This window comes from Ambystoma mexicanum, chromosome 6p (assembly GCF_040938575.1).
Source record: "Ambystoma mexicanum isolate Mex_15411 chromosome 6p, UKY_AmexF1_1, whole genome shotgun sequence".
Classification (NCBI taxonomy): Eukaryota; Metazoa; Chordata; class Amphibia; order Caudata; family Ambystomatidae; genus Ambystoma; species Ambystoma mexicanum.
The window spans coordinates 563,069,968-563,214,146 of NC_090935.1; the positions used below are offsets into that span (position 1 = coordinate 563,069,968).

The 144,179-nt window shown below is 45.0% G+C and overlaps 1 long non-coding RNA gene across 1 annotated transcript; it reads right to left on the bottom strand.

The window, feature by feature from the left end:
* Positions 1–10,766: 10,766 nt before the first annotated feature.
* Positions 10,767–110,419, bottom strand: LOC138511601 (uncharacterized). The gene is made up of 7 exons (XR_011280638.1): positions 110,207–110,419; positions 62,669–62,734; positions 62,369–62,587; positions 61,118–61,311; positions 13,770–13,928; positions 11,817–13,602; positions 10,767–11,044 (listed from the first exon to the last, which is right to left on the bottom strand). It is a non-coding gene; the product is annotated as an uncharacterized lncRNA (long non-coding RNA).
* Between the last annotated feature and the right edge of the window lie 33,760 nt (positions 110,420–144,179).

The following is a 144,179-nucleotide window of genomic DNA, read 5'->3' on the forward strand; positions in this document are numbered from 1 at the left end:
TTTGAAAGTCAATGATGCGGTTTGGAGTTTAATTTTGTCAGCTGTGGATAGCCAGTTAGATTGTCTTCTGACGTCTGAGATATGCTCTCTTCTTGGGATTCCTAGGGCGGCTCGAAGGGCGTTGTTCTGCAGGGTTTGGATTTTTTGCAGTGTGTGTTTATTGGACCCTATGTATAGTGCATTGCAATAGTCCAATTTGGATAATACCAGGGCTCTTGATAGGGTGAGGCAGCTGGCGGTGGATAGATATGGTTTAGCTGCTCTAATCAGCTTACAGGTGTAAGCGGTGCTAGAGGCCATCGCATTCACCTGCTTTGTTAGAGAGAGGCAAGAGTCGAGGTAAAAACCTAGTGTTTTTACTTCTTTCGCTACTTTAATGGTGTTGCCATCTATGACAAATGATGAGTAGTCATTGTTCAGTCTTTTGATATTTTGTGTGTTCCCCAGTATGATGAGTTCCGTTTTGTCATCATTCAGGCATAGACCATGTCGGGCCATCCATGCCTGGATGATGAGGTATATTCTGTTCACCAAGGCCAAATCCTGTTCATAATCCCCCGAAAGTGGGATGAGAATCTGAGTGTCATCTGCATAGTTTGTGTAGGTGACACCCAGAAGGTCCAGATCATCGAACAGGGGCTTCGTGAAGATGTTATACATAGTCGGAGAGACACAGGATCCCTGGGGGACGCCACATGTGATAGGTACTGGGTCAGCCGCTGCGGAGGTGGAGAAAACCCTCATGGTTCTGCCGCTTAGGAATGACCTGATCCATGCAATGGCATGTGTGGAGAAGTGGGCCGGGTTTCCAAGTGGGTACAGAGCACATCATGATCCACCAAGTCAAATGCCGCTGAGAGGTCCAGCAGGAGGAGTAGGTCAGTTTTTCCAAGATCTCTCAGCTCATCGACTTGGGTTTTGAGATCGATAAGCGCAGTTTCGGTACCATGTTGAGGCCTGAAGCCTGACTGTCTGGTACCTAATAGTTGGTGCATCTCCAAATATTTTTGGATCTGTAGGTAGGCCACTCTGTCTAGGATTTTTAGCAGAAATGGTACCGTAGTGATTGGCCTGTAGTTAGTCGGGATGGCGGGGTCCAGGGTTTGCTTTTTAAGGAGGGGGAGGACCCATGATTGTTTAAGATTGTCTGGTATAGTGCCTGATGCAAAGGAAGCATTAATGAGTTTGGAGATAAATGGGGATAGGTCTCTGGCCGCGTCTTTTATCAGTTGGGCTGGGCATATGTCGCCTCGACAGTTGGTTGGTTTGAATGAGAGTATTATTTTTTCAATCTCTAGGATGGTTACTTTGGTGAAGTTGAATTTGTGTTCTGGCTTGGCAGAGGTGGGTGGTTTACCACTTTGATTGGTTGAAGTGGGTATATTTTGTTTCTTTTTCTCAATTTTGGTTTGGAGTGTGGCAATTTTGTTGTTTAGACCCTTTTGGATGTTAGAACACCACGTTTTATTTTTGTCGCAGTTGTCTGGAGCAGGGATAGGGTTTTCCAGTTCCTTTAGTATAAGAAATAGCTCTTTGGTTCCAGATTTAGCCTGTAGTATTCTGTTGTTAAAGTTTTCTTTTTTGGCCCTCCTTATTTCATTTTTGTAGATCTTAGAGGCACTGATGAGAGCTACTTAGTTATTCTCTGTTGGAGTTAGTCGCCAGGCGGATTCGCATTTGGTTTTTCAATTCTTAGGGATTTGAGGTGAGGGGTGAACCAAGTGTTTAAGTGTGCTCTGGGCTTGCTTTTTCTCATTTTCAGCGGGGCGATAGTGTCCAAGGCTGTGGCCATGGTTGAGTTGAATTCGTTCACTAGGGCTGTTGGGTTTAGTGATTCAGATAAGGAATTTAGAGTTGGGAGGATAAGTGGTAGCAGTTTGTCTGCAGTTATGTTTTTTTTATTTCTGGTTGGTAGGGGGGGGCAATACAATTTCCTTGGGTTGGGTGGTGTTTTCATTTATGAGGAAGGTTATTAGTGCATGATCTGTCCAGATTTGTGGGCAGACATCGGTAATTGTTACATTACAATTGTGATTGGCTACCCAGTCGAGTGTTCGACCTTTTTCGTGGGTAGGTTGTGAGATTCTTTGGGTAAATCCCAGTTCTGTGATGACATTGGCGATGTTAGTCGCTTGCAAGTCTTTGTGGTCGTTGAAACCTAAGTTCATGTCTCCCAGGAGGATGGGTTGCGATGAGTTTTTTAGATTGTTTGAGAGGATCATAGAGATGTCCTCCTCAAAGGTTCCAATGGGACCTGGAGGCCTATAGATGAGGTGTATGTTGATAGATTGAGAGGGTGATGTTGAGAGTTTGGCAGTTAAGGATTCACAGGATTTGGTGATTGAGGGCATTTCTATTGTTATGGCGAGGTTGTTTTTAGCGATGATGGCTAGGCCACCTCCTCGAGAGTTGGTTCTGTCCTATGCAGTAACCAAATCAGCTCAACCATCTATAAAACCCCGGCCAACGCGCACAACTCACAGTGCCGTCTCCAATCCCACACTTAGTGGTCTTGCTTCTGCTCCGGTGTCTGTTCTGTGGAACCAGAAACAGTCTACTGGGTATCAGCATCACCTCCTCTGCTTGCTGTTATCATCATAGCGCTGTGGGGCTCTCTACCTCTCCTAATTTCCCAGGCCACACCCATACAGAATGTGCTAATAGAATTATTCACTGCTGCGCTGTCAATAAAACTTAAAAATTGGCCTGTTTCGCCATTTTCGTTTCTAACAGTCAATGAACAAGTATAACTAACCCAGAATGCAGTCTATATTCTTAAAGGCTGTGATTGTGTAACCATTACGATTGTTCAAATGGTGTAAACATACAGCCAATAATTGACCATTTCCTACAAATGCATTGTATACCTGCTTTCATAGCACCTTGTATTAACTCACAGCAATGTGTTCTTCTTTAATGTGCCACACACATTTACACATTTCCTCTGCTTCATGGAGCTAGGTCCACACTTCAGAAATACCAAAAATAAAATATTAAAATATTTAAATCATTGCAAAACAAACCACTGACAAATAAACCTGCAATTATTAATGCGGTCCCTCTGCAAATTTGATCGTTTTGTCATCCTGGACCTCAGTATTTGTATTTGTGATTTTATATTGCACAAAACTAGCTAGAAAAAATATAGAGCACTGTGCATTTTGTTGAGGGTAACATTGGGGAGTTGCAATATGTGACATGGGATGTTCGGGCCATGGGGTTGGGAAGCAATGTGGGACCGCCTAGAAGCCCAGGTGGTACCAAGGTATTTGCTGAAGAGTTATATCTTGCCTCCCTTCCTGAACAGTAGGAGTGTTGGCACGGCCCGGATTGCCACTGGGATGGTGCTCCAGGAGGCACAGGTGTAGCAAGAGAAGGTATGGTTCCTGCTTTTATTTCTTGTGCACCACATATGTCCCTAGCCTAGCGATGGCCTGACTTCCATTGGAGTGCAACTGACCCGAGCACATGAGTTTTACAGCTAGGTAGGTAGGTGTGGGAATGGTGGTTGCCTGATAAGTAATGGAGGCAGTCTTAAAGGCTTGAAGATTATTCTAGCTAGGATGGAAAGCCAATGTAGTTCCCTTCGGATGAGAGAAATGTGGTTCCAGTTTTTGTTTTTCCTTTAAGTTAAGCCCTAGGTGGGGCCAGGTGCATTCCCGAAACACTGGTGAGAAGGCCATTTCCCCCATTGATGTGGAAGATTACCAGGGCCTGCACTGTGGTTCTGAAGTCCTCAGGTAGAAGGAAGGCTTTGGTGCCAGGGTGGTTTGCATTTGTTGATTTGTTTTCTGAAGGAGAGAGTGTTGTCTGTAGATAACCAAAGTGATTTGGCAGTCAGGGCCAGGTGAGGTGTGAATACATCAAGGTGCATGTCGCTTAGCCACCCTTGAATGGTATCCTGATCAAATGGGTGACTGACTAGGAGAAATTCTTTTTTGTGGAATTGAACTTCAGGGGTGAGCTTTTAATCCAGGCTTCTACAGAGGGGAGACAATTCCGGAGGCTTGAGATGTTCTGGGTAAAATTGGGTGCACTTCTTGTATTGCAGAAATGTGTTGCCAGGTCCATTGAGAATTGAGTCCAATATCTTCATGTATAGATTCATGATCACCCGAGAGATTATTGAGCGTGTGGGACACTGCGGGTGACCGGGCAGTGGTCTGACCTGAAGCTGCCAATCTGTACATATTAGTGCCTGATCGAGAGGTAAGAAGCAAACCAGCTGAGAACTGAACCCAAGAAGCGCATTGTGTTTGCGAGTGTGCCGGTCATGGTGAGGCGGTCAACTGGATTCAATGTGGCAGAGAGTTTAGGAGGACCAGTAGGCAAGAGTCATGTTTGCCCATGATTTGGAGAGCCTCATCTATGACCTGGATGCAGGCTGTTTCAGTGATACATCCTGGTATGAACCAAGGGTGGTAATCGCAGGGAAGGCATTGTTGGTGAATATGATCATGGAGTTGGTTGGCCACAGCTTTAACAATGATTTTTCCTATGAATGGGAGGCTTATAATCAGCCGCTTGTTTGTAAGATTGTCTGGGTCTGAGGTGATCCTTTTGAGGAGAGGGCAGATTAGTCTTGTTTTTAACATGCTTGGGAATATGTCTTTTGTGAGTAGAACTTTCCAATTGTGAGGCAAGGATGATGACAGCCCCTTTAATCTGGTTTAGGATGGCATCAGAGAAGGAGTCATCTTTATGAATGGCTGGTTTAAGTGAGGCAAGCATTTCAGCAAAATCATTGCGGGTGAGAGGAGTAAACGCAGTCCAAGTCTGTTTAATGTACAGTTGGATCTATAGAAGGGTGGGCGGGCAATTTTGCGGTATCAATCTCTTATATTTTATCTATCTTGTTGATGAAATTTGTTAATAGCATTTCAGTTTTCGGTATACGCAGGGATTAGCAAGTTGGGCCATGGGTTTCACCAGTGCTTGACTACTGTGAAGAGAGCTTTATTTCTGTCAGTGGTTGCGGAGATAGTTGAAAAACAGTATGCCATGTTGGCTTTGATGATAAGAGACCGGCATGTACCGGTGAGGCCTTGAGGTTGAGGAGGTCTTTGTTTTACATCAGCATTTTCCGAGTAGGCGAATGCACCTCTTATTGTTGGTTAGTTCTGTGAACCAAAGGGCAGAAGATGTTACCCTGATGTGGCGTTGTTCCAAGGATGCATGTGCATCAACCTGTTCCATTAAGATTTGGTTGAGAGTTGGTAAGAGTGTGTTGATACTGGTGATGGTCTGGCTGGTAAGAGTTGCTAGCATGTGTTCTAGTGCTCCCAAGGAGAACTCCTTAATGTAGAGAATCTAGGACATGGTGGGCTTACCCCATCCCTTCTTGGGCGGGAGGGCATGCATAAGAAGGATGGGGATGGTGGCGCGGTTCTTCCAGTCAAGTGGGAAACGGATACGACATTGGCCCTATTTACGAATATGGCAGTGTCGGTAAACATGGCGGTAAAGTGGTGGCAATTGTGTTACAAGCAATTTATCACATAATTACTGTACCGCCGTATTAAGAGTTATGTTGGATGATATAGTCTAGCAAAAATCTGGGGGTAAATCATCCAATTTACAGCTGCAAATCATTGTAATTATCATGGCTGAATTACCACGAGCGGTAACTGTAAACAAATACTTTTGGAGGTCTATGCACTACACAAATAGGGAAGAGCACTGCCATTCTACCACTCGTGATTCCATGGTAATTCCACAAGGCCAAATAGCTGCAATGGTAATTGATTAAGGTGCAAAGTATGGGGGTTTACTGGCAAATTACTGCTGAATTCGTAATGATACTTATTGTAAATGGGGAGATGTTGAGAAGACAAGGTCAAGTGCACTTCCTCTGATGTGTTTGGGGTTTACTACGTTTTCTTATATGCCCAGGCAACCCATGGCGTGGACGAGAGCATCCATGCTGCTTGTAGTGGCCTGGGTCCCAGGCACATTAAAGTCTCCTTGAAAGTTGTTTGTTGAGTTTGCGATTGATGCTCAGATGATGAGGGATGAAATGCCATTGATGAAAGACCTACACCTGTGAGGTGGGCGGTAGATCAGATGGAATGGACGGGCTGTTTATGAAATAGTGGAAGGTGGTAATGACGGTTTGCCTGTGCATGGCACAGGTCCAGTCCGATTTGTGGATAACTGCCACATTTCCTCCTATCTTGCCCTGCCACTCACACCCCTTTCAGGAACTCTTGCAAGACACTTCAGGACTATTTATATTGCCATGTTCTCCAAAGAGTGAGAAAAAGCATAGGCATGTTTTTTCTTCCATTTCCCAAATATTTCATCTTTGCCTTTTTGCGTTGTTTGAAGAAGAATACCTAATGCGTCTAGCATTAAAGATATTAAATTGTGGTGGTTTATTAAATTAACTATAAAGATATTCAGATAGTATACATCATTGGGTACTGCCTTCCCTAATATGCTGCTATAATATGAGTGAAAAGGATTTAGAATGCAATCATGTAAATTAGTATGTTTGTAGCGTGCTGCATTTTTCTATTATTCAGTGAAAAAACTTTAGTTAAGGGACAGTTAAGGTGAATAAGTTCAGTGCAACCAAACCCTTGAAATTCAGTGAATTTTTATTAGTTGAAGCACCATTAAGGTGAAACAATCTGACGCGACGCAACCCTTGAAATTCAGTGAACAAACTGTTGTTGAAGTGACCTTAAGGTGCGGATTTAATGCAACAAACCCACTGAACTTCGGCAGGTGCTGGAAGCCACCTTAACTATGAGGCCCGGATTGCACAGCCCATAAGCACCCTGACAACATCACAACTGACATCATCGATGATATCATATATGACATCACTTATGGCATCATGAGTGACATCAATGGTAAAGCATATCACACGTGCAAGAAAGTGAGAGGTACCATTTAAAAAAAAACACGTTTCTGTATGTAATCGTGGATTCAGGTGCATTTAAATACAATCCCTGTGATTGTAACACCTAAGGACACCCCTCTTTCAGATGTGGAGCAAGGAGGCGCACAGAAGAGGATTGTCAACCATTGCAGCACAGAACTTGGGCACAACTGCATTTTTTAACCACCTGATTCATTACCACTGACGGCAAGTGGACCAACGATTCAGTAACAGGTTCAGGCAACGAGCTGTTCAGCTTTGTGGCAGTGCTGTCGACCCCCTCACCTGCAGAATCAGAGTCCACAGAGGATGCAGCACCACCGCCACCACCTGCATATTCCTCAGAACCTCAGCCATCTACATCATTCTATGTTGCAGATGATGGGAATCCCTCCTCTGCTGCAACTGTGTTGGTTTCTCCACGCCAACAGAGAATTCCAGAAGGTGGCGTTTTCACCTGCAGGAAGTGTTATATGCCCATAGAACTGAATGCAACTAGCTTTGAGGTAATTGAACATCCCTGGGTGGAGCATGGCAGAAATTGGCTATCGTTTGTTTAGTTCTTTTGTTGTGGAGTTTTTTACTCTATTTTCAGGACTGTTTTTCCTTTGTTTGTTCATTAAAAAAAGAAAACAAATTCACCTATCATTCCTGTACCCCCCCACCTCACATCCCTTCCATTAACCCCAAAAGGTTATTTTCAGAACCACTGAAAAAGTAAAAATAAATATTAAACTGGGGGAGAGTGGGTGTTAGATAAATCAAAAATAGGAGGTACCTGCATTGGACTCACGCAATATACACCAAGGCAGCGGGCTGACCCTGGCGATAACAGCCTGCCACTCAAGTTAAGGGCCTGAGTGAAGCAAGGGTGCCTTAACGTGGACGTTGGTGCCATTGCCAGCAGATTCACCCCGCCACTGAGCTGTATATCACCATTCGCAGCTGTGAAGTTTCCTACAAAGGTGCTAAGGGTGGTTAAATAAAAAAAAAGGAAAACTTACTGTTAGCTTGCATAGCAACACTGCATGGTCCTCCTGAAGTCCATTTTCTATGTTGATGACTGCAATGCCATCAACAAGGAAACAGAGTTCAGAAATACTACGCAGTGGCGTACCACAAGGAAAAGGTATGTTTTTTTTTTCTTCAATTTAAAAGCCCTTGGCCCCCATGTAGAAACTACACGGGTACTAAGAGGTGAGGGGGGAGCCGAGAAGGGTAGGAGGAGTGGGGAGCACAGCTTCCTGATTGGCCAGCACCCTCTTCCGTCAAGATTGCTAATGGATGTTAACAGCCCACTACCAAAGTTAATAGGCCCAATAAAAGCAATGCGATTTGACAATAGTCTGCTCGCTGTTATCACCCCCATGAAATCCGATTACTCAACAATTATTGCTATTAGCACCATAGGCTAAGATTGTCAGGATTCTGGCCTTACAGTGATGCAGCGTTCTCCTTTGGAGACTTGGTGAATGGAGGGACTACGTGTCCTGGCATACCCTGTTTCGACGCCAGCAAGTAATGCTGCTTCAATCAGCTGATGCCATGCCATGCTCAGTCATTGTGCAGCAACGCATTCACCACATGGCAGATGCCGTGTTTTCAATAAGGAGGCACAGGAGACAGATTGTGATGCTCTTCAAAAGAGTAAGGGTTTATCAGAAGGTTGGTGGTATACCGGTGGTAAATCTGCCAGCATACCGCCAATGCAAATAGCGTTACTGCAACTCAGTCTGACGCTATTAGCGCCGGATGCCGGGTTGCAGGGGTGGCGGTAAATCCCCATTCCCATTGGGACATTCTGCAACACAGTAATAGTGCTGCAAATGTGCAGAACGTGGAAACATTTACCTCCAGTAAAAAGATGGAGGTATATCTTCCACTTTCCGCCCAAACTTGGCATTGGGCTGAGCGGTAATGCAGTGGTAAGAGTGATACCGTCACATTTTTACCGCTCTTCCCAACTCCTGATGACACCCTAAATATGTGCTTGCGTACCATACTTGATTATATATTTTCAGAAGTCCCTTTTCCTTGCCTCTCCTGCATTGCTCCACCATCTGACTTCCCCTATTTATTCCCCCCCCCCATTCCAGACCTGTATTGGATTGTAGTGCACTGACCCTACCTGTTTCTTGACTGCCATTTAGAGTCTAATTTGTACTTGTCCCCACCTGCTGCGTTTTTCAATCTTTGGCTGCCCCAGTGTTCCCTCTGGATTTCATTTAGCTTTGTTGCCTCTAGATTGAACTGCCTTGATCTCCTCCTATTTCCTTCCTATCTTAGTCTCATCCTCATTCTAGCAGGTTAGCACCTTGCGTTATTTTTATATTTTGTCACACATCGTGCTGTTTGTGCTGATCTAGCCCGGGGGGGGGGGCTGTGCTTTTGGTTGCTGACCATCCCTCCCAGCATCGATATAACACTCCGGTACCTCCCAGTATTGACTTGGGATTCCACGGTGTGAGACCACGGTTGGTTGGGCTACCACGCACACATCCTAGTGGACTCTGCCTTGCTCCTCATTCAGTAAGCCTGACAAAGATTCCGCTGTTCAAATAGCAATGCATTTCTTAGAATGAATGAGTTGCGGCAAGCACACTACCCAGTCATTCAACCAAATAAACACCCAAGATGGCCACCATGCAAATGGGAACCAGGTCCCCATAGTGAGCCCCTCTTCCATATCCATGGTGCTCCAGGATGAAGAAACTGCAGAGAATGTACAAGCACCCATCAGTGGTAATTAGAGATGCCATTAGGATGACTGGATAGGTGCAAGCAGCCATCACCTTACATTTAAAAACCCATATTTGGATATTTATAAACCCACCAAATATGCTATTAAAGGGCCTAATCATGTGTTGGGCGGAGCAGTAAAAATGCAGCAGTAATGCAAACACCGCTGCATTACCGCTCCACCCAATCCCAAGTTTGGGCGGAAAGTAACAGATTTACCTCCTGCTTTAAGCTGGAGGTAAATCTTACCACTTTCTGTCCATTTGCATCACTATTACCGTGGTGCTATTAGCGGCAGTGATAACAGTGCTGATACTGCCCCCATAGAGGCCTATGTACTTAATCAAATGGGGAGTAATAGCATTGCCACAACTCGGGATCTGGCGCTCATAGTGCTGCACTGAGTTGCGGTAACGCTATTTGCGTTGGGTGGTAACCCGAGGGATTTACCGATGGGATACCGCTCAACTCGTGATGAGGCACTAAGTGTTCAAGGGTGAAATATATTTTGTAAGTGACAGTCTTTTGGTGGGTGAAACTTTCTTGTACCTTTTTGTTATGCACACCTATGAGCTCCATGCAGTTCATACAACCTAATGGAATGATACACCTGACAAAATATCATCAGTGACCAAAACAATGAGATGCTTTTCCGAATAAAATGTGTGTTCTACACCTTCATTGACTCAATACTTTAGATTAAGACAAAGAACACTGTTTACTGATACTTATACATCTCCTCACCTATATACTAATTATGATGTAAAACATGACACAGTACACTGCATTAGTCATTAACACCCCAAGACCAAAGTTATAGGCCCAAGCAATGGAAAGAGCTTACCAATTGGCACTGCTCCTGTTATCAACCAGTGCAGCCTACAATCAAATATATTATACATATTGGCACCCTGACCTTTTAACATAGGATGCTGATAGCATTCTTTTTTGTTTGAATAAATCGGTCACAGGCTAACAGCGTCCCATTCATTCATGCAAAACACTTAACTAATATGGCCAAGATGCAGGGACTGACCATTATTTCATGCACAACTCCTCAGTCACTTACCTATTACAACCTCTTCCATCAACAACACCTACAACACTAACAATTTTAAAAGTAATAACAATAAGCAAAACAAAGATTTAAAACAAATATTTATTTGGAAGGGAAAGTAGATTTTGTTTGTGCTTTCGTTACTTCAGAAGAGAAGTTGCCATCATTATCCGTACTGCCCCCAATTACACTGTCCAGTTTCCTCCTATACTCCACGATATCCGTTATGATAATCTGCATTTCAACTTGAATAGTCTTTAAAAACTCCTTAATTTCTCCTAAAGATTCCTTCATTTCGTCCTTTACCACGTCCTCAAATGGCTGCTGAAAAATCATCTTCCTCACTTGAATGACTTCTTCATCTGTTAAATAAAAATGTGAAAATATTATAAAACAATTAAAGACATAATTGAATTCAAAGTACTTTTACTAATAGAAAACAAATTACTAACCTAGCTAGTAGACCACATAACACTTAGGAGTTCCATGACTTATTAAGCATAAACCTACACTTAATCAATAACCCTCGAGAGACAAAGCATCATTTGGTCACGCAGAAACTAACGCCAACTTTTAGACCCAGAGGAATTTATTCCTATTGGCACCCTAGCATATTTCTCCTTTTCCATGGCATTCATGCTAACACTTACCTATGGACTCAACCTAAGCTACAGTGAAAAAACCCATCAAAAAATATAAGTACTTCACTTACATATTTCACTTTCAATACTATCTTCTTTACATGCTGAAACAACAATGATCTCTATTTCTGACCTTTATTGGTTATTTCATAGAAGATCTGATGCCAAATTACAGAACCAAATGAGGCTAGTGCTTCAACATTAGCCCTGTGACATTACCAGACCCAATAACTCTGCTTCCCAGAAGTATTCACTGCTATTATCACGGTGACAAGTTTGTCCCTATCTATGGAACTCAAGCTAACACTTACCTACAGCCTGAACCTAAATTACAGTGAAACACATCATTAAATATAATTACCTCACTCACATATTTCACTTTCAATATTAACTTCTTTTCCACCTTAAGGCATACCTAAAACCACAACGATCGCTGTAACTGACATTTAATATTGTTTAATAAAATGTATATGAACATAAAAAATAAACTCACATAATCCAGAACACCCCGAAACTTCCTCCTGGTGGCAGCACCTCTGCATCCTCCTCCTGTATTTTCTCCTCTGTGGGAAATCTTTCCTCTAACCACTCCTGGTAGCTATCAATTTGTACACTCCCCACACAACACCAAAACTCTCTTTCCCCTCTCTTCTTAGAATGAAAAACTGAAACACATTACCATAACAAACACAATGGAATTCTCTCTATTTAATTTCTGATTGGCATCCTACGGTTTCTACAGAGTGACAAGTAGCTAATAGAACATCAAGTACCTTAGCTGCTCTTCAGCTATTGAACCAATAAGAGATTGGGCCACATTACGAGTCTGGTGTTAACCCTGCCGGTGCTACCAGTGGGATGCCATCGGACCCATAACATTTTACCAGCACCTAGCCTCCCAATGCCACCGGGACATTAGAAGTCCCGGTGGACCGGGAGCTAGGTGCCAGTAAAATGTTAGTTCCCATTCCTATGGAGTCCATGGGAATGGGTCCATTGAAGCGCTGGCACCGTTGTTACCGGTGCTGGCGATTCCATGAAGAGTCGGCCTACTGTGACCGCTGCACCCAGCAGGGTCAGACCTTTTGGGCGCAGCGGCTCTGGCAGGCAAACACGTAGTTTGTCGATCCGGAAACAAGGGTGCCGGAGAGTTTACCGGCACCCTTGTTTCCAGAACGGCAAACTCATAATAAGGCCCCATTTCATTTTGTGAGTTTCGACTCTTTGGACCAATTAAAATGGGGACACTCTTCTCTCATAACCTGAACTGCCTTCCTTCCGTGACATTACACACATTATTGTAGAAGATGGGAGATGATGGCAATGAGACCTTCATTTCATATAAAGACCTACATGAACCAGAAACCAACAGTGCTCCTACCAGTACAGCAGGAAGCACAGTAGGGAATGATGACAGTCAAAAGAAATGTCACTGTGTGTAATGGTTGTTTTTCTTTACCCGCAGCTCAGACAATATTCAGGAACAATTGCCTCATGCGCAACATGTGGTCAGATTTTCCTCTCTTTTCCAGATATTTTTATTCCTCTGGGAGGATAAAAAATGATATCTCATTTAATTAAAGACGATTGTGAGGTAATCACATCACTTATACATGGCAGTACAAATGATCATCTGAAAGCTACTCCTGGTTATTGTTTCTCAGAGTGGTATTTATAAAGACACTGAAAACTCAAAGGCTCTTTTAAGAGCCAACAACGTATTGAATGTAAAGATAGGAAATATATCACAACTCTATCAACTTCTAATATACAATCAATTCTCTGAATCGAAAATCAACATTTTTTATAAGCACAAGATATTATTCTTTTTTGATCAGCACCCTTCCCACAAAATGAAAAATTGAGCCTTTCCTTTTTCTTATCTTTACTTGTAGAACTCGTCATGAATACGAAACTAATAGCCATTCATTCCTCTGACTTGTTTTCCCTTTTACTCGCCCCAGTACTTTACGAATTGAGAAATTATGTTAAATAGTGCACATTTATCTGTGTGCACACTGCGCCTTTCCCAAAACTGACACCACTGACCTACCTCCTTTATACCACTCACATACTCCCTTTAACTAAATCAAACATTAAACAGTCCTAAAATCAGCTTTTTCAAATTCTGTACAAACATTGACTTCGAGAAACTTGCCAAGGAATACACTGATTTAGATCACTTGAAAACCTTATCCAACCAAAACAAAGCACAATATATAGATGACATGGCTCCAATCGCGTCTAGGTGACATGCTTTTCTTTAACAATATTGAACCCTAAAAAAGAGAAATACTTTAAAAATAAAGCCCAAACCACAAAAAAACACACTCTACCTCCCCATATGTATTAATTTAATTTAGTAATCAAACCGTGCATTTTTATAAAAATGTAGCTTTATTCCTAAATTAATTTAAAAACATACTTCACCTCAGTTAGCACTTACTTTGCTTTACTCTTTTATTTTCCTGTTTGCGCTGAATCAAGAACTCCCAACGCAATCTCAGCAAAAGAAATGACGTGGTCTACTCCTCCAGTCAAAACAAAGCTCACTGTAAATACGATGCAGCTACCAACGCGTCTCAGTGAGACACTTTATTTTCACCTAATAAAGCAAAAAAAAACTTATTTAACACATTTTACACCACAAAAACACCCCATTTTGCGCAAATCCCACACATTCTAAGTTAATTAAGGAAGCAATCCCTGTAATTTTTATCATATAAAATTCCTTGCTTCCTAAATTAACTTTAATACTTCTCTTACCGTAACTAGCAATCACAGTGACTGCCACATCTCCATATATTATAGGTTTGAAGTATACATTGTGTTTGCTGTTCGGGAGTACAGGGGCATACCAATTTATGGCAAAAATTTTTTTCTAAAACGACAGGATAGATTTATGCCAAACCAATAAAGGATTTCCAAAGAGCACTTTGTTCCCAGCTTGTTTCTTATTTGTTGCAAATCCGTCCAGTGGTTTGGGCTGTGCGCTTGAGTAAAAATTGAACATTTACCATGTGGGAGAATCAATGGGAAAGTGAAAAACACATCCTTTTTTTGACACTTTATATTTTTTGAACCGTCACACGGATTTTCACGAAATGTTCAGGTTTTCCAGGTCCCATATTAGAACCGTCATACGCCTCAAAAGTTATTAGCCATAGATATTTCACATTTTCTATGGATGACCGGTTTTAATTTAACTATAGGGCTGTTAGCGCTGCCCCATAATTCAGATTTCTGTTTCTAATTAGTACCCGCCGAGTGTCACTCAGAATGTAACAATCAATCTGCTTGGCCCTCGTCGGGGCTTTACCTGACCTCAAATCCCTGGAATCCCTCTCCTCACTAAGTTCTTTCATGTCCCCAGCGGAATGGGGTAATCCCGCTCCGAGCCACCACGCGGCTGGAGGCTGCCATCTTCCCCCACCGGGGATCAAGGTGTTTTCCCTCCCCCACACCATCTAAACAATTCCCTACCCACCCTGCCAACACTACTTACCTTCTTTTTGGTCCATTTCGGGGGTGGATGCCCTGGGAACACTTCTGCTTGGGCCTGTAACTATGGGCCCCTGTGCTTTACCTGACACAGTAATGCCCCCGTGGCTCAGGGCTTATTGCTTAATTATAGCGTGCATACTGTCACTATTAATGGCATCCTGTGCTAACCTATGAGCAACCAACACCTAATAGAGGTATCGCTTTAGAGCGAGACTGTAGCTTTCCTAAAATGCAGCATATTGGAGAAACTGTGCATGGTTGGGGAATTCGACAATAGACAGGAGAGGTAGAATTTAGGCACTACTAGGGGATTTGCCAATCGTGAACAAAGTTACTTATTTGGCCTGCTGGGCAAATAGCAGTGGATTCATGATGCCAAAAACAAACTGCGTTGGCAATGCAGGTGCTTAAAAAAAGACATAGGGACTCTTTATTGGTATTGTAGTGCTGTAAAAAAAACAAAAGTGACCATAACACATTTACTCTCACCTTTACCACTCTGTCATATTACATGTTTGGAGGGAAAGTGGAGGGAAAGCCTTCAGCAGTTGGATGGAGATTTTTCTCCGCTTTACCCAAAGAATGCGAGGAATTGCCACCAGCAGAGCTGCCACTGATCGTATTTTCTCCAAAACCAGATGGAGTCCTGTTGGACACCATAATATGGGATAACATCACAGCAGAATCTGGAAGGTTTGCCTCCAGTTAAAAGGCAGTATGGTGGAGGTAACTTTAATCATATACAGCAAAATTACCACTGGCACCAGTTCAGCCATACTTGTCATAAGGCCCATAGAGCCAATTTCAAGGGAGATATGGTCCATTTTTCTTAGTATGACTGGCAGCCTAGCCTGTCAGTGTCATTATGTATTCCCTGAAGCCTGAGAAAGATGGACACAAGTAAGCCCAGGAAGAAGGCATTACAGTATTCCAGTCTACTGGCGATAAAGGAGCTCATGTTGCTCCTAATTGTAATTTTACAGTGGGGACCCGGTACATCTCCACTCAGGTGTAGCCAGGTCCCGCTGCCAATTTTGTGTCATTTACCCAGCGGAGTGAAAATGTGCAAGGCAAACGGTGGTGTACACGCATGTATGCCGCCTTTTGCCTTGCACTTTTGCACAAGTGAGTAAACAAAGGCTTGATGAGGTCAGGGGGCTTCCCCTGTGCATAGCACTCTCCTTCTCTCCTTCTTCTCTGACTCATTACAGTTAAATACACATCTCTGTTTAAAGAGACATTTTTCTTATTTTCTCCACATGGATTTCTTTTTACATTGCCTTCAGCATAGTAGCCATAGTATTCATCATAGAAGACAGTCTCATATATGCAGATAGGGCAGTTGTCTTATGGAGTTCCTCACAGGAATGGGAGACCTTGTCCCCAAAGGGGGAGTTTCTTCCAGTGAGTTTCCACTTGCCTCGACCCCTACTCGGGGTCTTGCAGAGTGGGATAACCTCCCTTGCCTCACACGGGGAGTCTCCCCTTAGGGGAGAAGGGGTAAATATCTGCAATTCATCACACAAGTCACACAACGAAACCAAGATGGCGCACAGGCAAAGGGAAGTAACCATGTTAGTTACTATCCCTCTCAGTTCCCCTTTCGAAATCACCAGCAACTTTATTATTTGACATTGCACAAATTGTACCATGCCTCCATGGAATTCAGTGGGTATCGAGCCGTGGCAATGTTCCAGAGAATTTCACCTTTATTTCATTACAACAGATGTTGTCGTTCTCTCTGGCTTGTGCACCCAGGGATTTGCTGCATCACCAGCTTAATCCTGAGCATGGAAGAATATTGGTGTGTTTATAATATATAATAGTGTTGATCCAAAAGAAATCAAAATGTTGATATCTTATTTAGGCTCACAATGGCATTTATTTGCATGCTTTTATGGTGTTTAGCAGTTCCTCAAGCAGGGATGGAATAAAGCCTTTGAAAAACATTACAATTTCAATAGCCTCTCCTGGGATTACTTGCCTATGCCTGTCTATGTGGCTGATTTGTTGTTTGCTCTGAGAGGCATGCATTAGATGTTTACCCTTCCTCCCCCACATTGCAGTCCTTAAGGTTTGGTGCACTGTGTGAAGTGGGGAAGGGGCCGGTGGAACTGAAGAGAAGGGAAAGAAAGAAAAATGAAAACAAACAAACAGCCCACTGTTAGATTGCTCTCAGGAAGGCAGGAGGAAATGGGATACTGTCATCCTTGCTAGGCGAAGTCCAGTTAAAACTCGGTGGGTCACGCCTATCCCTTTGCAACACCAGTGGTGACACAAACATCCACATATTAGGCCTGTGCCTCTAAAATTCTGATAAGGAGGATGCACAACCAATCATATATTAGGCCTTTGACTAGTGGAGCCCAGGGGGGTATTTTTCAATGGCTGGTTTTGTTTTGAGGCAGAGGCCCTCACAGGTCTCTGGGAAACTTTTAGGGCTGACACTTTTTGAGGGTCGAAGGGGCTGGGCTGGAGTGAGTCTAGCAATGCACCATTAAGCCTCATTACAAGTTAGCATTGTGGTAAAATACACATGGTAATTCCATTACCGCCACTTTTTTGGGCATTAACGGAATTATTGCTGTTTTTTTTCTGCACCACCAAATTACAACTTTGGAGGTGAAATGGAGCAGAAAACTGCAAATGAATCCAGCACTTTACATCCAAAAATCAAAAAATTTGGGGATTTACTGCTTGATAATTAAGCTGGCGGTAAATCTGCCAAAAATCCTGATGGAGTCCTGTATGTAAGACCAAACCAGATTCAGGACATGCCTAGTCTGCTTGGGTACATGATAGGGGCCCTTTCCCTCATAGTGCTCCCTATTTACAACCCCCTCCACCTCCTCACTCCTTTTCCCCCGTCTACCATCCCTTCTCTCTGCATTCTTGGTGCAATCTAAACATGAACAAATGCTATTTTATGTAAATGCTTTGGCATCTGACCAACCGACATGCAAACAATCACATTTATTACAAAACACTGTTTATTGGTGCTTGTCCAAAGAAAATGAATGTTGCAGAACAATGTGAATATTGCCTTTCTACGACCTCTGGCAGTTAAACATATAGTTGAAAGCATGAGAAGAGAAAGTGCATTGAGGAATCAAACTACTGAAAAAGTAACATTGTCTCTTGACAAATATTAAGTGGGACTGGCTCTGAAATAATTTGACAGTTTGAATTGTCACAGGACTGGTAAAAGAACTAGATCTTTACTTAAACGCAACTATTGAAATGTTCACAAAGACATCCTACCGTTCCTAGTTAGAGAGCTCCCACTAACAAAGGGGGGAATGTGTGACTCTGGGATCCCAGATGCCAGTCATCCATCACTGAGGAGCTATGACTATCGTTGTCCATTTTTTATTTCCTCTTGAGACTAGTGGAAAAGTCCTACCTTGATAACTTGTATTTCCTGGGATGACTTTGCTACTGCACAGTGGCAAAGTAAACACACTTAGCACAATGGAATTTGATTTTTCTACTGTATGGTTTATCTTTATACTTTATCATGTCACATGACTGGGAGGTGCAGTGAACATATATCCCCTTTCATGAAACGAGTACGAGTTCTGGGCCTGAGGAACAGAGCCTACAACTAGGTCAGATGGAGCCTACCAGTCATGTTTTCTTCTTTACATTCTGGAAGTTGTACGACTGTTTTTATAATGGGGAGAAGCAAAACCACACGTGTCAGAGTTCGAAATAAAAATAAAATAAAAACTGGATGGGCTACAAAAGCAGAGAAGAAGTTGAGATCTCTAAGATAGGTGGCACGAGTATTAGTCCCTTCTCATTCATTGATCAACATCAGAGAGCTGTTGCATAACTAGCAGTTATACCAGGTGTCACTATAGGGATATAGCACTGCTGCTGCAGCGAAATGACACCATCTCATGTTTCATATGAAATCAGCAGAAATCTGTTCCATGACAGTGACTGTGCGGTTATTACCAAGAAGTCACATGCCTATATATTTTAAATAAATCAACAAAATGAAAAAAAAACACAAGAAAAATATTGACCAGCAGGGAAAGCAGCAATATGAATAGTTCACTTGGAATACATTCCATTATCTGAAAGGGGATGGGACGATGCGTGAGGTCAAGTGGCACAGCGAGTAGAGCCTCGCTTTGACATCTGTGCTGAGCCTGCCGACGCAGGTTCGAATCCTGGCGAGGCCAACCTCAGCCTTTCATTCTTCCGAGGTCGATAAATGAGCACCACACACGGTGGGTAATAATAAGCAGCCCTCAGATACCTGAGGGTTTCGTAGCGCTATATAAATGGCAAATTGTTATTTATTATTGTCAGTGATAGACAAGTTGTTCTGGTATGAAATTAAACATAGATATTGATGTCAATGGAGAAAAGTGGTCCATCTGACAAACCTGTTTGCAACCACAAGTACTACTAACAAACAATTCAGCTACCTAGGTCATAACCTATGTCAGCTTATCACTTTCTTATATTTCACCCTCCCATTTATAATACCCAAATTAGAGACTGAAGGGTAACTCGACCTGTCAGGGCATCACCTCGAAACAAAAAACCTAAACCAAAACCTAGGTGGCGCAACACTGCCAAACTAAAATCTTTTTGCCTGCTTAATTCCGAAGTGGACTTAACTTCCTTTTAGAAACCACTTGAGCTGAATATGGAGCGATAAAAAACAATTTTATTCAACAAATATTGCAGATATGCATCAGCTAAACCAACTACTGATGCAATGAAAATGTCTTAACCAAATGCGCACATGGGAATTCATAGGACCACTGAAGAACAACCTTTAAATCCCCATCATTGGAAAGGTGCCACCCTCCTTGTTCTACTTTGTACCACACTAACAAGTGTAAAGCCTCCAGTAGATTTCACTAGAATCACCCTCTAAGCAACCCTGCATAACCCTCTGAAACCCCTCACTTTACTTTGTAGGGTCTACATCGAAAAACCATTGGCCAACCCCTAAGTGGTGACCCAGCAGGTTGATGCCGTTTCACTTGCATTTGGAAGAAGGTACAAAAAAATGAAACATTACTGATAATTAGCTATAAAACACACAAACCATATTTGCATCCACTGTGAGAAACCTGAGGGTATCCTCACACCTACTCCCCTTGGATCCTCTTCTCAGGTGCCCAGGGGAAAAGGCCATCGCTTTTGGATCCTGACCCTGGGGGTGGGGATGCGAGGGAGGATCACCTGGGTGCATGGTCTTTGGGGATTGGGGAGAGGAAATCCACAGGGGAGACATGGTATCTCACTTATTCAAAATGAGAACCAACATCACACTGCCCCTGCCTTTATAGGCTGTTGTAAGCCCTCGCCCCTCAATTCCTTTCATTCATTTCACTATTGTACTGGGATGAAAAAGAGGCATGTCCAGAAAGCTCCACCAAATTGAGCCTGAAGACTCACACCTGCAACCTGTTAAAAGGTTACAGGTGTATAAAAGGTGGAGTTGGAGAGAACAGGGAGAGAGCAGCAGTGAGGCCTGCAGAGGGAGAAATCCTGCGGAGCATGAGGCAGCCGAGGGTGGTCCTATCTGAAAACTAGGATGCCGGCCAGAACTGGAACAAACTGTGGTGCTGGGGCCAGGAAGGGCCTTGCGAATGCCACAGTATTGGGAGGTTCACTGGCCAGGACCTGCAGATGGAGCTGGGGGCCGGAGAAGAAATCCGATAGTTGTAAGTCACCAGCAGCGTCCACGGGACGTGAGCTGCCGGCAACCCACAGAGAGAGAGAGTAGCGAAATGTGAGCAGGGCTCGCCGTCCAACAAGGACGAGTACGCAGAGCGGAGTAGGAGGTGACAGCCGTCCGGAGGAGACCTCGAAGACCGGGACGAAAAGGGATCACTCGAACCAGGGCACTTCCGACATTTTTATGTGGCAAAGGGGAATGCTGAATGAACAAGAACTAAAGTGCAAGATACGGTGAACCAAAGTAAATTATTTTTGATGATTACTGCAAAGTGTGAGCAAATAAGAACTGGAAAATATTGAATACCGAACTAAATGAAAGCTTTTGATGGGTATATAAAAGCTTTTGATAAACCAATGCGCAAACGACCAGTTGATGTGACGAGCGAATATCATATATTGCAAGTTAAGAGTAAATCTGATGAAATGCAATATAAAGCAAGTATGGAACATTGCTAAGGAGTGTGAGAGCTAGGTGATGAAGGCAAAAGAGCACCATAAAGTCAACTGTATAACTAAACTCATGCTGGTAAAGTTCGAAGACTGGCAAAGAGTGAAACACGTTGTGGCAAAGCCAAAAGGCTGGAAAAGAGAGCCAAGTGAGTGTAAACCAGAACACAAGTGCAGCTACAGAGGAACCTGTGTGGGAAAGCAAGCCTAGGGTGATCGGTTGCGTGACTTGTAATGGGTGGATCGTTTGGTCCAACAACTGTGCCTATTCCGAGTATACTCTATCTGTGAAAGCCAATAAAATATACAGAAAGTTATTATAAGTGCCTGAAAGAGATTGCTGAAGTGAAGCTGAAGAATACAAACTGCATGAACTATCAATAACCAGAAGGAGTATAAAGTTGACCTGAAACTGGTTTTGAATATTGAGAGACTGACCTTCAGTACACGTTGGTAAGCTGTGCAAGCTGGTGTCTTTTTGAACTGTGTTGTTTTCTTGGGGAATGGAACCCGAGTTTCCTTTTGAGACTTTGTGGAACTGTCTTGAACTTTGGCAAGTGAGGCTGGAAAGTATGCTCAAAGCTGGAAGAAGCGCATAACTTTATTTGGAACACTACTTCCTTTGATGCTGACATCCCTACACATTGTTTAGCTTTAGTTGTGAGGGCAAGTATAGGTTTTGGACACAGACAGCCTTTTAAGTTGAACTTACTGACTCAGACTATCCTTAGTTTCTTTAGGTAGGGAAATACCACCTTAGCATAGGGCAAGTTAGGCCTTCAACCATCCTGACATTTAAGTTAATAAATCATTTTTATTTGACCTTTGAATCTGTTGTCTGTGTCTTGCTTCATAATGCCTTTACACCACACATTCAAGCACACACATCAATCATAGTGTGACAAAATGACTACTGCTCTACAGGAGTGCAGGGATGAGTAGTGTTTTTTTAGTTTTTTAAAATCTTTATTATGTTTTGACTCCCATTTGTAAACAGATAAGAATCTTTCACAAAGCTTACAATAATTTAAAGAAAGAAACAAAATATTCTCACATTTTATCTTACACAGGTAAAACAAATTAAAATAAATAATACACATATAAAAGGAACAAGAGAAAACAACAAGGACACCTGCTGATCCATGCTAAAACTTATTATGGTTGCTGCAAATTCTACCTCAGGTGTACCTTTCTATTTTTACTTCTTCACCTGCGATTTTTATATAGAAGATCTGATAGTGCCAAGATAAGACTCTGCGCTTGTCCACCAATCAAACTGCCCCTCCATGCCTCATTTTCATATGACATGTCTAGGCATATCTTGTGATCTTCCCTTATATAAATGGAACCCATAAACAGATGTTTTGTAGTTTCTTTCATTTCTGCCAAACCACACAGCCTACAACTTAAATTCTCTCTCCCACCATTCCATATACCCACTCTCCATTGTCGTTAATTGATTTCATCGAAAGCAGAGGTATAATAGCCTCCTTTTTGGACATGGGAAAATGAGTATATACCTTGAGACCTGTTCCCTCTTGTAGACCAGTTTAGCATATTCCTTGCGGAGGACATACGTTGCCAACTCCTCTGATGTTTTCCCCCAGTCATAGTGGAACAGCTTTTGTTTTACTCTCGCTTGATTAGCAGTAAGTTCATCTCTATATGATCCTATTTCCATCAATATGTTGTTCATCTGTTCTTTCAGATTAGTTATTGATGCTCCTGAAGTACGTATTTGAGCTTCACCCCATTTTTCATATAATGAATGGATCGCAGGGTTGAGTAGTTTAGCATATCTCTTCAGTTTCCTCCAAGTGGCCCTAGAGGCTAAAGAGACTAGTCCAAACTTGTGCCGTATTACTGAGTTTGGGACAGATTTTGCTAGCCTTAATGTCTCTTTCCAAAGCTTACCTCAGATCATGTTTAAATTTGCCCCTAAGTCATTCAGATTAATGTCCAGCCTATACAGAATCGTCAGCTCCACTTGCATCAGGTAAAACTGAACCAGAGGAGTCAACGAGAAGGTACATAGCTGGGCATATACCTGCCTCATTTTTGTGAGTAGAGGACCATATTTGGAGTTTAGATCGTTTATCCCTCATAGTTTGGAGGTGGAGTTTAATACTTCGTATCCCAAATAGGTCCAAGTAGATACTCGTTCCAGTGGCTCATCTCCCAACCGCCATGCCATCATTTTTGGACTTCTTTTCATTGAAAACCCACAGACTCTCGATTTCGTTCCATTTACTTTGAGGTTGTTTTTTCCGCCGCATATGTGTGGAACAGCGATAGTTTACGCTGAAGCCCAAGTGGGGTAAGATCAAACAGCACTACACGATTGGCAAAAACTATCCAGTCAAGTGTTACCATACCCAAACTGACTGAATTAGTACGGTCCCCTTCACAAACCTTTGCTATGTCTGCTGTGTACATGTTGTAGGGGCTACCACACATCCCTGTCTTAGCCCTACGTGGGTCCTAACAGGAGCGGTTATTGACCCCCCCCCTGTCCAGCCTCACTCTTACTGATGTGTCCGTATGCAGCAGAGACAGTAGTTTCACCAAACTAGTGGGAACCTCTGCCCACTGAAGCTTTTGTCACAATCGACCACGACTAACTGTGGCAAACACGCTGGTCATGTCGATTGAGGCCATGTATACAGTACTTAAGGTTTTCTTCTTAAGCACTGCTCTCATGTGGGCTAAAGTAAAGGTGCCCATCCCCGCTCGGAAACCAATTTGGCAATCGAATAGGAGTTTGTGTTTAGCGATCTCCATTTTAAGGTCCCTCAATAACAATGTACCACAAATGCTGCTTGACAAATCTAATAGTGCTATGGGTTTGAAATTTACTGGATTTAATTTGTCTCCTCTTTTATGAAATAGAACAATTAAAGATTGTTTCCACGTCTCTGGAATCACACGTGAGTAATAAACGTTTTGGAACAATTCCCACAATGGGGAGGCCCATATTTTCTTGTTTTCTTTTATAATGACAGGGGGGGATATTGTCTGTACTTGGGGCTCTATAGGGCTTCGCTCTACCAATTGCCCAGACAACATCCCTGCAGTCCCAAGGGTATATTACATCTGTAGATGGCCCTTACTCTTTAGATCAGTTAAAGGTTCAATTTCAGGTATCGCATATTTCCCCTTTAGATATGGTTCCCAAACTTGCACCAGGATTTGGCACTATTCTGTTGTAGTAGTATCCTTTTTTGTTACTCCCTCCATCATGGACCAGAACTTTCCTGCATCCTTTCTGACCAGTGTAGCTACCATCTTCTGGTTTCTCTTAATTTCAGTTTCCCTCCGAATTAAGTTCAGTACCCATTTGTATCATGTCACAATATTCCTCTTCTCTTCGCAGTATGTTTTATATGAGGTAGATGTATCACTACATAATCTAATAGTTGCTCGCTTAGCTATTTTAGCTTTCCTAACTCTAATATCGAAGGGATTTAGGTGGGAAACATTTCCCTGCAATTGTCCCTTCATTGAGAGCAGTTTAATGCATGTTTGCAGCTCATCATTGTAATTCCAGGGTATTAGTTGAACACCTAGTTCTTCCATCTGTACTAGCTCGTTAGCCCATATATCCATGAATGCCTTAATTGCCCTCATGTTCCATCTGATAGCTGCCGCCCCTGACTACTATGGTGAATGCCAAAGACGGTTCAATATAGTGCTTACACAATCGCATCATTAGTTTACAATTTATGGGAAGGTGTGTGGGATATATTGACCCACTCAACAGTATTTCGTCACATCACCAAGCTGCTGTCTGCAAGAAACAGCAAATTGGCTGCACTGGCTCATGTGCACAGCAGGACCTCAAAACTGTGTTTCTGCATCAACAAAAAGATGGCTGCACCATCCTGCCTAGCACACTTCAGGCAAGATGGAACAAGGGGACACATTGAAAAAGTATGCCAGTGTGTTCTGAAACACATAAATGGAATCAAGTGAAAAGGCAGCACTGCTTTGCTGAAAAGCCAAAATTCCCCCACAAAATGAAACATTTTCACCCTTTAAAAATGCTACTTTGACGATAAGTCCATCTATTCATTCTGAAACCACTGTGATTAAAATGGCCCTGTCAAGCCCGAGATATTTCACTGTGCTTCACCAAAACCAGGCATAATTCCTGAGTGACAGGCCCAGTCAAACCAACTCTGAGAGAAATCAATAAGCAACTTCACTTTCACTCGCACAGGAACACACATTTATTTCTTTCCAAAAGTATCCAGGCTCAGCAGTTCAAAGAGGCTTTAAATCTCTGAGCCAGGTCAGTGTCAATGTATCTATGCTTCAGATAAAACTTCTGCATTCAAGGAAATGACTATAGCTGCAAAGACAGTGTGTGGGCAGCTGAGGGAGCTGCCAAACCGAATTTAAAGAAAGAAATGCTAGCAGTTTTCAACATGTGTAAAAATGGGCTTAGCTGAATAAAGAAAAAAATGGCCTATTTAAAAATAAATTGTTGAATGAAAGCCTGCTTCCTTAACAATTTAAAGGGGCTTTGTTGCTGGTGAAAATACATACATGGGTTATTTTCCTTCACAGGTTTGTTTTAAGTCAGGACCCAAAATAAGAAGATAAAGAGTTTAAACTGAATTTGCTAGCTCTCAAAAAAACTGTTAATCCAGTTGTCAGCCCTGAAACTTACAGGGTGTGAAAGAATATAGTCTACAGAAACCCACTGACAATGGGACTCCCAGGGCAAGGAAGTTGGAAGTGTGAAGGGGCAATAAAACCTCCAATCAAGATGACAATCAAGATGACAAACCCCCACCTTGCCTTGAAGGAAATGACAGTTGGTTTCAGTTGGAGGAAGGAAAAAAGGAAAACAAAAATGATCTAGTGACAATGGACTGCCTTTTGGTTCCAAAGACTATTTTATAAATAAACTTTAAAGACTTTTATCTCTGCAGCAAGAATTAGTAAAAATGTAAAAAGTTTGCAGTTTTAAATATAAGTTCATGGGCTTTCTTTTAAGACTTGGTAGAATTCATTGACACCTTGGGAACAGAGTTGGGAGAATATGGCAGATTACGAGAAAAGCATTTATGTTGCCAAGGCAGATTTTTGTACATACATCCCTTATGATAATCCACACCCATGTATAAAGTTCTAGAATTTTGAGTAATATAAATCTCATTGAAAAGCGTGAAAAACGTGTAGAAGGACGAAACAAGGTCTCATGGACTGGAGGATTGGACTGCAATGTGCTGCACAAAATATGTAACCTGGGTATATAATTTGCTAAGAGATTGCAATTGTATAAATGTATGTTTGTGGTAAAATCGGATTTTAGATAAATTAACTATGGGAGGTTGTTGGGCATTGTAAAACTCACACCATAAATCTGACATCATTTTCTTGAAATTCAAACAACTGAGAGCGAGGCGGAGACTATCACCCTTGTCCAATCTTGTTGTTAGAGGTGGGTTTAGTTAAGCCTGCCCCAGTCATATACTGTGATAATGTCAGGGACTCTTATGTATAATGTCTAATGACAAGACTCCAGATACACACCCACACATAATCTTCCTGATTTTCCTGCGCCGGCGCCCTGTTCCATCCATCCAGATTCCTGATCCCAACTACAAGGCCAAAACATTGCAACCCAAGCATTGTTGATCCTGCTCCAGCAAGGCCTAAATTCTGAAATCCCACTAAAATTCCCAAATAACCATAGGGGAAAGCTGTGGTGTTTTTGGGAAGCATCCTGGTACCACTAACTGCATGCATCCTGCCATCCTGCCATCCAACTTGATCTTTAGTATCCAGTGACCTGAATTGCAATTCCAGTCCAGTGCCATCCGGTGACCAGAACTACCCAGCTGTTTGCCAGGTGCCCTGCTGCGTAGTGACCAGAACCCTTGACGGTCCAAAATCCCAAACTAAAAGTGGACTGTAAGTATCATCCCTACCATAAATCCATAGTCTATCTTGTGTTTGTCCTTATCCCACTCTCTAAGTCACCCTATCCTTATCCTGATACCTTGTTAAAACTGTCACAATCATTCTTGCAACCCTGTCCTTGATTTCTAGTGTTAACGCCACGTTTCTCTTCATTTCTGTCTTGCATAGATCCTAAGTCATTAGCTATATTGTGTCTAAATAAATGAATTTTCCATTAAGAACAGGGGTACACTGCATGAAGGGTTACAACTGCAGTGTAACTTTTGAGATTCATGGGTGGCGTTCCTCTTTTCTTAGCCATTAAATCTAGTTTAGGTGACATTTGCCTTTCAATTTTAAAGCCGCTTCCTCTCTTCACCGCTCTATTTTCCTAAAAACGAACCTCACTCTATCTTGCATAACTCACCCAATTTACCAGCTAGAGACCTAATTTCACTTCCATATTGGTTGTACCTGTGATCTATAGCTATAACCGCACTCCCAATCAGTGTATTTCATCTGTTTTTATCAAAAACTGTTTGGTTAATTTTAGACGGGAATGGAAAAAATGCAACTTTCACATGTCATTTTGCTGCAATCTGTTTGAAACTTTCCGTTCATTTTCGAATTGTATTATCTTGGTAATCCATTATTTGGGATTGTTAGTGTATTTGCATTGTTGCTTTAGTGAGGAATTATATTTGCTTCAGGGTTTTTAACACACGTTCATTATTTATTTTTCCATTTCCAAGTGTCATTTTAGAACATTGAAAGGGGTTTAAAATCCGTTTTCCTCTCTTATTTGGGGAGGGAAGTTCCGATTTGATTTCTGTTTCTTGCCTCTTATTCTTGATGACCTGATGCTTCTGTTTATCCACTCAGAATTGATTATTTGTGGGATGAGGGAACATTGCAGGGGGACATTCTAACTTAGGTGCTATCTGTCTTAAATCTAAAGTGCTCCTATTCTGATGTGCTGTGTATATGTTTCCCACAAAAGTTAAACCCAGTGCATTGCTCACATTCTCATTGTAATTATCACCCCATTGGTGATTGCTGCCCCATATTAGAAGTGTATGATTTCTTTTGGATTTTAAAATAAATAAATATAGTATTTTACCAACAAGCCTGGTTCATTGTGACCCAGGGTATTTGAAAAGGGGGTGTGATATGAGTGGTGTACCATCTCAATATTGAATCAATATAAAAAGATAAGCATTTCCGTTGTGCGCTGCATACTAGGCCGAGACCAAGGTGTGTGTCGCCTGATTGAAATCCTTAACAAATCTGGGGGCTCAAGTTTGGGATTGAGTTTGCTTACCACCCGTGGCAGTCTAACACAGCAGACTAACCTGCAAGAAAAGCAGCAGAATACAGGTTACGCTTACATAAATAAATAAACTAAGAAATAAAGAACATGTCCAAAATGACTGTAGTAGAAATCAATATGGCTAGGGAGCACCTTCTGCACAAGCTATTTGTCAGAGGTGAGTGGCCAGAACAGGATGAGAAAGCCTGGCTACAAGAAATAATACAACAGGTCACTGCCATAAACCTGGACACGTGGCAGGACGGTGGCCTATTACACCAAGCTCTGAGTGAATTATATATGGCCCCAAAAATTAAAGAGCAGCAAATCAAAATTGCCAGAATCACGGCCTACATGTATCTCCACATGGGAGTGATGCAGGAAAGGCATGAGGAAAACACTACTCTAGCGCAGAATCAATCAATCTGAATTATTAAATACAATCCAGACTGATCTAGATTTAGCAGAACAAAAAATACAGAAGAGCCAAGAGTTGGAGGTAGAATCTGGAAATTACATAAAAAAATTAAAAGAGGACTTGGCCCTCCAACAACAGAATAATGTAGACATAAACGCCCAACTAGAAGAGAGTCAATAGAAGCTGACTCAACAATTAACCTATAACAGGTAATGCTCAGGAGAAATCACCATGTTGCAAGACCAGGTCGAAAAATTGAAAGAGGAAAATAATTAATTAATTATGAGAGACCTCCACTCTAAAGCAGAATTTGATCAAGAGTGCCAGAAATCCAATACCATCAAGAAAGAAAGGGATGAACTGGCTGAACAGAGGGACACCCTAAATCAGGAGAAAGACGCCCTATGCCAGGAAGTAAGCAAATTGAAAATAGAGTTACAGGGAAATGAGTTAGCCCTCCAGAAACTAAATTAACTCAAAACAGAGTATGGGAATCTACTGGAGCACGCCAGATGGGTAGAAGGTGCTCTGGAAGAGAACACTAAAACCAAAGATGCACAAACTCAGGAGGTGAGTCTCCTGCAACAGAAATTGTCTTGTTATTCCCAAACTATGCAGGAAGCCCAGAGAGACAATGAGGCTCTCCATGAAAAGAATGATGAGCTCCACAAACAAGTGGCATGGCAAGAGCGGGTCATAGAGGCCAGTAAAGCCTTGATAGCTGAGCAAAAGGCTAAAATCTTTGCTTACTATCAAGAAGAGGAGGCTGAGAAGGAGAAACTAGCAAGGTTGGAGAAAGAGGGTGCTAGATTTATTCCTAACTGGAGGGACCCTGAACAGGTAGAGAGGGACAAAGCAACCCCTAATCATAGTATAAGGACCTCTGTACTAAGGGACTCAAACCCATTTAATACTGTGAACACTGCCAACTTCATGTCTATCGGTTCACATGAGGCAGAAACCATGAGGCTAGCAGAATTCAATAGACCAAGCATGATGGAACTGACAGGTCAGCGCCCCACAGAAAGTGATGGACGGGCGTCCTTGTATAGATACCCAAACATTAAGGCTGATGTCTCTGGCAAGGAAGTCTCCTATGAGGGGAGGGTCAGGGAATGAGATCCACATAAATATTACTTTCCAAGGGACCAGTTGGTCCAATTTGATGAAAAACCCAATGAAATGAGGCCCAAAAAGAGCACCCTGAAGACCTCTACCAAATTAGGGCAGTGGGGGGAATACTCTGCCAACCCTGGGAGCAGGTAGGAGTCAGAAGACTACTCTCCTGTGCCGCACAGGAGTGGGGAAAGTAGGCCCCACCATTATGCGAGCCCCTCTCAGGCTCAAAGAATCCGGGAGAGCCTAGATGATCATTAGGGGACCTCAAGTAGTAGCGCCTATGAGTCTGAGAGTGAGTGGACTCGGGTGACTAAGCCAAAGAAGGCAAACAAACTCAAGAGAGTCATGACAAAAGACCCCATTAGGCGGATTAAGGCCTTTAGGAGTGTCATAACCCCCTACCATAAAAATGCAAAATATTTTGTATGGGAACACTTACAACTTTATGAGCAGAGGAGGGACACTTTTAATCTGAAAGACAACCAGAGTTGCATAGAGTATGTAAAATGGACATTCTCCCCTGAGTACTCCAGTTTCTTTGCGGGACTGGAGAACTTGAACCATTCAAGATGGTCGACCTACAGGGCGGCCATCTTGAAACACTTTTCTGCCCACAGAAACCCCCAGGAGGCTCGTAAAGTGGCCTACAATCTGCAATGCGGGGAAGATCAGGCCCCACAAGAGTTTGTGCAGGAGCTCAAATGCGCCTTCACACAAACTACTAGGAGGGTGCGCACGGATAGCAGGGAGTTTGTAACCACCTTCTTTCATGCACTCCCCAAGTATATTATGACCCAGCTGGTGAGGGACTTCCACGAGAAAAGATCCCTGGACTGGGTCATAGAGCAGGTGACCCGTATTTATGAGGTCCAAAAACCGGCAGAAAATAAAAATATGAACAAAAACCTCTAACCAGCCAACACCCCTGCTGCTGTTAAGGTGGCGGGGTGAAGGTTGCCCCCATTTTAGACCTAGAGATGGCAGGGCCTAAAAGTATACCTGCACCAAATCAGCCAAATCAAAGACCCAGAAGGCCTTCAGGTCAATCGCAAACAGGTGGCAGTCAGAGAGGTAATCCCACCAATGGGACCCCTAACTCCCCTGATTATATCAGGCCCCGATACAAGGGCAACCAATCAATCCTGGGGTATGTATGGACTCCCCCAGCCCAAGGGGGGTCCAATCAGGTAAGCACTGCCCCAGCAAACTTTCCTCCTAACTTCCCCCAGGAGGGCAGTAATTCCCCAAATGCAGCGTTAACTTTCTTCCCCCGATACTTACAAAACCCCAACCTGCAGGACAACCCTCCTTTCATCCCCCGATTTCAGGAACGCAGAAAACCTAATCCGGGAGTGGGGAGGCCAAGGGTGGAGGGTTACCAAAATTCACCACATGCAGGGTACTACGGGAGAAGGGATAGTTACCCTTCTTGTGATTCACCTAGGGTTGACCAGAGACCCCCGTACCAGCGAGAACGGGTTTCCCAACTGGAACGCCAGGTCCAAAACCTTACCCAGGATCTGGGTTGCATGTTGGGGGCTCAACAGAACCCTCAGATAAACATGGCAGCTCAGAACCCCACAAACCAAGGGTCTGGTACCCCAGAACAATGACGGGGAGAGAACCCAGACAATTCACTGATTCCAGAGGAGGAGGCACGGGGAAAGGGGGGTGTAAAGCCCTAGAGGAAGCTTCCTTCCTTATTTGTGAAAAGCCCCTGACACCCAGGAACTGGAACAAAAATCTCCTGCCCATGAAAATCTGCAATCCAAGGAACAGAGAGTGGGTAGGAGAAATAAAGAACTCAAAAAGACCCATTCTGTGGAGGAAGTTAGTGTCCTCCAATTTGAAGGGGAAGAATCCTTAGAGGATTCGGGTGAAAGATCTTCTCCTCCAGGGATGGGGGGACTGCTCCCAAAGAAAAATGGGTCCCAAGGGATTATTTAAATGAAGACTGGGTGGATGGGTGACTAGGTCAGAATCGCTCCTCCTTGAACCCCAAAATGAGCATCCAGGAAACGCAAAGGTAACGGAGGGATCCCAAACCTTACAATCCAATTCTGTTGACTGCCTCCAAAAAGGGGGAGGGGAGCAGTCCAGAATCAGAAAAAGGGGAGCCCGAAACTCCCCAAATATTCAAATGTCAAATTTTTCTTTCAGATCCCCAAACTCCCACACATAATTATCCCAAACTACCCCTATGTCGGAGTCAAAAATACGGAGCTTGGCCACCCAGCTTTCCCAAAAATGCTCATTATCTTTACCCCCTTGAGGAGAAGGAGGGTAGATTTTATGTCACGGCCCAAGTGCAAGGGCAGTGTACATTTTCGGCACTGGTGGACACAGGATCCCAAGCCACTCTTCTGTCAAAAAGGACCTTTTTAAAAAAAAAAAATCTTTATTGGTTTAACAATATAAACAAACATCCATTATTATCAGTGCAAACAATCAAATACCTCCATCATTAATTCCCTCCCTTCCCTCCCGGTCCCTCCCCCCCAAGACCACAGTCTGTTCATCAGACCTCGCTGTGCCAGCGTACGAGTTAGGGTTGTCTGGGTCCTCTGAGATAGTGTCTTCCCCGCTGGGATGGAGCAGAGGCCGTGTCAGCGCCACCCATTGATGCAGATCTCTGCTGTTGTCCAACCTCTGTTCCTGTAGCATGGTCTCCCACACTCCAGTTTCGGCAGTCACCCACCGCAGGAGGTCCCCCCACCACTGTGCCACACTTGGGTTTTTCTGGTTTTTCCATCCCATGGCTATGCGTCTTTTCGCTGTTATGTATATTAGGTCCTTGAGTTTATTTAGAGGCTTGTTTTTCCTGCTATGTTTGTATCTGCCCAAGATCCCAGCCGCCGGTGCCAACACCTCCATGTCGATGACCACCCCTGCCATTTTTGCTGTGACCTGTGTCCAGAACTGCCGTATCACTGGACATCCCCAGAACATGTGAGTCATAGCAGCCCTAGGTTCATTACATTTGGGGCATACTTGGATCCCCACTCCTCTAAACTTGGAAATCGCTTCTGGCGTGAAGTATGCTCTGTTGGTTATGTAAAACTGGATGAGTTGCAGGCGTGCGTTTCTGGAGATTTTTTTGTGATAGTGAGTTATTTTCTCCCATTCTTTGTCATCAAATTCCCGGCTCAGTTTGTGCTCCCACTTCACCCTACTTTTGAGCTTGTTTCTGGTTGTGCCCTCCGTTAGTGCCCCATATAGTCGTGAGGTTTCATGACCCCCTTCGGCCGCGTTTAGCATGGTTTTGATGACCTCGTGCTCTGTTACCATGTTCGTGGCTTCTGGCCCTCTCTACACCATGCTCCGCTCCGTTTCCACAGCCGGGTCCCCAGCTTAACCAGGTATGGGCTGTTTTGCAGTGTGGCAGTCGGGACCCAGAGTAGGTCCCTGAGTAGCAGCCGAGGCAAGGCTGGTTGTAAGAGTCGAATGTCTGGTGTGGTTTTGTCCGCCATCCATTTCACTACATGCTTGAGCTGACTTGCCAAGTAGTAAAGTTCGAAGTTGGGGATTTTCATGCCTCCCCTTTCATAGGGTCTCTGTAGTGTCTCTAGCGCCATTCTGTGTCTGCCTCCCTGCCACAAGAACCGTCTGCAAAGTTTGTCTATTTCACTGAAGAAGGGAGGGGGGGGCATTGAATGGGACGTTGGTGAAGTTGTGTAGTAACCGGGGCAGCGCCAACATTTTGAGGAGGCCAACCCTCCCTGCCACAGAGAGCAGCAATTTTTCCCAGAAGTCCATTGATTTCGCCGGGGCATCCTTGTTGAGAATATGTTCAGTTCTGGGGGTTCGATGTATAGTGATTCCCAAGTATCTGAAGGAGGTTGTCTTCCATTGGAGGGCCATGGGGGGAGGGGTCTATATTTGTTGCCGCACAGTGCAGCGAGGGGGTAGAGGCAAGATTTGTCCTTATTAATCTGGATCCCTGTGTATCTGTAGAATCCGTCTAGTGTTTCCAGGATGTATGGGAGTAGGTGTTCAGGGTTGTGTAGGTATAGTAGCATGTCATCGGCGTACATTGAGATGAGGTGGGTTATGCCGTCTACCTCTATGCCCCCATCTCCATACTCCTGTCGTAGGTAAGCTGCTACGGGTTCTATGGCCAAGATATATAACATGGGGGAAAGCGGGCATCCTTGTCTCGTGCTCCTGTGGAGGGCCCATCTATTGGAGTATGCTTTATTAGTGCGTACCCTGGCAGTGGGATTGGTGTATACCATCTGGGTCCATTTCAAGAAGACAGGCCCTATCCCCATTTTTATCATGGTGGCGTACTGCCATTTCCACCGTACAGAATCGAAGGCTTTGGTAGCGTCTAAGGACGCCACCGCATATTTCAGGGGCCTGTTTTCGGTGTTGTATATGACGTGGTGCAGCCTGCGTAGGTTTTCAGTGATGGAGCTCCCGGGCACATAGCCCGTTTGGTCCTGGTGTATCAGTAGAGGGATCACTCTACGCAATCTCTGCGCTAGCAGGGCCGTTAGAATATTATTGTCTACATTTAACATGGAGAGGGGCCTGCATGAGCTGCACTCCGCACCGTCCTTCCGAGGTTTCAGGAGGGGAATGATAACGGCTTCCCTCATGGTTTCAGGGAGGGTGCCAATCTCATAAGCCTCATTGAACACTTGGGCCAGTAAAGGGACTAGAGTCTCCTCGTATGTCTTGTAGAATTCCCCCGGGAGACCATCCGTGCCCGGGGATTTTCCAGACGGCAGGGATCTAATGGTTGCCTTCACCTCATCAGGTGTGATGGGATCGTCAAGGGCTTCCGCCATTTGCGTGTCTAATCTGGGTAGCTTAATAATATCCAAGACATCATCTATTTCTATGTCCGTAGGGGATGTGGAGTTGGAGTATAGGTCTTGGTAGAAATTGGAAAAGACTGAGTTTATTTCTGTCTGCGTGTGTGCAGTGGCGCTGTCTGGTTTGCAAATGTGGCAGATAGGTGTCCGGGGGGTTTCCCTCTTATAGAGCCAGGCTAATAGTTTTCTGGGTTTGTCCCCCAGGGCGTGAGTTCTCTCGGTGTGTTTGGCGTAACTTAATTTCCCCAGGGCCTCCCAGTGAGTTAGGCAGGTTTGTCTAAGTTCGATCTCCCTCTGCAGGTGTTCTGGGGTTGAGTCAGCCTTCCCCTCCAGATCTCCCAGCTCTTTTTTGGTGTGCTCTAGTGAGGCTATGATGGATCTTTGAGTGCCTCCCACCATTGCAATCATGTCCCCCCTCATGACCACCTTACATGCTTCCCACACCGTTCCTATACGCCTCACGCTATTCAGGTTCGATTGCCAATACTCCTCCGTGCTTTCCTGTATGTGCTCGAGTAGGGCCGAGTAGGGCCTCGCTCCTGAGCCTCCAAGCAGGCACCGGAGGCCTGGGCGGGAGCACCTCCCAGGTGATCACTAAAGGAGAGTGGTCAGATAGCACCCCGGGCATGTAGTGTGCATCCCCAAACATGGCCTGTTGTTCTTGGCTCACGAATATGTAATCTAATCTGGTGTGGACTGCATGCTGTGGGGAGTAGAAGGAGTATTCCCGTTGTTCCGGGTGTTGTTCCCTCCACAGATCTTGGAGTAGGAGCTGATATGTTAGTGTGGTTAGAATTTTGGCAGGAGGGGATGGACGGGTGTGTCTGTCATCTGATATGTCCTTACGGGGATCAAGAGTGCAGTGTGATCTCCCCCACATACCATGGTGCTATCTCTGTAAGGGCTGAGCCGTGAGTTTAAGAACGGAAGAAGACTGTGGCATCATGGTTGGGTGCGTAGGTGCTGATTAGACATACCTCTTTTCCCTCTATGGTGCCATGGGCCAGCGCCAACCTCCCCTCATCGTCCATTTTGGTGCTTGCCAACTTGATGGGTATGGTCGGGCTGATCCAGATCAGGACCCCTCTGGCATAGGAGGAGTAAGAGGATCCTATTAGGGTTCCGCGCCAGGTCTTGGCAATTGCTTCTAGCTTTTTTGGGTGGGTAAGATGCTCAGGTGGGTCTCTTGGAGCATGGCAATCCCATCCTTGCATCTTATTAAATATGCTTGTATGCGGCGTTGCTTGAAAAAGCTGTTCATGCCTCTGACATTCCATGTCATAATTTTGATTTTGTCAGCCATGGGTGCTGGGTGGTTGAGCATCCGAGTGAGACATCTCTCCAGGCTGTTCTTTCGCTGAACTGTTCATGAAAGCTCCTAGTGGTCTTGGTGTTTCCCCCTTTAGGTCGCCAACTTTAGTGCCAACTCCCGCCCCCCCCCCCATACCTTTAAACTCCCCAAACCAAAAACAGGTCCAACGAGGTTTCCCTTGTTATGACTGTCCCGTTTCCGCTCCGTTTGACCGCACATGGTCTCCTGGTGCCCTACGGGTGTATATATATACCCCGATAACTTCAGGGGGTGGAGGGGTGTTCGTCTTCGGTGTCGCTCTTCGAAGAATCATTCCAGCTGCGCCTAGCTTCGGCCATTTTGTTCCCTTATTCTGCGGGTTAAGGGCCCTGCTTGTGGCCCTGTGCTATGATTCACCGTGACCTCCGCCATTTCATATGGGCATCCGGGATCTGTTCCCCATCCATCTATTCCTGGGCCTCCGCTGGGCTGTCAAACAAAAGAGCCCTGTTGTTGTGTATCACCTTTAGTCTCGCCGGGTATAAAAGCATATATCGCAGTCTAGCCTTTTTCCATCTGGCTTTAGTGTATATGAATTGTGCTCTCTTCATCTGGACCTGGAAGGTGTAGTCCGGGTAGATAGCTATTTTCGCAGAGTCTCTCTGTATCTGGCCCCCCGATCTGGAGAAGGCCAGGATGGTCTCACGGTCCCTGTAATTAAGCACTTTTGCTATCATCGGTCTAGGCGGGGTGCCAGGGGGAGGTTTTTTCGTGAGGGATCGATGGGCTCTTTCGATCGTGAAGCCTTGCAAGAGTTTTCCAGCTCCTATCTCCTGTAGCAAAAGGGTCTCTACGTAGTTCGTGGGGTCTGATCCTTCGATTCCCTCTGGCAAGCCCAAAAGTCAGATATTATTTCGGCGTGCCCGCCCCTTCGGCTTCCTCAGCTCTGTCCTCCAGGTTCTTCACCTTCTGCTGTAGTACATCCACATCTTTTAGGAGCTGTGTTTTAGATTAAGTGTTTTCTCGCACCTGGACTTCCAATGTTTCGGTCCTGCTGGCTAGGGAGCGAACATCTTGTCGTAGTAGGCCTAGATCTATGGCCACTGCATCGATTTTATTTTCCATTGTTGTTTGGAACATTTTGATGGCTTCCAGGATCTGAGTGTTGCTTGGTTCAGTTGCCCTTTCAGGGGGATCAGGCAGCGCCTCGGGGGATGTCTTATTTGTGGTTTCAGGTCCTGTGGGCCCTCCAGCAGTGTAGGTGTCCATGGTGGTTTGGCGCTGTTTGGCCCTCGCTCCTTTCGTGGACATCCCAGCCAGGTTGCGGCGGCCTTGCTGGGTCTGTACTAGGTTCCAGGGGCTAGGGGGTCTGTTTGATGGGGCACCGCTTACTAGTGTCTGGGGCGGGCCGCTCGGCTGTCTGCGCTCGTTCGTGCTGAGCTCGACTTCCGTGCTGCCAAGATGTAGAGGGGGGTCGGGTGGGGCGCTCACCTCCACCGCTCGCCTCTTCTGTTTCTCACTTGCCACTGCTTCTCCGGTGCTTGTCCGCCCCCCTCCAGAGCGGGTTCTCTGGCGGCAACCCTGCGGGCCCCACGCACCGCCGCCACTTCGCGCTCTTCAGAGGTTGCCTCTTCCGCCAGGGGTCTTCTGCCGGTCCGGATCTATGGACGTGCCTTTTCAGCTCCTAGAACGGGGCAGTGCGCTCCCTTGTTCTGGACTCGTGGGCCCCCAGTCCACTCGGCAGGTAGCGGACTGGGGCCGCAGATCAAATTCGGCATGCGCAATGATACACAGGCTAATGTCTGGGAGCTGCCATCTTGGACGCGGCTTTGCGGTGCCGCTTCGTGAGGTGTATTGGTTCCTCCGGGGCACTCTCGGTCACAAAACTCTGTCTGGGGCTTCCTGATGTCTTCTGCGACGGGTGTGGTGGCTTACAGGTATCTAGGGCTTCTATAGTGAATGAAAAGCAGCTTATCGTGGACACATCGCGCTGCGCTCACCCAAGATGCGTTCTCCTCACATGGCGGTTAGCCACGTCCCCTGTCAAAAAGGACCTTTGAGCAGCTAAATTCAGGAAGGGGGGAGAGATACCAGATCGCTTTCACCCCTCTTTCCGGACAACTCCAGAACTTCGATGGGAATGAAATTCCTGTTGAGGGGACTGTGGATTTGGAAATTAAAATTGGGCGACATAAGATGAAACACCCTGTCACAGTCGTGACTACAGAGGGCACACCTTGCCTACTGGGGAATGACATCCTGCGTAGGTTATCCCCCCTAATAGACTGTGTGAACAAGGTCCTCTGGACTCAGACTGACAGGCCAATAAAATTGAAACAGTGTCAACCATGTTAGTTTAAATGACATATGCCACATGGTTGAACAAAATCCTGATCATATTGAGTTTAATTTTCAGAACAATAAAATACCCGAAGTGACAGTAATTGGTGTAGGACAACAAAGTGGTGATGGAAACTCCACTCCATTCTTGAAAATCAACCTTCCTTCCAGTTTAAGTGGCATTCCACACTGGAAGGAAATACTTTGAAATTCTATACCAATTCACAATCTGAAAATCCCAATCCCATAGCCAAAAGTGATGAGAAACCAGCCCAAAGTTTAGCTGACATTCCGAAAATTAGAGAACAGTTATTCATCCCTATTCATTTAAATGAGTGGAAGGAATCTGTTCTCGCCCGAGTGTGCGTGAACAACGGTAAGAGCTTCATCAGCGAAGCCATGTTCCAAAAGCTCCCACAAGATCCAATCATTCCCAGGTTTAAATTGATCAATAAGTGGGAATTGGGCCTGCAAACTCCCGATTTCAAACATCTCCTGCCTAGCAGGTGTATGCTCAAAGTTTCTATAGGAAACAAAAGCATAGTACATAATTGTTGGGTCATGCGAGATGTCCCGGCAGCATTCTATTTAGGCAGGGACAGTCTCAATCGTTTTGCCATTAGGGGTTGATCCCATGGACTTTGAGGATTCAGAAAAAGCATTTTGGTCAGCCCAATTGCTGCCATATGCAGTTGAGGTTCAAATTGGAGAGGAGATCACCATCCTAGGATGGGCCTGACTGTTCCCACTTGAATTAAAAATGAAAAGAGGACAGAAACTGCAGAATCCTGACTCATATGTACACCTCAATGCCCATTTCCAACAGCAGGTGGTGGTAGTAAACCCAACACCATTAGGCAATGTAGAACACAACACCATTCCAATATTGATGGATAACAGCAACCTTAGGAGTATCAGTCTGGGCGCAGGCACCATTATTGGAATGGCGGTTGATGACCGACATTTTTCCATTAATCTAGGTAATGAACTGAGAGGACCAATCCCCAATGACTGTGTTCACAGTGATAGTGACAATGACTTACCACCAGACAGGATCTTCACCTGGCAAGGGGGAATTTCCTGGTGTACTCTTTCTGCCCTTACGGTGAGGAAGAGGTGACCTGTGACATCAGGCTGGATGAGGTGATCTTCCAGGTCCACAATGGTAGCCTCGCCTACCTGAAACCCTCTGTCCAGGTCAACACTCTAACCAGGGACCTCTCCACCCAGCTGGAGGAGGCCGCTGAGATAGCAAAACCGGAAGTCTTTCTAGGCTTAAGGCAAATGGTTGAAGAGCGAGCCAACCTAGCTGATGCCTGTGAGACTCCGGAGCAAAAGCAAAAGTTGAAACAGGTTTTCTTAGATTTTCAAGATCTCTTTGCGGTGTACTGGTATGACTGTGGTCGCACTGAAATCCATACAACAACAATTCCCACGGACCCTGGAATGACTCCAGTGTTTGTGAAGCAATACCGCCTGCCTCTCGCATCCATGGAGTCCCTGACGGAAATAATCAAAAACCTTGAGTCCCGTGGGATCATTTGTCCAGTCCACAGCACCTTTAATAATCCGGTGCTGGGGATCTTAAAACCGAATGGCCAGTGGAGACTCTGTGCTGACCTAAGGGAACTGAATAAACAGTTCCACATGTCCCGATGGCCTCTCCCCTACATCGACCAGGGGCTGGCCCAGATCCAGGAGTCAAAGGTATACACTGCCATTGACCTGACCAATGGGTACTGGACCGTGCCTGTCAGTAGGGAGGACCAATACAAGCTGGCCTTTACCTTAGGGGGGCAGCAGTACACCTGGACCCGGACTCCCTTCGGCTACATCAACTCCGGCAACAAATTCAACATCTTCTTACAGAAGGCCATGCCTGACTTGGGTAAAAGGGGTAATCTGGCCTATGTGGATGATGTCCTGAAAAAAAGCTCAACTGTGGAGGAACACATAGCGGAAATCCGTTATGTTCTGACACAGTTGAGGGTTGCCGGAGCAAAACTGTCCTTTCAAAAGTCACAGTTGTGCAGAACCTGTGCTAACTTCTTGGGGCATGTGATAACTACTGAGGGTGTCTGTCCCCAAGAAAAGAAAGTGGAAGCACTTCCAAAACTGAAAGACCCCACAACTCTGGGTGAGCTACAAAGCCTCCTTGGACTGACCAACTATAGTAGGATGTTCATTGAAGATTACACAGAGATCACAAGACCCCTGATATATCTGTTGAAGGGGGGGTCAAGTGGGAGTGGGGTCCAGAACAAGCCGAGGCAGTAACGCAACTTAAAAGAAGCCACTCACAAGTGCCTTGTCTAGCTTACGCTGTCAAAAACAAGGAGTTCTTCTTGGAGACAGGCTTCTCGAATACATGCTTGACAGCAGTATTATATCAAAAGTATGACAAGGTCAATAAATTCATCTCCTATGCAAGCATTTATACCCACTAAGTCTAGCACACCTATAGCGCCAAATATCAGTTCCAGACTAGCCTAACAAAACATTCGAAGTTTAGAACCTCAAATGTTTAGCATGCCTATCTGCTGTGTCTAGCCCTGCCAACAAATGCATCTGCTATTTTAGATCCTCTGAGCGTGACTACTTTATTTACTCTATTTACTATGTTCACCAGGTGTATTATACTTGTTTACATGGGTCTTCTGAATGTGACCACGTTACACACTATGTTTACCACTTGTACCATACTTGCTTAGACAATTGATCCTATGCTCGACCTTTACTGCCACTGCCCAATATCAGATTCAGGTACGCCAAACCTATTCCCCTCCAGGGCTAACCTTTGGTAACCAACAATTAGCATCAATGTCAAGTAGTGGGGAACTCCATTATGATTCTCCTCAAGCTAATCATTCATGTAATACTACGTTTTCCTGTCCTGGGACAACATTTTCCTATAATGTTGTCCACCCCTTCACCTACTAAGAACATGAACTATTATATGGCCAAACCGACAACATTCCTCCCTCCTCTACAAGTAACCTTGATTTCAGACTCCATTAAACCCAACTCATTCCTACCTCAATTAACCCCATAATGGGAAAACAGCCACACTGAAGCAAATAGCCTAAACAGTTGCTCCACACTTACCCCAGCGCAATGGATCGAAAGGTTCACAACCCAGCCGACCCCAAATCAACCTTGTCGTGGTGCCCACAGAAATGAAAGACTAGCCTCTAGGCTCACCATCGCGGCACCACCAGTCAACATTTACCAGGAGAAATCACTTAACGCTACCTTTAGCTCCACGCAGAGCTTATCACGCCAAACCACAACTAGCGCCCCACATAACAAACCTAAAGCTAAGCGTGACAAACGACCAACATTATCACCCCAATCTAAATCACTTCAGCCTCTTACTCAGACAAATCCTATGTTTATCAAAGGAGCACTAATTAACGCAAGATCTGTAGTTGCACATGCAACTGATATAGCTGATCTAATAAAAGACAACGATCTTGACTTCCTAGCAATATCTGAGACTTGGCTCCATGCGGCAGCAGGACCTTCTCTCGTGCTAGCTATTCCAGAATCATATACTATCGCCCGAGTAGACAGAGAAAATGCCAAGGGCGGAGGGATTGCCTTCATAGCTCGGACTAATCTGGCACTCAGACCCTCGACTACCTTCGCATCCAAATCATGTAAATTGCTCACAGTAAAAATAACAACTTCTCACTCTAGTACCCTTACAATGCATCTTATATACAGGCCACCTGGCTCATTAGGAGACTTTGAAGAGGACATTATTACCCTGCTATCTGACAACACTAAACCAACATCACAAATCTTAATACTTGGTGACTTTAACCTTGGCCTATCCGACCCGAATGACCAGGCCGCCAAATCCTTGGAACAATCCCTGAATGAACTAAACTTCACACAGAAAATCAACCAACCTACCCACTTGAAAGGACAAACATTGGATTGGCTGGCAGACCATAACTGCCCTAATGCAATTACTGCCATCGAACCACAATCTTGGACACACCACTCCTTCATCACCTTCGCTATCAGTGCTAACCGCCCAGCTTCTAAAACAAAATCGATTGCCTCACCCCTACTTACTAGAAATAAACTGAACATTACAGCTGAAAAGCTAGCCCCCCTATTGATCCCAATACTAAACACTAATAACTTGGATAACGCTGAGGAACTAATAGATCTTTTCAACAACACTATGATTGCAGCCCTTGACACCATCGCCCCTTTACAATTACACAAAAGTAAACCAAAAGACCATCTCAAAACCTGGTATACACCACAATTGAAAGCTTTGGGGGCCGAAAAACAAAAATGTGAGACTATATGGAAACACCTACCTACTAAGGAGAATAAAAACATAGTTACTGAAATCTCTGCTCGTTACAAAGCTGAGATAATCAAAACGAAACAGGAAACATACAATGACAGAATCCAAAATGCTAGCTCCAGTATTAAGGAACTATTTGGAATCCTTAGGGAATTAGAATCACCTATTGCTCCAGATGACTCTCACCCAAAAGACAAAGCCTGGTGCACTAGAATCCAAAACGCCCTGACTAATAAAATCACTACTCTCCAGAAAAAAATAGCCTCTAAGGGACTTAATATCAATGGTATTGACACAGAACCGTACCTAGACACCATTACCTTTCCTAGGACTTTACCCGCATTGAAATTTGCGCAAGTCACTACAACGGAGGTCGCATAAATCATCAACTCTCTGAAACCTTCACAATGCCAAGGTTACATCTGCCCTGCCCAAATTATAAAAGACGCAGTGAGAGAACTCACCTCTTTTATCACCAGGCTAATAAACGCCTCCTTCAAATCAGGCCAAGTTCCTACTAACCTAAAAGACGCTTGGATACTGCCTCTTCTTAAAAAAGCTTTGCTTGACCCTACTATCCAAACTAACTATAGGCCAATAACCACCGGCGCACAAGCAAGTTCACGTTAAATTCTGCTTTGCCGCTGGAACTCTGTGTTGGAGCCCTTCGCTGCTCGTTTTATTGGATTGCCGATTCTGCTGGACTTGTGCGATTCCTGTCTCATCCCTCAGTGTTGCCTGATGCTGCCTGTGATTGACAGGCTGTTTTTGACCCGCCCAACAACCTCTCAGGAACTTCCTCTTGTAACGTGTACATAAACTGCTCGCACGCGCACAGTGCACGCACACGAGCAAGTTCACATTAAGTTCCGCTTTGCCGCTGGAACTCTGTGTTGGAACCCTTCGCTACTCGTTTTATTGGATTGCCGCTTCTGCTGGTCTTGTGCGATTCCTGTCTCATCACTCAGGTGACTTAAGCGACAACAACAACTCCAGCTTAATGACTTTGTTCGCTGGCGTCTTTTTGCCTGATTGACCCTGCCTGATTGACTGATTGTTCCATCTGTTTGTTTCTAGTGTTGCCTGACGCTGCCTGTGATTGACAGGCTGTTTTTGACCCGCCCAACAACCTCTCAGGAACTTTCTCTTGTAACGTGTACATAAACTGCTCGCATGTGCACAATGCGCACGCACGAGCATGTTCACGTTAAGTTTCGCTTTGCCGCTTGGCCGCGGCGGCTGGGGCTTGTCCTCTGATTTATCTTACGTTCGATTCTTAATCAGTGTGGTTGATTCTTTGAGGGGGTGAGTACCTAAAGAGTAGGAATAAAGTGCAACTGTTTGTATAGTGTTTGTAATTTACACACTGAAATCTAATATGCCTGGAAACATTGTTCCACCTGAGCACCCTCGCACCATTCCCCAAATGTTTAACTCCCAAATTCCTCCATTTATACTTACTCCAAGGAGTTCACTTTTGCCATCAGTAACAAGCAAGACCTCTTTAACCACTCTCCCTAAACCTCAGTTGAGTTCAGAGGTGCAGCCTCCCAATCATGCCATTCCCTTGCCTCTACAACACATGGTTGGATTGGGCTCAACTGGCTTGAAATAGGGAGAAAGTAACTGTTCTATCTCAGACACAACTATTTTGGACTCTCTAAAGATGCAGAAGAGAAAGAGGAAATACCATCATAATACCTCACTGAACATCTCTCCCATTGCCCCCATCTCATCTTTGAGTGTGCGTGAAAATATCCTGGCATCTCCATATATGCCAGCCAGTGTGAATCTCCCATCTCTATGTGTCCTAGTGGTCGTTCGTCAGCGAGTGAGGTTTCAAATTCTGATTCTTCCTCTGTGACGACGATCTATTCCGCAGCTTCCTTTGCATTTCCAACTCCAAGAGCCGTGAGATCTTCAAAATCAAATGCCCTTGTTCCAACAACTAATATGAGTGAATTAGCACTCTCTGCTATTAATACTTCTGTTATGGGTGTCCATAAATTATTTGAACAAATGGATGAAAAATTTAAGAAACAGGCAGCTCAATTGGAGATGATCCTCTTATGGACCCAAACACACAATCATTTGCCTGTCATGCCCGATCTCTCATCTCCTAGTTCTCCAAAGGAAGTCGATCAATCTGTGATTGTCTGTGGAAACTTGAACGAACAGCCTATGTCCAAATCGCCCACTGGCTCTCACCACACCCAGCTTCCCTACTTTAGTAAAATCATTTGCTCTGTTGTTAATGAATTGGATGAGCCAAATGCGCAGGAAAGTGAGTCTCAAGATTCTCCAATAGTTGTGGTACCTAAGGTTTTGATATTAGGTGAGTCAGCCCCAGAAACCCAACATACTTTGGGTACTAGGGGCAAAAGACCATCTCGTCCAAAGCCTCAGATTCACTGTTCTATGCTGAAAAAATCAGAAAATCTTCCGGCTCGTAGAGGAGTAAAAAGCACTCTCAATGCTTTCTTTAAAGCTATAGGAGGCTCTGTTCCACTGGCACATACTTCAAAGATACAACCAATGGTGTCTCCTACAGATTCGGTGACCTTGAAGAATTTGGCACAGGAACCTGTGCAGTCTGGACCTCCCATGACTGTGGGCCTCATTCTGAGTATGGCGGTAAGGGATACCGGTCACCGTTAACGAGACCGGTGCCGGTAATCCCTTACCGCCACATTCCGAGTTCCCTTTGCGCCCTCGTCCTTAACGCCTGCTTTTAGCAGGCGTTAGGAACGAGGGCACAAAGGGGCTTTTAAGCCAATAACGGTGACCGTAAAGTGCGGTCACCGTTATTTGCAATTTCCCCATTCCCATTGAGCCCTATGGGGGCTCATTTGGGAATGGGGAAGAGCCCTGGGGAATGGGAAATTACCGCCCTGGTCAACTCGGAATAGGGCGGTAATTTCCCATTCCACCAGGGCGGTGCCGGTACGGGTCCGGCGCCGACCAAGGCGCTAATAGCACCATTGGTTAGCGCCAGACTCGGAATGAGGCCCAGTGTCTGATGCAGTTCAAGTGACCACTAAAAACCAAAACATTCTTAAATATGCCCCGCTAGACAATGTCGTAGAAACGATTACCCACTTGGAGCTTGTGCCTCAAACCTGTGTACCTCCTGCTGCTGATGGTCAAAAAGCTAGCTCTAAACCCACTCAACCATTACCATCTTCGGTTAGCAAGGCACAAGGCACTGCAGCCACTGATATTTTAAAGCAGGCTGTTGATGCATATTTGATGGAACGACTCCCATGCTCGAAAGAGCTACAACGACCTTTGACCCACCCACATCATCCTTTAACACCTAACATTTCTGAATCCATGTGTACATCTTTTGAGTCTAATCGTGTCTCCCACGATATTCCCTTGAATGATAGATGGCTTCAGCAGCCTTGCCACTTAAATGCAAAACAAAACAAGTCTAATGCTATGATGCCGGAGCGGTCAAATCCGTCATCAACCTTATCGGATAAGGCCGCTCCATTTTTGTTTATTTTGAAATGTAGAGAGGGCAATACCCCACATATGATCTGAATAAATTTAGCGTCTTGAATATCTTTAGAGATGTAGTCGAACTTCAAGACGTTACATCAAGAGATATTGAACAAATTGATTTCATCTCTGACACATCTTTATCTGTTGTCAGATTATGGATTCCGTCTGGGGTGGTAGCCAATATAGTTTGGCAAGCTAAAATGTCCCTATTTCAGATGGGCTTTTTGCTTGCCCAGGAGCCAAAATTGCACCAAAACTCTAACAAAAGTTTGTTACCCAGATCAAATATCTACCTGAGCCAGTCGGAGTACAATGCAAAGGGCATGGACTCCCAAAATGTATAAAGACAGTAACCATTAAACAGTCCAACCCAACAAGTGTTGAGAATTGCTAGCTGGAACACAAGAGGGTATTTGCATCTCCAATCATCTATTCAATCCCTAGCTTTTGAGTTTGATATTTATGTTTTTCAGGAAACCTGGTTTACAGTACCCCCTAATTTGGGATGGACATGATATTGTTCTCCTGCCAGCTCGGATAACTACAGGGCGCCCCTCTTCATGTCTCCTTGTAGCAGTAAATTGTACAAGAGGGTTACCCATCGTACCCTGGGCTGAAGAAAATATTCACTTACAACTGGTTAAAGTAACATTTGCTGCTCAATCTTTGGCTATCCTTAATGTTTACAGAAATCCCATGGCATGGGCCGATGACGCCTTTTATGGCGGTGTGAGTAGACTCCTAGAGCTGATTACTACCTCGGCCTCCACTTCCTATACAATCATTATGGGCGATCTCAATTTGGATTGCTTTAATCCAAAACGCCTATCAAATGCTGTGTTAACCTGGCAAAGTTTTATGACGGAGAAACATTTTCAGATGGTAAATGGGTCAATCAGTGGTGATTTGCCTCCGCAAACCACGTGGTTTTGCAATAATTCCTCTAGCACGATAGATTACATATATGTTGACAAATGTTTGTTTAAAAAAGTGCAAAAGTTAGAAATTAATACGCAATCATGTAGTGACCATATATTGCTTGCTATCTCTATTGAATGGAATGATTTGAAACTTAGAGAACATACAGAGAATGTAGGGCTGGGTCTCAATAATGCTAGAACCAGAATAAAATAGACCAATCCCAGGGTTTGTGAATTTGAGCATTTATTGCATCGGAATATGCCCAGAGTTGGGCTACAATATACCGAGATTCTAATGCCATTCGTCAACACTATCACTGTACCCATTAAGGACCAAGTTAAACATAAACATCATTTTGATAATGCCATTTTGGCTAAACGAAGAGAATTCAGACAGTTAAAAAGAACGATCATCTCTTCACACTCATTGACCCGATGGCAAGAACTAACATTGGCTAAAACTAGATATAAAAACTGGTTATCAAGTCATAAATCATTGATGTTTCAACGGGATAGTGAACATATGGCAGCCGCTATGAGTAATAAGAATTCAGCCGAGATGTGGCATCTGCTTGATAATCATTCGAACAACAGACAAGCCAATGCCCAACTCAATGCGGTAAATGAAGCTCAATGGATTGCCTATTTGTCTGCACTATATGCAGATAGTAAATTCAGTGAAGGAAATTATGTGCAATCAACCGAGAGCAGTTGGAATCTTGATTTTACTCTGGAAGAAATTTGGGATGCCATCAAAAAGGCCAGCTCGTCTAGAGCTGCCGGACCAGATGGCATTTCCAATTACATACTCCAGAGTAATCTCGTGGAATGGGCTCGTATTCTACTTCGCATTTTCAAGTTAGTGGTGGCCTCTAAATCCATTCCGTCCTCTTGGCAATCGTCTGTAATCATCCCAATTTTTAAGAAAGGAGACAGAGCGGAAGCTGGGAGCTATAGACCAATTGCTCTGTTGGATTCCCCAGGGAAGATTTTTTCTAAATTTGTGCTGTATGCCTTCAACAAGTAGACCTTAAGTAATAACTATCGAGATCCCTGTCAGGCAGGATTCATTCCAGAAATGGTCACTTAAATTAATCTAATAACTTTAAATGCAATAAAATCTTAATGCCAAGTTAGTAAACAACCACTATTTCTTGCATTCATAGATTTAAAATCCGTGTTTGATTCCGTTTCCCGAGTCCTCTTGTTTGACAAATTGAAGAGAGATCATTGCCCAACTACTTTATTTGAAATTATTTATGTGCTACATTCAGGTACTTCGATAAGAGTCTGCTTATCTTTGGATGGGACCTTGTCAGTTCCCATCGTAACCGCTCGTGGAGTGAAACAAGGGTGCCTGTTGGCATCCTCTATTTTTAACTACTATATTCACGATGTGACCCATATTTTCAATAAGGTGGTTTCTGATGCTCCCAAGATCAATAATCGACAAATACATACATTGATGTATGCTGATGATATGGTCTTAATTTCAAAAACTCAGAGTGGGCTACAGAATCTTCTTACATCGCTTAACTCTTATTTAGTCAACAATGAATTGATAATAAACACAAACAAAACTCAAATAATTATGTATTCGCCTAAGAAAAAGGGTGGTAATAAACATGCATGGCATAGAAACCAGATAAAATTAGAATTAGTATCTCAATACACCTATCTAGGCATGATTTTTGAAGGCTTAATGCAACCAACAGGCCATCTTGAGCAAGTGGAGAGGCGATTAGACACTGCAATATCACAATCCAGGATACTTATGTACAGATACAGGAAATTTTCCATTAAACCAGCCTGGTTCTACTGGACCCAAAAGGCTATCCCATGTATTTTGTACGGCTTAGAAACTCTTGCCACAACAACTAAATTTACTTTTGATAAATGGGAAGCCTGATGTTGGAAAAAAAATCATTCTTTACCATCCTCCATTCCGGGAGCCTGGATTCGATATGAGCTGGGCCTGATCTCCCTCCAAGCTCTATACCAGTGGCATCTATGCTCACTGTTCAGGAAAGGTTTAATATCGACTGTAAATAATGCAATTCTACAAGATCTAACTGTGCATATGTTTACAACTGAACAGAAGTTTTTACTCCTTTGGACCAATAGAGTATACTCTGTTCTTGCTGATGCAGATGTTACAATTGAGATGCTAACTAATAACCCTGATAAGGCAAAAATTCAAATCTACAGAACTGACTGGATTAAGACATGTGTGTCATGTCGACTATATGCTGATGGGGACAATGAGCGATTTCCACCAAAGAAAATGAGATTTTTACCAACATATCTCATTAGATCGCCCTCACCAAAATATCGCGCTCAAATTCTACTATTGTGGTTCAATATATTTCCAACTCGAGCCCTACTCTTTAAACGGAAATTAATAACAAGACAGGATAGCAATTGCCGATTTTGTAACTCAGAAACCATTCTTGAAACTCTCAAACACCTACTAACTCAATGTCCTGCCTTAATTGAAATTAGGAAAACTAATTTCTCAAGACACTGCCAAAATTTGGCTAAACAGGAAGTACATCAGTGTTGGTCAATTATACTGAATAGCTCCTACTTGTCAATTCACGTGGCTGCTGTGAACTTTCTAGATAGCCTAAATTTAAAGATTGACAATGAAATTTGAATGGCAAATAGGGAAGACATAAAGAGGTACTTACCGGAATTGCTTGAACTAAATAATGCTCTTTTATGAAATAAATGTACATAAGACATTGGTAAATATTGTAAAGCAAAGTCAAATGTGATTGTTTGGATTGTGTAGTTTCTGTTTTTTAATCTGTTTATAATTGTTCTTCTGTATGTGTTCTTTTTTATGTTGTGATAAAAATTTGAAAGGTTGATTTAATTCAACCGATTCAATAAACAAAAAAACAGAAAATAACCACCGTCCCCTTCCTTCTCAAAATCATCGACAAAGCAGCCTACCTTCAAATCCAGTACTACCTAGAAATTAACAACCTCTTAGGACTTAGACAATCCGGATTTAGACCACTTCATGGACGGAAACAGCCCTCCTGACCTGAAAACACAAATAGACTTAATAAAAGACAACAGACAATGTGCTCTACTTCTACTCCTAGACCTCTCCAGAGCCTTTGACCTGGTCGACCACATCATACTCTGCAACCATGTCTCGTCGGCAGTGAACTTCTCTCGGGGGAGCTACAGCTTGGATTCAATCCTTCCTAAATAACAGAATGATGAGAGTATTCTCTCCTACAGACGCAGCTGACCCTATCCCGATCACCTGCGGCATGCCACAAGGATCCTGTGTCTGCCCTACTTTATATAATGTGTTTACCAAACCGTTATTCGACATCCTTGACCGGCTGGGTGTCATCTACACCAACTATGCAGATGACACCCAGATACTGATCACTTTCTGGCAACTACGATGTAGACAACGACCGACTAAATAAAATCTACCTTGTCATTCAGGCATGGATGGCCTCCCACAGCCTATGCTTGAATGACGATAAGACTGAAATTCTTACACTAGGCACCCCTATTTATCTACAAAAGCTCAACCCAATATACATCTCCTGCAGCATAGAGAGTAACTTGATTACCACAGCTAAGGAAACTAAAACCTTAGACTATCATCTTGATGCTGCCTTAAACCTTAAGAAACAAGTTAACGCTACTTCGTCAGCTACTGCCTACACATGTAAGCTGATCCACTCTTGTAAAAATGATCTCTCAACTAATAGCTGCATGATCTTGGCACAAGCTTTAATCTTGCCCAAAACCGATTACTGTAATGCTCTCTATGCAGGAGCTAACAAACAAGTACTAAATAAACTCCAAACTCTGCAAAATAACGCATTAAGAACTGCCCTAAGTATCCCAAGAAAGGACTGCATATCTGAAACAAGAAGAAGCCACAAATGGCTCTCTATCCAGGATACAATCTTCTTTAAACGTGTCTCGACTACCTACAAATGTCTCCAGAATGCAGCCCCCAAATATCTGATCGACAATATTGTTCCCAAACATCAACTAGACCTCTGAGATCAGCCAACGTCCACTGTATTATCTCACCAAGCTACAACTTAAAAAGGGCGGGAGGTACCAGCTTTCCGGTACAAGCAGCACTGGCATGGAATGCCCTCCCACTCAATGTACGCATTAACCAGAACCTGTATAGCTTCAGGACCAATACCAAAAACCGGCTCCTCACCAAGGACACTGCATGTACTGTCTAAGGCTACTATAGAATTTACACCTGCCTTAACATGAGGTACCGCCTACATTTAACAAATGTATAGCAGTATACCAAGCCTGCGCTAACTTCTGCTGCTGCTAACTACACTGTGCCTGATTCTCTGTCAAACAGATACATGCACACTCAGACTCAACTACTGCCGATTGCTGATTGTTACTTACCTGATTTATTGTTATTACGTGTATTGCATTAACAGCCTATTCACATGTATTTATGTATGCTAAGCTATTCACATGTATGTATGTATACTAAGCTGTCTTGAAAAGCGCCCAGATACTTCAGGGTGTGGCACGCTGTACAAATAATAAACAAACAAACAAACAAGACTCTATCCTCTGTGGAGGAAAAATTCAACGATTGTGAGAAGGCACTCCTGGCAATGGTGTGGGCATTGAAAAATTACCACCCGTTAATCCAGGGGAACACATCATAGTGGAGACTCCACACCAGCCTTTGCAATAGGATCTGGGCCGAAAATGTGAGTAATTCTTGAATTACTTCCTGGATTCTGTCAATGCAAGGCTTTCCTGTGGAGGTCAGATATGGCCAAAACAAGAAGAGTCCCCTCGCAGAAGGTCTGGATGACTTGCATGATTGTGCCAGAGAAAACTGTCTCGAGGACGAAAGTCTTAAAACCCAGGACAACATGGAGGCGTACCTGAATTCCCCACACAAAGTCTATGAAGAAGACAAGTGTGAGGGAATGGCCACAGTTTATGTGGACGGGTGCTCCTACCATGTTGATAACAATGGGGAAATGGAACTGGTGGTCGGCGTTGGGAATTCCTGGGTGAATGATGCCCCGCAACCCTCCGCTGGGTACAATACCGGTCCCCACAGTAGTCAGGTGGCAGAGTTGATGGCAGCTCATCAGGCCATCCTCACTGCCGTCCAACACCAACTCCACGAACTGGTCCTAATCACTGACTCAGATTATGTCCAGAACGGGTTCGTGAAACACCTGGTAAATTGGAAAACCAGAGGCATGCTATGTGCTAACAAAAAACCGCTTAAACATGGCAAGCTTATCCAAAATATTGATGATCTGGTTACCTCTAATGGGATGACCATCTATTGGAAGAGGATCAAGGGTCATTCCAGGATAGAGGGGCCAGACAAAACTGGAAACAACCTAGCTGATCAGTTGGCCAAAACCGGAGCCATCCAGGGGGATCTCTTTGAGATCGAGTCCCTGTTGGGGGAAATTGAGGTCACTGCTATCACTAGGTCCCAGCCAAATGCTTACATTGAACTCTCAACTGCCCAATTGAGTAAGGAGACCCCAGATGCTGATTTAATCACTCCACAAAAAGGGAATCTGATTATTGGTAAATGTTATCAACACATTGATGACACTGAGAACTTTACCCTGATGGATACAGATTACATTGGGAAAGAGGGCCTCAGAGTGTTGATGAAATGTCCAAAAATGTTCAGAATCCAAGACGGTTTGTTGGTAAGGAGATCCATATCTGGCTGTGACCAGTGGGTGGTCCCTTCCTCTTTCCGGAGCTTGATGCTAAGTCACGCCCATGATGTGGCCACAGCCGGTCATTGGGGGTTCACACTACTTTAGAAATCTTGTGAGAGGTTGCATACTGGCCACACATGGGGCATGACATTGACCAATACTTGAAGGGGTGTCTTGTGTGTTCACAATTTCAGCCAACATCACTCACACACTGAGCTCCCCTCCAGAAGAGGGCGATGACACTGCCTTGGTCAGATTTACAAGTAGATTTCATCAAGCCCGTGATTCCCTCCTCTAGGGGGAACAAGAACATGTTAACCGCAACATGCATGTTTACCAAATGGGTGGAATGTCTCCCGCCCCCTAAATTGCAAGGCAGAAACAGCAGCTACCCTGATTATCAATCACATCTTCTCGCGTTTTGGCCTACCCAAAAAGGATTGAGTCAGACTGAGGTAGTCACTTCACCAGCGAAGTGATGACAAAGAGATGGGAGTTACTTGGGCTAAAAATGAAACTTCACATTGCATACCGGTTGTCCTCTAGTGGTGGAATTGAGGGGTACAATATAACCATTGTGAGCATTCTAAAAAGGTTTGTGGCAGATTCTGGGCCAAGTTGGGACATCCGATTACCGCTTGTCCTGATGGCCATCAGATCTACACCTTCTTCTGCAACGAAGATGTCTCATTTGAGCTGATGACTGGATGAAGAATGGTGCTACCTCAGCATCTGCTCTATAGAACACAAGAGCAGACACTGATCAACGCCTCCACGACTCATGAGTATGTTGAGAATCTAAGAAAACACCTTCAACATGCTTTTGCGTACACTCAGCGGAATCTAGAAAGATCTGCACGGGGCATGAAGACTCAATATGATCTAAAAACAACCAAAGAGGAAGACAGGGTCTACTTGTACAATTTCCAAAGGAACCAGACCAAAGAGTGCAAATGTTTGCCTAGCTGGCAAAGTCCTTTTGAAATTGTAGACAAAATCTCACCTGTCGCCGACAGAATCCGCATCCACCAAAGGCAAATTGACAGAAGAGAAATGGGTCCACATTAATCAGCTAAAGAGTTGTCACCCTAGACACACTTTGCAGCAAATTGAGGAGCCCACAGAGAATCAAATGGAGGAGACATCTGAAACATGTGAATCAGAAAGACAAGAACCAGAAGGGAACAGATAGTCTTCGGTATAATTATGTAACAGGGAGTATTGTTCTTCATTATGAATTCTTATCACTGAATGCCTGCATATCCCACTGCTGTCAACTCGATTGGAGGGCAGTTAAGGGGAAATGGTAGGAACCGGTTTGTGTTCTCTTTCATAGATTTATTCTGATTGCACCATCACTACGAAGGAGGACCTCCTCAGGGACACGGAAAGAAGGAACCCAAGGAAATCCGGGGGTTGTCTCTCAACATCATAAAGGAAGATCCAAGAGAAAGCTGGGGGTGTCGTTCCACATTCCAACCAGAGGCAGCGAGAGGAGCGTGACGCACCGCTCTCCGATGGAAGAAGGACTCATACCTGACTGATCCTGCTTTGCCACATGAAGAAATCCCACTTGCCCGATTCTCCCTCGACTTGAAATCTCAGAAGAGTCAGGGGGTGGGGGATGTGTGGGATATATTGACCCACTCAACAGTATTTCACCACATCACCAAGCTGCTGTCTGCAAGAAACAGCAAAATGGCTGTGCTGGCTCCTGTGCACACCAGGACCTCAAAACTGCGTTTCTGCAGCAACAAAAAGATGGCTGCACCATCCTGCCTAGCACACTTCAGGCAAGATGGAACAAGGGGACACAATGAAAAAGCATGGCAGTGTGTTCTGAAACATATAAATGGAATCAAGTGAAAAGGCAGCACTGTTTTGCGGAAAACCCAAAATTCCCCTTCAAAATGAAACATGTTCACCCTTTAAAAATGTTACTTTGATGCTTATTCCATCTGTTCATTCTGTAACCACTGTGATTAAAAAGGCTCTGTCATGCCCAGGATATTTCACTGTGCTTCACCAAAACCAGGCATAATTCCTGAGTGACAGGCCCAGTCAAACCAACTCTGAGAGAAATCAATAAGCAATTTCACTTTCACTTGCACAGGAACACGTGTTTATTTCTTTCCAAAAGTATCCAGGCTGAGCAGTTCAAAGAGACTTTAACTCTCTGAGCCAGGTCAGTGTCAATGTATCTATGCTTCAGATAAAACTCCTGCATTTAGGGAAATTACTATAGCTGCAAAGACAATGTGGGCAGCTCAGGAAACTGCCAAACCGAATTTAAAGAAAGAAATGCTAGCAGTTTTCAACACATGTAAGAATGGGCTTAGCTGACTGAAGAAAAAAAAATGCCCTGTTTAAAAATAATTTGTTGAATGAAAGCCAGCTTACTTAGCAATGTAAAGGGCCTTTTCTGCTGGTGAAAATACATACGTGGGTTATTTTCTTTCACAGGCTTGTTTTAAGTCAGGACCTCTAATACGAAGATAAAGAGTTTAAACCACATGGGCTGAATTTGCAAGCTCAAAAAAACCAGTTATTACAGTTGTCAGTTCTGACACTTCGCCCATGAGGAAGGAAATCACACCATAAACTCTCAGCAGAGACTAACAATCCACTGATAATTAGAGGGTGGGGAAGAATCTAGCCTACAGAAACCCACTGACAATGGGACTCCCAGGGCAAGGAAGTTGAAAGTGTGAAGGGGCAATGAGAAACCCCGACCTTGCCTTGAAGGAAATTACAGTTGGTTGCAGTTGGGGGAAGGAAAAAAATGATCTAGTGACAATGGACTACCTTTTGGTTCTAAAGACTATTTTATAAATAAACTTTAAAGACTTTTTTATCTGCAGCACGAATTAGTAAAAATGTAAAACGTTCGCAGTTTTAAATATAATTTCATCTGATTTCTTTTAAGACTTGGTAGAATTCATTGCCACCTTGGGAACAGAGATGGGAGAATATGGCAGATTACGAGTAAAGCAATTATGTTGCCATGGTGTACATACATCCCTTATGATAGTCCACACCCATGTATAAAGTTCCAGAATTTTGAGTAATATAAATCTCATTGAAAAGCACGAAAAAGTGGTAGAAGGACGAAACAAGGTCTCACAGACTGGAGGATTGGACTGAAATGTGCTGCACAAAATATGTAACCTGGGTATACAATTTGCTAAGAGATTGCAATTGTATAAATGTATGTTTCTGGCAAAAGTCGGATTTTAGTTAAAGTAACTATGTGAGATTTTTGGACATTGTAAAACTCACACCATAAATCTGACATCATTTTCTTGAAATCCAACCAACTGAGAGCGAGGCGGAGACTCTCACCCTTGTCCAATTTTGTTGTTAGAGGCGGGTTTAGTTAAGCCTGCCCCAGTCATATGCTGTGATGATGTCATTAGGCATTATAAATAAGAGTCCCTGACAAGACTCACACCCACACACACTCTTCCTGATTTTCCTGCGCCTGTGTCCTGTTCCATCCATCCAGATTCCTGATCCCAACTACAAGGCCAAAACATTGCTGACCCTACTCCAGGGTCCACTGCAAAACCCAAGCATTGCTGATCCTGCTCCAGCAAGGCCTACATTCTGAAATCCCACTAAAACTCCCAAATAACCATAGGGGAAAGCTGTGGTGTTTTTGGGAAGCATCCTAGTACCACTAACTGCATGCATCCTGTCATCCAACTCGATCTTTAGTATCCAGTGACCAGAATTGCCATTCCAGTCCAGTGCCATCCGGTGACCAGAACTGTCCAGCTGTTTGCCAGGTGCCCTGCCATGTAGTGACCAGAACCCTTGATGGTCCAAAATCCTAAACTAAAAGTGGACTGTAATAATCATCCCTACCCCATCTAAATCCATAGTTTATCTTGTCTTTGTCCTCATCCCACTCTCTTAGTCACCCTATCCTGATACCTTGTTCAAACTGTCACAATAATTCTTGCAACCCTGTCCTTGATTTCTAGTGTTAGCACCACGTTTCTCTTCATTTCTGTCTTGCATAGATCCTAAATCATTAGCGATATTGTGTCTAAATAAATACATTTTCCCTTAAGAACAGGGATACACTGCGTAAAGGGTTACAACTGCAGCGTAACTTTTGAGATTCACGGGTGGCGTTCTTCTTTTTTTTTTTCTTAGCCATTAAATCTAGTTTAAGTGAGATTTGCCTTTCAATTTTAAAGCCGATTCCTCTTTTCACCTCTCTATTTTCCTAAAAATGAACCTCACTCTATCTTGCATAACTCACCCAATTTACCAGCTAGAGACCTCATTCTCAGAATCAGTGTATTTCACCCCTTTTTATTAAAAACCGTTTGGTTAATTTTAGGTCGGAATGGAAAAAATGCAACTTTGACACATGTTATTTTGCTGCAATCTGTTTTAAACTTTCCATTCATTTTCAAATTGTATGCTCTTGGTAATCCATTTTTTCGGATTGTTAGTGTATTTGCATTGTTGCTTTAGTGAGGAATTATATTTGCTTCAGTGATTTTAACGCACAATCCTTATTTATTTGTCCATTTCCGAGTGTCATTTTATAACATTGAAAGTGGTTTAAAATCATTTTTTCTCTCTTATTTGGGGATGGAAGTTCCGATTAGGATTCCGTTTCTTGCCTCTTATCCTTATTGACCTGCTGCTTCTGTTTATACACTCAGAATTGATTATTTGTGGGTTGAGTGAACATTGCAGGGGGAAATTCTAACTTAGGTGCTATCTGTGTTAAATCAAAAGTGCTCCTATTCTGATGTGCTGTTTATATGTTCCCCACGAAAGTTAAACCCAGTGCATTGCTCACATTCTTATTGTAATTATCACCCAATTGGTGATTGCTGCCCCACATTAAAAGTGTATGATTTCTTTTAAATTTTAAAATAAATAAATAAATATTGTATTTTACCAACCAGCCTGGTTCATGGTCCATTGTGACCCAGGGTATTTGGAAAGGGTGTGTGATATGAGTGGTGTACCATCTCAATATTGAATCAATATAAAAAGATAAGCATTTCCATCGTGCGCTGCATAGTAGGCCGAAACCAAGGTGTGTGTCGCCTGATTGAAATCCTTAACAGGTGGTCACTCCCGATTGCCTCCCCCTGTGTTTAGTGGTCGCTCATCCTATTCAGCTCTGTGGAGACAAACATGTGGGCCTTACATGAAGTATACCCACCCTCTGCCATGTATAAATGTCCTTACATTCTTCTGCTGGGATACAGGGCAAGAGATCCCAGTCTGCCATAAAGGTCTTTCATAAACCTCCTATTTGTTCAGTCCTTGATCTAGTATTTCTTCCTCGTTGGGGAGTCCTACTCCATTGCGTCCACACACAGGCTGCATTAAAATCACCTCCTACTACTGTATTGGCATTTCTGTCTTTCTCCAGCCAGTCTCCAAACAGCATTGGCAGTGTTCTCTGGAGGCTGTGCATATGTGAATTGCATTGTTTTCCATAGATGTTGACTATTAGGAAGTTTGGCTCCGGGAGGGGCATTTGAATGCATATGGCCATTACATCAGATGAGGCTACCTCTACCTCATAATGTCTGCAGTCCCAGCTTAAATCTATAGCCACTGCTCGCCCTCCTTTATGTTGGCCTTGTACTCGTCATATTGCAGGTTTACAATAAGTTCTGAATCCTGTCAGATCGAAGGTTTCCCTGGCCATTGTTTCCTGTAAAATAATAATATTTGCAAGTTTGAAGGGCGTACAGGTAGTTCTGTGCTTTTTTTTTGTAGAAGCCACAGATGTTCCATGACATTATGCTTATGTCATTTATTTCAAAGATGCTGCTGATTTTGTTTTGTCTTCTTGAATATTTCTATGGCCCCTTCCAGCCAACCCATTCATCTGCCAATTCCATAGGTCATTTTGCAATTTCCAATTTTTGAATAGGTTTTAGGTAGATTTCTGTTTTTTCCAAGGTCAGCAATTCCTCCAGGCAGAATCCCAGAGTCTTCAGGGTAGCTCGATCGCTCCATGACATCTGAGCAATCAGATTTGAGGCAAATTAGCAGACCAATCTTTCTGCCCCCTTCTTTAGAAAGGCCACTCACAAGATGTCTTCTGAGCAGAGGGCTCTTAGCTGAGGGACAGCCTGGAACCCTCTAATTATATTTCCCCTGTTCCTGTTTTCTTTGTTGCCAGCTTTCCACCCCATTTCTGTGTCTTTCTCTGTTTTGTTGATGGATTTGGTGGACTTACTTTGGTAGACTTACTTTGATGGAATCCGGAACTTCTATTTCCTGCCCTACACTGGGGGCACTCTCTCAATTTCCCTTTGTAGTTGACGTTACACATTCTGATGATTTCGGTGTCCTTTGTTCTGGTTGAGTGATTACTTCCCTAATGGTCACCTCTACGAGTGACTCATTTCCCTCACTTCCTATATTAGGAGAGACCTGATTGCCCGTCTCTTGTATGTCCAGATAAGTGGTCATTTTTTACTTTCTTTTCTTACTTGGTACTCCCTTTTCCTTTCTTTGTTCTTCTGTGCTGGTCTTTGCCTCTTTTTCCTTTTGGGGATTTCCTGTTTCTTTTCCTCCTATTGAAATCGCATCCAAGAATTGTCTTGCGTTATTCCTATTATTAGTATTTGGTGCCAGCAGATTTTTAGATTTCTTTTTCTTTTTTGGATTTCTCACTTTCCTCTTTTGTTTGTTGATTTTCACTCAACCTTCTTGTTCCTGTTTCACCATAGAGGTTTCCTCTGTGGTTTGTATAGAAGAGTCCTGCCTCTCCCTGTCCTGTTCATTTCCTTGTGTGACAGTTGCATTTAGTTGGTCACATAAGGGAGAGGGGGAGTCTGGAGTCCCCATCTCCTGATTTGAATCTTGCTCCACCCGATCTGGTTCTCGCCAAGCAGCGCTTGTCTCTATCCATAGTGTAGGGTCCATATGTTGTATTTCTGGTTTCTGGATGGTATGGTGAACCTCATCCCACCTCTTTGATTTCCTTTCCTTCTCCCTTTAAGAAATAGGGATCATTAAATGACATCCTCTGGTTTTAGCAATGTCTGACTGTATTTCCTCATAGGCCACTATTTTAAGTATAGCTTTATCGTTATATTTAACAAAACTGATACCAGACCCTGGAGATACACAGCTATATATCATTTCGATCTTGGGGGCCCACTGTCAAAGGTAACCCATGGTTGTTGGAATAATTTAGATTTCAGCAGGCTGTTGTTGTGAGTGTACATGTGACTCTGTGTCTTCCAGGTTTTCAAACTACATGGCAGCTACATGTGTGTCAGTAGAAAGGGCCTGTGCAAGAGAACACACGTGTCCCATATATTTTCAGCATTGGGCATTGCAAAGTGAGGCCTGATTAGCAGAGCACATGTGAGAAAAACAGCATCATTTTACAGTGTAAAAATAAAAAAAGCTTGCACACCCATGCAGATGGAATTTTTTTGTTGTGGTTTATTACCTGGTCACACTGAACTCATGCTGTCCCTGTACCCCCAATGAATGTGGCACACAATAAAGCACTATTCTTTTTTGTTAAGGTTCAATTTGATAAGGCCTCCAACCCGTCTCGCACCCAACCCCAACAAGTACCCGGTGCCACAATGGACTAAGAACCAAGCCGGTGTGTAGTCAGAATATATATATTTCTTAATTTATGTAAACAAAATTTGACAAATAGACTAACATCAGCCACCAGTGCTGTGGCAACACAAGAACAAAAATGACTTCCGTAAAGGCACCAACACAGAGATAACACTGAGATATGCAGTCACAATTATTTCTTTTTAAATCACCCACCTATACAGAAAAAGAACAATAAACACACACAGTGATTGCTGATTCGGTTATAGTACTTTTCTCCCAGCAATCCCCGCCCTCCAAACATCAATTAGACTTGGCCCCTCTGAATTGAAGGCCCATGGCAGAGAGTGGGAACACAATGGGAACATCGTTTTGGGGATTCTAATCACAGATGCAATGTGAGGGAAAGAAAAGCAATGGGAAATTCATTTTGCCACACCTAAAAAGAACAGGCAGGGCTTTGTGGGTCTGGTCAGAGCACAATGGGAACAGGGGGGCAATTTCGTTTTTGAACCTGCCCATACTAAGGCACTACCATGCTTCACACATTTGAGTAAAATGAAGGGGATCAATGGGGAATTTCATTTTGAACACTGCACGCTCATGTGGAAACAGGGTTTTGTAATGAATTCCTTTGGCAAATCTTTGTCTATACCGGCTCAAAACACACTGGGAAGAGCTTGTTGGTTTTGAATGCCAACAAACAGATCCTGTGATTTCAATAGGGGAATTAATTGATTTACTTTAATTAAATAGGCTAAGGATCTACACAGACAAACTGGATATTTTGCTATGGAGAAATAACTAAAACAGTGCTTGAGAATTGCAGGGCCTACACACTCTATGGCTTTGGGGATGGTTTTACTTACAGGAGAGGCCTTGGAATGGGCATCGGGGACCAACAGGGTACTGCTGGGGCAGCAAGGGGTCAGCCAAGCATCTCCTCTGAATACTCCAAGGGGTCCCCAGTCTTCTTCTATGTCTCATGGTTCCTGTCTCCAATGCAAGATTTAGGCCTCTCTGCTGGGATGTTTCTCGCAAGAGTTCAGCGGCAGGTTGCCTCCTGGAATAAGTGACAAAAATACCAGTTCTAATGTAAACTGATCTACTTATAGGCCAAATGACATCACAAACTTCTCATGATTCCTGCAGAATGGATTGGTTGATTTTCTCTACCCACCTCCCACATGTGTGCTAATAGGACAAGGAGCTGAGGGGAGTGAGTGTAGGACAGCTGTGGGAGGAGAAAGCTTGGTCATCCCAATTTGACAGGGGGCTCAGCATGTTCAAGACTCACAAAATCTATCAACATGGCAAATACCCTAAATTTTTCTTTACATGTATGAATATATTTTTGAGAACTACATGTTAAGGCAAATCATATGATGCTAAGCTGAAGTTGGCACACCCTCCCTATGCAGAGATACTGTTTTTCTTCATTTACTCAGGAGCCATATCAGTGAAAAGGATGCCACTTCATAATTGTATTGTTAATTATTTCCTTCCTGCTCATACCAACTTTCAAATCTCTTGGAAGCAATGGAAGGCCCAAATATAATTTTCATTAATAACTTTAGTTATGTTTATCACACAAAAATCATTTTAGTGTGGTTCAAAGGAGGGGACTGTCACCTTTAATAAAAGTCTGGAATGACCTTTGTGACATCTATGCTGCCCTTTTAATGCATTAAATGTATTTTCCTATTAATTCAACTGTGATCTTCACAGGCCTTGCTCACTCTAGCCCCCACCCTTGTGACACGATCCCGTTACAGGCCCAGGGGTGGTGGGCTAACAGGGGGAGGGAACCCCCCTCTCATACAATAGGGAAAAGGCGGACAGGGATGGTGGCTGGCTGGCATGAGCATGTGGGTGGCTGCGGTCTGGTTGCGGCCCGCAGGAAAGAGCAGAAGGCAAGGGCACCGCCCATCACCAGACAAGAAGCACAGAGCACGTGCGAGCCCGGCACGTGCAGCAATTCACCTGGCATGTGCACAAAGCCAACGCCCCTATGCATCTAGTGCCGGCAGGGTGTGGCACATGACTATAAAGCCGCGCCCCGAACTGCACCCTGTGCTTAGCGTTGTTTCTGCTCCTAACAAGAGCAGTGTTTTACTTACCGCTCCTGTGCTCAAGCATCTTCTCACATTGAGCTCCTCGATCACAAACATTCTTCTGCATCCAGTTGGTCTTCTTCAGCATCCTTCTGTCCTTCAGCATCTTTTGGCTCTTCAGCATCCTTCGGTCCTCAGCATCCTCTGGTTCCGCCCTCCTCACAACTGCATGCACCAGCTATTAGCCCTTGGCCTTCCAGGTCCCTGGCTTTTGGTGCCGACGCCCTGTTCAAAAGCAAACAACAGGATTAGAATTCACATTCCGTCCTTCGCCCATCAGAACCACTTGAGAATTCGAGAACTTACCTGCATTCTGGAACGAGCGAGTCTCCTGCAGGGTTCCGCCATTGGTTCAATGCCACGTTCCCACACCTGGAGGGAGAGAAAGAACATAAAACTGCTACCCACTTCAACCCGTCTTCGGGACCCATCCCCAGAGCCGCGATTGCAGACACAAAACCACATGTGAGCCGCATCCAAATGCTCCAGCCAGCCTCGCAGCTTAAGGGGGATTAGAGGAAGGGAGAAGGGAGAGGGTGAACAATACAGGTATTTTCCCACAGTACACTTACCCTTGTTTTGCCCCTTAGGTTCCACCACAACCCTCCGAACACCAGAACGCAAGTCCTGAACACACCCAGACCCCTCCCAACCTCACTGCCCCCTTGGAGGATTTTCATCCAGGAGACAGGTGGGGGAAGGCGTGGTTTGGACATATGGGCGGGTGAAAAGGGGACCGACACAGGGACCACTCTGCAGCACCGTCCGGACCTGGCACTCCTGCAGGGCACAAGAGGTAAGCGTGACACCTTGTTCCTCTAACTTTCATTTATTGTTACACATGTGACTAGGCAGAAGTTGGCTCATGTTTAACTTAGCCTATCCCTCGTCAAGGCCTGAGAGGCCCTGATAGCAACACTAATGGTTTTTGTATGGGCAGTGTGACCTCAAGGTCACTTCTGTTGCAAGAAAAGGCATGGGCTTATATGATTTTCACTGTGGCTTCAATCTAAGCAATGCATTTCTTTCTCTATTATGAAGTAATGGCTTTGATTGATAGTTTGACAACCAGACCCCTGTTTTCAGGCATGCAGAGGAAAGGTCTTGGAGGTTAAGAAATGACCGGCTCATGAAGCCTGCAAATAAATGGCTTTTAAACTCACACATAATTGCATTATACATGACATCTTCTTATCCATATGTAATGTTTTAATTTCACAGTTTCAAAATACATGAGCATCACTTCTGGATTGTCCATATGTATAGGGCGGTTATATGAGAAAACCATGTTCAAACTTTGAAAGTCTAGCATCTTTCTCTGCATACTGTCATTTGGATGAGGGGAAAAACAACAAGGAAATTCTTGTATTTCTTGTAAAGGCCAGGAGCTCGGTTTGACTTTAGTTGGCTGGAGCACATTCTGATATTACATTGAAGATAATGTATGCATGGCTGTCTCTTTAAGTAACAGTGCAGATCTCCATGTATTGAGTGAAATGGCATTGTCAGTCACATGTCTTTCTTTTCCTTGCTTAAATGCATTGAGCATATCGTCGCACCTTTAATTCAATAGGCTTCATGTCTGACATCATCATTTCTATGCTGGCCTTATTCTTCTGTGGGCTTTTACAAATGAGTCTGGCCTCTTGATTTCTAGCATTCAGGGGCTATATTTCACCCCACATTTACACATAGACCCAAAAACAGACACATTGACACGTTAACACACATGCCAAGTACACACCCATCCAATCTCCAGCAAAACAGACCAGACCTATTGGCTTTGCCAGTGCTTTCTGTTTATGGGTGTTAGCTGCCAGAGTCGAGTCTGACCCAGGTTGTGTACACTGCTCCGCGTACAGCCTGGGACTTAGCTAATGTTGCTAGAAGCATATTTCCTGACAGGTGGAAAAAACCATCTCTGATGAGCTCTTGTTGGGTGTCCTGACCCACGCATCTAAACGCTTCTCTCCAACAGCAAGGGTAGGGGGTAAACCCAACTCCACTAGTCAACATAGAACATGACACCATTCCAATAGAGGTGGATAACAGCGACTTAAAGAGTATTACTCTAGCCGCAGGCACCATTATTGGAATGGCGGTTGATGACCGACATTTTTCCATTGATTTAGGAAATGAACTGTTAGGACCAATCCCCAAGGACTGCTTTGACAGTGACAGTGATGACAATACAACACCAGACAGGATTTTTACCCGGCATGGGGGGAACTTCCTGGTGTACACTTCTTGCCCCTATGGTAAGGAAGATGTGACTTGTGACTTCAGGAGGGATGAGGTGATTTTCCAGGTCCATGAGGGTTGCCTTTCCCACCTGAGGCCTCCAGTCCAAATCAGCACTCTGACCAGGGACTTCTCCACCCAGCTGGAGGAGGCCGCTGAGATAGCCAAACCAGAAGTCTTTCCAGGCTTCAGGCAGATGGTGGAAGAGAGAGTCAACCTAGCTGATGCCTGTGTGACTCTGGAACAGAAGCAAAAGTTGAAACAAGTTTTCTTGGATTTCCAAGATCTCTTTGCGGTAGACTCATATGACTGTGGTCGCACCGACATCCACACAACAACAATCCCCACGGACCCTGGCATGACTCCAGTGTTTGTGAAGCAATATCGCTTGCCTCTCGCATCAATGGAGTCCCTTACTGAAATAATTAAGAACCTTGAGTCCCGGGGAATAATCCGTCCAGTCCACAGCACTTTCAATAATCCGGTGCTGGGAATATTGAAGCCAAACGGCCAGTGGAGACTCTGCGCCGACCTTAGGGAGCTCAACAAACGGGTCCATACTTCCCGATGGCCTCTGCCCTACATTGACCAAGGGCTGGCCCAGATCCAGGGGTCACAGGTATTCACTGCAATAGACCTGACCAATGGATACTGGACTGTGCCTGTCAGTAGGGAGGACCAATACAAACTGGCTTTTACCTTTGGGGGCCAGTAGTACACATGGACCCGGACTCCCTTCGGATACCTCAACTCCAGCAATGAATTCAACATTTTCCTACACAAGGCCATGCCCGACCTGGGTGCAAGGGGTAACCTGGTTTATGTAGATGATGTCCTCATCAAAAGTTCATCTGTGGAGGAACACATAGTGGAGATCCGTTATGTTCTGACCCAGTTGAGGGCCGCCGGAGCAAAACTTTCCTTTCAGAAAGCACAGTGGTGTAGAACCCGTGTTAATTTCTTGGGGCATGAGATTACTCCTCAGGGTCTCTGTCCCCAGGAAAAGAAGGTGGAAGCACTCCAAAAACTGAAAGACCCCACAACTCTGCTGGAACTAAGGAGCCTCCTTGGACTGACTAATTACAGCAGAAAGTTCATTGAGGGCTACGCAGAGATCACCAGACCCCTGATTCATCTCCTGAAGGGGGGGTCAAGTGGGAATGGGGTCCAGAACAAGCCGAGGCGGTAAAACAACTCAAAAGAAGCCTCTCACAAGCGCCTTGCCTAGCTTACCCTGTCAGAAACAAGGAGTTCTTCCTGGAGACGGGGTTCTCCAATACGTGCTTGACGGCAGTATTATACCAAAAGCATGACAAGGTTAATAAAGTAATCTCCTATGCGAGCAAAACTTTATCCTCTGTGGAGGAAAAATTCAACGATTGTGAGAAGGCACTCCTGGCAACGGTGTGGGCATTAAAGAATTACCGCCCGTTTATCCAGGGGGAACACATCATAGTGGAGACTCCACACCAGCCTCTGCAATATCTCCAAAGTGATAGAATCCGGGCCGGAAATGTGAGTAATTCCCGAATTACTTCCTGGATTCTGTCAATGCAAGGCTTTCCTGTGGAGGTCAGATATGGCCAAAACAAGAAGAGTCCCCTCGCGCAAGGTCTGGCTGACTTGCATGATTGTGCCAGAGAAAACTGTCTCGAGGACGAAAGTCTAAAAATCAAGGACAACAAGAAGGCATACCTTAATTCCCCACACAAAGTCTTTGAAGAGGACAAGTGTGAGGGAATGCCCACTGCTCTTACCATGTTGACAACGACGGGGAGAAAGAACTGGTGGCTGGCGTAGGGAATGCATGGGTGAAGGAGTTCCCAGAACCCTCCTCTGGATACAAAATTGGTCCCCGAAGTAGTCAGGTGGCAGAATTGATGGCTGTGCATCAGGCCATCCTTACTGCTGTCCAGCATCAACTCTACGAACTGGTCATAATCACAGATTCGGATTATGTACGGAACGGGTTCGTGGAGCACCTGGTTAATTGGTATGTGCTAATAACAAACCCTTGAAACATGGGAAGTTAATTCAAAACATTGATGATCTGGTCACCTCGAATGGGATGACCATCTACTGGAAGAAGATCAAGGGTCATTCCAAAGTAGAGGGACCAGACAAAACTGGAAATGACTTAGCTGATCAGCTGGCCGAAACTGGGGCCATCCAAGGGGATCTAATTGAGATTGAGTCCCTGTTGGGGGAAATCCAGATCACTGCTATCACTAGGTCCCAGACAAATGCTCACAATGATCTTTCAACTGCCCAGTGGAGCAAGGAGACCCCTGATGGTGATTTGATTACAGCTCAGAAGGGGGATCCAATTATTGTTAAGTTTTACCAACACCTTGAGGACCCTGAGAACTTTCCCCTGAGGGATAACGATTAAATTGGGAAAGAGGACCTAAGAGTGTTGATGAAATGTCCAAAAATGTTCCGGATCCAAGACGGTTTGCTGGTAAGGAAATCCAAAGCTGGCCACGATCAGTGGGTGGTTCCTACCTCATTCCGAAGCCTGATGTTAAGTCACGCCCATGATGCGGCCACCGCCGGTCATAGGGGGTTTCACACAACACTGGAAACCTTAAGAGAGTTTGCATACTGGCCACACATGGGGCAGGACCTCGACCAATACTTGAAGGGGGGTCTTGTGTGTGCACAATTTCAGCCAACATCCCTCACACACCTGGCACCTCTCCATAAGAGGGGAATGACACTGCCATGGTCAGATTTGCAAATCGACTTTGTAGGTCCCGTGATTCGCTCCGCTAGGGGGAATAAGTACATGTTGACTGTGACATGCTTGTTTACCAAGTGGGTGGAATGTCTCCCAGCCCCAAACTGCAAGGCAGAAACAGCAGCTGCCCTGATGATTAACCACATCTTTTCCCGTTTTGGTCTACCTCAAAGGATTGAGTCAGACAGGGGTAGCCACTTCACCAGTGAAGTAATGACAAAGATGTGGGAGATACTGGGGGTTAAAAGGAAGCTACACATTGCTTACAGGCCAGCTTCTTCTTGAGCAGTGGAGAGATACAACCGAACCATTGTGAGCATATTAAAGAAGTTTGTGGCAGATTCTGGGCCAAGTTGGGATATACGATTACCTCTGGTCCTAATGGCCATCAGATCTACCCCTTCATCTGCAACCAAAATGTCACCATTTGAGTTGATGACTGGACGCAAGATGGTGCTTCCTCAGCATTTGCTCTACAGAACCCAAGAGCAAACGTTGATAAATGCCTCCACAACTCATGAGTATGTGGAGAATTTAAGGAAACACCTTCAACATGCTTTTGCTTATGCTCAGCGGAATCTAGAAAGACCAGCTGACAGCATGAAGACCCACTATGACCTGAAAACTTCCAGGAAGGAATATCAGGTGGGGGACCGGGTCTATTTATACAATTTCCAGAGAAACCAGGCAAAACAGCGAAAATTCGTGCCTACATGGAAGGGACTGTTTGAAATTATCGACAAGATCTCCCCTGTGGCCTACAAGATCCGCATCCCCAAAGGCTGTTTGGCAGAGGGGGAAGACAAGTGGATCCACATTAACCAGTTGAAGTGTTGCCATCCCAGGCACACTTTGCAGCAACTGGAGGAGCCCTCTGTAATCCCAGAGGGTACCGCTCCAGAGTAATTCAATTCCAACCCTAAAAGATCCTACATATAGCCTATCAAATTCTGTGTTTCTCAAGTTTATGTGTTCCTGTCGCTTAATTTAAAAAAATGTGCATGTTCATATCTGTTGAGTTCTAAAATATATATGCCACCCCACTATATCAATGGTGGGGGAGAAATGTCCATGAATAGGTATTGCCGCTCTTCCTTTGTCATCCTAGGAGAAAGAAAACCTGGAGGCTGGCCAAGGAGGACGATCCGGAGACCGGGAGCCGAGACCCGAGGGGCCCAGGGTATCGCCCAATATTCCCATCAGGACTGGCGAGGAGAACCGATCGATCAGTACCGGATGGAGGAAAAGATGCTGAACTGTGCCATTTGCAGAATTGGAAGAAGATTATGCGGACAGACCAGTGTGTGGGTCAAAACCCTTGTGCACCCGACTCCCCATCGACTCAAATTCAAAGGGCATTCACGTGGGGGGGCTTTGTTGGGTGTCCTGACCCACGTTTGAGCTATCATGCTGCAACATTTGGCGCTGTGGGCTTAGAAAATCCAAGATGGCCAAAAAGCCCACAAGTGCGCCAGAATCCAGGAGAACCACGCAGTTTGCGCACACTAAAATGGTTGCCTAACTTGCCACCCACCAGTGCGAGCAGGATGGGCCGGGGTGCCATGAGTGAAATGTGTGCCAAAGGAAAAACCGCACTTTAAAATCACCTTTTGTTTCCCTGAATGCCAGCTCAAAATGTCTATTTTCAAACATTGCAACACATCCAAAAATCTCACTGAACACCAGCGGACATCTGGCAGAATGAAGTATGTGTGCATACTAAATCTGGGAAGTTGAGGAGCCCCAAAACAATGTTCATAACAAGACTGGCTGAGCTCTGCAGGTCTGCAGCAGCCTAACTGAAACTGGATTTAAAACTACCAAAAATCAAAAATGTTTAAATTAACTGAGTGACCTACTTTGAGTGTCACATAGTTTGTCACTGTTGAAATGTCATAGTTTTGAACTTAGAATCAGCATTCTAGCTGCATATGTAAAAATTGTCTTGACTTAAACTGGGGAACAAAAAGTGACATTTTATCTGAAACCTGGCTTAATGAAACTGAATTCTGCCTGACATCTACCCCCACAGGAGTTAAAACCTGCTCAGCCACTCTTCCCCTTGCCAAAAGGAGTTGTCACCTCTCTGATTAGATTAGGGGTGGAGCAGCTACAAGGAGTTGAACAAAGGCCTGTCCTGGGCCCAGGCAGATGGTTTATTAGGGTGGCCGTAAAATAGCTTCCTCTTGGCAGAAGCTGGGAGGGGCAGGGTCTCTGAGCTTGGCAGAAACTGGATAAACTGGTTTATACACCATGTGACCTGAAAAGACACACCCCGTTGGCCAGAATATGATTCTAAGAAAGATGTATAACTCACAGTGCAGACTTGTCAAAATTATTTAAATGATACCATAATTCTTGTGATTTTTCTGTGCACATTGTAAGACGCGTTGGGAATTTGTGTGATGTTCTGGGGCAAAACCCCGCTATTTATGGATACTACAGACTCTGTGTTTAAGCTAGAGACATGGGAATTTACTGGAGTATGTATGGACAGGCCGTGTATATGTGTATAATTTTTAAGGAAGAACCAAGGTTGCATAACCCACTAAAATCGAAAATGTTGCCGTTTCTGAATGCAAGCCCTCAGGAAGAGCAGATTTGGGACAGAGACTACCTCATGTGATAGGTAATATGTACATGCAATGACAAACCACTATGTATTTGAGAAATGTGTATTTTGATCAAATATAGATTTGTGGGCAAACTGACCAGGGGAGGATCCTCTGACCCATAAAACCTACAGCATCACTCTGACTCACAGTTCCTTCCCCAATCAAGGGGAAGAGGAGGAAGTGGCCAATGACAAGTGGAGAGGGGTAGGGCCTAGAAAGCTAGCCTCTCCACCCACTTTCAAAACACATAAAAGCAGACAGTCAGGACAGATAGACACATTCTATTCCATCTGCTGCGGGACGCTCTGCTGGGAAAATCCATACTTTACCTCCATCAACCTCCAGAGAGCCAACACAGAGACTTCAATCTATCCACCTTCAAGACTTTACTTCAGAATTTGTAGCAGAGAGGTCAACTACAAGCTAAATCCCTCTTTAGGAGGCCTCAAATCATTGCAACTATTCACAGCCAGGCGAGCTGTTTGAATTCTTTGCAAGAACTCTTGCCATTTGCCAGAAAGCAGTGTTGTATCCAGAGAGAGACCAGCTGAACCGGAGACCGCTGTATCTGGACCCACAGACCTGATCAGAACCAGAGACCCAGACCAGACCAGCAGAGTAGAGCTGACCCAGACGCTGTGTGCAGAGACCGTCCGTGGCGAGTGAAGAAAACCCGCTGACCAGATCGTGACGAGGCCCAGTCCTTCTAAAAATTAGGAGTGAGTATCCGCCAAAACTGTGCAGAACCCAATCTCTTAGTTAAAATAATCTAATGCAAACTATTTTAATCTAACCAGAACTACTTCCTAGAAGTTGTCACTTGTCATTTTGCAAAGCTGTCACCTGTCATTTTCTAGCTGCAAGCTGTAACCTGTCGCTTTGAACTTTTAAAATTTCAAATCCGAAAAACAACCTTCACAGAATCGTTCATAACTCCGTAACCGTTTGTGCTAGGAGCTTTGTTTAACTTTCCTTAGAATCTCAGCTTTTCAACAAGCCTAGACCCGACTTCCTACTCCTTATACTTTCTCCGTAATCACGATTCTCGCACTCGCGAATTTTGCCGCGATTTGCGATTTGGCCCGATTTCTTTACTTGTAAAAAGATAGCCGCTTTCGCCTGAACTACTAAATTTCGTTTGCCTCTTAAGAACCATCCCTGAATCATTGCTAGAGTAAGCCTGGACTAATATTAACTAGATACCACTCACCCTGAACCTCCTGAAGGGAATTAAAAGCATTTTCAGCATATTTCTCACTGCATTGTTACCATATTCAAAGCACTTGGGCCTGTGTTTCAAAACTCTTATCTGTTGTATAAGCTGCTGGGGGGGAATTGAACTGAATTCTATTTGATTGCATTCCTAAGAACTGAGTCCCATTCTATTCATCTCCTTACATTGCATTAAGGGGGGGGGGGTGAATTGTCCAAGAAAGTGATTACATTGTCTTTTTCTGAAATCCTATCAAGTTATTTTCTGTACTGCATTTCACTCCACATTGCATCCATTTGAAACCATAAAAGTATTGTCGCTATCTTATCCATCCTATAACCACTCATCATTGATTATAAAGAAGTGTGCTAGTGCCGGACTATCCATTATTGATTACTGCTCAGATTAAGTGTGATATTCAATTATTAATTTATTATAAAGTGTGATATATATATATATTGTTTAAATTATCAAATAAACCGTGTAAACTTGCAAAACAGAACTACTTCTTGGCTCAGTGGGGTCAGGGGGATTCCAAGAGAGGGGTGTTATATAGGGGTAGTCATCCAGAACTCATGAACTGGACGTAAAGATATATCAATAAGGGTTTCCATTCAGTATCCCAGACTAGGCATTGACTTAGCTGTAGTGTTGAATTGAATCCTCTTACACTCTCAAATGAATGGAAGGGAGATAGGGCCGAGACAAAGCATTATAAGGAGCCTAGACATATTTACAACAAGGCTGACTAGGCCAACGCAGACGATCAGCATGTATTACAGTTTATGTTCAATGTACTGGTTGTTTTAACGATAAAGCCAATTTTGTTTTTCCAAGTCTTGCTGATCCACAGGACTGTAAGTAATTTTGGGCTGTTAGCAGTCATTTCACTCTGACAGCTAAAGTCCTTGATGGGCAAACGTGTATATATGCTTGATATATGCAAAAGCTTTATTGTTATGGTGACTTTTGTTTAAAAATAAAAAGAGAAAAACTTACCAAACCTAGCGTGCTTTAGGTATTTAGTGATTCAGTTATACAACTCTCACAGACCTATTTGACAATATAAAGCTCTTTGGTCATTCTTATCTTCCCCAGATGCTCTTTAATATGCAAAACAGACAAATCCTCATTGGTTGTATTGGTGCCACTTCACATTATCTTGGGAGTTCTTTCTAATCAATGAACACATACTCTGTGCTAAGCAATCACTGTTATATTCATATACACGACATTCATTGTTTTAAACCATTGCAAAAATTAGGGTTTTCCCTTCAGAAAAGTAAAGGTTAAAATGAGGCATCATTTTACATTATTAAACACATGTCTATGCTTAAGTTAAGCACAGAGTTCCCATAGGTGGAACTAAAATCATGTTAAGAAGCAAGCACTAATTTCCTTCCACAGCCCCACATTTCAGAGGTCTGTGGCCCCCATAAAGGTGCAAGCATCAAATAGATCACAGAGAAGTTAAAATGGCGAAGAGTAAATCTGAATGCCCAAGTGCATCTAGAAACCTGTAAACTGATACCCAAAGTCAGAGAAGGGTGAGAACAAAAACTGTGTGCCAAAGGTACACAATGTTTCACAGCTGTAAAGGTGTCCCGTAAAGATATCCATTCAGCCATCTTTACAGAAGCTGCTCAGTGCTAATCAGGGAAATGGCATCCTTGCTGGGTTTATCATGTGTCTTTGATGAAATTCTGCTGCACGCTGAGTATTACCAGGAGAACTAACTGCAAAGTATGTCACACAATGCATAACTTATATAGCTTATAACTAATCTTTACATTAATTATATTGTAAATACAAGATAGGACTTTCATTGTGACTCGGTAACTCCAAACAACAGCAGGACATCTATATCTATACCCACACATCTCAAAATATTCCTATGTATTGTACAGTCCAACCAACTCTACGGAGCTACAGAGGTAAACATTTTAAATTACCTTAAACGCAAGCTGGCAAGACCCATAACCTAAACTACACACTCAAAGGTAATATTGTGCTGGAACGCCCAATCCATTGTTCAGTTCTACTCTTGGAGAGTTGGGTATTTTGAACAATTGCACAAATAGCAATGATGTAACAGTATGTATGGATGTATTTATTTATTTATTACATTTATATAGCACGCAGGCAGCCCTAGGGCATTGTGGCGCTGTTACTTGTAGGGGAACTTAGTTACAGGTACAGGTACAGTTTGTGCCATGGGTTACAGTAAGGCAAGATACTGTGTTGAGCAATAAGGAGTATCATACACCATAATACATCATACACCATAGTACATCATACATGTTAGTCATGAAGGTTTAAACATGTGGGGTTGGTTAGGTGAACAAGGTAGTTTTCATGGCTTTGCGGAAGGCAATTAATGAGGGTTCAGCTCGCAGAGAGGTGGGCAGGGTGTTCCAATGTAGAGCAGCAAGGTAGGGGAAGCTGGCGCCACCTGCTCTGGCTCTTTTTACCCTGGGTACGGAGAGCATATTGGCATAGGGTGTCCTGGTGGGTCTGGTGGAGGCGGCCGGGTGGATTCTCTGGGATAGGTACGCTGGGGCTGAGATTTGGATGCATTTGTGGGTGATGCTTAACGCTTTGAATAAAATCCTTTCCTTTATGGGGAGCCAGTGGGATGCTTTTCTGGCAGCAGTGATGTGCTTTCTCTTGGCAATGCTTGTGCAGCACGCAGGGCACTGTTCTGGATTACTTGCAGCTTCTCCAGGTTTTTGTTAGAGGTCCCTAGAAAGAGAACATTACAGTAGTCTAGCCGGGAACCAGGTATGGCTCTGGCTATGTTGGTGCAAGTGTCTTTGGACAGAAACGGCCTGATTGCGTTGAGGAGTTTTGCATGGTAAGCCGCAGAGGAGGCGATTGCATTTACTTGTCTGGTCAAGGACAAGTTGGAGTCAAGATAGACCCCTCGTGTTTTTACTGTGTCCAGTATTGCAATTCTGATTGAGTCAATGGTGAAGTGGCTAAACTGGGCGTCTAGTTTCTTGAGGGTGTCTGGGGAACCTACAAGTAGGAGCTCAGTTTTGTCAGAATTAAGGCAAAGGCCGTTGATGGCCATCCACATTTGGATTGTGTTATATATGTTGTTGAGAGTTGCGCAGTCAGTGTCATAGTCACCTGTTAATGTGAGAAGGATCTGAGTGTCGTCGGCGTAGTTGGTGTATGAGATGCCCATGGAAGAGGGGGCGGGTAAAGATGTTGTATAGGGTAGGGGAAAGGCAGGAGCCTTGGGTAACACCACATAGAATGATGGTGGGTGACGCAGTGGCTAGGTCAGAGAAGACCTGCATGGTCCTGCCTTGGAGGAAGGAAGTGATCCATGTGGTAGCTTCTTGGGAGAAGTGGGCTGTGGAGGTGAGGTGATGGCAAAGGATGTCGTGATCTACAAGATCGAAAGCTGCAGAGAGGTCGAGGAGGAGGAGCAGGACAGGTTTGCCTTGGTCCCTTGCGTCATCCATTTGGTTTTTGAGGTCGAGTAGGGCGGTTTCTGTCCCGTGTCTAGGCCTAAAGCCAGATTGTCTTAGTCCTAGGAGGTTGTGCTCTTCGAGGAAGTGCTGGACCTGCAGGTAGGCTGCCTTGTCTAGAATCTTGATGAGGAATGGGACTGTGGTTATGGGGCGGTAGTTGTTAGGGGAGGTGGGGTCAAGTGTTGTTTTTTTTATGAGAGGTCGGACCCATGCTTCCTTGAGGCATGAGGGGACTTTCCCAGTGGTGAAGGAGGCATTGACGAAGGCTGTTAGGAAAGGGGCAAGGGTGTCTGCGCAGTCTTTGATGATGGAGGCGGGGCAGGGGTCTCCTTTGCAATTGGATGGTGATGTTAATCATGTCTTTCTCCTGGATGGTTTTGAATGAGAAGGTAGGGGGGGGGGCTCTGTGGCTGAGGAGAGGGGGGTTGGTGGGGGGGTAGGGGCGTAGGGAGTGCTAGTTTGGTATTCCGAATTTTGGTTTGGAGAGAGCTGATCTTGTTTTGCATGGCTGTTTGGATGTCATCGCACCATGCTATATCTTTTGTGAAGTTTTGGGGGGTGGGTGTAGGGGTCTCAAGTTCCCTGAATATGGCGAACAATTCCTTGGAGTTTGATTTGGCCTCAGAGATTCTATCTTCCTTCGAAGGATTTGGCTTTGGCTTTGATGATGGCTTTCTTATAATCATTTGCGAGGGATTTGAAGTTGAGTTTGTCTGTATCATCATGGGATGGGTGGGGAGTCATAATGTCGAAAAATACATGTCGACAGACAAAAATGTCGACAAAATAATGTCGGAAAAAAAAATGTCGACTTTCGTTTTTTTTAATTATATATTTATTTTAGGGGTTCGGGAGTAAAAAAAAAAGGGAAAAATAAAAAAAAAATTAACAAAAAATGCATTGAAAAAAAAAAGTCGACATTTTTTTTTTCGACATTTTTTTTTCGACTTTTTGACTGTCGACATTTTTGTTGTCGACATTATGACTATAAACCCATGGGATGATTGCCATTGGGCTAAAGCTGCTTGTTTGTCAGTGCGCAATTTGAGAAGGTCTTGGGTGTACCAAGCATTAGTGTGTCTGGTAGGTTAGGTTTTGCGAGGTTTAAGTGGGGCGATAGCATTGATTGCTGACGAGATAGCAGAGTCGTACTTCTTGGCAAGAGTTTCTGGCTCATTGGAGAAGGGAGGTCTAAAGGCAGGTCCCTGTAGGAAGGGTAAGAGTCTTTCTTTGGTTAGTTGGCGGCCACTTCTTGTGAGGGCTGCGGTAAGGGTTGGGGGAGGGGTGATGGGGTGGTGGTGGGGATGTTGAAGGTGATGGTGTGGTGGTCGGACCATGGGGTGGGGGTATTGCCTGTGACTGTGAGGGGGGCAGTTGTGATGGGCTATCCAGTCTAATGATCTGCCTAGGGCATGAGTGCGGTCTGTGATGGTATTGGCGAATCCTAGAGTGGCTAGGGCTGCGTCAAGTGATTTGGCAGCAGGGTCTTTGGTGTCATTTAGGCCTAGGTTGATGTCACCGAGGAGAATGGCTTGGGATGACTTTTTTAGGTTGTCAGCCAGGAGGTGGGTGAGGGAGGCCTGAAAGTCTCCCAAGGGGCCTGGTGGCCGATAGATGAGGTGTAAGGTGATGGTGCAGTGGTGTGAGATAGTGAGTTTCAATTGAAGGTAGTCGCTGTTATCGTTGATAGTTTTGTCTATTTTTCTGATGGTGATCGAGTCTTTGGCTATGAGAGCGACACCGCCTCCTGTGGTCAGGCGATCTTGTCTTGTGATAGCATAGCCTTGTGGGAGAGCGAGGGATAGAGCGGGGCTGAGGCTTCGTGTAGCCAGGTCTCAGTGACCATTAGAAGTTCTAGATCTAGGGTGGTGATGAGGTCGTGGATGTCTAGGGCGTGAGCATTGATGGATCGGGCGTTGATGATGGTCCTCGACACAGGTAAAGTAGCATTTGCATCAGTGGGTAGCAAGGTTGTGGTAGAAGAATTGCACATTGTGGTATTCACATTCAAAGTAGTGGGGGGCACATTTTCTGGGGTCCTAGACACAGGTAAAGTAGCATTTGCATCCGTGGGTAGCAAGGTTGTGGTAGAAGAATTGCACATTGCGGTATTCACATTCAAAGTAGTGGGGGGCACATTTTCTGGGGTGCTAGACACAGGTAAAGTAGCATTTGCATCCGTGGGTAGCAAGGTTGTGGTAGAAGAATTGCACATTGCGGTATTCACATTCAAAGTAGTGGGGGGCACATTTTCTGGGGTGCTAGACACAGGTAAAGTAGCATTTGCATCAGTGGGTAGCAAGGTTGTGGTAGAAGAATTGCATATTGCGGTATTCACATTCAAAGTAGTGGGGGGCACATTTTCGATAGTCTTAGCCATTGTTCCATACTGTGTGGGCAGGGGGTCATGGTGTGGCGCAGCCTATAGATTTAGGAGTTGCTGAGGGAGGAACGTTAAGGCTGGTGAGTGGCTTCAGGGACCTGGATTGCAGACGTGTGTTGCGAACGTCTCTGGGCAAAGGTTTTGAGTGCAGTGCACATGTAAGGGTGCGGGCACGCAGACGCTGAAGTCTGGAGGCGAGTGCTTTGAGTAGCTCAGGAGTTAGGGACTCCTTACCTTGTACATCGGGCAGGGTTCCACGGAAGACGGCAGACTTTGAGCAGCGAAGAGCTTCAAAGAGCAATGCAGGCCTTGTCCTCTGGCCTTCTCCTCGCGGCTTCGCCTGGCGGTGAGCCCCGTCTCCCTTTATGGTGGGGGGGGTGGAGCCAGCAGGGCGGGAAGCCGTATCAGGCTGCGGGCTGCGGGCAGGAAGAGGCATCGATTCGGCGGGAGATTCGAAAGATGCTTTTTTAAAAGCATTGTAGGCGGTGATCATGCCTTCCATGGTGGAGGCCTTTGCAATATGCGCGAGACGCGCTGGATCAGCTGGGGCTCCAAAACGAAGATTAAAGTCAGCAGGCAGCTGATGGAGCACAGCTGATGGTGGCACTTGCAGCGGAGCTGCAAAGAGGAGTGCAGGCCTTGTCCTCTGGCCTTCTCCTCGCGGCTATGCGGATCTATGTGATCACTGCGCCGCCCGCAACTGCTATGCCGAAAATGCCAACGGCAGTTACGGAGCGGTGCAGTGATCATATGGATCACTGTGCCTGCTTCCCCTGGCCTGCATTACCCCTCCCAACCCCCAACCCCACTTACCTTTAGGGCGGCACACTTCTATGTGTGCCGCCCGCACTCTGTGATCCCTGCGGTGTCAGCTCTTCCCACTAACGTGGTTTGGAGCTGACGCTGCAGGGTGCTTTTTTTTTTTAACGTGTCCCCCGCTTTCCGAAATGGTAAGCGGGGGACACCCCTGCAACCCCGACCCCCATTATTGCACCCAGGAAGAGCGGGGTACACCCCAGCAACCCCTGCTCTGCTTGGGCGCAGTAAATGTCACCCTCATTTTGTGCGCCTCCAAAGTCGCAGTGACTGTCGGGGCACACAAATGAGGGCGACATTTTTGTATGATACCGTATGTACCGCTTCATTTGTTATAAAAAGGTGCTTGCATTGTGCAGCTACGACTTGGAATGCTGTTGCTTGCCACAAATGAATGTTCAGGGTCGCCCTTATCCATTACTCCACCGTGAGAATCCACAGCCACAGATTCCAAGCACCTTCGCCAACTGTCTTTACTCTACTGAGGTGTTTATGCCCAGGCAGAGTTTACAAATTTCACTTGTGATTTCACCATATTTTAATGGCGTTCTAGCCCAAGAGATTGGAGGAACATCGACTGCAGCAGGTAACTTGCTTTATTTCCATTTTGCCCCCTGCTAACACCAGAGTTGTAACCATGAGAAGGTGGTTGGGTCCTTTTTATTCCACACTTGTATAAATGTGCCTGTACCACTTGCATATATTTCATATGTAGACTTTACTATTTGACAAGACCAGATGTAGAAATGTAGTTTTGTTAATATTACAGATCAGTCTATGTGCTTCTCATAGAGTGATAGCAGGCAATTTGTGAGAGCAACCAGATATTAGCATTGAAACCAAAATTCCTCATTCTAACCGTCTCTCACGTTTTTCCATTTGGCAGACAGCTTATGTTCTTATCGCTTCCTCTAAAAGATTGTTTATGGACCTGACCGAAAGTAGATAATTAGCCATAACGGTTACCTCTAGTGCACTCAACTGTAGAACACACTGCCTTCTCCAGATCTTGGGCAGCAGTGATCTGAAAACACTCAACTAACATAACATAGAAAATGACATGCTTGAATAGAGAGAAAGCAACATTTGAATCCCTGCACCCTTAAAAACCATCCTTATAATGTTATGGAGCCAAAATGAGGGACAAAATGGGGGTGTACGGGCGTAGTTAGGCAACAGGGACAGTTTGTTAAAGGGACGGAATCTGGCGAAAGTGCAGAGTCTGGCAGAGGTGGAGTAAAGTCAGGTGCGGGTTCAGGCACTTATTTGGGCCTAAGGCAGCAGAAAGCCTTAATACCCCACTGATAAGGAGCACACGTTTCTCTAAATATGTCACTAAATTCACAATGGAAGCTGAAAATAGATTTTAAAATTATACATAAAAGAAAATAGCAAAGCCGAACGGTGACAGGCACTCTTGCTCCAGAAATGCAATGTCGTCAATGTTGAGCATGCACTCAGTCAGACAATAGTATTGTGATCAGTGGTCGAAGTGAGCGGAAGCAGTGCTCGTCTACTTTTTTTATTCGTTTTATGGTTCCTATACTTTTATTTGAAAAAGAAACCATTCCGGAATGGTTTCATTTTCTTTCAAATAAACGTGTAGGAAGAAGTTGTAACTTGCACTTCAGTGCACTGCACTAAACGTTCCCTTAAAGAGCAGGTTGCATGCGTTTGGTTGTTTGTATTGTGGTTGGGAGGGGGCGTGGCGAATGTTTTTGTGAGGGGTGGGATGGTGATTAAGTGATGAAACTGTACAAACACCTGCACCTTAAAAACAATGAGAAATGTGTGTGATCACAGCTGATTTTGTAATTTGCCATTGCTCTTCGGGCCTCATTTAGAGTTTGGCAGCATTTACTCGGGAACTATTGTCAAAATAAAATGCTGCTACCGCATGTGCTATGTGTGCAGTAGTGAGAGTAATGGGTAGGACCTGCATGATTCAGAGTCCTGGGAACCTGTCAGCTGTTGCGCATCCTAGAGTTCCACTAGACAGCACGGGGAGCGCCATATTCGCGTATGCGGCATGTATGGCTTTCACCAGTGCTGGAAATGGAAATGTATAAAACTGGGATCCCACCTGCGACGGTGGATGTGGGGAGGAGGCGTTGGCAGGAGTTTTTCCATGCGCCCGAATAAAACATTTCCATTTTAGGAGATTAATTAATTAACACCTGAAGGCGGAGTGTTTCCTACGATGTTGCAAGCAAAGTATAAAAGGTGATTTAACTTTTAAACCTGCAAAGCTTACTTCCATCTTTCTGCTGCTTGCAACCCCAGCTAGGGGGACCAGACATCTCGGTTTTGCCAGGACTCTACCGGTTTTTGGTGCTCTGTCCCCCTTTCTCAAGATTATGTTTCCATTGGAAACTGCAGTGGTCCCGGTTTTTGGTAGTCGGTATTTATAGGTGACAGGCATGAATGCACAATCCTACACAGAAGAAATGCTGCATTTTACAAGTTAAGGTAGTGTTAGTTAAACCCCTTTCTGCTGCAACCTCCACTGAAGTGTAGTGCCTTGACAGCCACTTTCAAGAGTTAGTCCTACCTTTATGTTAGTTGCCCTGTCCCGGTTTTTTACTTTTTAAATCTGCTCACCCTAACCCTCACAAGCTTATTCACATGTATGCTGACCAGCCATGTAAAGTGGTCTAGTGGCTAAGTCTTTCGACTTTGATGTGTGTTCAATCCCTGGCTTCGGCAACAAAAACAAGCTAAAAAACATGAAATCTTTGTAGTTTGGAAATATATTTTTTCCGAGCTCCGGGGAGATATAGTTTGCCGGATTGCGGATCCGGTAAAATCTGGCCCAATGACCACTGCTCGATTGCATATCACATGCTGTAATGCTTTGGTGTGGGGGCACATATGCTTCAAACAAAACCAGTTAGTTTTGGGGATTTTGAAACACTGAATTTGGCAGAGTGGTTCAGCATACAGCCTTCTGAAATACCGCATATTTTACCGATGAACTCGAAACGAGGCCCTTAGGCTTGTTTTTGCCACAATGTAAGTCTGCATAACACGTTGCCCCTTCCCCCTCAGTGTTCCTGCTGTTTCAATTTGCATTTGCTTACATGCAAAATATATTATGAGCAAATATACACATGCCACTGAAGGCCTATATAATTTTCGGAGAACGATTAGCAATAATAAAAGCTAAATTAAAATGCTGGAAAAAAGTTTCCAGCCCTGCTCCAGGGCTTTTAAAACAAAGACCTCCTGAAAGTCCAGCAGCCCCCTCCCGGTTGGACGAGGTCCAGTTTCCGCAGGAATGCGCGCCTCCTGCGAGCGATGTGTTTCCACGAGGCTCGCGCTTCGCATACCAGCGCGGTATGGCAACTCTGCATCGCCCACGCGTATTTTCACATTAAACGTCGCATTATTTCATGAATTTTACACAAGACACATCCTCCCAGGAGTGACAGCACTGGGGCTTTCCGGCGCATTTCTAGAAAGTGTGCGAGGTTTCTGAGAAGCGTCGGTGCCGCTGAAGTGACCCTGGCAAGTTAGTGGGTGAACAAGGAGGCCTCCGCGCTCGACGCTTTGCTGCGGCCCTTTGCACTCCAGTTAACTGGGTTGCTGGAGCGCGCCCAAGAACACTCTGTTCCTTGGTGGGAGGCCAGGATTCGCTGCGCACTGGTGTCAGTTTTTCTGCGCTCTCCCCCCCGCCCCCCCTTCTCCATCTTCCCATGTTTGCAATGAATCGCATTGTGCGGGGCGACCACCGCAGCCACAACACTACCCCTCCCACCAGATGCCTGAGCTGAGAGGGGGAAGAGGAGGGGGCAGAAGAGATCCTAGACTTGGTGTCACCCCTTTTCATTAGGCACTTTTTTTCGATGTCCCAATTTCAGCTCCTGTACAAAAAAGTTTGAAAGCAGAAAGCATTTGAACTCTAAACCCGGCCAGATCGTTTCCAGATGTGGGAGTTAACGCTCCATTTTGTGCACTGACTGTAGCCCTGCCAAACTGCGTCTGCACATATTTTGAAAGCAGGGGACATGAAACAATATCCATTGCAGCAGCTGCTCCATCCTCCTTCGTACCCCACACACCCCTCGCTACTTTTTTCAGCATATATTTAACTTTTTCCCCAGGTACAGACCGTTTTCATCTGTTTCGCGTGCTTCCCTTGCGTCAGGTGGTCACATGACTGCCGTCGTCAGGCCCAAACGCCCACACACAATCGGTTGCATGTAGAACCGTTAGACAAAAGTAACCGGGATCCGTGGCCGCATGCTGATTGTGGCGAAGCATGATGTGGACACGTGTTGCGAAACCCACACGTGCCTCTGCTCTGACTCCCAGCCCTGCTGAATAGTAAGTTACAACGGTTATTAGGTGCCCCCATTGGATCAGGAGGCCTGCAGGCAGGGAGGCCTGCACTTTTTATGGGCATCGCAAATGTGGGCATAGTACAGCCTTTTTAGACAACAGGGACAGACATAAGCCTTTTTTTTATTCTTTATTGTTGCATTTATGGTTTACAGGAAACATTATGCAACAGAAACAACATGTGTAAAAATAACAGCACAACAAAAAAAACAGATTACATGCGATTCACAGAGTTCATACAATTGAAGGTAAAATCATACATTAGCTTTCAATTCATCTAAAATAATATTCAAGAAATTATTCAAAGCTAAAATTAAAGAAACATGTGTCCCTCACATTAGTCTGCACCAAAATAAGTTTGTTGACACTGAGTTGTCATCGATTTTGCCCTTAAAACAGGACGACCTAGTAATGACGAAGTGCAGACATGCAGTGGCTCAGTGTTTCAGTGTTTCTACTGTGTCTGAATTACCACAGAATCTACAATTTAGAGATGGATGTCTGCTAAGAAGATGGTCCTTCCAGTGCTTAGTCCTTTCTCTCTCTCTCGTGGAACTGGTTCAAGCTGAAGCGCATATAGTTTGCACGTATCTTGTCGCAGGGAAAGTGTTGCAAGTACTGTGGAATACATTCTCTGGAATGAGTGCAATGTGAGTAATCCACATAAGTGGCATGGGTTACAATGCTATAAATAGTCTCGGCCCAATCAGCCCTAAACAGACACCTTTTAACGACCCCTGGTCACTGTGTCAAGTCTAACTCATTCACCCCAATAGAACGTAGTGTATTATGTATCCTCACTCTATCTTCTCTATCTTCAAAACCCCATCCTGATTACAGCTCCAATGGGAGGAGTAGTGCCAGGCCCGACTCGCTACCAGATTCTCCCTTCATTATTAACATTAGCACCTACTTTTTCCACTTTGTCGGTTACCCAAATGTCAGCCGTCAATCTGCCAGTACACATGGCCTATCACCATCCTGCCCTGTACCGCCTCGACCAAAGAGCTTAGAGTCTGTGTCACTGAGCCTCCTAGTTATGCGGGCATCACATTTGTATCACAAGCGAAGTCAGATCTCGACATGCGATCAACCAGCATGACATGGTCACGCAAATTAATGCAAAATTCCATTATTCAAGCACAAGCAGTGATACCGCTCATCACACGCTATCTGAACTTTACCCACTCACAAAGCACAGTCATGAAGTCTGCGGTTACTAGTATCACCTGCACACGCAATAATATAGTGAGCAGTATACTCCATTAACCCCCGCGCACTGTTCTAAGCATTCTACGTGTAGTGCATCATTTATTACACTGTTTCATTATCCAATAAGCCATGTCACCCTGTGTATTGTACCTCGTTTTCCACTGTCTCATGAATTTATGTGTACTACAATCTGCTCTTGTACATGATAGAACATCCTCACCCCGTGCACATTTGCTCTAAGCTGCTTTCCAGGAAAACCATCACCTGATGTTTAATGTGCAGATGCCCTACCTACTCTAACACCCAATCCGTTCGAAGTTGCTACCGCCACCCTGACCTCCATTGCCCTCTACGAGGGTGGGATCTCACTGGGCCCTCTACCTAAGTAGGCAGCAACGCTGCCCTCTCCCTACCCACCTTAACCAGACTCCCATCACTGCCATCCTCTCACTGACCTTTCTCTCCAGAATCCCCTACGCCCCCTACCATGTACCCAGCACTTCACACACAGAACGCAACCCACTGCACAGGGGCCATCTTCATCCCACTGTACGATGGCCTTGCGCTAGTAGGATGCTACCACCACCACCCCCTCCCCTGCCCTAGCCCTTTTCTCCCGAAGACCTTGCTGTTCCCATCCAACCACCCTAACAAGAAACAAAGCAGGACTAGCAGGGTACCTACTACAGTATTAACCAGGCCAGGCCCCCACGCTCATGCCGCACCCAGACCCACTAACTCCCACAACAGAGACACTACTCCCATCACAGGCACACTTTGCACATCCAGGTTCAGAGCCAGACTACCGCGATCTCCCGCAGCCTCTCAGCGACCTATAAAGGAAAGAACAGACTAATCAGGCTTGCATCATGATTGAGCATCAACCATACCCAGATTAGATCACCCAAACAGCCTTTTAGTGGTCTGAAACCTCACATGGTCAAGTCTCAGAACAATTACTCAAGGACCCCCCCCCTAATGGCTAGCACCCCGATCTCATCTCCTCAGTCACCGCCCACTCCATCTCAGCTCCAGCACCCTCAACCGCTACTAAAAAGCTCCCTAAAAAGGTCACACACGCTCAAAGGTGCCCTGCTGAATGTGCGCTCCCTAGGAGCCCATGCTGAAAATAGAACCAAACGCATTACCTTATCCAAGACCAGAAACTGGACTTCCTAGTCCTTACAGAAACATGGCTTCACCAAGCATATGGCCCATTACTAGCATTATCTATCCCCCCCCCCCCCCGAGTTCACACTACACAGAGCAGACCGCACCAAATCACCAGAAGGAGGTGTGGCTATCATCGCCAAATCAAACCTAGATCTTTGAACATGCCGTCTTGATCCCATCGAGGGATACAAATTGCTTATTCTAAAACTCGCAACAGACCTAAGACAACCACTAATATCCTTGTCATCTACCAAGCCCCCAACCAACTTAGTCACCCGGATTTGGAAATCCCGCTAGTCATCACACCCTACCATAAACCCAATATTAAATTTATAATCCTAGGGGACATCAATTTAGGCAACACTGACCCCCAAGACCTTAAAGCTAGTGCTTTCCTCACTGCGCTGCATGACATGAACTTCACCCAACTGGTGACAGAACCCACCCATGATAAGGGGAAAACCCTGGACTGGGTTCTGACCCTCAATGTTCGCCTATCCATTGACTCCATCACAGTGATTAACTGGTCAGATCACCATCTAATCAGCTTTACTCTATCTACTTCAGAGAAACCCACCCCCCTTCAACTCCTCCTAACCCCATTGAAACCAGAAATACATGCAACTTTACATTTGAGAACCTCTCCCCTGCACTGGCGCAAGCCCTTTCCTCCACAACACTTACTGACCATAAGGCAGATCCCAGCAGTATCGCTATTGAGTACCAAAATGGCTTAAAAAACACCATCGACACTCTAGCCCTGCTCATAACTAAAATACCTTGGTCAGCCAAACGCTCTAACTTCTGGTTCAATCAAGAATTTCACTTCCGGCGAAACAAAAGAAACAAAAGAGCAACATGCCCATAAAAAATCCCCTACTACAGACACTGCAAAGTCACTTCGTGAAGTGATCAAAAACTACAAAAAGTCTGCAATGCAGCTTCTAACTCAAAAGAACTCTTCATCATTTTACATAAATTGGAAAACCTTACCCCCTTCACGAACACTATTCTTGCTAGTAAAGAATGCTGCACAACCATCCAGAATGCTCTTGCTGACAAAATAGCAAAGCTACAAGTTAAAATCCTAGCCAAACAAAAACTTCTAGCTAGTAAATGCCCCTCGATGCCGTCTCAGGACACTAACCAGCCAAACCAGAACCACAGTTGAATTTCGCTCAGGTCAACCAAAAACAAGTCCAGGAAATCATAGCTGTGCTCAAACCTTCAAATTGCAAAGGAGACTGTTTTCCCGCCAAACTCATCAAACTATGCACACCTACACTCTCCCCTATCGTCACTAATTCTGTCAATGCCTCCTTCCGAGCAAATACTGTCCCGGCCAGCATTAAAGTAGCGTGGGTCACGCCACTCTTAAAAAACCCTCACTGGACCCCACAGTTCCCACTAACTACCGTCCCATTACCACAGTCCCCTTCCTCTTCAAAATAATCAACAAAATTGCCTACTCCCAAATCCAAACACATTTGGAATCAAACAATCTATTAGGAACTAGACAATCAGGTTTTCGGCCCAGCCATAGTACGGAAACGGCCCTACTGGATCTTAAAATACAAATGGATTCCATTAGAGACTCAGGAAATCTCTGTATCCTACTCCTCTTAGACCTGGCGGCTTCTTTTGATTTGGTGGACCACAACAAGCTATGCACCACACTGGTAGAAAACTTCCATCTCGCCCACGATGCCACCCTCTGGGTGAAATCCTTTTTAGCTGACCGAACTTCCAGAGTCACCCTAGGCAAGGTAGCGGCTGATCCTATCCCAGTACCCATCGGAGTACCACAAGGTTCATGCCTCTCGCCCAGCTTGTACAATGCCTACTTCAAGCTCCTCTTCGCAGCCCTGGACACCATGGGTGTCACCTATACCAACTTTGCCGATGACACCCAGATCCTGATCCCCATCACAGGGAACCATGAGGAAGATACTATCTTAGTAATAAAATCTATGCCATAATCCAGAAATGGATGGCAGTCAATAGCCTCTTTCTCAATGATGAGAAGACAGAGATTCTAATTGTGGGCGCTCCCTCCAAAATTAAATCGCTCCATTCTGAGTACTCTTCCATCACTATTGATGGCACACCTATTCCTATTCTCAATCAGGTTAAAACTCTGGTTGTTTACCTTGATTCACACCTAACCCTGACTAAGCAGATTTCTACGCTCTCAACAGCAACCGCATACACAGCCAAGCTAATTGCACTAAGTCAGCAATTCCTAACCCCACAAAACTGCATTACTCTGGCCCGAGAATTAATACTGTCTAAATTAGACTACTGTAATGTGCTACTACTAGGCGTATCCAATGCTAACCTCGCCAAATTACAACTCCTACAAAATAAAGTCCAGAGAGCAGCACTTGCAATAAAAAAATATGACCATATCTCAAATATCAGAAGGGGTGTCCACTGGCTACCCATTAAGGCAAGAATTCTCTTCAAAACGCTGTGCATCACACATAAATGCCTAGCAAAGACAGTCCCCATTTACCTCACCAACACAGTCGCACCCAACCCATTGTCAAGAACACTGAGACCCAACTACAGGTCTCAACTCTGTGTCCCACGCTTCAAACTTACGAGAGCGGGGGGAGGAGCTTTCAGGTTCTAGCCCCAAAAACCTGGAACTCCCTCCCAGCGACATTGAAAAGCAAACCCTTGCACCCAAGATAAAAAAAAAAATCCCTAAAGACCTGGCTGTTTAACAAAGATTAGGCAAAGTTTTGCTCTATACTAACCTGATATTGTACAGCTAACCGGCTGTCAATACTCTTCTTTTGTGGCTCTAAACAGTTCCTGTTTTCATATTATGTTCCTGTTTGTGTTTACTGTGTAATTCAACCTCCATTGTAACCAGAGATGTAATACTTCCTGTAACCTATACCGTGATACCTATGGGTTTGGCCGTATAACAAATGCAATAAATAAATAAATAAAGGAATTTAGTGAGATAGCAGATTCCTCCTTCATAACTTTGTTTATATCCTGATAGAGAGAATTCTGGTGAGGGTCAAGGATTTTCCTGTATGTCGTAAGTTGTTTCCACATACAACAAGCCTTCAGAGAGGATAAGCATAGTTTGTGTTTAAGGACTGCGTTGGGTATAGCCAAAGATAGGCCCAGAACCTCCTTGCACAACTTGCCTCGTATGATATGAAGCAGGTTTCCCAGATCATGAAGACACATATCTAGGCCATAGAGGATCACAGGTTCTATCTTGGCCAGATAGAAACAGCGTATAGGTAGAATAGAAAGTTTGCACAGTCTAGACAACAGACATTTCATTTGGGGTGGCCAGTTTTCTCACCTTAGCGTATAGAACGATTTTCCACGCTTCCACAGTAGCCTCCTTGTAGGTGAGATTTTAGCCCAAATATGCCACTGAGAGCACCTGTTCTTCTCTTTCAGGTCCCACGGCCCATTGCTTAGCGTTCAGTTTGGGGCGCTTTGAAAAAACTATCACCTTAGCTTTAGAGGCGTTGGGTGAAAGATTGTTAGCTAGTGCATATTAAAAAACGAGGTTAATCTTACATTGTAAGCCCCTAGATCAGGGGTGCACAACTGATTTTGACAGCGGGCCGAAAGTACCTTACATGAGGGCTATAGTGGGCCGAAAAGTAAAAGTGGGCGGGGCGGTAGGCGGGACATGTCAGGAGGCTTTTTCAACCCCCAATTTGTATTAAACACATGGAAAAAGAATATGTTTTTGAAGGGTAACGATTTTTATTGCATTTCAAACTTACATTTTGTACTACACATTTTCCATTGTTATCATTTATTTCAATGTAGTTATTGTATATCGTCTGTTTAATTAAATTATATATATTTTATTGACCCTTGATTGGACATTCCGTTATTTTGGACTGCTATAGTTTGCTGTTTGGGTTGCCCAAGAGGAGTATGGCCTTCGTTGAGTCAGGTTTCCTCAAAAAAGCAAAGGATGTACATCTCCTAACGGCGCCTGTTTTAGCTTTATTATTGAGTTCACTCTTGGAGTGCAACACTATGCCCCATGGCTCCCACCCCCAACCAAACACTATGCCCCATGGCTCCCTCAACCCCCCAACCAAACACAATGCCCCATGGCTCCCACCCCCAACCAAACACTATGCCCCCTGTCCCTCACCCCCAAGCAAAAACTATGCCCCCTGTCCCTCACACCCAACCAAACACTATGCCCCATGGCCCCCTCGCCCCCCACCAAACACTATGCCCCATGGCTCCCACCCCCAACCAAACACTATGGCCCATGGCCCCCACGCCTCAAGCAAACACTATGCCCCATGGCTCCCACCCCCAAACAAACACTATGCCCCATGGCCCCCTCACCCCCAACCAAACACTATGCCCCATGGCTCCCTCAACCCCCAACCAAACACTATGCCCCATGGCCCCCTCACCCCCAACCAAACATTATGCCCCCTGTCCCTTACCCCCCAAGCAAACACTATACCCCCTGTGCCTCACCCCCATCCAAACACTATGCCCCATGGCCCCCTCACCCCCAACCAAACACTATGCCCCATGGCCCCCTCACCCCCAACCAAACACTATGCCCCATGGCTCCCACCCCCAATCAAACACTATGCCTCCTGTCCCTCACCCCCCAAGCAAACACTATGCCCCCTGTCCCTCATCCCCAACCAAACACTTTGCCCCATGGCCCCCTCACCCCCAACCAAACACTATGCCCCATGTCTCCCACCCCCAACCAAGCACTATGCCCCATGGCCCCCTCACCCCCAACCAAACACTATGCCCCATGGCTCCCACCCCCAACCAAACACTATACCCTCTGTCCCTCACCCCCCAAGCAAACACTATGCCCCCTGTCCCTCACCCCCAACCAAACACTATGCCCCATGGCCCCCTCACCCCCAACCAAACACTATGCCCTATGGCTCCCACCCCCAACCAAACACTACGCCCCCTGTCCCTCACCCCCAACCAAACACTATGCCCCCTGTCCCTCACCCCCAACCAAACACTATACCCCCTGTCCCTCACCCCCAACCAAACACTATGCCCCCTGCCCCTCACCCCCAACCAAACACTATGCCCCATGGCTCCCACCCCCAACCAAACACTATGCCCCCTGTCCATCACCCCCAAGCAAACACTATGCCCTCTGTCCCTCACCCCAACCAAACACTATGCCCCATGGCCCGTCACCCCAACCAAACACTATGCCCCATGGCTCCCACCCCCAACCAAACACTATGCCCCCTGACCCTCACCCCCCCAAGCAAACACTATACCCCCTGTCCCTCACCCCCAAGTAAACACTATGCCCCCTCTCCCTCACCCCCAACAAAACACTATGCCCCATGGCCCCGTCACCCCCAACCAAACACTATGCCCCATGGCTCCCACCCCCAGCCAAACACTATGCCCCCTGTCCCTCACCCCAAGCAAACACTATGCCCTCTGTCCCTCACCCCCAACCAAACACTATGCCCCATGGCCCCCTCACCCCCAACCAAACACTATGCCCCATGGCTCCCTCACCCCCAACCAAACACTATGCCCATGGCTCCCACCCCCAACCAAACACTATGCCCCCTGTCCCTCACCCCCAACCAAACACTATGCCCCATGGCCCCCTCACCCCCAACCAAACACTATGCCCCATGGCCCCCTCACCCCCAACCAAACACTATGCCCCAAACACAATCAAGCATGCACCCATACAGACCCGAACCCCCCAAATCAGCACACTCCCAAACATGCACCCATACAGACCCGAACCCCCCACCCCCCAACTCAGCACACACACTCTCAAACATGCACCCATACATACCCAAACCCCCCAACTCAGCACACAAACTCTGAAGCATGCACCCATACATGCATCTCAACATACACAACACAAACATACAAAAACAAACATTCATGCACACCCCAACCCCCACCTCCCAACTCAGCACACACACTCTCAAACATGCACCCATACAGACACGAACCCCCACCCCCCAAATCAGCACACTCTCAAACATGCACCCATACAGACCCGAACTCCCCACCCCCCAAATCAGCACACTCTCAAATATGCACCCATACAGACCCGAACCCCCCACCCCCCAACTCAGCACACACACTCTCAATGCACCCATACAGACACGAACCCCCCACCCCCCAAATCAGCACACTCTCAAACATGCACCCATACCGACCCAAACCCCCCACCCCTCAAATCAGCACACTCTCAAACATGCACCCATACAGACCCGAACCCCCCACCCCCCCAACTCAGCACACACCCTCAAGCATACACCATGAACCCATACAGACCCGAACCCCCCACCCTCCAACTCAGCACACACACTCTCAAGCATGCACCCATACAACCCAAACCCCCCAACGCAGCACACAAACTCTGAAGCATGCACCCATATATGCATCTCAACATACACAACACAAACATTAAAAAACAAACATTCATGCACATCCGACACCCCCCCACCCACCCATCTCAACATACACAACACAAACACTCAAAAACAAACATTCATTCACATCCGACACACCCCCCCACCCCCATCTCAACATACACAACACAAACACTCAAAAACAAACATTCATTCACATCCGACACCCCCCCCACCCCCCATCTCAACATACACAACACAAACACTCAAAAACAAACATTCATACACATCCAAGACGCCCCCATCTCAACATACAGAACACAAACACTCAAAAACAAACATTCATACACATCCGACACGCCCCCCACCCCCATCTCAACATACAGAACACAAACACTCAAAAACAAACATTCATGCACATCCGACACGCCCCCCCACCCCCATCTCAACATACACAACACAAACACTCAAAAACAAACATTCATACACATCCGACACGCTCCCCCACCCCCCATCTCAACATACACAACACAAACACTCAAAAGCAAACATTCATACACATCCGACACACCCCCACCCCCCATCTGAACATACACAACACAAACACTCAAAAACAAACATTCATACACATCCAACACGCCCCCACCCCCATCTCAACATACACAACACATATACTCAAAAACAAACATTCATACACATCCAACACGCCCCCCACCCCATCTCAACATACACAACACATATACTCAAAAACAAACATTCATACACATCCGACACGCCCCCCCACCCCCCATCTCAACATACACAACACAAACACTCAAAAACAAACATTCATACACATCCGACACCCCCCTCACCCCCCATCTCAACATGCACAACACAAACACTCAAAAACAAACATTATGCCCCATGGCCCCCTCACCCCCAACCAAACACTATGCCCCATGGCCCCCTCACCCCCAACCAAACACTATGCCCCAAACACAGTCAAGCATGCACCCATATAGACCCGAACCCCCCAAATCAGCACACTCTCAAACATGCACCCATACAGACCCGAACCCCCCACCCCCCAACTCAGCACACACACTCTCAAACATGCACCCATACATACCCAAACCCCCCAACTCAGCACACAAACTCTGAAGCATGCACCCATACATGCATCTCAACATACACAACACAAACATACAAAAACAAACATTCATGCACACCCCAACCCCCCACCTCCCAACTCAGCACACACACTCTCAAAAATGCACCCATACAGACCCGAACCCCCACCCCCCAAATCAGCACACTCTCAAACATGCACCCATACAGAGCCGAACTCCCCACCCCCCAAATCAGCACACTCTCAAATATGCACCCATACATACCCGAACCCCCCACACCCCAACTCAGCACACACACTCTCAATGCACCCATACAGACACGATCCCCCCACCCCCCAAATCAGAACACTCTCAAACATGTACCCATACCGACCCGAACCCCCCACTCCCCAAATCAGCACACTCTCAAACATGCACCCATACAGACCCAAACCCCCCACCCCCCCAACTCAGCACACACCCTCAAGCATACACCATGAACCCATACAGACCCGAACCCCCCACCCTCCAACTCAGCACACACACTCTCAAGCCTGCACCCATACAACCCAACCCCCCCAACGCAGCACACAAACTCTGAAGCATGCACCCATACATGCATCTCAACATACACAACACAAACATTAAAAAACAAACATTCATGCACATCCGACATCCCCCCACCCACCCATCTCAACATACACAACACAAACACTCAAAAACAAACATTCATACACATCCGACACGCCCCCCACCCCAATCTCAACATACACAACACAAACACTCAAAAACAAACATTCATTCACATCCGACACACCCCCCACCCCCATCTCAACATACACTACACATACACTCAAAAACAAACATTCATACACATCCAACACGCCCCCACCCCATCTCAACATACACAACACAAACACTCGAAAACAAACATTCATACACATCCGACACGCCCCCCACCCCCATCTCAGCATACAGAACACAAACACTCAAAAACAAACATTCATACACATCCGACACGCCCCCCCACCCCCATCTCAACATACACAACACAAACACTCAAAAACAAACATTCATACACATCCGACACGCCCCCCCACCCCCCATCTCAACATACACAACACAAACACTCAAAAACAAACATTCATACACATCCGACACCCCCCTCACCCCCATCTCAACATGCACAACACAAACACTCAAAAACAAACATTCATACACATCCGACACACTCCCCACCCCCCCATCTCAACATACACAACACAAACATACAGCAGAACAGACCCAACACACAAACACAAACACACAGACCACTTACCGGAGACGTGCTGGAAGGCAGGTAAGCTGGAATGCTGGCGAGGTAAGTGGAATCGTACTACGGCTGGCGTGGCAAGCAAGGCTGAAATGCCTTCCGGCATCAAGCCTTACTGGCCACGCCAGCCGTAGTGCTGGCACTCCATTGGTGCAGCACACACGCACTATGTGGCTCGTAGGAGTGACGTGGTGCATGTGTGCTGAGCCAATGACGGCCAGTGTTTTGTCCGGCCCAGAAGACAACAAAGACTTTCCTAATGGAGGGCGACCGATGCTGCTTGCAGGCCGCCCTCCATTAGGAAAGTCTTTGTGCCTCGCGGGCCGGAAAAAACAGCATGGCAGGCCACAACTGGCCCGCGGGCCGTATGTTGTGCACCTATGCCCTAAATGCTCTATCAGGGAGTATGAAATCATCTGCAAAGGCTATCCAGTCTAACCTAATGCTGCCCGATCTTTCTGATGAGATATAGGGGATGGAAGGACCCTGCCATAGACTCTCAACATCTCTAACATAAAAATTGAAAAGTACCGGGGCCAAAGTGCATCCCTGTTTCAGGGCTACATAGGATTTTACCAATTTTGACAACATTGGTCAAGCGTATTCACAATGTTGTGTTTGTGTGGAGAAGAGCAAGTAGCTATACCAACTTTCTAGGCACATTCATGTCCAGAAGTTTATACCACAACCTAGATCTAACACAGTCGAAGGCGCTAGACATATCCAGGGAAGCCAGATGCACTTCCCATACTTGTGCATGTTGGACATAGTGTCGTAGGTGGGCCATAATAGTGGCGTTAAGGGAAGTTACCATGTCCTGCCTAAACTCTATCTTTAATCTGCTTAGCAATTTAGATTGTTTAAAAACCTAGTTAAGGTCTCTCAAGAGCAGTATGGGGAAGACTTTTCTGGTGGCACCGATAAGGGCGATCGGCCTATAGTTATTAGGGTCCTGAGCATCACCATTTTCAAAATTGGGGATAAGGATGGATTGAGTCCAGGAAACAGGAATATCGTGGGTCAGGTAAATTTGATCGAACATAGGTTTGAGTCCCTCTGCCCAGGTCTGCAGAGTTTCTTTCACAACAAACGGTGGGATGCCGTCGGGGCCCGGGGAACGAGAAGGCTTCAATCTATTGATGGACCAAATTCTGTCGACTGTGTCCCATGGGCAAGTATCAATACCAATAGGGCCCAGGTCAGTAAGTTTCTTTCGTATAAGGTTCTTGGACTGCAAGATTCTGCTATCTGGAAGATATCTCGTAATCGCACCAGAAGCAGAGGACTGTTCTCGACTAACTCTTTTAACACAGGCCATGATAGTTTGATACAGCAGATTAGAGCAATCACTGATTACTCCAAAGTAAAGGGAGCAAGGACTCAAATTTGACAAGGAATTGGTCAATAGCTGGCTCATTTTCGCCACCGTCTTTCTATTCCAATTAAAGACACCCACCCACCCCCCAGCCTCGATTAGGCCTACTAGATCATGTCTAAGATCGAAGATGGGGAAAGGAAGAGTCAAACAGAAAGACAGGAAAAGATGGTCGCCCAAATCAGGTTCAGGTAAGCACATTCAGGCCTGATATCCTTTGAGATGTAGAAGTAATCGATCCTGGATGTTTTATCTCCTCTTTTTCAGGTATACGAGAAACAATTGGAATAAGGAAAGCAGTCCAAGAGAGACATATTCCATTCACCAAGAAAGCGATTCCAACACATACCCCGCTCAACATTACATTGCAAATTGGAACTGTAGCTTTAACAGCATTCCAAAGAGAACCCTGAGCACAGTTGGAATTAAAGTCCCCCCTAAGATTATTCTGCTCTCATGGCCCTCCTCAAACCATGCTTGGAAGATGTCAACCAGGGAATCCTTGAATGTCTTGAAACAGATTCTAAGCGGATTCCAATACATATTAACTAGTAATAGAGGCAGTTGTCCAGAGCCCAAAAGTAGCTTATTCTCCAGCAACCATTCATTCTGAACGCCCAATTATCATTCAATCCCAAGATTACGATTTATGGCCAGTACCAGGCCTCCCCTGGGTCGTCCCAGCACTGCTTTTACTGCTGGGCTAGTGATAGTATGAAAACCAACAAGTACAAAAGGAGTCGTGAGCATGGTTTCCTGGAACATGTAAATGCATAGCAGTCCTTCATTAATAGGTTTATCAATACATTTGAATAGATTAGTGCCTCCACACACATTCCAGGAAATCAGCTCTACCTTAATGTTGTCAGGGCTGGCCCATGCTTTGTCTGATGGTCTCAAAAGTTTTGATGGCGGGTTGTACCCATGACCAATCCTGGCCATTTCCAAAGATGGATGTTATCAATGACATCACATCCCAGGCCCCTTTGAAACATTGTCACTGGTCGCCTTCGTTTCTTCTTTTTTTGGGGTTTCTGTTGCTTTGAAACCCAAGAATAATTTAGCCGCATCCAATCTTTTCAATCCCAAAATTTCATAGCCCAGGAATGAGAGATTCTCCCTCTGTTCCGAGACCATATTTGCCACTATTTTCGAGTGGAAGTAACTAACCATGCATTGCATGTCCACTATAGGCAATGAAATACCATCTATATAGTCAGTTGTAATAGATCTCAAGTGTCAGATCTTTTGAAAGGGTGCCAATACTCTAGAACTGTTAGGTTATCAGATGAATTCTTTGCAACGCAACCCAAGATTTTAGAGGCACAGTGAATCGGCTCATCCATAACTATTTCAATTACTGATTGTACAGGTTTTGCAGATTCTACCTCCCAGGCTGGTATGCCTGTTTGCATCACCTGCCTATCCGACATCTCCTTAAGATTTAGTTTTGTATTGTTGCATAGTACAGTATTCACTCAGAGATGTGGGTACAGTGCTACTCTGATTCGCAGTGGTCCAATGTCTGCCACTGTGGAGTGTCAGATTCTCAGGAGTCTGTGGACACGTTGTTACATGAGCATGGGTAGCACTCATGATCTTGCCAAAACAGGGGATCTTAGTTTGCTTCATTTGCAAACAATCAGCCCATCCTAAAGCATGGCCCTTTGCTGATCGACCAGGTGCTATAGGATTGGGTCTATAAAACATTTGACCTAATTACATTTGATCACATTTATTTGGCCTTTTTTTGGTCTAAAATGTGGGGGGGACCCTGCGCCGCCCCCCCCTCCCCCTCATCCTAATCTATATTCTTACCCACCTCCATATATATATTTAATTAAATTTGACCAAAAAAAAGGTCCAAAAAATTTCCTTCAAATGTTTTAGGTCAAATGTTTCTAGGCTAATTATGCTAATACTGTGCTATTTTCTTTGAGAATTATCTCCCCATTAGGGCGCCCGAGTTCGATGATAGTTGTCTGTCAGGAGCACCAGCCACAACATTCCTGCCAGCTACACATGGCAGTGCATATGTGGCCGATATGTTCTCGGTAGCAACCGATCCCCTTACAGAGATCCCAGATACAACCTTGGCCTCCTGACCCACAGATGGATCTAAGTCCATTAGTCTGTCTTTCCCTGATATTTGGCGTATACCTTGTAAATTGGAATTCTGTCCTTTCCGCATAGCAGCCAACATATTTTTTGTTCTTTTATGTGATTTAGTTTGCTTTTGCATTTTTTACCCCTTGAAGTCAGCTGTCTACTATGTAAGTCCTTGGAGTTGTCGTGGATTGTTGTTGCGTCGGATACACCCCACGAAGGAACAAAGTGGATGGTTTTTAGCCTGCAATTTTTCCAGGCAGTCTGCTGCCTCCACGAGTGCCGAAGGGCTATCGGCTGAATTTACAGCCAGTGACTAATTCAAACTAACAGTACTAGATACTTCAGGGAGTGATGTACATGTTTCTAAATCCTTGACCCCCATACCCTCTGTTAAGACCTGAGATGTAATGTTTGTTCACATTGAGGGACCATGCCCCTAACGAATACTTCCAGAAACACCATTCGGTTTGTTAGTTTGTTAAATACAGCCTGCTGGCCAGTTAATACCCCACCGAGGTTGTCTTGCGTCTCGGTCAAGGTTTTTAGTGCAAGATTAAGACTAATATGAAGGTTTGCTATTAACGACGATACTAAATCTTGGTATGGAACGGCCAAGGAACTCCTATATGTGGTGCAGTGTTGATTTGTAGACAATTTGGAGCCCACCCTTAGTGTAGGTGCCACATTCCCGGAGGAGCCATTTACATCACTGTGCTCATTTGACCTAATTACATTTGATCACATTTATTTGGCCTTTTTTTGGTCTAAAATGTGAGGGGGGACCCTGCGCCGCCCCCCCACTTCCCCTCATCCTAATCTATATTCTTACCCACCTCCATATATATATTTAATTAAATTTGACCAAAAAAAAGGTCCAAAAAATGTCCTGCCCCTGGGCCTGGGCTGATGATAAAAAACCCTCACTCTCTTTACCTGGGCTGAGTCTAACTATGGTCGCTATGTGTTTCTCCATACTTTCCTCCATCTTTTCGGATATTTTATGCAGTCTGTGGGCATATACAGGGGAATCAGAATGTTACAACACCCATTTCCTTCATCACAGGATTTCTCCAAATGATCCATTGCTTTTTCATTTGCACAACTCCTGGCCTCTCTTGCCAGCCCTCCCAAAAGATTCGTTTTGTCAGACACTAGGGCAACAAAGGCTTTAGGCAATAGCTTGTGGCCTCTTGTTGTGCCTGAGTCGTCAAGAATAGAGGGCATATCCAAATCTATAATGTCTCTCAAAAGCTCCCAAGTAGCTGTTGCAGCTAAGTGGATAGAGTCCTCCATAATAGAGCAATCTTGTTCTACGCTATAGGTCTCTCCCTCCCCCACCTCACCTGGGGGTTGGAGGCCAGAAAACCCCCCAATCTCAGGCTGTCGCCCACGCATAGAAGGGATACACCGCACACGTTACCAAATACAAACAATTTGGGAGAGCAGGGAATTGAATCCGAAGGGGAGCCTGAGATTTGATTTAGCAAAGTGTAGGATTCTTTCTAAAAAGCATCAACATTCGGGTGTTTGGTGTAGGAGAGTTACTGTCCTTATTGATGTGCCCCCAGTGCTGGGGGGTAGATGTGTGGAATCTTACCACCTTCCTAGTAACCATGATAGGTGGTGCAGATACGCACTCCTGCAAACACTCGGTGTCTGTCAATCCCAACACAACCCCATTGTGTTGTGTATTCTCTGGTGTTGGCATAGTGTTTTAAAACATAAGTAGGGGTCCCATCGGAACCTCCTTGTGCCCATTGGTTGTCAACATATCCCTCATTACAAGTCCGGCGCTGGACCATGGTGCTATTAGCACCATGGTCCATGCCGGAGTCCGGCATGGTGGATGGCGGAATTACCGCCCCATTCCAAGGTGAGTGGGGCGGTAATTCCCCATTCACCATTTGCCCTTCCCCATTCCCATTTTTGCCCCATAGGGCATAATGGGGATGGGGAAGGCGCTAATTACGGCACCGTAAATTACGGTGCCGTAATTAGCACCAAGGTCGCTTAGCGCCTTGGACTTTAACGCCTGCAAGAAGCAGGCGTTAAAGTGTGAATCAGGCGTTAAGGGTTAACGGCGCCGACGGCGCCGTTAAACCCTTAATGCTTGTTAAGGCGGATTTCCGAACTCTGTCCTGGTGGCGCAGAAGTTCAGAAGGCCAACCTAATTACTTGGAACAGGGTAACCTCTGGACGAGCCAGACCAATCAAGGTAGCGATCGCGGCGGTCAAGACTAGGCCTCAAGAGGGGTGAGGGTGACTGAAAGCCCGCAATGAGCACACAAAGCCAGAACACTTACAAACTACTCCAAACAGTTGTTATATTAAAAATATATACACATTTATTTCAAGGCCTTTAAAACAATGACCGTAGCGAGAAAATCACAATATAACGATAGTAAACCAACACATACCATATCAACACAATATATATACAAATACGACAGTCGCAAGCGTTATATGCACGAAATGTGTAGTCCACCTAAAAGGGAGGGAAAACAGGCAGTGCGAAATAATGCTTAGACCCAGTTCACCTTCAGAGGCACCTAACTAGATGGAAGTCCGAGCCCTGCGAAGAGTGGAGCCTTGTGCTCAAAAGTACCTGCACGCGCTGGTGCCAACGGGCAAAAGGAGAAGCCCTTCGAGGGAAATCAGGCAGTTCAGTTTAGTGCACAAAAGAAGAAGAACAAGTTCTGCGACTCAAGCGCAGCCTCCACAGTGGGCAGAAGCAGAGCGCGAGTACGGACAAGGGTGCTGTTTTACACAGCGGGGAAAAGCAATGGGCTCCTGCAGGAGGGCGACCAGATCCTAGCTATGCTACTCACCGGTCCCCGATGCAAGCAGACCCAGGCTTCTCCGCGTCCGTTTCAGCAGCTGGCAGGTTCAGAAGAGCAGGGAACGCCTCGTCGTCGTGTTGAGTAAAAAGACGTCCCAATCGAAGAAACCTGCACAGTTTGTTACCACAGCAGGGCAACGGAGCGGCTGTGTGTATCTGAGCCAAATGTACACTACTCACTTCAGACTTGGGAACGCCAAGTGTACGAAGTGTGTGAGAGTGACAAGGACTTGAAATACTACACAACCTGGCGGCGGTTACAGAGCAAGACTCCCGTGTAAGCTGGTCAGTCAGCTGGATGGCCCAGAGACGCTTCCGAAGGCTTACTGGCAGGAGATGGTGAAGATGCAGAGAATAGCTGTTCCCGCTATTCCAAGGGACGAAGTACCAGTACAGGCCTTCTGGTTCGATCAAAGGTGAAAAGGGTTTCACAAGGCGACAGCAGTGCAGAGGAGAAGTCCTTCAGCGGGTCACCAGCGATTCCTCGGTCCAGCCTCGTGGTTGCAGGATACTTGGCTCCTGTATTCCTTCGTTCGTGAGAACTCAGGAGATCGACATGGTAGTGGTGTTTCCAGCCCCCTCTTATCCACGGTTCCCTTCGCGCCAAAACGGAGGGGACCCAATGGGAGATCCGCTCATCAACACTCACACCATTCGTGGACCAATCACGGACCACGGTGGTCCCAGGCATTCACACCACCCTAGACTCTCTGGCACCCAGGATGTGTATTGGGACCAGACATCCCAGCCCACATCCTGGAGGCACACACAAGACACGTAGAAGCCGGCAAAAGCATCCGTGTTTCGCGGGAAAGTACATGCCCAAATAAGGAAGGCCCCGGGTCGGCTCGACCTTGGGAAGGTGAAGGGAGCAAGACGGTCAGCGGACAGGACAAAGGAGCCTCGTGGTCTGGCCATTTTGGGAGCCAGGCCACCATTTTGGGTTAAGCGCGGAAAACGCGCTTAGAACGCCAAAAGGAGCTCAAAACACAAGAAACGATCGCTGCCACCATTCCCGTCCCTGAATCACTTGCACCGATCAGATACAATCCTAAACGAGTATCTAGGGCCTGTAGAAGACTAGAGACCCAAGAGAGCTGTAACTTAGCTTACAGTGCCCTCTTGTGTCATGTTGCACGAAAGCCGCAACATGATAAAAGAAACTACGGGAAACAGCATTCCCCGGTACTGACTGTCTTAAGGGCATGTCAGTTTCCCCGTAAGAAAGGAGGGAAAGCCCAGAGGAGTGCGGCGGAAGGCTGCACTTCTCTGGCAAAGTCAAGAGCAAGGTGAAAAACAACAGCAAAAAGTTTAGGGGTTGCCACATGGAAGGAAAATTACCTACAATTACGAAATCTTTCCTAACACTCGCCCCTCCCAGACTATGGACAGGGGGAACTAATCCACCCCTGGATGAGTCTCTTGTTCAGGTCGGTTAAACATTCTGGACAACCCATCAGCATTGCTATGTTGGACACCTGGCCTATGCTCAATAGTGAAGTCGAAGCCTTGTAGACTTATGGACCACCTAAGCAACTTTGGATTCTCCCCCTTCATGTTCATTAGCCACTTTAAAGGCTTATGGTCAGTTTGCACAGTGAAGTGGGTCCCATAGAGGTAGGGCCTCAGCTTCCTTAGGGCCCACACAACAGAGAAACATTCTTTCTCTACCGTGGACCATCTGAGCTCTCTGTCCTTAAGCTGGCGGCTAATAAAACCAATAGGGTGTTCCTTACCCTTCTCATCTACTTGTGATAGTACAGCTCCTATCCCAGTGTCAGAGGCGTCCGTCTGCACGATAAAAGGTCTTTGATAATCAGGGGCCCTGAGGACAGGGGCCTGGCACAAGGAGTCTTTTAAGCCATTGAAGGCCTTCTCACACTCGTCGGTCCAAGTTACCTTCTTGGGTTTCTTCGGAGTTGTGAGGGCAGTCAGAGGGGCAGCTATGGTGCCATAGTCTGCCACAAAATTGCGGTAATACCCCGTGAGTCCTAAGAAGGCTCTCACTTGGGTTTGCGTAGTGGGGGTAGGCCAGTCTTGTACTGCTTGTACTTAACTGGGAAGAGGCTGTATCCTCCCTCCACCTACTTCATGTCCAAGGTAAACCACTGAGCCTTGTCCAATCTGGCATTTACTAGCCTTTATGGTCAGGTGTGCTTTCTGAAGAGCCTGGAGCACAATCCCGAGGTGTTTCACATGGTCTTCCCAGGTGGCACTGAAAACTGCTATATCGTCCAGATATGCAAGACAGAATTCGTCCAACCCATTCAACACATGATTCACAAGCCTCTGGAAAGTGGCAGGTGCATTCTTCAACCCGAACGGCATTACCCGGAATTGGTAAAGACCGTCTGGAGTAGAAAATGCTGTCTTCTCCTTGGCATGTTCTGCTAAAGCTATTTGCCAATAGCCAGCAGTGAGGTCAAACGTGCTGAGGTACTTGGAGGCACCCAAAGTATCCACCAGCTCATCTGTTCGAGGCAAGGGGTGTGCATCTGTCTTGGTGACAGCATTCAGAGCCCTGTAATCCACGCAGAACCTCAATTCAGAAGTGCCTGCCTTTGGAACCAAAACCACAGGGCTGGACCAAGGACTACTAGAGGGTTCAATCACCCCAAAATCTAACATCTTGTTGACCTCGGTCTTAATATAAGACCGTACTTTATCTGACATCCTGTATCCCCTACTTTTCGTAGGTACACTGTCTCCTGTGTCAATGTTATGTTTGCACCAAGGTGTCAAACCAGGCGACTGTGAGAACAGGGGGGAAAACTGCCTAAGCAAACTTTTCACCTCAGCCTGTTGATCAGAAGTCAGATGAGGGGCCACTCGGACACCCTCAAAGGAGCTATCTGAAGGACCGCTTTGGAACAGGTCGGGGAGAGGTTCCGACTCCTCTTCCTCAACATCTGAAGCCAGTAGCAGTGCTGCGATTTCGACTCTTGGGACGAAAGCCTTCAGCCTATTCACGTGAAACACTTTTGGAGCCTGTCCAGGCCTTCCAAGGTCCACTAAATAGTTAACCTCACCCAGGGGCTCCACCACTGTGTAAGGGCCTGACCATTTGTCCTGTAAAGCTCGAGGCCTTATGGGATTCATGATCAGGACTTGCTGACCAGGTGAAAAGTTGATGAGGGAAGCTTTCTGGTCGTACCAATGTTTCACCAGCGCTTGTCCTGCCTTCAATTTATCACTAGCCAAGCCCATCAGAAGTACCATCCGTTTTCTGAGCCCTAGCACATAATCAACTACGTTGGTAGTAACAGGGGGAGTGGGCATCTCCCATCCCTCTTTGACGATGGCTAAGGGTCCCCGTATGGGATGACCGAACAGAAGTTCGAAGGGGCTGAAGCCAACACCCTCCTGTGGTACCTCTCGGTAGGCAAACAGTAAGCATGGTAAAAGAAGATCCCATTTTCTTCTCTGAGGTTCCTCCAGAGCCCCAATCATGCTCTTTAACGTTCTGTTGAAACGTTCCACCAGACCATTGGTCTGGGGGTGGTATGCAGAAGAGAACTTGTAGGTGACCCCACATTCTTTCCACATAGCCTGCATATACTTCGACATAAAGTTGCTGCCACGATCCGACACAACTTCTTTAGGGAAGCCAACCCTAGTAAATATGCCAAGTAAAGCTTTTGCAACTGACTTGGCAGTTACAGTTTTCAATGGGATGGCCTCAGGATATCTGGTTGCATGGTCGACCAGCACCAGGATAAACCTATTGCCCGAGGATGTTTGCGGGTCAAGGGGACCAACGATGTCGATCCCTACCCTTTCAAATGGTACCCCCACAACTGGGAGCGGTACCAACGGAGCTTGGATTGTCGCGCCAACCTTACCAGACAACTGGCAGGAGGCACAACTCCTGCAGTGACTTTCTACTTGCACCCCCATCTTGGGCCAGTAGAAGTGCATGGATAACCTTTGCTTGGTCCTCTTCATACCAAGGTGACCAGCAAGGGGAACTTCATGCGCCAACTGCTAGGAGGAAGGGCCTAACAGCAAGTGGAACCACCAACCTCCTATGGTCTCCTTCTGTAGACTCTGTGGGCTCACTATACAGGAGTCCACCTTCCCAATAAATCCTATGCGTCCCAGGAGGTTCACCCTCAAGCTGGGAGCAGGCCTGTCTCCTTAGGCCTTCCAGAGATGGGCACTCATGTTGGCCTTTACTGAATTCGTCCCTATCAGGACCTCCTTCAACTAACAAGTCTTTTAGTTCAGGATGATCGTTGGGGTCAAATACTTCAGGCATCGCCACCTCCTCGTCAGGCCCGGGCGATTGACCAACTTCCTCCACCGCAGTGGTAGGCGAGCTCGGGGGAATATTCTCTTTCCCTCGTCTTGACTTGTCGACTCCTTTCGCCTTGGGTTTCCCCTTCGGCTGGGGCGGCGTATTGGTCTTGGCCAATGCTGCCCGTGCTTGAGACCGTGTGTAGGGTCTTTCGGCAGTGTCTCCTACGAGCCCTAAAGCTCTGAGATCATTACCTAACAAGACCTTTCCCGGGACGTTTCTCTGAATGCTCACTGGAATCCTGACTGCTGTACCATTTAAAGTAAGATTTACAGGTATTACTGGGAACATACGGAGTGGGCCGTCAGCCAACTTAGTGGGCATCAGAGTAGCTCTGGCAACTTCCTCTGAGTCTACCAACGTAGAATCCACTACAGTGCGACTGCACCCACTATCCCTAAGAGCTGGAGTATCTACTCCATTGATCAGCACACTGTCTTTAAAGTAGTGCTTGGTATTATCCGGAATCCTAGCATAAGCCTCTGCGACTGTAGGCTCCCAGAAACCCAGGGAAACTAAAACTACCTCAGCCTCTATCCCGCTGGGAAATGAGTCTGAGGAGAAGGATGCTCCTGTAATCTCTTCTTCCTCGTAGGAGGAGAAGGCCAGATTAGCGGAGTGGACCCCCAAAGGTCTAACCTTACACCGGGGATCCCCCTTCACGTGGTCAGTTGCTCCACAAGAAAAACAAGATCCATTGGGTCTGTTTACATAGGGAGGCTTATTGTAACCAGAGTTCTGTTTCGGAGGCTGACCTCCACTACCCTGCGAGTTCTCTTGTGTCTTACCCTTATTTTTCTTTTTGTGGCCCTTATGAGAAGAAGATTTAGCAGATTCTCCACCCTCCATATCTTTGGACTTTTTCCCTTCCTCCTGCTTACCAGGATGAGTTTTGTCCTTATGGGACACTCGATGTGACACCCATAAGTCTGCTGCAATTGCCAGCTTCTTAGGATCTACCTCCTTCGAATCGGGCAAATGCTGCTTAAGCTCCGGGGAAGAAGATGCAAAAATGTGTTCCAGCATGACAAGATTTATCATGCCTTCGAAGGTAGAAACCTTATAACCTTCGACCCAGCCAGTTAAGTTTTTCAAGGATTCAGTGACATAAGATACCCAAGTACCACCTTCCTTTTTCTTATACTCTCTGAAACGTTTCAAATATTGGGCCGGAGTCTTCCCAAACTTTAAAATGAGAGTTCGCTTTAGCATTGCGAAATCAGCTCGCTCAGCCTTTGACATTTCCATAATGGCACTACAGCCAGAATGGGGCAGTCTGAAGAGTAACCAGGCAATCTTATCAGCATTGTCAACTTGTTGAACTTCGCATGCATACTCAAACGCATTCAGCCAGTCCATAATGTCATTCCTTTCTTCATACACACTGAGCAGATCTTTCGGAAACCGTGGATGAGAGGAAGCCCCAGACCCATGTCCAGGACCCTTGGACCCATTTGCAAACTGAAGCTTGGCCAGTTCCAACTGGTGATCCCTGTCTTTTTGTTTTTCTGCCTGTTCGATTTTTAGTTTGGCTATGCTGAATTCAAGCTCCTGCTGCCTAAACCGCAGCTCTTGCTTCTTGAATTCAAGCATAGCCTCCCCATCAGCACTGGCAGAGGAAACATTAGACATCTCGTCCTCCCTGTCCTCGTGGTCGCGATGGATCAGTGCAGCGGCAGAACCGTCGGTTCTACCAGTGAGAGCAGCCCCACCACCTTCCGCACTGTCCTCAGAAGTTATAGCGTCAAGCTGCGCTTCTTGCCACGCCACGATTCTTTGGATCATTTCCAATTTCGTGCCTTGAGAGGCAACACCTCTCTCCGCACACATCTTTTTCAATGTTTCTGATTTGGAAGCATTTAAAGTTAACAAGGTATTTGTTTCCATACTGTTAGATAAGACTATGGCCTTTTTAAAGTTATACTACAACAATTCACTACGTGTCCTGGTTGGAATAACCTGAAATGCCTTAGTTCGTGCGCAACACTGGATACCTTCCTAGTAACCATGATAGGTGGTGCAGATACGCACTCCTGCAAACACTCGGTGTCTGTCAATCCCAACACAACCCCATTGTGTTGTGTATTCTCTGGTGTTGGCACAGTGTTTTAAAACATAAGTAGGGGTCCCATCGGAACCTCCTTGTGCCCATTGGTTGTCAACGTATCCCTCATTACAAGTCCGGCGCTGGACCATGGTGCTATTAGCACCATGGTCCATGCCGGAGTCCGGCATGGTGGATGGCGGAATTACCGCCCCATTCCAAGGTGAGTGGGGCGGTAATTCCCCATTCACCATTTGCCCTTCCCCATTCCCATTTTTGCCCCATAGGGCATAATGGGGATGGGGAAGGCGCTAATTACGGCACCGTAAATTACGGTGCCGTAATTAGCACCAAGGTCGCTTAGCGCCTTGGACTTTAACGCCTGCAAGAAGCAGGCGTTAAAGTGTGAATCAGGCGTTAAGGGTTAACGGCGCCGACGGCGCCGTTAAACCCTTAATGCTTGTTAAGACGGATTTCCGAACTCTGTCCTGGTGGCGCAGAAGTTCAGAAGGCCAACCTAATTACTTGGAACAGGGTAACCTCTGGACGAGCCAGACCAATCAAGGTAGCGATCGCGGCGGTCAAGACTAGGTCTCAAGAGGGGTGAGGGTGACTGAAAGCCCGCAATGAGCACACAAAGCCAGAACACTTACAAACTACTCCAAACAGTTGTTATATTAAAAATATATACACATTTATTTCAAGGCCTTTAAAACAATGACCGTAGCGAGAAAATCACAATATAACGATAGTAAACCAACACATACCATATCAACACAATATATATACAAATACGACAGTCGCAAGCGTTATATGCACGAAATGTGTAGTCCACCTAAAAGGGAGGGAAAACAGGCAGTGCGAAATAATGCTTAGACCCAGTTCACCTTCAGAGGCACCTAACTAGATGGAAGTCCGAGCCCTGCGAAGAGTGGAGCCTTGTGCTCAAAAGTACCTGCACGCGCTGGTGCCAACGGGCAAAAGAAGAAGCTCTTCGAGGGAAATCAGGCAGTTCAGTTTAGTGCACAAAAGAAGAAGAACAAGTTCCACGACTCAAGCGCAGCCTCCACAGTGGGCAGAAGCAGAGCGCGAGTAAGGACAAGGGTGCTGTTTCACACAGCGGGGAAAAGCAATGGGCTCCTGCAGGAGGGCGACCAGATCCTAGCTATGCTACTCACCGGTCCCCGATGCAAGCAGACCCAGGCTTCTCCGCGTCCGTTTCAGCAGCTGGCAGGTTCAGAAGAGCAGGGAACGCCTCGTCGTCGTGTTGAGTAAAAAGACGTCCCAATCGAAGAAACCTGCACAGTTTGTTACCACAGCAGGGCAACGGAGCGGCCGTGTGTATCTGAGCCAAATGTACACTACTCACTTCAGACTTGGGAACGCCAAGTGTACGAAGCGTGTGAGAGTGACAAGGACTCAAAATACTACACAACCTGGCGGCGATTACAGAGCAAGACTCCCGTGTAAGTTGGTCAGTCAGCTGGATGGCCCAGAGACGCTTCCGAAGGCTTACTGGCAGGAGATGGTGAAGATGCAGAGAATAGCTGTTCCCGCTATTCCAAGGGACGAAGTACCAGTACAGGCCTTCTGGTTCGATCAAAGGTGAAAAGGGTTTCACAAGGCGACAGCAGTGCAGAGGAGAAGTCCTTCAGCGGGTCACCAGCGATTCCTCGGTCCAGCCTCGTGGTTGCAGGATACTTGGCTCCTGTATTCCTTCGTTCGTGAGAACTCAGGAGATCGACATGGTAGTGGTGTTTCCAGCCCCCTCTTATCCACGGTTCCCTTCGCGCCAAAACGGAGGGGACCCAATGGGAGATCCGCTCATCAACACTCACACCATTCGTGGACCAATCACGGACCACGGTGGTCCCAGGCATTCACACCACCCTAGACTCTCTGGCACCCAGGATGTGTATTGGGACCAGACATCCCAGCCCACATCCTGGAGGCACACACAAGACACGTAGAAGCCCGCAAAATCATCCGTGTTTCGCGGGAAAGTACATGCCCAAATAAGGAAGGCCCCGGGTCGGCTCGACCTGGGGAAGGTGAAGGGAGCAAGACGGTCAGCGGACAGGACAAAGGAGCCTCGTGGTCTGGCCATTTTGGGTGCCAGGCCACCATTTTGGGTTAAGCGCGGAAAACGTGCTTAGAATGCCAAAAGGAGCTCAAAACACAAGAAACGATCGCTGCCACCATTCCCGTCCCTGAATCACTTGCACCGATCAGATACAATCCTAAACGAGTATCTAGAGCCTGTAGAAGGCTAGAGACCCAAGAGAGCTGTAACTCAGTTTACAGTGCCCTCTTGTGTCATGTTGCACGAAAGCCGCAACATGATAAAAGAAACTACGGGAAACAGCGTTCCCCGGTACTGACTGTCTTAGGGGCATGTCAGTTTCCCCGTAAGAAAGGAGCGAAAGCCCAGAGGAGTGCGGCGGAAGGCTGCACTTCTCTGGCAAAGTCAAGAGCAAGGTGAAAAACAACAGCAAAAAGTTTAGGGGTTGCCACATGGAAGGAAAATTACCTACAATTACGAAATCTTTCCTAACACCTGACTTGTAATGAGGGTCATGGAATCCATTCGCATTCCTCTCACATTCACTTGAAGCTTTGCCTTGACCAAAACCACTACTCTAATTCGGCATAATCAGGGTTTGGACCAGAATTCGAGGGCTAATAGAGAAGAACAACAGGGTTCCTATAAATTGGTAGCTATGGTAGGATCCCAGGTGGTAATGGAACTGGATCTGACTGTTGTCACTTGTTATAGTGATGCCTGAGTGTATGTTCTTGGAATCACTGCTGGAGACAGTAAGGTTTTCATGTTGTTGGTTTTATTGATGGGAAATGGGTTGCCTGGGTCTTGCAAGCAAGTATTTGTACATTTGCATGATGAAAAAAGCCAACACGTGTTCCATCTAGGGTCTTTATCAAGGTGGAAGAGTATAGGGCTGGGTGATCCTTGAATGAATGGCTGGATAGCTTCTCTAGTGCCGGACAGGGTCTCGTTGAATGCTCTCGGCTCACGGTGATCTTTCGATTCCTATAAATTGCCCCTAAGGCAACAGTAACCCCAAGTTAGCCTAGAGCAAAGCAATTTGGCCAGACACAATATATAAGAAAAGTAACCCCCCCCCCAAAAAAAAATCAAAGATAAAAACGCAACATAAAACAATATTAGATCGTAGGAGTTTATGAGAGAGGCAGACCACTGGGTACATTAGAAGGTACTTATACCCCAGTCGCCTCTTGAGGTTTGATGGTCCCAGGCTCTACGTTAGCAGTGTATTGGCTACACTTGCACAGTAGAGTTCCATGTGCTCTTTTAAGTACCCAGTCAGCTCAAAAGCAAAAGAATGCCCACAGTCACCGGCCAGAGTAGATCAACAGAGTTCTGGCTAAAAATACTATCTACAGTCACCAATCTCAAAAGAGTAGATTATTTGTAAAAATAAAAATAGAAAAGAGGTTGTTCATAGAATATCACCTTCAACCCAAAAGGCAGGTCAGCTCAAAGGCACGAATGCCACAGTCGCTGCCCGTATGAAAGAGAAAATAAAAATAAAGAAGCACACAGCAAACATACAAGTTGCTCGAGGCGACCTTCAAAGCTCCACAGTCCGGGTCAGCTCAAAAACACTAATGCCCACAGTCGCTGCCCGTATATTGAAAGAAATAAAAAAAAATAATCTCTGCAGAAAGGAAACACTGTGAAGATGTAAACTAATGAAAACAACCCTCGTAAGCTCCTTGGCCTGGGTCAGCTCAAAGGCAAAAGAAAAGAAGCCTGCAGTAGCCGCCCGAGTGAGGGTCAAAGTTCTGTGTACACCAGTAGGAAAAGCAGGAACTTGGTGCAAGATATGTCTCTCAAAGCCCTTCAGTTCTGTAGTTAAGTGTAGTGTCTCGTGTCTGCATGAGATCTGTGTATCACGAGAGACTACACAGGGAATGGAAGATGGACTGTCAGGGGAACGGAGCCAGCATCCGTGAGGAAGAAGAATGATCTTGCGAATGGAACGTAGCGTAATGACAGTTGAAGAAGATCGAGGGAGAAAATCACCTAAGATATTCATGTCCCCTTTCCCCTTCCTTTCTTTATTATATTTATTCTCATATATACACAAAGATAGACAAAGTAATATAATAAATCTTTATCTCTTTACCCTGCATCCGCCCCTACTTCATTGGCGACGAATATTCGTCACATTGTCCGGCCGTTGAGAAGGTAGGAGAGGCTTCCCCTCTGTATAGCCCACGCGTGTCCAGTGAAGGCAGATCCCGTCTCTGTGTGGCACTTATTATGCGAAGTCCCCTGCTTACCCTGCAACCCCTGCAAACGCTGACCTCCGTACAGCGGTGCACGCGTTTAAAAAGAAACGAGAATACACCCGGGCCCACCCGGATGGGAGGCCCGGGGCCGTAAGCTGGGAGGTGGGGGGTTTGTGCTAAGTCCGGTGGGGCAGTGCCTTTTGGCGCTGCCCCACTTAGCATGCACATGGTGGGGTCGGGCTGCTGGGTCCCTTTACAATGGGAACCCAGACAGCGCGTCTCCAAGACAGGAGGGTGAGGTGAGAGGGGCAGGTGACAACCGGCAGTCGCTGCCCCCTGTCACCTTGCCCTCCATACTTCAAAGGCCCCCCCTTTCCCATCCTGCGGATGCTGAGCGGGGGGCCTTTTGAAGTTCAAAGAAGGGGCCGCCTTGCCCCCAGGCCGAATTTTGCCTTTATCTGGCGGGGGCAAGGTGGCCCCTTCTCATGCTTCCTCCCCGACACGCAGAGCAACGTTAGAAGACACCGCATGTGCGCTCCATAGCCCACTCGGCAGATTGTTTGTTCAACCTCGTCCTAGTACTTAAAAAAAAAAAAGAAAAGAAAAATATACCGAAAGGTGCCGGTGATTCATTAATGGGTTTCACCACTCCTGATGCTGGTAATCTTCATTACGTTTCAACCTCATCCTCCTCTCAGTACATATAGAAAAATAATTCACTGAAGAAGGAAAAGAATACAGGTGACAAACAAGGAATATTGTGCATCGCGCCTGCCACCAGTGTTTCATACAATCAGTCTTCTATTTCACTGAACAATAACCTGGGGTTCAAAAGAGACAAGTAAATTACCTTATCACAGCAATAACTAGCAGGACAAAGAACATGGCACTACCTGGAGTTCCTGCTCCTCAAATGTTTTTACCAGAAGTGGGAGAACCTTCTCTTCCCTGGAAAAGATGGCTCAAATCTTTTGAGCATTACTCACATGTAGTCTGTGGGACCAATTACAGTGTTGAAAGGAAAAAATCTTTACTGTTTCATTGCCTAGGACCGGCGGGTCAAGAAAAATATTAAGGTCTGCCAGATCTATCGGAGGAAGAAGGTGGGGACATGAATGAGTATGAAAAAGAAATCAGAAAACTCAATATACACTATGAGAAGAAAGTTAGTACTGTTCTAGAAAGATACACATTTGGTAAGAGAATTCAAGAACAAGGTGAGACTGTAGAACAGTACATCACAGCTTTAAGGAAGCTAGCACGTATTTGCAAATTTGACCAACAATTGGAAGAAAGGATCAGAGACCAGTTTATGTTAGAATGTAGAATTGGGAAAGTTAGAGAGAAATTATGGTCAGAAGATGACCCTTCGCTGGATGTAGTGTTAAGTCTAGCCAAAGAAGTAGAACACACAGGAAATATTTGTGCAGACCTTGTAGAATAGGATTAAAGAAGTTTCGATTAAATCAGCAGTTAGTGCTGTGAAATCTGATCAGGACAAATTCATAGGAGCAGTAAGAGGCAATAACAAGAAAATGTCGACAAGAACGAGTACAGTTCACCAGAGAGATGCAAAGGTGAGAGCAGACGAGAAGCAGGAGTCCGATAAGAGAACAACTCGGTTTGAATCGCACAGAATGGCCACGCCTGAGTTTGAACATAAATACAGAGGACGGAGTGCCCAGAGCGGAAGAGGACGGGCCAGACTGAGGACATGTTACAGGTGTGGCAGCGCTTCACATTGGGCGAGCAGTAACACTTGTCCTGCACTGAAGATAATCTGTAGAAGATGCTATGGAAGGGGACACTTAGCCAAATGCTGTAGAAGTAGTCAACGAGATGATCCAAATTTGAATTGGATTGGTGACAATGATGAAGGAGAAGAATGTGTGTTTAGAGTGTCTGATGAGGATGTACAAATTGATAGCCCAAGAACAATGATATCTGTGAATGGACATTCCATTGTTAGGATGGTAGACCCCGGTGCTAGATATACACTCATTCCAGAAGATGTACGGAAGAGCTGTGGACCAGAGTACCGACGTGAGGTTGATGTCAGACCAAAATCATATGGAGGAGGCAAGATTGAGCTTCTGGGTTGGTTTTATGCCGCTATTAAGTTCAAAGATAGGGAAGCAGTTCGTCGTATTTATGTATCAAAGAATGGACAGACCTCACTACTCAGTTGGACTCATCAGAAGTTATTGAGGCTTTGATTAGATGCCAATGCCAGTGATGCTGTATTGCTTGTTGAAGGAACAAAAATAGATCACATACAGAAGATCAGAATAAGGTTTTTAAAGAAAACACTATAGGATGTTTAAATGGGTTCTCTGATGGAATTCTGCTCAAATCAGGTTCCAGACCTGTTGCTCCAAAATTGCGTAATATACCTTTAGCACTCAGAATTGAAGTCAAACGAGAATTAAAGAAGTTGGAGGACCAAGGAATAATAGAGAGGATAGATGCAGCGGAATGGTTGTCACCCATGGTGGTCGTCAGGAAAAGCTCAGGGAAGGTGAGACTGTGCATAGATATGAGAGAATTAAATAAATGCATAATAGCAGAGAGGCATCCTCTACCTAATATTCAGGAATTAATATCGACGCTTGGTGCAGCAAGAATATTTTCTACCCTGGATCTCACTGCTGCTTATCAGGTGAAATTACATGAAGGATCCAAAAATCTCAAAGCATTTATAACACCTGAGGGTCTTTATCAATATAGAAGGATGCCATTTGGTTTGATTTCTGCAGCATCTGTGTTCCAGAAAGTCATGTATAGGATTCTGGAAGATGAAGGAGTTGTATTTTTTCAAGATGATGTCTTAATATATGCCAAAGATGAAGAAGAACACAATAAGAGACTGAACGTTTTAAGAAAATTACATCAAGCTGGAATGGTGCTCAGCAAAGAAAAATCAAAAATCAACAGAAAAGAGAACGAATATTTAGGACACCTGATCTCTGGCGAAGGGATGTCACCGAAAAAAGAATTGGCTGATTCAATCAAACTCATGATTACACCACCAAACAAGGAACAACTCAGGACCTTCTTAGGCATGGCTGAGTACTATGCCAAATTCATAAAAAAACTTCTCAGACCACACAGTTCATTTGAGAGTTTTTTTGAAAATAAGCAAGAAATTTGCATGGGATGAAGAATGCGAAAATGAATTTCAGTTCATGAAGGAGGCGCTTGCTGATGCTCCAGCTCTTCAGAGTTATGTAAGGGGAAGGAAAACTATTATCACGACAGATGCTAGTGATGTAGGACTTGGAGCATCACTGACTCAATATCATGACGGAAGAGAATGTGTGATAGCATTCGCTTCTAGGTTGCTCAAGGGCTCGGAAAAGAATTATGCAACAATAGAGAAAGAATTGTTAGCGATAAAGTGGGCAACTGAGAAATTCAGGAGTTTTGTGTGGGGTGTAAAGTTTGAAATCCATACCGATCACAAGCCACTGGTGGACGTTTTCAGCACAAAAGGTTTGGACAGATCTCCAGCAGGATCAGAAGATGGGTGTCCAGGCTTCAAGAGTTTAATTTCACTATTGTCTACATTCCTGGCATCAAGAATCATACGGTGGACTGTTTGTCACGTTTAACCAACTGCAGTGATGTTGACGATAGTTCAGAAGAATAGGAATTGATTTGTGAGATGTCAGATCAAACATTGTCCAGACAGGAATGAGATGAACAAATGAGCAGAGATGGAGTGTTGAAGGAAGTGATGAAAAATGTAGAGGAAGCAAAGTGGAACAGAAGCAAAATGATTGAAGATGGGGTTGATAAATTCTGGAATGCCAGAACTGTACATACAAAGTGAGTATCTGATGAGAGGAGACAAACTAATTCCTCCAGATGGTCTCAGAGAGAGGATAATTCAACTTGGCCATGAAGGCCATCAAGGCATTGTGAAGACTAAAAGAAGAATTAGAAACACCTACTGGTGGCCTGGGTGTGACCGACAAGTAGAAGAAAAGATTAGAAGCTGTATCCTTTGTTCAAAGAGTGACAAAGTGTGTGTGGGAACGAGCGATCCAATGGTGTTGAGAGATATACCAGAAGCACCTTGGAAGAAAATTGCTATTGATGTGTTGGGTCCCATTTGGAGTGAGGGCTGTTCCACATTTTGTTTGGTAGTTATAGACATGTTAACAAGATGGGTAGAAGTAACTTTCCTGTCTCAAGTTACCACACATAAAGTGATTGACTTTCTTGAGGAGTTGTGTGGACGTGAGGGGTACCCAGAAGAAGTGCTCACAGATAAAGGGTCACAGTTTAAGTCAAAGACAATGGAGAAGTATTTGAGTGATAGATCAATTGTGCACAAAGTATGTGCGATATATCACCCACAATCGAATGGGATTGTTGAGAGATACAATCGCATAATAAAAGATGCCATTAAATGGGCCTGGGCCAATGGAAAAGAATGGAAATCTGTGGTGAAAGAAACTGTATTGGCCCATAGATTCACTCCACACAGCACCACAGGAGTCTCACCATTTGAATTGAGCAGAGGGAGAAAGGCGAACACAAAATTATTCCCTGGGTGGATGAGTGTGGTGGCTGGCAAAGCTGTGGAATTAGATGGTGTAAGGAAGAGTATCGAATAAAATGCAAATGTCCAATAAAAGACAACATGACAACAGATGTTTTAGAAAAGGTAACAAACTGTATGTGGGATGTTTTGTTTGGATAAAGGTTCCTTATCCTTTAAGAGAGAATGGCTGTCATTGGTCTACACCAGTGAAAGTGGTAGAAGTATTCGGTCATGTAGTGAAAACCATGGATGGTAGAGTATGGAACAATGAGAGAGTGATGGTATTAGGAGGAGTTCATGCTGATGATGGCGAATGGAATGTGACTAGAAATGATAGGAGGAGGAGCGATGATCGTGGTATTGGTCTGAGAGAAGTTGGAAATGATGATGACAGGTCCAAGGTTGGTTGTAGTCATAAGTCTGTGAGATCATCTTCCTTGGCGAACAGTACAGATATGCTTCTGGAGGAATCCAAGAGGAAGTCAAGAGGTGGAAGGAACTACAGGCGTCCAAGACATTTGATGGACTAATTGGATTACTAACTTCTTTTAATTTCAACAATATTATCATTAAGGAAAGGGGATGTGTAGTGTCTCGTGTCTGCATGAGATCTGTGTATCACGAGAGACTATACAGGGAATGGAAGAAGGTCTGTCAAAGGAACGGAGCCAGCATCCGCGAGGGGGAAGAATGATCTCGCGAATGGAACATTGCGTAATGACAGTTGAAGAAGATCGAGGGAGAGAAGCACCGAAGATATTCATGTCCCTTTTCCCCGTTTTTTCTTAATTATATTTATTCTCATATATACACTAGGATTGATAAAGTAATATAATAAATCTTTATCTCTTTACCCTGCGTCCGCCCCTACTAAAAACACTAATGCCCACAGTCGCTGCCCGTATATTGAAAGAAATAAAAACAATTATTCTCAGCAGAAAGGAAACACAGTGAAGATGTAAACTAATGAAAACAACCCTCATAAGCTCCTTGGCCTGGGTCAGCTCAAAGGCAAAAGAAAAGAAGCCTGCAGTCGCTGCCTGAGTGAGGGTCAAAGTTCTGTGTACACCAGTAGGAAAAGCAGGAACTTGGTGCAAGATATGTCTCTCAAAGCCCTTCAGTTCTGTAGTTAAGTCAACAGTAGAAATGCTGCGCAGATTTTAAGAAAGACAATCTCGTTTGTGTTGTTGAAGTCAGTGACTGGATGGCACCACTAGAGTTGCCGTAAATGAGAAAGCCGTCCACCAAAGAAAGAACAGTAGGAACAGCCTCACTGTTAAGACCCACTCACTGTATAGCTCTCTGATGCAGGTATTTCACCATACATAATGTCTTGTGACGTTGAACGTACACGGACTGCACAGACTGCAATTATGCTCCAACTCGCCCAACTCGGACTCTGGGATCTACACTTCGCTTCGTCTTTGTGAAATGCATGAGCAGGGATTGGAGAGGCTTTCAGTATTAACAAGGGGCAGGGGCCGTCACATATGTTGCACTGCGGAGGAGCGCAGTGAGTTGCCTTTTCCTATTCCTCGATCGGGTACAGGAGCAGTTTTACTCGAATTAGTTGTTAAACACCTAGATCAGGGAGAAGTCTCCCCGCATTCTCTAGGAAAGGCTCTGTGATTGAGTCCAAAACAGATTTTTACTTTTGTTTTTTGTGTTTGGCAACTGGCGCTCGATCTTGGCGGTATTCACTTTTGCAATGTAACACGTGTTTTATTGGCAGGACTGAGTTCGAGAAGAAAGGACTCCCGTTAGGCTCAAAGGAGTCTGTTCACAGCGTTATGTAAATGGGAGATGGCGCTTTGGTATCGACACTCGAACAGAGAACTAGATGGCAAACAGTCCTACCCTCTTGAGGGAGGAAACACGAGGAGGTTGGGACCAAGTGTTGAGCGAGGTTTACTGCAGGCAGAAGGTACAAAGCATTAAACACAAAACACTCTGCAATACTCCACCAAGGCTCTGCCGGGGAAGGAGTTTTTAAAGGCTCTGCCTCCAGCACAGTAGAACCAGATAACAGACTCCTGGTAAATTCCAGTTCAAAGTAGAAAGGCTATTGCAGATGTCACAAAACACTCTGCAATACTTATGAGCCTTTCTAACTTTTAAATTGCAAGGGGCCTCGAGACTCCGCAGGATGGTGTCAGCGAGCTGCTGCCCCGGTGTTCTCAGTCTTACGAAAGCAGTGTGCGCTTTTCAGCGTGCTTTGACAGGCCATCCCCTCCCTCCAGACTTACAGTTACATCCGCGTGCTAGTGCTTCTCACCTTGTTGCCTTCCTGTTCTGGGTTTCTACTACATTAGCACCAAGCTCCCAAATGTCTGCTTTTCTTTGTTCATTGTTTTTATTTGAATTATTTCATTTAGTGTGTTTTAGTTATACAACTTTACACAACACACAATCAAAGAGAAAATGAGAAAAAAAGAACACAAAATCATGCATGCACAATATAGTTATGTGCAATCCTAATAAAACACTTTTCCAATAAACAGACAAGAAATAACAACACAAAAATGTTTACCAGGACATTGATTGATTGATTGTTTTAGTATTTATAATGCATCTATACACTAGTGTTTCAAGGTGCAACAAGACAAGGGAGGGGAAAAATGGAAGGACAAGGCAAATGATCGTACTAGGCCTTGTGTTGTTCAAACTGTGCGAGTGCACAATGAGATGTGCAGGGAAGTGGTTGAGGAAGTAAGTACAAACAGGGCAGAACATCAGACTGTAACTTAGACAATTGGATTTGAAGCCAAAAATGAGCTCTAGGAATGAAAGAGAACCCACTACCTTATATTATCCTACTACTAAGGTATCCCACCTTCTTGGAAAATCTGGCGGCTACAACCTTCCAAACCTGTACAACTGCTATTACCATGCCAATACTAAAACCAGAGACACAACTCAACCAGAGGTTTTCACTTCTTATTACCTGTAATTGCTCCACATGTTTACTATAATTTTGGACATATGACCTATGCATGGCAAGGCATAGCGTTAGGACATGTCTAATGCATTCAACTTGGTTTTGGTCAAGACACAATCTACATATACGATTACGTAACAGAATGCCCAGCCATGCTCCCCTGTTAGCAAAGACTTGCACTTTGTTGAATCTCCTTGTTACAGGTGAGGGGAATTGGTATATGAAATACTGTTGTTTCCTGAATACAAAAAACATTACTGCGAGAGTAGTGAGAGATTTCATTTTGGTTATTTTCTCCTGGTTATTAACCCAATCCCGTTATTTTTTCAGCCCACTGTTTAAATGATCGCAACACTATGCCACTACCATGTTCTGTAATGGTTTATTGAGAGTCCACCCTCAACACAGGGAGTTCCTTCCATCTCACGCAACAAACCGTTTAACAGATTATTTTATTCAGCCCTACTTCAGACGCATATCATACCCCTTGGACGCCTCCCCTGAGTTACCAATGAGCAAAAAATTAAAAGTAATTGAAATTTGCACGAAAATGCCAAACACCACTTTATCCGTGGCACAACATAATAAAATTCGCTCAACATAAATAAATCACAAAAGTGAGTTGAAAAGAACACAAATCACAATTCTTTACTGTCTACAAATTTCACTTTAAGTAATAATTAGCGCTGGTCAGTGAACACATTTATGAATGTAGTGCTGCAAAATTTTTATTTAACTGTATGCTTAAAAGGCTAGCAGTAGGGTTTCAAGATTGGTAGAAATACACATGGAAATTATGATTTCACCCACACTTTTGGTTTAAAATAAACAAATGATGATTTAATGATGATACCCCCTTACTTTGGTCTATGTTGGGGAAGTCGGACAGAATAATTTGAATGAATGATTTAATGATTTAAAGAAATTGGGGTCAACAGGACAAAAAGGATTACCCAATTCAATTAAAGGCTATAGTTTTTCAGCACACACTTGGAAGTGAATTTTGTAAATTTCGAATTTTAACAAAAATCACTGTAGTGTTCCACCAAATGGAGAATTAATCAAATTAATCTTTTTAGTTAAATAGGCTAATGATCTACACCGTTTTGTCCCCGCCCATCCCCTATAAAGGGAAATGATCTAAAGGCAAGCAGACTCCCCACCTTTTGGTTTCCCAGGGCTCAGTCCTACTTACATAGAAAGCTTCTGTTTAAAGTTCAGGACAGCCAGCTGCATGTCAGGACCCTCTGTAAAGATAGGGCAGGGGTCTGGTCACTCCACCCTCAAGGATGTCCTCCCGCTCTCCACCGCAGGATAAAAATGGTACAGCATTTAGGCCTTCCTAACAATAGAGAGCTCCACCCAGATGCACTCTCAGCAATCTCCTCTGGTGTTTCCTTGCAGCTTTCAGATGTAAGTTGCAGCAGCACTCTTTTGATGGTAAATTTCAGCAGCTCTGTCCCCTCCTTCTAGTGCAGTCTCCCTTATTTAACAGTGATGACGCCATCAATTTTACACTGTTGGGGCAGTACCTTGCAAGAGGTCAGGCAAAGGATTGGACAATTACCCTTCTCTCTCCTGCCCACTCCAGCCTCTCTCTACGGATCGGTTTAAGAGTCTGGAGCAGACATATGGCAGCTTAATTTATAAGCCCCATATGTTCTCACGTCAATTTTTGGCAGAAACTAGTTATGTGGAAAACGTCATAATTTGACTAATAATTGCCATAATATACATATTTTCTGGTTCAGTTAATCATGGCAAATCAAATAAGATGACAGCCAGTTCCGCTTCATTTTGCACGGTCGTGTGGCAATCATCTGTCATTTCTGTACAAAGCATAACAGTTATGAAGAATTCATTTATTACCCATATTCCTAATTTTATGCTCCACCAGTTCACCAACTCTCACATTTGGAACATTTTCAGATAAGCCAGAAACCTAGTTCAACTGGCCATTACAGTCCCCTCACCTTGTAGGTGCATGAATTGTATATCTTGAAAGTGAGCGTCCCCACTAAGGCAGTTAACCCCCTTCAATGAGAGGCAATAATGGACACACCCCAGCAGGGAATGAGACCAAGACCAAGTGCGGGTGAGATATAGAAGATTTTATGCAAGGACTCTGCAACCTCAGAGAGCGCTCTGTCTGACAATAGCAAAGACAGTCATATTTATTAAAAAAATACATCATGCATGAGATAAGCTATAGGGGGCACATAGTCATGGGGATTGGATGGCGATGACTAGCTACTATGTATAATGTAGGTGCGGTGCTCCATGATTGGCGGAGATCCACGTGGTGGAATCACAGAGTGCTTGGGTCAGCTGGGCTCATCAGGGTGGAGAGTCAGGGTGCGAGCTGTCCATGTGGATACATTGCTGCAATGCTAACAATTTGCCCTTGTGGCCATTCGTACACATTTATCATAAACTTCTATGTCAAGTTACCATATAAATCCTACAACACATCAATCTAATATCAGGAGGAAAACACAGAAAAACAGTATGTAATACGAGGCATCCTTAATACATCACCATAAAGTTGCCATTAGCAAAGGACCCAGTCTCGTGAGTCAGGTGTCTTATCAGGGGGCACGGGTTAGGCTACCTTTATTATTCTATTCTGTTAGATGTAGTGAGTGATAGCTTTACGGTATGTTAGTACAGGCGTGAATAACTGTCTCCATGGCCCATTAAGCTTAGGGTGGACTGAAATACTATTGGGTAAGTAGGGGCACATAGCTGGCACCTCAAAAGGTGGGCGGGATTCGGACCGAGTGGCTCATAATTCTTCTTGGCCCGGTTATGGCAGTACACAGTGATTTTATGATGGCATCTGGTGTCAGAGGCATGGGGGAGGTAAATACTTGGTGCGGGCCCAGCAGGAATCCGGGGAGGTGTGGCTGTAACGTTCTGGCAACAGAAAACTAGGGACCTTCAAGCCCGGCCGAGCCTTGGGGGGAGGAGGGGAGTTGGATGTGCAGCACTTTAGAAGGAGGGGGAGATGGCCTTGTAACTTTTCGCGGGTCTCTGTTTACTGAACAGCATGAACACCATTATAGAGACGGGTTGCTTAGACTTGGGGCATTATGTAAATTGCATATCTCTACGACTCACGTGTGCTCATGTTTACAGGATCAATAGAGAGAAAGTTATCATTTACATCATACAACATTTTTCATTCTGTTGCTTGGAGCACATGAGGAAAATGAACATAACACGTGATGTAGAACCAGGTTGGTGGGTGCATCGATCTCAGTGACAAATTACAACATTATGCTTCTGATCAGATAACAAGTCCAACTAACATTCCACTCAACAGCATGTGTGGCTCAATACTTTAAATGTTTCACATGTGTCACTTACAATCATATCATACACAAGCATTTTATACATTGCTTTTTTAACCATTCTATGATAGCAGCAACCATGGGTCAGTAAATAGCAGATTCGAGTGTACATACTTTTGACACCTTTACACGGAGATGTCTTGGGGTGGGCAAGAGTCATACCATTTTAATATGGGCAATCGGAAGTATGGGTTTTAAACCTTTTCACAAATGGCTTAACAACATAGTTAAGACTTGGAGGTACAGGGATTTAACATTCAGGTTTAACATTTTCAGCCGGGGGAACAGGGTTGGGGTGTCATGAACACCATATATAATGAACGCGGAGGTCTGTGGGGGGTCAAGGTATCTTTCATGGGGACAACTTTGTTCTTTCCCAGACCCCAACTAAAAGTCATGTCACTTCCAGGGCAATGATGTACTGCGGAAGGTAAATGATCCAGTGTTTGTTCTGTTACTTGTTTGCATCTAGTTGCTTGTGAGAACGGGCTTTCAGCGGAGCTGCCATGGGGAGGAGGCTGGAGGGAAGTGCAGGCTCGCTGTGCACAATCAAGTGGGGGTGAGCTGCAGCTTTTGCAGGTGGCCTGTTCCACAGAGGCCTGGGTTTAGTATACTCAAAATGGAGTCTAAGTGCATCACAAAATGGAGTCTATGTTATGCTACAAGGTGAGCCGTGCAGCCTCACGTGTCGATCCGCAGCCATCCTGCATCCTGGGCCCAGGCGCATAGGTTGCTACCGACGAGTCATAAGCCTCACGTAGGAGAGGGATGTGAGGGAGGGGGGTCCTAAAGACCAGTCCTCCCATACATTTCTCCCCTTTTGTTACTTAAGTAACAAATATTGTAACTCACCCAACCTCTGGCGTTCCTTTTCATCAGCTACTGCTTCGTCCCATGCTAGTGTTCCCTTAATTGGCATCCAGGCTCTACATACCCTCTGGAGAATCTCTCCTGCCCTTGCATACTCGTCAGGGGTGCAGGTCATGTATATGCATCCCCATCCCCTTCCAGATCTTCCCATACTTCCTTATACCACTCTCGTTCCAGGGGCTCCTTTATTGTTGTGTGATAAAGTCTATCCACTATATCCCCATCATAGTACAAAGCCACATTCTAATTTAGGTTCAGGAGCCTCACCTGTCTGTACTTGTGCCTCCTGCATAATTTGCGCTGTTCCTCTAGTGTTGCCCATTGTCACCATCATCATTGTACCATTAGAAACAGCGTTTGCGCAGCACCGAAGACCCAGCTGGCACACACAAAAAATCAAGAGTAAAAATATGATGATGGGTATCAGCATTTTGACAGTCATTCCGAGCCAGGACGGTACCCATGAAAAAATGTTGTCGAACCAAGAGCTCGGGTCCACTCCACCTTCCTTCTTCATTCGCTCTCCTAAATTGTGCCCTGCCGCGATAACGTGTGACAGTGTTCCGTTGTCCGCATCTGCAGAAGGCACGAACGTGCAACACGCCCTCCCGATTTTTCAGCAAACACCTCCATCCATCGCCATTAACAGGTCTAGGACATACCTGTTCTGCATTGTCATTAGCCGTAGGGCCCTTAGCTCCACCTTGATTACGTTGAATCCTTCTTCAGTGTCATTGGCCAGTTGGATCCTCTCCCAGCCCGTTATTTGCAGCCACTTTGCGTTGGCCCGCACTTGGATACTGGGGACGAGGGAGGCAAAGAATGTTTCAGCGGAGTTGAATAGCCGGAACCTGTCGGGAATTTGTGCCAAAAGTTCTGTGGAGGCTTTGGATATGCAGTTGGATGACCTCGGTTTTCTTGATATCAGACTTTGGACGTTGTCCGCGGATAGGGCATACATTGGCGTTTCTTCCGTTGGTTGCATGTGTTCTGGAACTTGGACGGCTTGCAGTCCCTTTCCCCCTTCGATATGACTCTCCGGAACCGCCATCAGGGCGGAGTGCAGCGTTGCCAAAGAACATGTGCCCCTCCAAGATTGTGGGAGGTGCATGTATGAATGTCCATAAGGGCTGCTGTCCCTTTCTTCATCTCTGGGATGATGAGTGTTTTGTTACAGTTCTTGTTTGTGCCCATGTTATTTTTCCCTTCACCAAGGAAGCACAGTTCATATGTAATTTCCTTTTGCAGTTTGAAGAGTTTTTCCAGGGCTGTGACCCAGATAAGCTTTGTGATGTGCTCGGCCCATACTGGTGCGCATGTTTTCTTGATCCATTGCAGTTTTTCTGCCGTCAACCCTCGTAGTGCTTCTGCTTTGCATGTCACTTGTTCTTCCTTCCATTTGTTTTCTGAAAACAGTGTTCCTTTAATTACCAAAAAAGGTCCTTTCAAGCATAGCACTCCTTTAGGTCTTGAGTAGCACATCTTTTCGTTCTGCAGCATATCAAAAGAGACTGTGTGTGCCTGGAAGGTGTTCTTTATTCTACATAAGGTGAGATGAAGGAGACACTGGGCGTCAGTAAGAGGCAGTTCTTGGGGCAGGAGCACCTTAGGGGTACCTGAGGTGTGGGGTATCAGAGAGCATACGTAACAGCTCTTGTTGGTTGTTTGTTTGGCAGTGGAACTCATGTCTGCGTAACATTTATTTGATTGGTGCTGGTGCCTGGGGTCTTCTATTGTGTCTAGCCCAAGCCCGGAGTATTCGTCATATTTTCTTCTCCCAACCTCCGTCCTTCTCCTATTGCTTTTGAGGTATATTCTCTCATGCTTTAATGCCTGTTGTGTTGTACTTTGTTCACCCGCCCCCCTCCTTTTCCCACTCGTCATACAGCGCTAGAAACCTTTCAGTCATTTCTGCATTATCTTCCGTTATACTTGCCGGGGATTCATATTTTATGGACGGATGGCCTGTTGGCGTGACAGCGGTAGGGGTGGGTTTTCGATCATTTAACTCATAAACACTGAATTCAGAGGTGTTTTGTGCATCAATTGGGCGTGGGGTTACTGATTTATCGTTAGTATTATTCAAATGGTGTGCGCTATCATGGTGGGTGTCATACCCCCATATGAGCTGGAAGCCATCCCATATGAGATAGGTCCCTTGTTTGATCATGCTTGTTCCGTTGATCATGTTTTTTCTGTTCCCTCCCCCCTCATTTATAGCTATAGATATAAATGTAACCGCCCAGTATAAAACCAGGCCAAACATTAGTGTAAAAAATATCACAGCGCATACAAACAGGCCACACTCATACGAATATCTACGCAAGTCAAAATTTACATTCCCGTTTCTGTCTGCCCTAACACTATTCGTAGTGGGGGCCCCGTCCTTTGCCATGGTTTCTCCTATATAGTAAAACATAAAAGCGTATTAAGCATCCAAAAAGGCATCCAGATACATTTACTTCAACATTTTGACTTGTCCATTTTAAAGAAAGAGGTAGTAGGATCATTATGAAGAGGGGTTGGGAGGGAGAGAGAGAGAGAGAGCGACATAGAGAGAAAGAGAGAGAGATAGAGAGAGGGAGAGAGAGACAGAGAGAGAGAGAGAGAGAGAGATAGAGAGAGAGAGAGAGAGAGACAGAGAGAGATAGAGATATTTCTGTAGTTCATTATCAACATGTGCAATCCAGTAGTAATTAATTTAGTACTTCTTATATTTTTATAACTGGATACTGGTAGAAGAGATACAGTTTTCCTTTTAATTATTACGTCTGTATTTCCTCCTCCTCCATTCTTCCGTCTTGTCCCTGTATGACATTATCATACGCTTTTCTAAAGACTGTTAAATGTATCCAATATCTCAGCCCTTTCACTTTCACAGCCGTCGGTGTGCAATACACTACCTAGAATGGGCCATGAAATCTTGGAGCATTCCACCTACGAACGAAACTCCTCACATACACCATCTCCCCTGGCAGTAGTTGGCCTGTTGGACTGTCTGTGGTAGGTGTTATTGTCTCCCTTTGTTCTTCACTTGTGAACGGGGGTGCAAGTTGCTTTGCTATCATAAGGGCTGCTTTTGTGAGCTTTGTCAGATAGTCATTAAATTCTTCACCTAATACTGTAGCACTTCTGTGGGCGTCTGAATGTCTGCGGAGTGGAGAATTTGCCGTATACATGCGCCTTCCTGTTACAATTTCATGGGGTGACAGATGGTGGTCCTTGCTGGGCTGATTCCTCAGCTCAAACAAGGCCAAAGGCAAACAGTGCACCCAATTTCTTTTGAGTGTAAAACATAGTTTAGACAATCTCCCTTTAAGGAGGCCGTTGATCATCTCAACCACGCCATTACTTTGTGGGTGATAAATAGAACATAGCTTGTGTTTTATACCTAGCAGAGTTGTTACTTCTTTGAAGAGATCATTTACAAAGTGTGTGCCGTTATCGGAGCGAATCACGTCACAAATTCCCCAGCACGGGAATACTTCCCACACTAAGAATTTTGCAGCACATTTGGCATCCGGGTGGGCACACAGTCCTCAACCCATCTTGAAAATGCACACACTACTACTATCATGTAGCGTGACCCATTGCACCTTTCTCCCATGTCTGCATAATCAATATGCAGTTCTCTGAAGGGGCCTGATGGTTTAGGTAATGTTCCCCGCAGTGTCCTCAATGTCATTCCTGAATTTTATATTTGGCAGGTTTTACATTCCATTGCAAGTCTGGAAAGTTGTTCCTGCAACCCTGCGATAAACCAATTCTCTTTTATCTCTGCGGCAATGTGCTGTTTTGTATTGTGGCTGGAAAGTGAAGTTGTTGGAACGCTATTTCTAGTAGCTTGCAGGACATCACCACCTTACCTGTGATGTTCTGGCACCATAGGAGGTCTGTGGGCGACAGGCGACAACCCTGTTTTTCCCACAACTCTTTTTCCTCGTCTGTTGCCCCATCTTATAGTTCTAATATTTGTGATATGGGCATTGTGTTATACCCATCTCGGTGATCTTCTTCCATGTTTTTCAGTATCAAGTAATTACCTGTCCTTTCTTTTGTTAAGTAAGATGCCTCCTTGGCGGCAGCGTCCGCTGCCGCGTTCCCCAAAGAGATAAAGTCAGTGTTGTTTGTATGGGCCTGTAATTTCACTATAGCTACAATTGTAGTGTCTTTTAATGCTTCTATCAATTCCTTGAGTGTTGCACGGGTGACCCATCTGCCCTGTGAAATCCCCTTCTCCCCCATCTGGCCAATCCCCCGTGTACTGTAGTAGTCATGTAGGCTGAGTCTGTGTAAATTGTGACAGCACACCTCTTAGCAGCATGTAAGGCTTCTATGAGTGCTACCAGTTCAGCAGCTTGTGCTGAGTAATGGGCTGGTAATCTCTGATGCAGGGGCGTTGCTAGGGGGGGCTAAGGGGGCTATAGCCCCTGATCTTTTGGTTGTAGCCCCGGATAGAATCTCAGGAGCTACAGCCAAAAGACTAGCTAGCCCCCAGTCCCAACAGTTCCGACATCAGCATAGCCCCGGGTCTTTTCCAGACCTAGCAACTCCCCTGCCCTGCTGTACTAGCACTTCATATTCATCTTCCTCTAGTCTTACAACAGCTATTCCCAGCTATTCTCCTGTCTCTGAGTTTATTGATGCTGACCCGTCTATGAAGTATATTTCGCCTTCAGCCAGTGTGTTTTCACTTACTGTGGGCGTGTCCCCCTCCTCTCCTCTGTACGTTGCACAATTATGTGCTTGCATGTCTTCCACTGTGCATGCCTCTGTGATGAATGTTGCAGGATTGACTGTTTTGCATCTCACTATGTGTATGTTAGCGCTGGACAGAATAATTTCATACGCTGTGGCTCTGAGTGGTTACTCTGCTTTTTGATCTTTCCAATATGGCAAATAGGGAATGTTCCACGAACAGTGTCACAGAACATCCCATCACGATTGTTGCACTTTTTTCAATTGCGAACGTGGCGGCTGCGAGAGATTGTTCGCAGGTGAAGTGTACTTGCACTACTGCATCCAGTGTTCCACTGTAATACGCCAATGGTTTGTGCCCCAAAGATGTTTTCTGTGTCAGTACTGCTGTCATGAGGGTCCCGCTGAGGGTCCCGCTGCAATATGAAAATAAATAAAACCCGTGCTCATAGTCTGGGTTCGCGAGTACTGGTGCCGTTGAAATTAGTTCCTTAAGTGTTGTGAAGGCCTCATCAATCTCTGCTGTCCATTGTATTTCTGTGTTTTCTCTTTGCGCTTCCTTGAGTCCCTGCAGTAATGGCTCTGTGTGTGCCGCATACTGTAATATCCAAGCTCGGCAGTACTTACACATGCCGAGGAATTTCTGCATTTGCTTCACTGTTTTTGGCCTGCTCACTGCTTTGATGGCCGCCACCCTGTCTGGTATGATTCGTTTTGAAATCAGTTGTCCCAGATACAACACTTCTTGCTGACAGTATTGTAATTTTCCTTTATCTACTTTGTAACCTTTGTGGGCCAACAATGTCAAAAGTGTAATAGAATCCTTCCTCCACTCATCCTCATTTTTCCCACAAATCAGTAAATCATCCACATACTGGATAATTGTGCTGTCTGTGACCACATTTCCTAGATCTTCGTGTAGAATCCTGTTGAATATACTTTCACAGTACCCCTGGGGCAGACTAAAATGCTTGTATCTCTTTCCTCCCAATGTAAATGCTGTTAGGTAGCGCGACTTCTCAGCTAGGGGTACTGAGAAGAATGCGTTCTTCAAGTCGACCACAGTGAAACAAGATGCATCTTTTGGTATACTGCACAGGATTGGGGACCAATGGGAATTCCTTTTGTATGAAGTCATTGAGTGGGCGTAAATCTTGGATCATCCTCCAGGCCCCACCTTTTGCTTTCTTAATGGGGAAAATACAGGTGTTGCATGGTGAATTTGATGGTACAATTATTACCTGTGCTAAGAATGCAGTGATTGTTTCTTTTATCCCTTCCTCTGCTTCCCGGGACAAGGGGTATTGTTTCACTCTGGGCAGTAAGGCTCCTTGTTTTATTTTAACAGGTGCTACCTCATACAACAGTCCCACATCATGTGCGCCGGTGGTCCACAAGTCACCCGGTATTGATTGCATGTCACTGTCAAAAAATGAAGGTGGCGCTCCTACCACTGCCATCAGCTGCACTGGTACCTGTCTTGTCTGTATCATGATATCACAAGGGATTGCTATTTCCATTATTATTTCCCCATCACCGTGTGAATCAGTGAAGAGGTTTTCATCTGATAAATCCCGCAGCGCGATGTCAGCATTGATGCACAACACTGTGCGCCTCTGGCAGCCATGTATGTCCATTCCAATGACCACTATTCTCTGTGCCGAAACCTGCACTGCATGCAAATCTAATGACATCACTGTCCCTGGCACTATCTCTGGACGTGCTATGGGACGGAAAACAAATTCTGCAGGCACCCTCCATTCCTGGCGCTTCAATTCTGGGACCACTTGTGCCAGCGTTTTCAACCCCTGAATAAACATGTCTGGGTCTACTGGTATGCCGCATACTTCTGGTGCTGTTGCTCGTGTGTGTACTATCAACATCACTCGTATGGGCAGATCCCGGGTGTCGAGCAAACTATCCCCCTTTTGGTAAAAGAAATAGTCATGTTGAGCTTGCTGAGGAGGTCCCTCCCCAGCAAGTTGATCGGAGATTGTTCATAATACAACAGGGGAGCTCGTACTGTTTTACCCCCCACAGTTACATCCAAATCTTCTGTATAAGGAACTTCGACCACCGCCCCAGAGAACCCCTGCATCTCCAATTTACGATTAGATATCAGAAACCTGCCTTTACGTAGGCATGATTTTTCAGCTCCCGAATCTACCATAAAAATGAATTGTTTGTTCCCTATCTCCACCCCTATCAATCGTTCCTCTGATGCATCGAGGGTCATCGATAGTACTGGACACGCAAGTGCTCTCTGTGGACTGTCCTATGCCGGGTGTCTCGTGGTACCCCCTTGGCTGAAAACATTTCCTGATACCATGGCCCCACTCCAAAGGGTGCAGGTGCACCATTTGCGGTTGTGCGAAAGGGTTGCCCTGGGTGTATGGCATGTGCTTGTGACATTGTGGGTGCTGCTGGACATTATGTGTTTACTCCCTATGTTCTTCTGGGTACCTTTGATCTTGCTGTTCTCGTCCCCTCCACCACCCATCGGTAGCCCATATGGGCTCCCTGGGTGGGGGTGGCAATAATGCTGTTCATTTTGGTAATTATTAATTGGCCTGCTTCTACACTCTCAGGAGAAATGCCCCCACCTTCCACAATTCCAACAATTTCCTTGTCCTCCCCTGGGTCCTGGTCCCCCATACCCGCCATTCCCTCTGTATCTGGACCACCCCTCTGTCTCCACCTCTTCCTCCCCGGGCACTCTGCACTTGCCACTTCGGTCCTCCGTACTGTTCTTGTCCATTCCACTGCGACTGACCATTGCCTGCCCAATTTGCTGCCATTCTCCCCTGCATTGCTACTGACCCCTCCTCCTCCTCCGCGTCTCTATCTGGAGGGAGTACAGCTACGGCTGCTGCGACCTTCACCAGTTTCGTTAGTATTAATTTTGTCTCGTCTGCCAACTGTCTCTGTGCTATCTCCTTCTCCCTCTCCTTGATCCTCTTGCAGTGGTGTACTATTATACTTTGTATTTTAGGCCAGCCTTTCGCTTCAATCCCTGCTATTTTGTCAAGCGCTTTCTGAACCTCTTTTGGAAGCCCTCTCTTTATTATAAAGTAAAACAAAGATGTTGATTGATCCCAGGCCGTACCCGTTTCCACTCTCCACATCTCCTGCACTCCTAAAATGAAATCCATAGCATCTTCCCCGTCATTCATTGTACATTGCATTACTGATTGTAAATCTGGTGTGTCTGGGAAGGTGTCTCTCAAAGCATCCCAGATCCTTGCGCGTACTGTATTAAAAGAGGCACCATCATGGCAGTCACAATCTAATGTTATCCCTGGGAATCCTGCCTTTGCCCAAACCCTGTCAGCTTGATCTCCCACTGCAGATACCAACAAACTTTTAACATCACCAACAGCTAGTGGAACCCCTACTGTGCGCTTCTCGAATGCATATATCCATTTACTTGCTCCCCCGACAGTGGGGGCAATCATTTCAATAAGTTGGCCTTATCCATCTGGGCCCAGGAAATGTAGTTTGGCCTCCCTCTTCCTCTATGTATCAGGGGCAGCTGTAACCTACTTTTTGTTCCTTTCCCAATACTCACCTTTGACCCTTTCTTTCCCAATGCTGCCATTCTTCCCACTCTTATCCTCAATCTCCCAGTCCAGTCTTCTTCCATGGCCCTCCCCAGAGGTGTTTCGTCTAGCCTCACTGGCATCCCTCCTGTTGCCAATCCCAATCTTTTCCCTTCTAACTCAACTTCCTCTATGTCACACCACAACTCCTCCATCTCTCCAGCGGCCGTTCCCTCTTCCCCCAGCTTCTCTCCAGGCGTGTGTTGTTCTAAATCTATTATTCTGGTTGGCTCTTCTTGTATTCGGAATAGTATCTCCCCCTTTTTTCCACCCTTCCTCTAGGGACCTGTCAGGCGTCTGCACCCTCTGTGTTTGCTCTGTCCTGGACGTGGCCGATCCACTTTGCTCACATATATCTCGTATCCTAGACAGTTCACTTCGGGGCCATAATTTTTCAATATCTATTGTGGGAGTGCTTACCTGTCTACTTGTTCTGGGACACTCATATGGTGGGGGTGCAGTCGATTGTGAGGCAACTGCGGGAGTAGGTGCGGACACATACACGGGATCACTATATCCCTCAGCCGGCACTGGCTTATTTCGGAGGGGATACAACCTTGTTACCTCTATTGATCATTCCTTCCCTTTGCCCTCTCTTTCATTTTCTTCTATTGCCAGGGGAGAGGTAGTTTGTTCTTGCGCTATTTCCTTTCTTTTGATTGGGGGCACTTCTTCGAACAGCCTCCACAAGTCTAATATCTCTCTTCTGTTGTGGAATTGTTTTCCTTTGTATTTTATGAACAAGCATGTGGCCACCATGTCCAGCATGCTTTTATCAAATGACTATCCTTGGGGCCATACCTGGGGTAGCCCTTCCCCCTTTAGTTCCGTGACCCATTGGTCATGGTATTTGGTTATGCGTTCTGCAGAGCCTGGTAAATTTTTACAAATATGGGCCAGGGGAGTTTCAGCCCCCATGCTGTTCCCCTGTCTTCCACCCACTTGTATCACCTTACATTAATCGGGATACCTTGTGCGCACACTTATAATGATGGCAGCTCTTGGATACTTATATATCTCTGTCACACCCTGGGTACTTAATTTCAAAAGGTCACACTTACCATGATCACTTTTCACCAAATCTTGATACAATCAATTTATCACTTTGTCACCACATTTGTAGTAACAAGGGATAACCTATTCAACACATGACGTCACTTTGACAAACGTTTTACTTACAACACATAACATACACCTCCCTTTGCTTCATTCACAGTTTTTTATTCAAAGGATCCCCTTTCCTCTGACCCGTTACACCCTCTGCCCTTTGAAATGTCGGAATCTCCCCTTATGGGTTAGAACAGATAAGAAAGAGAAAGTGTTTTCTAACTTTTACACCGAGTCTTCTACTCCTCTGAGACTCTTACTTATATTTTCCCTTGTTTCACTTATTCACAGTACTAGTCAAGACAGCACTATGCGGCGCTGCCTTCTACCCCCTTGCAGAGCTAGGTTCCCGTCTTCCTTTTTTACCTTGTACTCTTCTTAATTTATCCTAATGGCCATATGCAACAGAAACGACAAAAAGACAAATCACGTCTACGGGGTCACCACTTGAAAGTGAGCATCCCCCACTAAGGCAGTTAACCCCCTTCAATGAGAGGCAATAATGGACACACCCCAGCAGGGAATGAGACCAAGACCAAGTGCGGGTGAGATATAGAAGGTTTTATCTAAATCGATATAGGGCATGCAAAGGACTCTGCAAACTCCGAGAGCGCTCTGTCTAACAATAGCAAAGGCAATCATATTTATTACAAAAACACATCATGGGCGAGATAAGGTATAGGGGGCACATAGTCATGGGGATTGGATGGCGATGACTAGCTACTATGTATAATGTAGGTGCGGTGATCCATGATTGGCGGAGATCCACGTGGTGGCATCACGGATTGCTTGGGTCAGCTGGGCTCATCAGGGTGGAGAGTCAGGGTGCGAGCTGTCCATGTGGATACATTGCTGCAGTGCTAACAGTTTGCCCTTGTGGTCATTCATACACATTCATCACAAACTTCTATGTCAAGTTACCATATAAATCCTACAACACATCAATCTAATATCAGGGGGAAAACACAGAAAAACAGTATGTAATACGAGGCCTCCTTAATACATCACCATAAAGTTGCCATTAGCAAAGGACCCAGTCTCGTGAGTCCAGATGTCTTATCAGGGGCACGGGTTAGGCTACCTTTATTATTCTATTCCGTTAGATGTAGTGAGTGATAGCTTTACGGTATGTTAGTACAGGGGTAAATAACTGTCTCCATGGCCCGTTAAGCTTAGGGTGGACTGAAATACTATTGGGTCAGTAGGGGCACATAGCTGGCACCTCAACAGGTGGCGGAATTCGGGATCGGGTGGCTCATAATTCTTCTTGGCCTGGTCATGGCGGTACACAGTGATTATATGGCATCTGGTGTCGGAGGCATGGGGGAGGTAAAAACTTGGTGCGGGCCCAGCAGGAATGCGGGGAGGTGTAGCTGTAATGTTCTGGCAACAGAAAACTAGGGACCTTCAAGCCCGGTCGAGCCTTGGGGGGATGAGGGTAGTTGGATGTGCAGCTCTCTAGAAGGAGGGGGAGATGGCCTTGTAACTTTTCGCCATTCCCTGTTTACTGAACAGCATGAACACCATTATAGAGACGGGTTGCTTAGACTTGGGACATTATGTAAATTGCATATCTCTACGACTCGCGTGTGCTCATGCTTACAGGATCAATAGAGAGAAAGTTATCATTTACATCATACAACATTTTTCATTCTGTTGCTTGGAACCCATGAGGAAAATGAACATAAAACGTGAGGTAGAACCAGGTTCATGGGTGCATCGATCTCAGTGACAAATTACAACATTATGCTTCTGATCAGATAACGAGTCCAACTAACATTCCAATCAACAGCAGGTGTGGCTCAATACTTTAAATGGTTCACATGTGTCACTTACAATCATATCATACACGGGCACTTTATACATTGCTTTTTTAACCATTTTACGATAGCAGCAACCATGGGTGTACATACGTTTGACACCTTGACACAGAGATGTCTTGGGGTGGGCAAGAGTCGTACCATTTAATTTCAATCGGTAGTATGGGTTTTAAATCTTTTCACAAATGGCTTAACAACATAGATAAGAATGAGAGGCACAGGGATTTAACATTCAGGTTTAACATTTTCAGCCGGGGGAACAGGTTTGGGGTGTCATGAACACCATATATCATGAACGTGGGGGTGTGTGGGGGGTCAAGGTATCTTTCATAGGGACAACTTTGTTCTTTCCCAGACCCCAACTAAAAGTCAAGTCATCGCCAGGGCAATGATGTACTGCGGAAGGTAAATGATACAGTGTTTGTTCTGTTAGTTGTTCGCATCTATTTGCTCATGAGAACGGGCCTTCAGAGGAGCTGCCATGGGGAGGAGGCTGGGGGGAAGTGCAGGCTCACTGTGCACGATTAAGCGGGGGTGAGCTGCAGCTTCTGCAGGCGGCCTGTTCCACAGCAGCCTGGGTTTAGTATACTCAAAATGGAGTCTATGTTATGCTAAAAGGTGAGCCGTGCAGCCTCACGTGTCGATCCGCAGCCATCCTGCATCCTGGGCCCAGGCGCATAGGTGGCTGCCGATGAGTCATAAGCCTCACGTAGGAGAGGGATGTGAGGGAGGGAGTCCTAAAGACCAGTCCTCCCATACAATCTCCAAAATCGCCTGGAAAGTACTTTAAAAAATCATACATACATGAAGAAAATCCGCCTTATGGTTGCTGGGAAAAAAAGGCCTAATTCATAATAGTCCTTTTAAGCTAATTGTAAATCTGTATGTCCAGCAAATGGAGATGTGCTTCCTCCAGCCATCTGTCTCCCTATGCCAGGCTGTGACCAGATGTTTTTTTATGAGTCTCTTTGATGTTTCGTAGTTTGCTCTTTGAAGTTGTAGCCCCCAGTCTTTACATCTTTTAGTCATGCTCCAGCCAAGGGGAACTGTACTGCTATCACTGCCTTCAGAGCCAACAAGTCTGGGGAACACTGGGTTTTCCAAAAAAACAGGTTTTTTAAAAAAAAATAAATGGTAGCAGCACCCCTCTTCTGAAAGTACATGGCATGATAATATGTCCTGTGGTTCTTTCCCTCTTTGAGAGCCCATAGCCATAACGTTTTGCTCACTGTACCGTTCACAGATGGGAAATATCAATTTGCATATCAGTCTTTGTCCCGCCACATGGGTAGTTAAGCACCGAAATGCTATCGCAATTCCCTTCTGAACAAGAGTACCAACAGCAACCCCATACACATATTTCAGCATTATTGGGACTCATCAGTGAGGTGGGGCTGTGCCACTCTGAGCACAGTGAGCAGGGGGTCCACGTCTGGGTTTCCCCGGTAACTCAGGGTGACTAACCCCAAGTTCCTTGCAAATATTTTTAAATAAAGGTAGCAGGTGCCCCTTTCCAGAAAGAACATGGCATGGTAACCTGTTCTGTGGTTCCTTCCCACTTTGAGAGTCTGCAGCCATCACTTTTTGCTCACTGTACCTTTCACAGATGGGAAATATCCATTTGTATACCAGTCTTTGTCCCGCCCACATTGGCAGTCTAGCACCGAAATGCTATGACAATTCCCTTCTGAACAAGAATAACAACAGCAACCCCATACACGTGTTTCAGTTTTGTTGGGCCTCATTAGTGAGGGTGAGCTGTGCCTCTCTGAGCACAATGGTCAGGGTTTCTTAGTCTGGGTTCGCCCAGGTAACTCAGGGTAACCAACCCCAAATTCCTTGCAAATAGTTTTCCAAAAAGGTAGCAGGCACACCTCTCCAGAAAGAACATGGCATGATAACCTGTTCTGTGGTTCTTTCCCACTTTAAGAGTCCACAGCCGTCACTTTTTGCTCACTGTACCTTTCACAAATGGGATATAACCATTTGAATATCAGTCTTTGTCGCGGCCACATGGGCAGTCCAGCACCGAAATGCTATGGCAATTCCCTTCTGAACACCTTCCAGAGCACACTTTGTTGCAGTTGTAATTAGACGGGGGATGTAACATCCAGACCTGCAGTGGAGGGATTTCCTTGTGAAGTCTGCCCACCCACAAGCCAAAAGGGTTTGACTTGGGCCAACAGACATTTTTCCATGGAAAATAAAGTGGCTTTTAAAATGTCACTGGTATTTTTATGTGAAACATAATATACATTACTTTTTGTCAACATGCACCATGTCTTTTGCCATGACATTTTCTGTTAGCAGTGGTACATTTTCACATTTAAACTGCAAAGCCATTTTTGTGGTCAGTGTTTAGAAATCTTGCTTTGCAGGTGAAAGGGACCTTCAGTTTTCACTTGCAGCCACAAGCAAAGCCGTTTTTGTGTCAGTGTCGAAAATCCTGCTTTTCATATGCAAAGGACTTCTGTTTGGGGCCTTTGAATGCACCCCACAGTTCCCAAATGGGTTCCACCCAATAAACTGAAAAAATAAATCATTTAATCTTTTATAATATTGGGGGTACAGCCTTGTTAAACTCTTATAGGTCGAGACCCAATTCTGACAAAAGTAAATTAAACACATTCTTGTCTCACTCCCCTCCTGATGTGCACCTGTGTTGAAGGTTCACCCAAGCCATTCAACCTGAAACAGGCTACATTTTCAAGGTATACGAATTCTGAAGCATACAACAAATTATCTGGTATCCCCAGTTTTCTTGTGAGCTTTTGCCACAATTTAGATCTCTCCATGGTATCAAAGGCTTTTTTTTTAAATCAACACAGAGTACATATAATGTCAAGACATTGTGGGGTATCTTTTGCTCAAAAAGACGGAAATTGCATTTAGCTACGTTGGGCTTAAACATTGCAGGTCATTGAAAAGATGCTGAGATGAATGCCAAACTGAAAAGGCAGTATTTTATTTGCACCTGCCAGATATCATAATACTGTTTCAAATAAAGAGAAATCTACTTACTAGTTGGGCCTTGCATCTGATTGAAAAAGCTAAGAAAAATTAAAGGCGTATTCTACATGGAAAGCATGGCATTTGCAAACACAGAAACTGTGATCATGGATGTGAGTGCATGTTGAAGCTGAAATAATAAACACATGGAGTTCAACGTTCTCTTGCCAAAATGAACATATCATGATGAGAAAAAGAACAAATGACGGCAAGACACAATTACATAAAAAATAAACAGAAGGCCTCATGTGCCTAAGGAAATGTAACCTTCACAAACATAAGTGTCTGTTTCTAGAGGCATGACTTTAAGTTTCTATTTCCTGAGATGGGCTCAGTTTCTATTCAGAACACTCAAGCAGTGACCAGGAAGGCATTTTATTGGGACCTGTTTCAGATAAGCAACAAGATGACCATTAACCTTGGGAGAACAAAGATGGATGACTCTGAACCAGGCAAACGTCAACAATGGAGTAGATATTTAACAAATAATGCTGATCTGGCCTTTTTGTAATGTTGTCTCCATCTCCTCCAGGCCAAGTAGTGACAGTTGACACGCAAGTTAGCACCATGTGAAAATAAACATCATCCGAGATCTCAATCTATACACCAATTTCACTGAGGTTTGTGTCTGGATGGACTCTTTGGATAGTTGTGTGCTACAGGTCCGGCCGGACAAGGCTGATAAGTCCTGTCAAATGGATGGCCTACTCTTGATATTGGTCAGTACTCAGGCTGTTGTGGACTTATTAAAGGAGTTCTGGGCTGAGGCTACATCCTGCCAGACAGATCTTCCTTTTGTGGAAGATAAATTGGTTAATACAGGGGAGGTGTCCCCTGATTTTTTAGCACCAATGCCAGCATTGCAGTTGGTATCTGGCAGGCGTACACAGGCATCTTTACACCATGTCTGCTCTATTTCCGCAAAGTGTAAATCTTGCCTGTGTAAGAACCTACGAATTGGCAAAGTTTTTATGCCTGCAATTCCATATAAGACTTCCGCTGCCTTTGTCATGGACAGAAGAAACTATGTGATCTTGGATGTAGAAAAACCATCAGACTTTGAATCAAGGAAAGCCCTTAAAATGTGCTGGTCTGGTTATGTTCAAAAACATGGCCGGGCATCATAAAATCCTCAGAGTTTAGGGTTCTGTGCAGAGTAGAAATTGCCAGTTGGTGTTCTCAGAGTAATAAAAACTGGTGGATTGTAGCAGCAACAATCTTCCTAATTTTGGAGCATATTTAAAGACTTTTCCGATGGGACCTCCAACGTGAGACTCAAACATGATTTGTTTTAGTTTTTATGATCTCTAAATAGCTTTGTTTTATTGATTTTCCTGCTTTTCATATTCTTGATTCTGTGATTGGTTGTTTTGTAGTTGTTTGTTTTTGTGTGTTTGTTGTCATGGGATTATTTGTTTAGTGCTATATAAATAAATACACAAAAAAACAAGATGCCCTGTTCAGAGGAGACATGAAACTTAACTGTGAAATGAAAGTCAGGATCTGCATATATGTTTGAATATTCCCATGTGTTTCCATGGACAATCATAGTTTCTTAATTTTCTCAAGAATCACAAGTCACACCATAATGGTTCAAGTTTGACTAAAAAGTTGCTGAACAGGCCTATGTACTGAAGTCCATATTAAAATTCGACCTTGGGAACAAAAGTTACAACCTAAAATGTGTTCTTAACTTCCCAGAAAATGTCACAAAGCATAGATTCAGGGATGTGATAGCTTAATAAATTGGACATCTGGGTAGAACATTTCACATTAATAACTGTTATTTTTGTATAAACCATAAAAACTGTTGTTTGAACATGCAACCTTGTGCAAACATGGGAATCGTTTAATCAAGTGCGGCATGATTAGGGGAATCTAAATATGTATATATTGTTATGTTTATTTGTAAGATACAAACTTTCACCATCCCTCAAGGAGTCAGGTAAGGAAACCTTAACGGGGGGATCCCTCCCAAGGAAAAATGGGTCCCAAGAGACCCTGAATTCTAGAGTGTAGTTATAGCAACCGACCCAGATAGAAAATGTATAGACCCCAACTGTGCGAGCCAGAACATACAAAGAGGGGAGAGGTATCCTTTCCACAGACAGGTTTTGACAATTGTCTTCAGAACAAGGGGGCAGCGAAGAATCGGGGGAGAAAGAGGTTCACCCTAATATGTGTATTGGGAAATGTCATTTCCTTCGTACAGATTCCTGATCTCCAACCCAGAAAATCACCCAATATCACACAGTGCCAAAGTTCAATATCAAGAAAATGACAGCTGAGCAGGCAAATAACTCACACTTTCTGTGTACTCTTGAGGAAAAAGAGGGCAATCAAAGTACAGTTTCAGTGGGAGTGATCAGCTCTGGGGAATACTGGATCCCAAGCCACTCTCCTCTCCAAACGGCTTTTGACCAACAGAATTCCTGCCATACCTCTTCCCGTACAGCTCAAAAATGTCTATGGGAATGCTATTTGCATCGATGGGACTGTGGATCTAGAGATACAAATTGGGTGACATTGGTTAAAACACCAAGTGATAGTCATGACTGCACTACTGGGGAATGATCTCCTTCGGAGGTTATCACCTCTGATCGACTGTGTGAGCAAGGTCCTCTGTACCCAGACTAACCGACCTATCTAAATATGGATATATTGTGATGTGTATTTGTACGATACAAACGTTTGCCATGTAGTGACTTTTTAGGTGAAACATTGAAAAATTTAAAATGAAAAATCCAGTGGGTGGATTCTTCCCTTCCATCATTTGACCTACATAACTCAGGGAGCCTATCCACAGAGAAGGGCTTGGCCATTGTGGTGGAAAAGACTGTAGGGGTCCAATTAAAATTCAGGGCTAATAAGCTAGCACCTCTTCATTTCAATTTTTTCTGAGGTGTCGATTTTAGGTTAAAAAGTGGATGCACAAGCCTCGGGTCGGCAGGGGGAGGGAATGGCTGCCTAAAAACATCTGGGTACAACTACTGAAAACATGCTGCAGAATTAACATTGCCTGGGAGACCACAATTGGGAAAGACTAAAGAGGCTGGGCCATTTGAAAGGAGAGCAAAATAGAGGGATGAATGCTTGTGGCTATCCATTACTTGACCAGATCCCTGTGCTTCCCGAAAAGAGGGTTCTGAAACACTAATGTTTTTCCTGAGCACCAAACCCAGAACTCCAATGTAAGTAGTTTGGCCAACAGAATCAAGTGTGGAGATTTCTTTGATTTAATAACTTCCCCAATGTTTAATGCGTTGGGGTATAGAAGTAGACCCATAGTATATTTTGATGAATAGCAATTCAACTAACCCCCCTTTAGCCAAAGGACAATGGGTAAATTTGTAACATTCAAAATTAACAGACTCACTCCCAGTGTGTATAAAAACTGTAGTCTGTAAATGTAATCAGGTACACCTTTTTTCTTTGTCAACCCCACAATTCCATAAAGGAAATGTCCTTGTCTAAAAACGAAATTCCTAACTGTAACTATTCCTCAGACCTGGCCTTTAAGCAGAGGGGTGCAGAATATCTGGGGTTTTGGTGCTGGGCAGAGAAGTGCTTTGCTAAATGAATCATCGTGTAATTCCTTTACTTACAGATCACGAGGGCTTAGCAACATCTTGTGGTACACCCTACAACACACAACATGTTTCTCTTCATCAAGCTTTCTCAGTACTACAGAAAGGTTTTGCACTAAACAGTGTATATGATGACACAATTTTAAAAGCATTTTCAAAGCAAAACTAGTAGTCACATGATATGCATCTGTCACTTGTTAAGGGACTTTAATTCAGCCCTCCAACTAAGTCAATGCCTGGTCTGGGATGCCCAAGGGAAGCCCTTATTTATATATCTTTATGACAAGTTATAATCTGGATGATAAACCCTTATATAACACCCCTCTCTTTGAATCCCCCTGACCTCACTGAGCCAAGAAGTAGGTTTGTTTTGCAAATGAACAGATTAATTAATATTTGATATCACACTTAAGAATATGACAGTGATCAGCAATGGATAATATTACAATTGTACGCTTATTTAATTGGTTGGTATAGAGAGGATAAGGTAGCTGAGAATGCTTTTATGGATTCAAGGAAATGCAATGGTGGAAAAGAATGCAGCACAGAAATAACTGAGATGGTTTCAACAAGAGATAATATGATCACTTTTACTTTTGACAATTCACTCCCCCCTATGCAAGATAAGGAGATGGAAGGAGAGCACACAATATTCAGGAATACAATCAAAATGCAATTCAATTTTCAATTCCCCCCAGCAAGCTTAGAACACAGGGATGATTTTAAAACACAGGCAAAAATACTTAAAATGTGATTTGCAAAGAAGTGAAAATATGCTAAAAATGATTTTAATTCCCTATAGGAGATCCAGGGTAGGTGACAGCTACTTTGAATTAGTTCAGGTCTACACTATCAATGATTCATGAGGGATTATTAGGTTGAAAATGAATTTCAGCAATGCAAGCAAGAGCAGCTATATTTTTACAGGTGTAGAAATGAGTCAAATTGCAATTTGCGGCACTTTTTCTGAGTGCGTCGAGCGTGATTACAGAAAAACTATAAGGAATAGAAAGTCTGGGTTCGTTGGAAAGCTCAGGATCTTAGCTTTAAAATGAAAGTTAAATCTCGTTCCTAGCACATGCGGTTCCAAATATACAGACAATTTTGTGAAGGTAGTTTTTCAGAAATGAAATAATGATTCAGAATGGCAAAATGACACTTTTACAGGTTTAATCAGAGAATGGACACATAATTTCTATGATGCAGTTCTGGACAGGTTAAAATGGTTTGAATCAGATTATTTTAGACTAAGAGATTGGTTCTGGCACAGTTTTCAGGATACTCACTCCTAGTCTTGGAAGGAATGGGCCTCCGTCAACGATCTGGTCAACAGGTTTAGCTGCGGTTCTCTCGCCACGGACGGTCTCTGGTACTGGTTCTGCTCACAGCGATCTGGGTCAGCTCTGCTCTGCTGGTCTGGATCTCTGGTTCTGGCAAAAGTTCTTGGCACTGCACAGCGGTCTGGATACAGCTCTGCCTTCTGGGTCCTGGCACAGGGTTCTAGCCAGAATCAAACAGCACAGCCCGGCTGTTGAAGAGTGGAGTTAGGTTGCAAAAGATTTTGAGGCCTGCTGAAAAAGGATTCAGCTGGTGGTTCAGGCCCCTCTGCTACAAGTTCTGGAGTCTGTATTATAAGTTCTGGTTCTGGAGTCTTCTGGATATTGTCTGGTCCCGCAAAATGCTTCGCAAGAAATCAGTTTGAAGTGGAAAGTGAATGTCCCTTCCTGGGTCTTAGTGGCTCTTTTTATGTCTTTTGAAAGTGGGTGGGGAGGCTGACTTTCTATGCCCCACCCTCTCATGATCCTGATAGGCTAGATAATTCTCTGTGCTCTCAAATTCTCTGCGCTCTCACTGGGGAACTAAGTAGTGAGTCAGGATGAGTCAGAGTGATGCTATTTTTATGGCTGGCTGAAGTCCCTCCCCTTTGCATTTACTTAGAAAAACGATTTTTCATAACCACACATGCTTCCCAAATACACAAGTTGTTGAAATGACATGTACACATTGCAGATGAATTAAGGTACATTCTTGCCCAACTCTGATCTTCCTAAGAGCTTGGGTTCAGAAATGACAACTTATTTTCATTTTTAGTGGGTTTTGCCATATTGAACTTTTAGCTGAATTAACACAGAGGTACACCTCCCTTCTGGGCATATTACAGTAATTTACTAGGTCTCTAACATAAGCACAGTGTCTGCAATATTAATAAATAGCGGGGTTCGGTCCCAAAACATCGTACGGAATTGAGTTTAGACTCAAATTGTAGGTACATTTTTCATATTAAGGATCTCCAAATTGTACATTTCTGTCATCTGGTTACAATTAGTTATCAGTATTCTTATAAAACATATATTTGCCTTCAATTCAATTCACAAAAGTGTCTGGGTCCACCCCTAGAAACTTGGTGAGTCAGAGATCACATGTCCTTCCTTCCAGGCAGAGCACTGTTTACAGATACACATCAAATCAGCATATTCTATTCAATTGAAAGAGTCTATTGTGTTGTTTCCTGCAGGCTGCAGGGAAGTCCCCTCCTTCCCAATCAACAGGGCCGTGTGATATCCTGGGCTGTTGCTGGTAATGCTAGGTGTTAAGACTTCCCATGAACAGAAGGCCTCTTGAACTGTTAATTGAATCAGGCTGCCTTTTTGTGAGGGCCTGGGAACAGCAGGGGTTGAGAATCCTCATTAATCAGCAAGCCTTTGAAGTCCCAGCTAGCTCAGGATCCTTTTGCAACTCCTGAAATACAGTTCTCCTATCAGAGTTTAGATCGCTAGCACCGGTTAGTGTCCAATGCCGGTACTGCCCCTATTTTTGGGAGCTGTCTTGAATTAATACATTTCAAAAAGAAAGGATTTTACTTGATAGTATATGATCCTTGCTTGACATGGCATTGATGTGGATCTGCAGTAGAGTAAAGTAGAACACTCAACCAGAGTTGGATTTTTGTTTGGTGGTTTTGTGCCCATGATCTTAGCAATTTTTGACATTAATAAAAACAGATTTTGAACAGAACCATTTTTCTTTGCACTGGTGGGAGGCAGGTCAGGCAACCATTTTGGTGTGCGCAAAACTGCACGGTTTTCCTGGATTCTGGCGCAAATGTGGGCTTTTCGCCATCTTGGAATTTCTAAGACCACAGCAAGCCCCCCGCCCGACTGCACTTTGATTACGAGTCGAGGGGGATTCGGGTGCAAAGGATGTTTTGACCCACGCGCTGGGAGGTCCGCATCATCTTCTTCTGATTCCGCAGATGGCACAATTCAGCATCTTTTCCGATTCCGCAGATGGCAAAGTTCAGCATTTTTTTCCCTTCATCAGGGTGGCTCGATCGGTTCTCCTCGCCAGTCCTGATGGGAGTTTCGGGCGATACCCTGGGCCCCTCGGATCTTTGCTCTCATTCCCCGGGTCGTCCTCCTTGGTCAGTCTCCATGGTTTCATCTCTCCTAGGATGACAAAGCAAAGCGGCAATACCTATTCGTAGACATTTCTCCCCCACTATTGATATAGTGGGGCCGCATATACATTTTATAAATCAAGAGACATTTACATTCTTATTTTAAAAAACAAGATATAATTAGGAGATATTTGCATTCTGTTACTATATTTTTGATATGTGGAATATTTTAGGGTTGGAGTTTTTATTGATTTGGGGCGGCCCCCTCTGGGATTCCAGAGGATTCCTCCAGTTGTTGCAGAATGTACCTGGGATGGCAACACTTTAGCTGATTAGTATGGACCCACTTATCTTCCCCCTATGCCGAACTACCTTTGGGGATGCGGATCTTGTAGGCGAATGGGGAGATCTTGTCTACAATTTCAAAAGGTCCCTTCCATGTAGGCATACATTTTCACTGTTTGGCCTGGTTCCTTTGGAAATTGTATAGATAGACCCGGTCTCCCACATTGTATTCTTTCCAGGTAGTCTTCAGGTCATAGTGAGTTTTCATACTCTCGGCTGATCGTTCTAGATTCCGCCTAGCATAGGCAAAAGCATGTTGGAGGTGTTTCCTTAAATTCTCAACGTATTCGTGAGTTGTGGAGGCATTTATTAATGTCTGCTCTTGGCTCCTGTAGAGCAAATGCTGGGGAAGCACCATCTTGCATTCAGTCATCAGCTCAAACAGTGACATTTTAGTTGCAGATGAAGGGGTAGATCTGATGGCCATTAGGACAAGAGGTAATCAGATGTCCCAACTTGGCCCAGAATCTGCCACAAACTTTTTGAAGATGCTCACAATGGTTCTGTTGTATCTCTCCAGTGCACCATAAGAGGCTGGCCGGTAAGCAATATGTAGCTTCCTTTTAACCCACAGTATCTCCCACATCTTTGTCAT